The sequence below is a fragment of the Coenobita brevimanus genome, chromosome 55 (assembly GCF_032717465.1).
Source record: "Coenobita brevimanus isolate Jiangsu-jjx chromosome 55, ASM3271746v2, whole genome shotgun sequence".
NCBI lineage: Eukaryota > Metazoa > Arthropoda > Malacostraca > Decapoda > Coenobitidae > Coenobita > Coenobita brevimanus.
Genome location: NC_137008.1, coordinates 18,193,825 through 18,338,003, shown reverse-complemented (window position 1 = coordinate 18,338,003; position 144,179 = coordinate 18,193,825).

Genomic DNA, 144,179 nt, shown 5'->3' with positions numbered 1-144,179 from the left:
TTATAGAGACAGAAGCGTCTCAGCAGCGGCCCTGCCCATTTATAGCTGACGATTATTGGATGACAGATGTTGCACCAACGTTGATTTCAGAGACGAGTGAATAACCCCACATCAGACCACACCCCACACCGCACCACATCGCAGTAAAGAATATCAGCCTCCCATAACAAAGCACAGCTCAGGAATTTACAACACATAAACTAAGGCTCCTATAACACAGCACAACACAGGAAGTATCACCACACAGACTCAGCCTCCCATACCACTACACACCAATGGCATTAACCGAGGGGCCCTGTAACTCCCGCATCCAATATTTTTGTGCTTGTATGTTTCGTTCCGGCCGTCTCCAGATTACACTATTCTTTTTCGGACAGATTTTTGAAACTGAATACATTCATTATAGTCTTTACCTCTTCACTGACAGAGGATTCATCAAAGCTTAGCAACATCGCCATGATGTTTTTCGAGGATTTCGTTCAGATGAGAGACGTCGTAAAAGTGAACTATTATTAAATATTTCCGTTAACTCCTTCTCTAATAACGATACAATTAAATTTCTTTTTTGCAGTCTACTGTTGACGATTTGGTGCCACTGTGAGGAACTTATCAGTCAATGAGTTATTAATCATTTTGTTTCCTTACTTCCCCTTCTCCCCATAGAGACAAAGATACGAGCAGTGTGTGTGTGTGTGTGTGTGTGTGTGTGTGTGTGTGTATGAGTATTTTGGTGAGTGTGTCGTCCTGTCTTGGCCAACCCCCGTTAGATGTGAAGCACCCTAGCTAAACAGATAGATAGACCTCTGTTTATATCAGCAATATGGGGAAAGCTGTGTACATCTTTTACCTCAGTTGTTTATATCCATCCCAACACTGCCACTACGTGCATCCTCTCCCACGGTTAGAGGGTGTGTGACGTGATTCGTAGTTGCACTGAGGTTCATTTATTGCCGGAGTGAGAGAATGACCTGAGAGGCCACGTGCTAAGCAATGTTTGTCTATGTTTTATTATATTTTCACTATAATGAAACCTCACCTTATCTTCTTAAGTATGATGGCCTCCTTTTATGCTATTCTTCCTACCCTCATGTAATTCTGTTTACCCGAGGAAAGACTTACTGACCTTGAAAATATTGTTGTGGCTGTACTGATTAAACTTCCCAGCTGAATACTTCGTCTTGAAGAAGTAAGAATATGTCAAGGAAATAAGGCATGTAACTCAAGGGACTGAAAGGAAAAATCTTGGAATAATGTTATAATTATCGTATCCCATTAGGTCTGCTGGTCACACATCAAAGCTTCCACTACGATTACGTCATATTTGTAGTAATCCTGCCATCAGTGCTGTAGGCCCTGGAAAAAGAAAAGGAAAATACAGTTATTGTTCATCAGACACTGTATTAAATCTTTATTTTCCTTGTTTTATACTCACAGACTTACCACACCCTTTGAGAGCAGCTGCATAACATTGGCCAACCGGTCCATTATGATGATGATGATCATGTTGATGATACCATCGTAAAACTGGTATGTACTTCATTCCTTAGAATCGTCCCACAAACACTTGTACTGTATTCCATATTTTATTTCATTCCATAGTTTATTTTATTGCTATCATATGGTTAAGGAAGAAGATAGAGAGAAAAGACTAAGTAAAAGAGGCGAAAAAGAAAGAAATGTGACCAAATGATGTGCAGAACGATAGGACAAATTAGAAGAAAAATGACAAAAAGAAAAGGGAGGGGCGAAAGAAAAATACAGGCCAGCTGAGACAGATAAAAAAGAAAAAGCAAGATGAAGAATGAAAAAAACTTCATATATAGGAAGGAAGAGAGAAAGGTAAAATAAATTAAAGAAAATTAAGTGTGATTTAAATAGTACAATTGAAAAAAAAAATTAATCAAGTAAATGCCGAAGAATGGGCGATAGAAAGCTGAAATAAAAAAAAAGGAAAATGGGGTAAAAGGAATATAAAGTGGAGAAAGGAATAAAGAGTTGAAAGCAGAAAGAAAGAGGAGAAAGGAGAGAACAAAAGAAAGGAAGAAAAGAGTATAGAGTATAATAAGAAAAATGTAGGAAGGTAAATGAAAAATAAATAAATATATATATAAAGGAACCGTACTAGTAAGTAGGGTCGAACTCGGGACACCCTTATCCGAGTCCCAGGCCGTTCCACCTTACATCACCTCGGCTCCTATGTCTACTGCTCTTGTATGGCGGTTATAATAATGAGGATACGAAGTAGAGAAAGACAAGGAGGATAAAGAGAGTGGAGAAAATTAGGCACTAAAGAAGGAAAGAATGGAAGGAAACTGGAAGGAGGAAAAGGAACTAAAATGACAAATGAAAAAAGAATAGGGAAAAAGAAAATGGGAAAATGTAGAAAGAGGGAAGAAAAGGAGGAAGAAAAAAAAAAAAACGTGAATCAAAGGAGAATGGAATGACGAGGGGAAGAGAGAAATAAATAAGGTATTAATGGTAAAGGTGTTAAATCGGTACACCTGTAGTAAAGTCCCAGGCCGTTATACTTTATACCGCCTGCTACCTCTCTTGTACTTTGTGATCCTGTAATAGAGAGATGATTTTGATACAATATAGTTGACTTTGGTGATGGTAATGATGATGATGATGATGATTACGGTGTTGATGGTGGTGTTAGTATATGTGAAGGTAATATAGCTGAGTTCTGATGATGGTAGTGATAGCTGTATGAATTATAATGATGGTCACGATGATGATCATGTTGTTTATAATGGTGGAAAAGGGATCTGTGTTGTTGTAGGTGGTGGTGATTGTGGTGGTGGTCGTAATGATAATGATGATATACAGTAAGTCATAACTGACGGTAATAACGTTACTTCATCTCACTTCCTGCATTGTTTGTAGTTTCTGATGTATTATTATGGAGAAATGAAGTAGGAAGGAAAGGGAAGAAACAAACAAACAAACAAAAATTAGAAACAGCGAAATAACAGAAAAGGAAACTTATACAGTTTATCTATCTATTGCCAGAAGCCTCAATCCCGTTTGGGGTGGCCACAAACAAATAGCCTCCAAGTCGCCCTGTCCCCCGCCATTTCACTGCCCTGCTCCCAGCTCACACACCCCTCTTTCATACACCTCTCCACCCCATCCCTCCATCTCATCTTCGACATCCCCCTCCCTCTTCCCCCCTCCACCTCACTCACATACACTCTCTTCGTCAGTCTTTCACCCTCCATCCTCTCCACATGGCCAAACCACCTCAGTGTGTTCCTCATAACGCTTCCTATCACATCCACATCCACACCACAACGCTCCTTTATATCCTCATTCGTCAGCCTGTCTCTCCATGTGACTCCACAGGATCCTCTTAAATAACTCATTTCCACTGCTCTCACTCTTGTGTCCTTCCACAACGTCCAAGCTTCATTTCCATACGTTAGAGTTCGTATCACAATACTGTCATGTAGTAACTTTTTCACATCCATGCTCACTTCCCTGTTTGTTATCACTGCTTTCAAAGAACCAGCAACCTTTCTTTCCTGCTGTACCTTTTCAAGCACTTCACCCTCCAAACCTCCATCCTTACTCATCACACTACCCAAATACTTAAACGTAATCACATTTACCAATTCCTCACCATCCAAACTCGCTGTACATTTACTGACTTCACTTCTCTCAAAGACCATCACTTTACTCTTCCCTACATTCACCTTTAGATTCCGTTTCTTACACACTCTCCCAAACTCATCCACCAAGACTTGCACCTCCCCTTCTTCTTCACTCGACAACAAAGTATCATATGCAAACAACAGTACAGGGAGTTTCCAAACACTATCCTCTCTCACCAGGGCCACTCCAACATCCACTACCCTACCTTGCACCTTTTTAATAACCCCATCCATGTACAGATTGAACAACCATGGAAACATGACACATCCCTGTTTCAACCCAACCTCCAAAGAGAAAAATTCACTTAGTTCACCATCCACACGCACTGTAGCCTTAGCACCATCATACATACTCTTCACAGCATTCAACAACTTCCCATCTACTCCATACATTCTTAATACTTTCCACAATTCTTGTCTATCCACCCTGTCATACGCTTTCTCCAAATCCATGAAAGCCGCATACAACTTCTTTCCCTTCTCTAGAAACTTTTCCACTAAAGATCTAATTATGAATAACTGATCTACACAACTCTTCCCTTCCTAAAGCCTCCCTGTTCTTCTCCAACTAATTCCTCTGTTCTTTCTCTAACTCTGTCTATAAGTATCCTACAATACACTTTTCCTATTATACTAAGAAGACAAATGCCTCTATGATTACCACACACTTCTTTTTCCCCTTTTTCTTTGTACAATGGAATAATAATATCTGACTTCCAATCATCCGGGACTCTACCTTCCTCCCAGGCCAATCTGCACATCTTCCACATCCATTCTACTACTATCTCTCCCCCATACTTCACCATTTCACCACACACTCCATCAATTCCTGGGGGCTTTCCCCAATTTAACTTTCTTCATTGCTTCCACAACTTCTATCCTACTGATTTCTTCCTGTCTTCTCACCTCCCTCCTTCTCCCAGCCATTCCCCAGCCACTTATACTCACATTACTAGTGTTGGACATTGGCAGTACTGATAGATGATACAAGCCACCACTTGAGAGCCCGGAATAATTCAAAATAACACAGAATCACAAAAGTGACGCCCCGCAGTATGATCCATTGTGGCCGAGCATCACAAAAGTGACGCCCCGCGGTTAAGGGGTTAAGGGCCAGCCTCGTCCTTACTGATTTTGCCATCCACTCCCACATAGCACAATACTGGGGACCTAGGGAGCCAAGCGGGGAGGGAGCATATGGTAGAATCCTCATAGATGGGCTAGACGTACCCCTCCTCCCCCTTGACGATCAGCACAGGTCGTATCTCCTCACCCTGGTCGGCAACCCCGAGCAGATCGTAGAGGGTGGAATAGGTTGTTGCTCCGAGCTGGTACGACTGGGTGTGGGCGCTAATGGCTAGGAGGTGTCTGTAAGAGGCTACGTCTAGCTGATCCTTAAGGTTGACGATGGGAGGGCGAGATGGGGTGCCTCCCTCTGCCGGAGGAGGGGAGGACCCACGCTTCCCTTTATTTCATCCTCCTTTTCTTCCTTCTTTCTACATTTTCCATTTTCTTTCTCCATCTTCCTTTTTGTCATTTCAGGTCCTTTTCCTTCTTCCAATTTCTTTTCTATTAATTTCTGCATTTTTGCTTTATTACTTTCCCCTTTTCCCCTTTATTCCCCTTGAGTTTCTCCCTCTGCTTCCTTTCTTCCATATATTACCGCGATTCAACAACAAGAGACGTAGGAGCCGAGGTGATGTAAGGTGGAGCACTCTTGGACTATGATAAAGGTGTCCGGAGGTCGATCCTTTCCTCAACGGTTCCAATATTTATATCTTTTTTATTTCCCTTCCCACATTTTTCTCAGTATGCTCTATAATTCTGTTTTCTTTTCTTTTCTTCTCTCCTTTCTCCTCTTTCTGCTTTCAACTCTTTATTCCTTTCTTCTCTTTATATTCCCTTCTTCCCCTACTCCTTTTTGCTTTATGTTTTCTGCCATCCATTCTTTGTCATTAACTTTATTAATTCTCATTTCTGTCAGTTTAACTATTTAAAACGCGATTTATTTTATTTTATCTTTTTCTTCTCCGTCTTTATTTGAAGTTTTGTTTCATTCTTCTTTTTCCTCTCTGTCTCTCTGTCTCAGCCGGCCTCTTTTTTACTTTAGTTTCCTTCCTTTTCTTTTTGTCATTTCTGTTCTGTATTCTTCAGTCGTTCTTCACAATATTTTTGTCACATTTCTTTCTCTTTTGCCTCGTTTTTGTTTCTCTCCATCAGTCTTAACCATATGATAATAAAATAAACTATGGAATAATATAAAATATGGAATGCAGTTTGTGTGACGATTTTAACCCGCGCCGTCCCGAGGACGTACTTCCACGTCCTCACGTTTTGTCACAGCTAATCCCAAGGACGTACTTCAACGTCCTGCAATTGCAAGGTTCATAATTTCCACAATTTTCAATTTTCGCGAGTCATTTTTGGTACGTATACACGGGACACCTTCCTCAACAAGATGCCAGGCAGAGACAATGCCTTACCCAGCATGTCCTCCTCCCCCCCCCTGCATGCCCTTTTCTCAGCAATTCACCTGTTATCAGTGACCTGGCCAGTATAGCCATGTCATGCCACGGTACGAAATTCAGGGCCAGAGTGATTCCCCAATCAATGACAATGTGGAGGACAAACTTTACATAGCATTAGAGGAAGAAACAGCTAGAAATGATGATCAGGTAATGTGGCAAAAAAAGGTCAGGTATTAGTGAGTGAAACAATGCTTATAATGCCTATATTACTGCTTGAAAACCAATATACTCTTGTACTACATATAAATTCGTAACAGTAAATAAATAAATACCGTTTATGAGTGGTGTGAAATAGTTATCCTCCCATAGAACTCGTTTTCTTTGGTGCCAGCCTGATAGAAAACCCAGTAAGGTAAGGAGGCTCTCCTACCTGTAATGAGTATTTTAAACCTCAGGTGAGCGATTTCTCTATGAATTTTCGATGTTTCTCACCAAAAGCGAAAGTTTTAGCAAAAAAAATAAGGGTCGAAAAATGGTCGGGATTGGGGGGTACCAGTGGTCAAAAAGTGGTCGGGACGGGGCGGGTTAAGGAATGAAGTACATACCAATTTTACGATGGTATCATCATCATCATCATAATCATCATCATCATAATGGACCGGTTGGCCAATGTTAGGCAGCTACTGTCAAAGGGTGTGGTAAGTCTGTGAGTATAAAACAAGGAAAATAAAGAATTAATCTAATGTCTGATGAACCATAGCCGCATTTCTTTCTTTTTTCCAGGGTCTACAGCACTGATGGCAGGATTACTACAAATATGACGTAATCGTAGTGGAGGCTTTGATGTGTGACCAGCAGACCTAAAGGGATACGATAATTATAACATTATTCAAAGATATTTCCTTTCACTCCCTTGAGTTACATGACTTATTTCCTTGACATACTCTTACTCCTGCAAGACGATTGTATTATGGTGGGAAAGACATTTTTTTTTTTTTTAGTAAGGGCGTAAATGAATGCCAGAACAATATTTTCAATGTCAGTAAGTCTTCGTAGGCTAAATAAAATCACGTGAGATACTTTTTTTTTGTGGGGGGGCTTAACCCCTACACCGCGGGCTTGTTTACCAATGTTTTGCGTGTCCCCTGGGGTTATTTGGGCTCCGACAGACTCTCGAAAAATATTTGCCAAAAATCAGTTATTAGTCCTAGAATAATAAAATTACATATGCTTATGGCACATACCTTCAGCTTTCTCCTGGAATGTTTGTTGGGCCTTCGTCTGTTACCGTAGGCCTTGTGGAGACCTCTGAAGTAGGGTAACGAAGTCTCCACTTTACACTTCCCGACAACCTGTAATATGATTATCACAGCCAGATACAAACACTATAAACACTATTCTATAATTTTCAAGTAGTTTGGGATCCATACTCCAAAAAAAAAACACTGTGAAAGCAATGGAAATTACGAGCGCATCTGATCGTCACACTTGCGCTAGTTTGCTCTAGGTACTCTGTCATTTATTATCCATAAAACCCCTCACACTTTATATTTCTATTACTATATCACACTTATATATATATGGAGTCTTTCTCCATAAGTTTCCTTCAGTCGTATTAGTTTATTGTCACTGAAGTCATTCAATTTTTCATTCAGTAAAATACGTAGAGAGCCACGGATTCACTTTCACTGTTATAAATTAGTTGTACTCATATTCATATATTACTAATTACTTACATTGCTATTTACATTTTCTATTCTATTTTCAATATTTACCCTTCTATTTTACTTACACTATGTTATTCACTGTCACTTTCAGTAAGATAAAACTATAATACACTGTTCAATCAAATGAACTGAACATCCATTGCTTTCACCTGCTATTTACACATTATTTACACATTATTTCCAAATCATTCTGCTTCCACACTTGCACTGTTAGAACTGCTTCTGGCTGTGGTAATCGAAGAAGCAGGTAACTCAGAGGGGAACCTGGCACTCAGCGCACTGCCAAGAGGTGCGTTTATGCTCAGGTGTGCGGTGGGTGGTATGCGCACATACCTGACACCTGCGAATCGCAGCCTTCCTTTTCCCTGTGGCAGGCATAAGCTCAAGTCTGTGCCGATCCATATACTCCCTCTGCTCAAGTCGGTCGGGAAGTGTTACTGGATGGCGCCTTGGAGTTGCTGCTGTCACCCTACCATATCTTTCCAGCAGCTGCTGGACACAAGTCCTGGCGAACAACCTCAGGGAGAAGGACTTGGGTGGCTTGACCTTCATCTTGTACAGGATGAAGGCATTCAGCATCGTCATATCTATCAGATGCAGAAAAACTTTCCTGTACCACCTAGTATTCTTCCTGAGGCAGTCGATCTCACCAATCATCATGTCGGACTTGTCCACCAGCCGCATGTTGATATTATAGTCCAACACAGCATCAGGTTTCATCACAGGTTCGCCTGTCCTACGGTCGACCTTCCCACTGTCTCTCATCTCCCCCTTATGTACGGTGGTGAGCATGTGCACGACCCTCTTGTCATGCCACCATATTGCCAGCATCTTCTCACACTTGCGTAGGTGCACGTCTCCTCGCTGCGAGGTTCCCGCCTCTGGGAATTTTGGGAAGTGGGCACGATTACTTTTCACAGTGCCGCAGGAGCCAATGCCGTGCTCAGAAAGGTATTTGGCAAGTTTTGGTGCTGTATAGTAGTTGTCTGTATACAGCACATGATTCCCACCAAAATACTTTTCTAGGAGCACTTTCACTACACAGCCTGAGAAGCCAAGGGGGTGTGTTTTATCCAGATCGACAGTGCTGGCTGAGTATATGACGAAGTCAAGGATGTACCCCGTCTTACAGTCGCACAGTACAAAGAACTTAATTCCAAAGCGATGGCGTTTGCTTGGAATGTACTGAACAAACCGAAGACGTCCTCTGAACAAAACCAAGGATTCGTCAATGACAACCTTCTGAAAGGGGTGGAAGAATGACATAAACTTATCCTTCATTCTGCTCAGAATCTCCCGGATCTTCCAGAGTGGGTCGGTTCGGGAAGGTACATCGTTGTCGGCAAAGTGCAGGTTTCCCATGATGTTCCGGAAGCGATTTCTGGCCATGTACTTATTGAAGATGGGTGAGGGTAGTAAGGGGTCCATGGACCAGTATTCTTCCAACTCATGCTTCTTGGAGTGTGCCATGAGAAGCATGAGGGCAAAGAACACATACAGCTCCTGCACTCCCAGCATGGACCACTGTTGCATCTTGGCTGCACCTGTACCACTTGCAGCACGTTGTGATTCATACCTGTTGGTCTCATCACATATGTGCTGCATGACTTCGTCATCTAGGATGGCCAAAGGTAGTCGACACACTCAGCATTTTCGTCCATAGTGAAGGCAGGCTGAACTCCTGAGGAGCTCTCACCAAAAACTAGATTTTCTGGCACAAAATTTGACCCTTCCATCCACACGAAGGCGTCCAGGATTCCCTGTCGTGGCGGTGTAGGGCGGGTGGTGGTGGTGGTGGTGGAGGTTGGCTGTGAGGGAGGTTTATCTCGGTCAAGGTCACTCGCACTGACCCTAGGTTGCTGTACAGCACTAGCAGCCCTTACCCTACTAGCTACACTACTTTTCACTCTCTTTGATTTACCTCTACCTCTACGGCCTGCCTTCACTGTTGATGCTGGTGGTGACTCTGACGATGAAGACTCCGGAGATAACTCAGCCGACGATGATGAATAAATGAGTGAAGTGGGGCTTGGGGAACGGGGAGGTGAATGCACTCGTGACTCATGGTGGGCTGGGTCACGTGGGGGCATTGTTCTGGGGCTAACACGCCGCCTTTTCACTCCCTTCCCAAATTCCTGTCCTTGCTGCACTAAAGGCTCCTTTCCCTTGGAGCTAGACACTGATTCACACACTGTAGCACTCGTTGTTGCTGTTTCTGGCACGATAACCTCACCCGGCTCATCACAAGATTCACCCGAATCGTCATAGTCACTGTCCATCATAATCATGGACAATTCTGCCAGTTCACATGCCACTGCAGAGTCACTAAGGCCTTTCTTGCTTGCCTCACTACTTTTCTTAGGAGTAGAGGTCATGGGGCCCTTTGCAATGGGCGCAGAAGCAGCAGGAATGGCGGGGCACGAGTGCGACATCGTTTCTCTACAGCGGAGGAAAAGGAACTAAATGCTGCGGCTTAGCTGAGAAGGGAAGGGTTGACAATGACACTTTAGGCTGACTGCTGCTAACTTACAGGCTAATTTTTTATAGGTAGAAAATCTCGGCAATACATAAAGAAATAGGTAGTTCCAGGTGAATGTAAATGTCAATTAGGATTCTCCCTTCCTTTCTGATATATATTTTTATTACAGACATCGATTACAAGGCATAAATCAAAGGGGAAATTACCGTGGTAATGTAGTGAATGAATGCACGTGAGGTTTTGTCAGGTGATAATTAGCCAATTTCTGGTGTATAACACTATCACTTACCTGTTTTTTTTTTTGGTATATATTATTTTGTATAAGTATAGGGCATAGGGCTTACTTCAATGGATGAAATCTGTGGAAAAATCCGGGGGAAATTTGCTTAGCACAGCACGGCGTGGGAGGTGAGAGGACAGGGTAATGGAGGGCAGGTAGGGAGGGGAGTCATGAAGGGGGTATAATCGCTAAATTGTCAAGAATGGATGGGAGTACAGATGAGATTTGGAGTGCTGACTAGTGTTGGACATTGACAGTACTGATAGATGATACAAGCCACCACTTGAGAGCCCGGGATAATTCAAAATAACACAGAATCACAAAAGTGACGCCTCGCAGTATGATCCATTGTGGCCGAGCGTCACGAAAGTGACGCCCCGCGGTTAAGGGGTTAAGGGCCAGCTTCGTCCTTACTGATTTTGCCATCCACTTTCGCATCGCACAATACTGGCGATCTAGGGGGCCAAGCGGGGAGGGAGCATATGGTAGAATGCTCATAGATGGGCTAGAAGTACCCCTCCTCCCCCTTGATGATAAGCACAGGTCGTATCTCCTCACCCTGGTCGGCAGCCCTGAGCAGATCGTAGAGGGTGGAATAGGTTGTTGCTTCGAGCTGGTACGACCGGGTGTGGGCGCTAATGGCCAGGAGGTGTCTGTAAGAGGCTACGTCTAGCTGATCCTTAAGGTCGACGATGGGAGGGCGAGATGGGGTGCCTCCCTCTGCCGGAGGAGGGGAGGACCCAGCGACCTCCTCCTTGGCCGAGGAGCCGGTCGACGCATCCTCGGCCATGGAGGCGGTGTCTGAGGAGTCCTCCACCTCCTCAGGAGAGGCGTATCCAGGATTTTTGTCGGGGGGGGGGGAGGCAAACACTTGGAATATTTTCCCAAAATATCTGTCACCACACTGGCGTGAGTGTCCCGAACACACACACACTTTCCCAAATTCGTGACACTATCGCTTTTTTGTATTTTCCTCAGCGTTTTTTTTTTTTTCTCTCTCTCTCTCTCTCTCTCTCTCTCTCTCTCTCTCTCTCTCTCCACGTAACACACATGTGTAAATTAAATTTCTCTGCCGCACCCGCCCCCAGCCTGGTATTCTGTTTTGTACTACTGCTGTGGTGGTAGCCAATAGAAATTATTTTCCACTACTTACTCTTTTAGTTTGATTCTCATTGGCTCAAGCATTAGGGGTGGTGCATACGTCAAGACTGACCTAAGTAAATACACCTGGTTGGAATTACCTCTCTTCATCCTTGACTCAGGTGACCACTCGACCTGCCCCACTCAGCAGGGGATGATTTTCATATCACCTGAACTGTACTGTACTGTACAGAAAGGATTTTTCCATTAAAGAGAAAAAAAAAGAAAAATGGCGTAAAGCAATTCCTCCTGAAAATTTTCATCTAGAAAAGTGGGAGGAACAATAAATACTTTGTCCCTTAGGCTCCAAAAAGTGGGGAGGACACGTCCCACTGACCCCCACCCAAACGAGGCCCTTGGCACACATATTTATATCTGCTTCTAAAATGTAGTCTGAGGTGATCAAAATGGCTTTGTGCAGTCTTCAAAAATTCTGCTTGTTTCAGTTGTTTGTAACAATAACTGTGCAGTGTTTGTCTGCAACTGGCTACAGGGTGAGAGAATATGGCTGCAGGGTGAGAGGATGTAGCTGAGGGGACAGGAAGGCCATTTTTACACCTCCTCAGGATTCAAATGCAAAACATCATTAGAGCTCTAATATTAACCACATAATCTAAGCCTAAGGTGATAGGGGAAATTGTTGAGTTAAAACTGGTCATTTTTTCTCATGGGTTTTATAATATTCGGTCTAGCTTTCAATTTCAAAGGAAATCATTGCTCTCAAATAAATATTTTTGGAAACAGATAATATTGTTTAACACACAAGCAGTAAAATTAGGAAAACTGTATTGTCATACAAGACCTATGCCAAAAATCCCTTTTAGCATTTCCCCCAAATTTTCCCAGGAGGGGCAAAATGCTCCCTCTACACCCCCAGTGGCTCCTCAGTCATCGATGGCGGATGGTGAACATCTGGCTTGGTCTGGTCCATGGTCTTTTCCGGACCAGGGTTGGTAATCGAAGCAGCAATCCTTCTTTTGAGGGGGACCTCCAGCCTGAGCTGCTTCCTAGGTGTCGTGCGAGGGGCAGCAGGTTGTGGCTGCCAGGCCTGTCGCTTCCGCTGGCAAGGAACCGAGTGTACATCACGGGAAAACACTCAGGGATGATAAGGCGAGGCAGCCCGTTCTCCTCGAAGATATTAGGGAGGAGAACGCGCAAAGCCCCCTTATCACCCCCACAAAAAGCCTTCGCCGTCACGATACACTTCTCCACGACTGTGTTTAGCTGTCCACGACTCACAGGACCCCTGGCCTGATGTCCCCGGGCCGCGAGAGTATGATCACAACCTTGCATGGCCAGACCTCCTGGCCCGGCAACATCCCGGGCCTTAGGACCCTTAGGGGTCCCAAACAGGCTAAACTCGCCTGCTCTCCATCACCAAGGGAGCGTTGTAGGTGCCGTGAGTTTGGCTTAACGATCGCCTGGCGGTGCACAAAAACATCAACGCCAGTGTCCTGGCGTTTGATGTATCCGTACACCGCCATAACATTAAACCAAGCCACGGTCCCCAGAATCTTCTGGGCTGCTGGAGACTATGGCTGGCTGGTTGCCCCCCCTCAACGGGTCGTAGGCAGTGGCAGCAGCAGGTTAGCCTTCCATGGCTGTCGGTCATTCTCTCTACTTTGACCCTCTCCTCTCTCACGTGAGAGTAACAAGAATAATATAAAAGGCCATCGTACTCAAGAAGTTAAGGTGAGGTTTAAATGAATGGGGAATGTAAAAAGAAAAACAAATATTATTTGGTACGTGCCTTCCGGGTCATTCTCTCGCTCGGGCAGTAAATGAACCCCAGAGGAGCTCCGAATCACCTTTATGTCAGTCAACCTTTAACCGTGAGAAAGGGTGCACGCAGCGGCAGTGTCCTGATGGCTATAAACAACTTAGGTAAATGACATACACAGCTTCCCTCATCTTGCTGATATAAACAGAGGTTAAGAAGCCAGAATGTTTGCTGATTCATTTCCTGGAATGATTTCTTCCAGCTGAGCCAAATCGTCAGCAGTAGCATGGATATATATATATATATATATATATATATATATATATATATATATATATATATATATATATATATATATATATATATATATATATATATCAGAGACTGAGTTAACGGAAATGTTTTATAATTGTTGGCATTTACGGGTTCTCTCATCTGAACGAAATCGTCATCTTTTATTCTGAATAAAATGCTACTTCCTGGCGATGTTACTAAGTTTCAGGGAATCCTCTTCCAATGAAGGGGTAAATAAAGGTGATAACTAGAATGGCACTCAGTAGTGGGCATACCTCCGCCAACACCCTATCTCGCAATGTTAAAGAAAGTGAAAAAAAAAATAATCCTGGATACGCACCTTTATCCTGATCTGCACCAATACTTAATGGAGTGTATTCTGGGCCAAGGCCCATTCTTCTACCAAGTTTCGTGGAAATCAGTTCAGTAGTTTTTGTGTACTCTTGCTCACAATCTAACCAACCAACAAACAAACAAACGGACAGGGGTAAAAACATAACCTCCTTGGCGGAGGTAATGAACTTATCCTGTTTGAAATATCTCATCAAAACTAAATAAAACAATCAGGAGACAGCAAGAACGAAATAAGCGAACACAAAAATGCTTGATGCCGGAGTTACAGGGCCCCTCGGTTAGTGCCCTTGGTGTGTAGTGGTGTGGGAGGCTGGGTTTGTGTGTTCATAATTCCTATGCTGTGCTGTGTTATGGGTGCCTGAATTTGTGTGCTGATAATTCCTGTGCTGTGCTGTGTTATGTGAGGCTGATATTGTTTAATGTGATATGTTGCTTTGTGGTGTGGTGTGGCGTGGCGGTGTGGTGTGGTCTGATGCAGTGCGGTGTGTCAGTGTGATGTGACGTGTGGTGTGGTGGTGTAGCGTGCTGTGTGGTGCGGTGGTGTGGCGTGCTGTGAGGTGCGATGTGGTGTGGTGTGGTGTGCTGTGGTGTGGCGGTTTGGTGTGATGTAGTGTGGTGTGTTCTGGTGTTTTTTCGCTAGTCTCTCGGAGTTAAGGGAGAACAGCATCTGACATCCAAAAATCGTCAGCTACAAATGCAAGAGCCGCTGCTAGAGATGCTTCAGGCTCTATAAACATGTCATAATCGTGAAGGGGTCTAACCAAGGCCGTATCCAGGATTAATGCTCGTGTGTGTGTGTGTGTGTGTGTGTGTGTGTGTGTGTGTGTGTGTGTGTGTGTGTGTGTGTGTGTTTCTTGTTCTCATTTTTTCGTTCATTCTCCTCTATTTTTTTTTCTCATTTGTTATATTCCTTTCCTTTTTATGTGATTTTCAATCTCTATCCCCATTTTGCTTTCTCCTTACTGTCTGATTTTCTGGCACTTGCACTATTCATTATCTCATTTTTCTGTCGCCTTGTATATCTCTCCCAATTGATATATTTCTCATTATTCCCGTTTTCATTCCTTCATTATATTACAGGAGCACAAGCTTTAGTGGCAGGAGGTGAAATGAAGTAATTTTACTGTCATGGACACTGACCTACATCATCATCGTCATCATCACGACCATCATCCTCTGCATCGCGAATATCGTCACTTTTGACAAACTTCATCATCATTTTCCATCTCTATCATTTATACCTCATTTTCTTTATTTCATCCATTCTTTAGTTCCTTCTGTATTTCACCTTTGTTTCAGTCTTGTCTTGTCTTCTTGTTCATCTTTGTTTAAAATGTTCGATCTTTCTTTTCCTTTCTTATTTTTTGCCCTCTCATTTCTTTTTTCAACCTTTCTTACCCTATTTCGTTCCGTCCGTCCTTTTCTTGTTTCGTTATTCCCTCTTCTTTTCCTATTCCTTTCCACTCCTTTTTCTTGACTATAATACATTAATAAAAGTCAAGTAGGAGCCGGGGTGAAGTGAGGTGGAGCGGCTTTGGACTCCAATTAAGGTGTCTGGAGTTCGACTCACTGCTGAGCAATGGTTCCTTTTTTGTTCTTTCTTGTGGATAGTTTTTTTTTTTTTTTTTTTTTTCAATATTTCACCTAAGAATAGTAAAAATAAAACAACAGATTTTGACTGTAATCAATCAAATCCCATTTTTTTTTTTATGTTGGCCCCCCTGGGGGTAGGGGGGGTTTCAAGAATACTCCCCCAGTATCCCTGCTTGTCGTATGAGGCGATTAAAAGGGTTGGTGGTGGTTTAGTGCCCAACCCCGTACAAAGAATTAACTAAACTAGCGAATAAAGCGCCTCAGACCAGGACGGGCCATACGTTGACGACTAAGGAACGGGCAAAGGCCATTCTAAGGGTGGGGACATGGAATGTGAGAGGGGTGAATGATGAAGTGATTGAGAGAGAGATTGTTCAGGTGCTTGAGGGTGCAAGAGTGGATGTATGTGGATTGACTGAAACTAAATGGCAAGGTGAAAGGGTGAGAGAGTGGGAATACGGTTCAGGAATATATTCTGGAGTTAATGAGAATGAGAGGGAAAGAATGGAGTATGTCTGATGATAAGCAAGAAGTGGAAAAAGAATATAAAAGAGTCTGGAACAGTGGGTGCAAGGACTGAATGGGTGAGGATGAAAGCAGGTATACAAGCGTGGGCAATTGTATGTGCGTATGTGCCGACAGAGGACCGTGTGGCAAGAGTGAAAGATAAGTTTTGGGCAAGTGTAGAAGTATGAATGGACAAGTTTGAGAGGAGTGAGAGAGTGTTTTTGATTGGAGACAAGAAAGGCAAAGAGAGGAATGTACAAGTGGATGGAGTGGTTGGTCAGTGGGGTGTGTCAGCTGAAGTAGATGGGAATGGTAGTGCTTTGGTGGACATCTATGCTGGTAAGGGGTTGGCAATAGCCAACACCTTCTTTTGGCACAAAATGATCCACAAGTATAATTGGAGAGTCATGGGAAACCAATCACTCACAGTATTTCCCACTCTTACACACACTTAACTATTTACATAAAAACTTTTCACCCCTTTTAGCAACCCACCATCAAGTCCATACAATCTTAAAACAGTCCACAATGACTTCCTATCAATTCTATCATTCGCTTTCTTTAAATCCATGAATGCCCAAAACACATCCTTGCCTTTCGCTAAATACTTTTCACATACATGAGATTGAAAGACATGAGTGAATGAATACAAGGAAGAGAAAAATGTTTGCAAAAAAGAGGAACCATAGGAGATGGAAAAGAGAAATTATAAGAAACTGGGACGTAGAGAAGATAATAAAGGCGATAGGATTAAGAAAAAAGAAAGGGAAAAATAAGAAACAAGGAAGAAGGAAGAACAGAAAAAGGATGAAGAAGAAAATAAAGAAAGTAATGAAAAGAGGAAATGAAAAAAATAAGAAAACAAAAAGAAACCTTGGGTGAGAGGGCGGGTATAACTGGAGGAACCTTTGTTAGAATCTAATGCCGCTCCACCTTGGCTCCTACTTGTCCTCTTACTTTGTTGCTGTCATATAGTGGAGAGAGAGAGAGAGAGAGAGAGAGAGAGAGAGAGAGAGAGAGAGAGAGAGAGAGGGGAGTGTAAAAACGAAGACTGAAAGGAATGACAAAAATAAGGAACATTAAAAACGGAAAGGAGAGAAAAAGGACAGGACGGAGAGAAAAGGAATTAAGCGTAAAATCGAAACTGAGGACATGACTAAACCAAAGTAAATTAAAGGGGAAGGAGATAAAGAAGATAAAGAAGGAGCCTAAAGACTAAAGGGTCAAGGTGTTAAGTGGGTACAGGTGTAGTAGAGTGGCAGGCCGCTCCACCTTGCTACATCACGCCTCCTACTCTTTATGGTGATGCTGAGTATGATGGTACTGATGAGGGTGATGCAGGTCAGTTCTGATGATAACCCAACTTCATTACGCCTCCTACATCTTTTATAGCTTGTGAGACAATACAGGAGTACGTAGCAGCACACAGCAAGTACAGATAACAGGAGACCTATTGGCCCATAACGAGGTTATCTGTTAGGGAAGCAACTGATTCTAAAGATATAACCAACGACTATTAAGTATGGACAGATGAGACGAAGGCTCTCCTTCCCCCCCTCCTCCCCCTCCGGATAACTGTAGGAAAAAGACAAAAATAACGATATGTATGTTGGTGAGAACACTCATAAACTTTTCAGAGATCCAATAAAATAACATGAAATTTTATTGTGTCTGCAATCTCTGATCCATATTTCTGAAAACAACAACCTATAAAATCGCAGAATTTTATCATATACAGTATAAGTACAGCAAAGTTTTGTTTCGGTATTAATGTTAATGTGATTGAAGACTTTAAGAAAAATAGTCGGAGATAGTTTGACAACGTGGAAAGGATGGAGAATGAAAAATTGACTAGAAGAGTGTATATGACTGAGGTGGAAGGGGAGACTGGCAGGGGAAAACCAAGGACAAGATGAAATGATAGAGTAGAAGAATGTATAAGAGAAGGTGATGTGAGTTGGAGAAAGGGTCGCCAAATGGTAGGGGACAAGACGACATGGAGGAGGAAGCCTACAAAAGGTACTGGCGCCAAGCCATCCCTGAATCTTGTCTCTTTCATGCTTCTGTACGGAATCATGTCAAGTCTGTTCTTCGCTATAATAAGAATAATTTCATTCGCACTAAATGCTCTGAATTCTCTTGACCCAGATTCTGCTTGCTCCTTTTGACGCCTTCACAAAGATCTTTCTAACAATTTTGCTTCAAAATCCTTCCTTTCCGCAAACTATTTTTCCAGTCATTGGTAATAATAACTATTAGATGTATTCGTTTTTTATGTCCATTACCGGGATGTGAAAAAATGGATTAACACAAAAAAGAAATAAAAGAACAGAAAAACTGCAGTTAATATGGAAACACTTGAAAGGAGTATGAGGAAAAAATATAGCAAACAAATGGGTAAGGAAAGAAGAGAGAGCAGGATGACCAGAACAAAAGAAAGAAAAGACGAGACGAAAAAGTAAGCCATAAAAAAAATCGAAAGATAGAAGGAAAATGGAAAACGAACAAGAAAGAGACAGAAAAATATGGGAAAATACGAAATGTAAAGAAAAAAAAATAAGGAAAAGAAACATACAGGAAAATAGAGTACAATAAAATGGGAAAACTATAAGATGTGAACTCAATACACCCGTAGTGGAGAGACAGCTGGGTTAGGCTTACTTCTCGCGTCCTACCTCTCTTGTAGCTTGTGATGTAATATTACACTGAATTTCGGTCATACTTATAAAGGATTCTAACTCTCTTGCAGCTTCTGATGTAATATAATTGTGGCTAATAGTCGTACTCATAGGGAATCCTAACTCTCTTGCAGATTCTGATGTTATGTAGTAGAGAAGAACGAAAAATGACAAAATGAATGATAGAATATGAAACTTAAGGAACTTCATTGGAAAAGGAAAGAAAACTTGGAAAAAAAGAGAAAAAAATATATAAATAAAAAGGAACCGCCATGATTACCGGTCACAAAAAAAAAAAAAAAAAAAAAAAAAAAAAAAAAAGGATTCTCTGGCCGCACCACCTTACTTCACCTTGACTCCTACTTCTCCTATTGCCTTATTATGTTACATAGGTAAGTAAGAGGAAGTAAGTATAATAGGAGTGGGTAAAACAGAGAACGTAAGGAAAGAATGATACCTGAGGCAGAAAAAGACAATATAAGAACTGAAAAAGGACTGAGAAAGGAGACACAGATATGTGAAAACAAAAGTGGAAGAAAGAAAATGATAACCAACGAGAAAATAAAAAAGAAATCGACAACGAAAAAGAAGATGGGAATAAAGAAAAGGAGGTTCGATGTCGGGGTGAAGGTTTGAACCCGATTAAGACGTAGTCGAGTCTCAGGCCGCTCCACCTTACTTCACCTCGCCTCCTACGTCTCTTGTAGCTTGTGATGATGCAGTATAATGCCCAGATCTAAGAAGTTGATGATGGTCTTGATGATGGTGATAATGATGATGATAATGGTTAAACTGATTTAGATGAAGGTTGGTGAGATGTTAATTGTACGGATATTGATGATTATGATGATAATAGTGAAATGGTGGTGATGCAGTGGTGGTGACAGTGGTGGTGGTGGTGGTGGTGATAATCAACAGCTTAGTACTGATGATGATAACCTTACTTCATCTCCTATCTTACCTGACTGTTAGCTTGTGATGCTGTAATATAGTGGACAATGAAGGAAGGACGAAAGAAATTAACGTAGTAAAGATGAAAGGAAATGATAAAGAAAGGAACAGTACGAATAAGACGGATATTAAAGAAAAAGGAAAGTCAAAGTTAATAAGGAAAATATCAACGAAAGGGAGATACAAAGGAGAAAGTAAAACAAAACAAGCAGTGAGAGAAGAAATAGAAAAAGGAATAGAGAAAAAATACTTGATGTGTGATTATGAAAACATTTTATTCTGTTTTGTCTGTTCTTTGTTGCAACAACGAGAGGATGGGATAAAGTGTGTAACGAGTGTAGGCGAAAAAGGAATGACTAAGAAAAAACCTATAAACAAAAGGAACAAAAATGGAACCATCACTCTTTCCTGAGTCGAACTCCAGACTCCTTCGTTTGAGTCCCAGGCCGCTAGACCTTACTTCACCTTGGCTCCTACTTCCCTTGTTGCTTTTTTGCTGTAATATAGTGAAGAAAACGGAAAGGAAAGGAACAGGGAAGAAGACAGGGAGCAGGGAAAATAGAAAATTACAGAAGGAATGAAATGGGGAAAGGTGAAAAGAGAGAAGAATGAGCATAAAGGTAAGAAAGGTGCAATGAGATGAATAATCTGATATAAAGAATAGGAAAACACGAATGAAACACACGTGAAATACAAAAATAATTAAAGAATGCTGGAAAGAAGGAAAATGAGGTAATAAATGGTAAAGGTGGATAATGATGATGATGATGGTGATGACGTGAGATGATGTGTAGGTCAGTGTTCATGAGAGTAACCTTACTTCATTTCACCTCCTACCTCTTATAGCCTGTGCTCCTTTAATGTAACTGAGAAAGAAAGGAGGAAGGAAGAAAAAGAAAATGGGAATAATGAAAAAAAAAAAATTAATATGGCGAGCAATCAAAAGAAATAATTAATAAATCAGTGAAGCAAATGCCACAGAATCGGAGATAATAAGGGCAATGCAAAAAGGACAAGGGAATGAAAACAACATAGACGAAAGGATTAAAAACAAAGAAGAAAGGAGAAAAGAGGTGAAGAACGACAAAAATGATAAAAGGAAAATCACACGCACATATACACTCTAGGACACAGACAACACTAAAAATATTATACCCACTTTCCCAAAACTAGTGTTTGTAGAGAGATAGTTATATAGGTCGATAGACAGATGGATAGATAGATAAGTAATGGGAGAAAAGAAGCGAGTTCTAGGAGACAAAGCTGGAACGTAGTTGAGTGTCACACCGCTTCAGCTTACTTCATCTCGCCTCCTACCTCTCTTGTAGCTTGTGATGCTGTAGCTAATGATGGTGGTGCTGAAGGACAGGTGACGTTGATGATGATGATAATGATAATGATTATTATGATGATGATGACTGCAACTGTGATGTTTAAGGATAAATTTGATAACTTTTATAATGGTAAAAATGATGGTGATGATATTGATGATAATGAGAACTGACATGAAGATATGATGATGACTGAGTATAATGGTGATAATAAAGGTAATTTTGGCTAGTTCTAATAATATCCCAGTTTCATCCTACCTCTTTTGTAGCTTATGATGATGTACACAGGAGTAGATAGGAAATGTACACACAAAGTACAGATACAGGAGGCCTTCCTTCCGTACAGGTTTCTCTCTTCATTCTGACATGCCATAAGTGCTTCGGATAAATTAAAAGCATCCACTTGCTCGAGTGACACGGGTTATCTCATCCTCTTCAGGCCCAAAGTGAGGGCTGAAGGACATTGGTTACACGATTGTGACAATACGAGGTAACTCTTATCTGGTCGCGGTATAGTGGTTTGCTGCCTGGCTTTCACCTGAGAGTTCCAGGTTCGATTCCCGGCATATTGGCAATATATTGGATTGTTTTTCTTGCGTAAAGTACAGGCTTCTCTCTTCATACAGGCCTATTGGGCCATAACCAGTGTTGTACGTACTACTGGCTCAAAGTAATGGCACTATCGCTACCTCTACTTGCATCATAATGTACTGTCACTTCCACTACAGCTACCTTTTTACAAAACTAGTCCACTAGCGCTACTCTAGTGGCTGGCACTACCTTAAATACAAATAGATTTATTCAGATAATATTTGTGCAATAATTGTATAGCGGTACTTGGTACTGATGCTTATATCAGAAAGCACATCCCTGATGCAACTTAGGGCTTTCATTTACTCAAACTTAATTAACACATTTATTGTATATTAACAGCATTCACAAAAAATACACGCACATTAAAAAATTAATAACCCTCGTGATAATAAGAAATTAGATTCTTCATGAGCAAATCTAAATTGACCGAGTTAAATAGGCAACATATCAGGGATATATGTAGCATCCGCAACAGTATCTGCATCCGTAGAGCATCCGGTTTAAAATAGAAATCCGCATCCGCTTCTACGTTTTGACTAAACTCAACATCCTTGTCTGCATCCGCATCTGTACCTGCTGAAAGAGGATGTTGCCCATGTTTACAACTGTGTTAATACTTAGATTTCTCTCTCTCTCTCTCTCTCTCTCTCTCTCTCTCTCTCTCTAAAGTAAAAAAAAAATGAAATCATTAGAAATTATTCTTTTTGTTATATATGCAATTTTGTAAAGTAAGAGAGAAATAAAAAAAAACAAGAAAGAAGTACCGAAATAAAAGCTAGGAAGAAAAGCATTAAAAAACAAAAAACAAAGGTAAGATAATTATAGAAAGGACAAATTTGGGACAAAGTAGAACGAACAGGAAGTATAAGCAAAGAAAACAAAAAGGCAGCGACAGAAATGGGGAGAAGGAAAAAAATTGAACAAGAAATAAACTGAAAGAGGAAGCGTTAAAAGAAAAAAAAAATCAAAGGAAAAGGAGGGCTACCAGCAAAGGTGTGAACTCGGTACACCTGTAGTAGAGTCCCAGGCCGCTCCACCTTACTTCATCTTGCCTCCTACCTTTCCTCTGGCTTGTGATGCTAATGTAGCTAATGATGCTGGTGTTAACTGTGGTGGTGATAATGATGATGGTGATGTTAGTAGAGGTGAAAGTGATGGTGATTTCGATATAGGTTAATGCTGATCATGATGGTGGTGGTGGTGATGGTACTGATGATGATGGTGATGTATAGGAGAATAGTAGTGATGATAATAACCTTATTTCATCTAACCTCCTGCTTCTCTTGTAGTTAATTATGGAATGTGGAAGGAAAGCAGTCAGAAAGACAAGAGCATAACAGGAAGAAGAAAGTCACTGAAGAAGAAATAACCTTGAAAAAAGGAAATTGCTAAGAATTAGAGAAAAAAAAGAAGCGACAAACAGTCATAGATGCATACAAGAAAGTAAAAAGCAAATAGGATCAAAGGGAGAAAGAATTGAGAAAGGGATAGAAATTAAGCAAAGCGATTGAAATTAGGAAATTTAGGGCGAAAACTTAAAAAGAGATAAAAACAAACATAGGTATTATACCCGGAAAAAGGGGGGGGAAAGGGGAGAGCGAGAGAGAGAGAGAGAGAGAGAGAACTGCCCATAAAACCTGGGTTGAACTCGAGACACCTTTGTTTGAATCTCAGCCGCTTCATCTTGCTTCACCGTGTCTCCTATTTCTCTGTTTACCTTATTGCTAGCATATGGTCAAGAAAGGAGATATAAAAGTAAAGATGAAACATAGAGAAAGTAAGTGACAAAAAGGAAGAGCAGAACGAGAAAAAAAAAAAAAAACAGAACCGAAAGGAGAAACACAAATAAAAAGGACGACAGTAAAGAAAAAGCTCAGCTGAGAAACAGAGACAAAAAATGAAAAATAATGAAACATAAAATGCAAAAATAAATGAAAAAGCAAAGAGGGATAAAATAATAATTAAGCACCATATAAACAGCAAAGTGTTATCACCCTCATCTCGCCTCCTACCTCTCTTGTAGATTGTGATGCCGTAATAAAATGGGGAAGGAAAAGATGAAAGGCTTGGAGAGAAAGTATGCAGTAAGGTCAAATATAAGATGGGAAAGTGAGAGAATTAATTAAATAGATGCCAAAGAATGGGCAAAAGAAATTAGGAAGTATAAAGGAAAAGGGGATGAAAAGCATATAGAAAGGAGAAATGAATAAAGAAGAAAGGATAAAGAAAGAGAAAAGGAAAGAGAGCAAGAAAAAGGAAAACAAGGAAAGGACAATAAAAACACAAATGTAGAAAGGAAAACAAAAGAAGAATGACAGAAACGAGCATACCGGAAAACTGGGGACACTTTATCATAGTCCCAGGCCGGTCCATCTTACTTCACCTTGGCTCCTACATCTCTTGTTCTTGTATCGCTGTAATATAGTGAAGACACTTCATCATAGTCCCAGGCCGGTCCACCTAACTTCACCTTGGCTCCTACGTCTCTTGTTGTTGTATCACTGTAATATAGTGAAGAAAGGAAGGTGAAAGAAAGACAAGGAGAATAAAAGAGAAGAAGAAGGAAGTAGAAAAAGGCAGAAGGAAAGAAAGGGAGATGGGAAGAAGAAAAGGGAAACGAAACGACAAATGAAAAAGGAAGAGGAAGAGAAAGAAAATGAGAAATGTAAAAAGAAGGAAGAAAAGGAGGGCGAAATGAAAGGAAGCCTAGAACATGGAGAAAATTAAAGGATGAAAGGGAGAGAGAACATAATAAGGTATAAATGGTAAATGTGTTAAATCAGTCGACCTGTAGTAAAGTCCCAGGCCGTTCCACTTTACTTGATCTCGCCTCCTACCAATCTTGTAGCTTGGGATGCCGTAATACAGGGATGATTTTGATCTGAAGTAGTTCACTTTGGTGGTGGTAATGATGATGATGATGATGATGGCGGTGGTGTTGATGGTGTTAGTATTGCTGAAAATGATTGAGGTGAATTTTGATGATGGGAATGATAACTGTATAAATTGATGATGATGATGATGATGATGTTTATAGTGGTGGAAAAGGAAGCTGTGTTGTTGTTGTTGGTGGTGGCGATGGTGGTGGAGATGGTGAAGATAATAATGATATACGGTAAGTCATAACTGATGGTAATAACGTTATTTAATCTCTCCTCATGGATTTCTTGTATCTGCTGATGTAGTATGATTGAGAAAGATAATAGGAAGGAAAAGGAAGAAATTAAATAATAAGATAGGACTGAGAAACCGCAAAATAACAGAAAAAGAAAATACAGACAGAAGGCAAACAAAAATATGATATAATTGAAAGAATAAAAAAAAAAATAGAAAGGTGAAATGAAGAAAAATATGAAAGACATAGGTAAGAAAAAGAGAAAGAAAAGGAGATCAACGAAGGAAATGAAAACAAGAGACAAAGGAGACTAAACGGAAAAAGTAAGGACAAAATAATGAAAAATAAAAGATTTGAAGATGATAAGTAAAAAGAAACCCTGACTGAGCTGAGGTTCTGACTCCTGACACCTTTATTAGAAGCCCAGGAATTTCCCCCTGGAAATAAAGTAATACTTGAAATAAAGGAGAGGGGAAAGAAAGAAAGATAGGGGGAAAAAGAAAATGAATCATAAATGGTAAGGGGTTAAGTCGGTTACCTGTACTCGAGTCCCAGACGCCTCCACCTTACTTCATCTTGCCTCCTACATCCACTGTAGGTTATGATACGGTAATGGAGAAAAGGGAAAGAAAATTAGTAAAGGTAACCTAAAATGAGAACACAGGAAAAGTAATGAAAAAAAATGACAAATGTATAGGAAAAAGTAGAGAAAGAAATACGAAAGGCAGGAAAGAAAGAAAACGAGCACTGTAATGATAGAACACGAATGAGAGAAATGAGACAAGAAAGGCAGTGAGTTTGAGAAAAAATATTAGCTGAATACAGAGAAGAAGAAAATGTGGGTAAGGAAGAAAATAGATAATGGGGGATTAAAAAGAGAAATTATGAGAAACTGGGATGAAGAGAAGAAAAAGACGGAAAGATTGAGAAATTAGGATGGGGACAGAGAGAAAGGAAAGAGAGAACGAAAGAACAGAAAAAACGAGAAAAGAAAGAAAATTTGAGGAAAAAAAAAGTGGATGGATAAAAAATAAAAATATAAAGATGCTTTCCTGTCAGCGTGGATCGAACTGGAGAAACTTTTGTTAGAATCTCAGGCCGGTCCACCTTACTTCACCTTGGCTCCTACTTGTTGCTTTATTGCTGTAATAGAGTGAAGAAAAGAAGGAGAGAGAGAGAGGGGGGGGTTGGAGAGAGAGAGAGAGAGAGAGAGAGAGAGAGAGAGGAAAAAAGAAAGAAGAGTACAGTTCAAAGAAATTCTGAATACAGGAAGAAAAGGGTGAGAAAGAGAAAGAGAGAGAGAGAAAGAGAGAGAGAGAGGGGGGGGAAGAAAGAAGAGTATATTTCAAAGAAATTTCGAATAAAGATAGACAAGGTTAAGAGAGAGAGAGAGAGAGAGAGAGAGAGAGAGAGAGAGAGAGAGAGAGAGAGAGAGAGAGGGAAAAAAGAAAGAAGAGTATATTTCAAAGAAATTTCGAATAAAGATAGACAAGGCTAAGAGAGAGAGAGAGAGAGAGAGAGAGAATATCGGCTGATGGAATAACTCGGTGCACATGTAATAGAGTCCCAGGCCGCTACATTATGCTTCATGTCGCCTCCTACCTCTCCTGTAGCTTGTGATGCTGGAAAATAATGCAGAGGAACTGGAAGAAGCTGAAAGAATGAACCAGGAAAAGTAAGAAAATGAATGAAAGAAATGGAAAGAGAAAGAAAATGAGGCTGAAAAAAAATGACTGAGTGAATACAAGGAAGAAGAAATGTGAGTAAAGAAGACGATAGATAATATGGTATGGAAAAAAGAAATTGTAGTAAATTCTGTTAAGAGAATATTATAATCAAGGCGAAATGATTAAGAAATGAGAGAGGGGAAAGAGAGAAAAGAAGAAAGAAGAAACAAAAGAACAGAGATGAGAGTAGGGACAGAAAATGGAAAACTAAAAAATGGGGAAATGAAGAAAATAGAAAAAGAAAAAGAAGACAAGAACTCTGGCTGGAGTCGAACTGGAGAAACCTTTGTTAGAATCTCAGGCCCCTCCACCTTACTTCACTTTGGCTCCTACTTGTCCTGTTGCTTTATTGCTGTACTATAATCAGAGAGAGAGAGAGAGAGAGAGAGAAAGAGAGACGAAAAAAGTATAAAACTGAGGGGCAAAAAAAAAAAAAAAAAAAAAAAAAAGGGAAAATGAATAGGAGAAAGTAGAGCAAAGGGAAAGAACTGAGAGAGAACAGCGAGAAACCGAAATCGAGAAGTGAAATATATGACTTGAATTAATGGGGAAAGAGATAACGAACAGCATAAAGATGTTCACTAAAGACTAAAGGGTCAATGTGTTAAGTGGCAGGGCACTCCACCTTGCTACATCACGCCTCCTACTCTTTATGGCGATGCTGAGTATGATGGTACTGATGATCGTGGTGTTAGTATATCTAAGGATGATTTTGTTTCATCTTCATGATGGTAATGATAATCGTGTAAATGATGATGATGATGATGATGATGTTTATAGTGATAGAAAAGGGAGTTGTTGTGTTGATGATGATGTCGTTGTTATTACTGTTTCGTTGGTGGTGATAATGATGATATTCAGTGAGTTAGTATTGATGGTAATAACGTTACTTCATCTCATTTCCAGCATTTCTTGTAGCTTCTGATGTATTATTATGTAGAAAGGAAATAACAAGAAACAGAAAGGAGTGAAGAAAAGATAGAGATGAGAAATCGCTAAATAACAGAAAAAAGAAATTAATATATTCAGAAGGCAAACTTAAAACGATAAGAAAAATGAGAATGAATGAGAGACTTACAGGAGACAGTAAAAGGGGAATGGTTATAAAAAAAATAGAAAGAGGAAAGGAATGAAAAATATGAAAGACATAAGTAAGAAAAAAAGGAAAGAAAACAATATCAATCAATCAATCAATCATTTCCTGTGGCACCCCACGGGATGCATAGGACCTCGATGAACTCTCTCCACCAATATTTGTCTCTTGCCATCTCCTTCAGGTCTCACCAACACTCCTCCCCTGCTTCTTTTTTCATTGGCCTCAATCAGGTTTCCCTCGGCCTACCTCTACCTCTTCTTCCTCTAGCAGTCCACTCTGGCACATCCTGTATTAAACTGCCTTCTTTTCTGTATATGTGCCCCAGCCGTTTCCAGCGAGACAGTCTCACATATTCATTAACTGGTTCCACTCTCGTAATATCCCTTACTCTTTCATTTGTAACTCTGTCTTGCCACTTTACCCCAAGAGTCCTTCTCAGTATTTTATTCTCAAATCCTAATACTTTCTGATCTGTTGCAATTGTACTGTACCATGACTCATGCCCATAAATTAAAATTGGTCTAACCATGGACATGTAAATTTTCATTTTAGTATGTACCGAAAGCATATTATTATTCCAAACAGATTTCAACATTCCAACAGCTCGCCAAGCCTGTCTAATCCTCTCCTCAAATTCATTGTTTAATGATCCATTAGATGATACAATCGTTCCCAGATATTTAAAGTTTTTTACATTCTTCACCACATTATTCCCAGTTACACAATCGATTTGGTTCTCCACGTTCATATTAATAATTTCAGTTTTTCCACAATTTATTACCAATCCCACTTTTTCTCCTTCCTCCACCAGACAATCAAGCACCCTCTGCATCTCGTAAATACTTCCACATATCAGTACAATATCATCAGCATAGTCCAAATCCACCAGCTTCTTATTGTCTTTCCAGTTAATTCCTGCACCTGTTCTCCTTACAACCTTTCTCATAACATAATTCATAACCAAAACAAACAGCAATGGCGAAAGAACTCCTCCTTGAATCACTCCTGACCTAACCTCAAATGGATCACTCAAAGAACTACCCACCATTACCTTACAAAAAGTACTTTCATGCAGGCTTCTAATAATATTTACAAACTTTTCTGGTCTACCATAGAATCTCATAATATTCAACATAACTCCACGTGAAACACTATCAAACGACTTTTCAAAATCCACAAAACACATACTAAGTGGCATTTTCATCTCATTAGCCTGTTGCATTAAATGCCTAACAATAAAAATCTGATCATTACAACGTCGACCCTTTCTAAATCCCGCTTGTTCTCTTAAATTTTTTTCAATTACTGGCCCTATTCTGTTCAACAAGATTTTGGAAAAGTCTTTTGCAAATACAGGTGTCAAAGTTATCCCCCTCCAATTGCCACACACACTTACATCTCCCTTTGTTGGTATTTTTATAATCACTCCATTTTTCCACTCTTCTGGAATTCCACCATTATCCCAAGCCACATTAAAAAGTTTCAAAAGCGCATTCATCAACTCATCATTTTCCACCTTAAGCATTTCAGGAAATATTCGATCCTCTCCTGGGGCCTTAAAATTCTTTAACTCTTTTATAGATTTTGCTACCTCTTCCAAGGTTATATCCCCTGTTTCTATTTGCAAATCTCTCTCGGCTGACAAAATATCCTCCTCAGCTGGGATTGGTGTATTTAGAAGAGATTCAAAATGCTCTTTCCACCTTCCTTTTATATCGAAATCTTTAGTCATCAGATTACCATTTCTATCTCGTACAGGTATTTCCTTCCTTCTCGTTTCAGTCCCAGTTAACTCCTTAATATAAACGAAGGAAACGAAAATATGAGACGAAGGAGACTAAACGGAAAAACTAAAGACAAGAGAGTGAAAAAAAAAAGTGAGGAAGAAGAGTGAAAAGCATCTTTGACTGAGCTGAGGTTATGACTCCACACGCCATTTTTAGAATCCCAGGACGTTCCCCCAACATCACTAGTACTTCACTTGTTGTTTTATTGCTGTAATATAGTGAAGAAAGAAAGCAGAAAAGAATACAACAATGGAATGAGTAAGGAAACCAGAAAAAAGAATGAAAGAAAAGGAACGCGGAGACAATGAATGGAGAAGAAAAAGGAAAGGGGAAAAAACGAAAGGACATGCTAAGAGGAGGAAACTGGAAATATAGAAGTAAACAAAAAACAGGTAAAAATGAACGGGAATGAAGCAACTCTTGAAATAAAGGAAAGGGAAAGACAGAAAGCAAGGAAAACATAAGATAATGAAGCATAAATGTTACAGTGTTAACTCGGTTCACTAGTACTAGAGTCCCAGGCTGCTCCAACTTACTTCATCTCGCCTTCTTCCTCCACTGTAGGTTGTGATACAGTAATAGAGAAAGGTAGAAAGAGGGAAAGAAATTTAGTAAAGGTTACCTAAAAGGTGATGTTAGGAGAGGAAAAAACAAAAGACAAAAATACAGGAAAAAGTAGATAAAGAAATACGAAAGGAAAGATAGAATGAAAACGAGCACTGCAATGATAGAAAGCGAAGGAGAGAAATGAGAGAAGAAAAGAGTGAGATTGAGAAAAATTATTAGATGAATACAGTGAAGAAGAAAAATGTGAGTAAACAAGAGAATAGATAATAGGAGATGGAGAAGATAAAATAAAAGAAACTGGGATGAAGAGAAGATAATAAAGGCGAAAGGATTAAGAAATTAGGATGGGACAGAGAGAAAGCGAAGAATGAACGAAAGAAGAGATACTGGGACAAACGAAGGAAGTTACAAGGTAAAGAAAAGAGTGGATAAATAAAAGATAAAAATAAAAAGAAGCCGGTGTCTACGGGTGGGTCGAACTTGAGAAACCTTTGTTAGAATCTCAGGCCGCTCCACCTTACTTCACCTTGGCTCCTACTTGTCTTGTTGCTTTATTGCTGTAATACAGTGAAGTAAGGAAGGACACACACACACACACACACACACACACACACACACACACACACACACACACAGAAATGAGAAAAAGAATGAAAGAAAACTTGAAATAAAGGAGAGAAAGAATACGTAAAATAAAATTAAGAAACTTATGTGCGATTATAAAGTAAAATAAAGAAAAAGAGAGAATTAATTAACTGCCAAGAATGGGCGATAGAAAGAAGAAAGACATGAGAAAAGGGGGATGAAAAGAATACAAAGAGGAGAAAGGCATAAAGAGGAAAGGAGAGAACAAAAGAAAGGGAAGCGAGATAATGGAGCATAAAAATAAAAATGTAGAAAGGGATAGAAAAAACATTATAAATAAAGGAACCATGCTAGTTGACAGCGTCGAACTCAGGACACCTTTATCAGAGTCCCAGGTCGCTCCACCATACTTCACCTTGGCTCTCTTGTTGTTGAATCGCGGTAATGTAGTGAAGATAGGAAGCAGAAAGAGAAAGACAAGAGGAATAAAGAAGCAACGAGAAAGTAATAAATCAAAAAAGCAGGAAAGAATGGAATGGAAATTGGAAGTAGGAACAGGAACTGAAACGACAAATGAAAAAGAATGAAAGAGAAAGAATATAGGAAATGTAGAAAGAAGGAAGAAAAGGAGGATGGAATGACGGGAAGAGTGAAAAAAATGGAAAAGGAAAGGACGAAATGGAGGGAGTAAAAAATACGGTATAAATAGTAAAGCAAGTAAATCAGTAAATATGTAGTAGAGTCCCAGGCCGCTACACCTTATCTTGCATCCTACCTCTCTTATGTACCTTGTAATGCTGTAATATAGTTATGATTTTGATGCAATATAGTTGATTTTGGTGATGGTAATGATGATAACGAGTACGGTGGTGTGGTGGCATTACTATTTGTGAAAATTATTTAGGTAAATTTTCATGATGGTATTGATAATTGTATAAATGATGATGATGATGATGATGATGATCTTTATAGTGGTGGAAAAAGGAGTTGTGTTGTTGTTGGCGGATTTGGTGGTGATGATTATGATGATATACAGTAAGTCATAACTGACGGTAATAACATTACTTCATCTCACTTCCTGCATTTTTTGTTGCTTCTGATGTATTACTATGGAGAAAGGATGTAGGATGGAAAAAAAAGAAGTGGAAAGGGATAGAAATGAGGAACCTCGAAATAACAGAAAAAGAAATTAGTAGATTCAGAAAGCAAATTTGAACAATTAATATAAATGAAAAAGACTGGGAGACATACAGCAGACAGTAATAAGGAATGATTATATAAAACAGAAAGGTGCAAGGAATAAAAATATGAAAGACAAGAGTAAAATGAAAAAGAAAGAAAGGGAGATCGACGAAGAGAATTAAAACAAGAGACGAAAGAAACTAAATGGAAAAACTAAGGACAAGAGAATGAAAAATAAAGGAATTGAGGAAGAAGAGCAAAAAGGAACCCTGACTGAGCTGAGGTTCTGACTCCCGACGCCTTTATTAGAATCCCAGAACGTTCTCCCTATATCACTTCTACTCCTTCTGTTGCTTTATTGCTGTAATACAGTGAAGAAGGACGGTAGAAATAATAAAACAATGGAGTGAGTTAGAAAACCAGATAAAGGAATGAAAGAAATAAGAGACAGTGGATGTAAATAGTAAAGGAAAGGAGAAAAAAATTAAAGGACATGACAGGAGGAAGCAAAGAGAAACAGAAGTAAACTGAGGAAACTGGAAGAAAAAAAAAGACAGAAATAAAGCAACACTTGATATAAAGGAGAGGGAAAAAAAGAAAAGTAAGGGAAAAAAAAACGAAAATGAATCACAAGTGGTTAGGTGTTAACTCGGTTCACCTGTAATAGAGTCCTAGGTCGCTCCACCTTACTTCATTTAGCCTCCTACATCCACTGTAGGTAATGGAGAACGATAGAAAGAGGTAAAATATTAGTAAAGGTATTCAAAAAAGAGGAGACAGAATGAAAAAAGAAAAAAAGAAAATTCAAATGTTCAGGAAAAGTGGATGATGAAATAAGAAAGGCAGGAAATAAAGAACATGAGCACAGCAATGACAGAAAGCAAATGAGAGATTATGAGAGAAGAAAGAAAGTGAGATTCAGAAAAATAATTAGATGATAAAAGGAATAAGAAAAATGTGAATAAAGAAGAGAATATATAACATAAGATGGAGAAGAGAAATTATAAGAAACTGGGATGAAGAGAAGATAAAGGCGAAAGGATTAAGAAATTAGGACGGGGACACAGAGAAAAGAAAGAATGAACGAATGAAAAGAAAAAGCGAGAAAAGTAAGAAAATTTAAAGTAAATAGAAAAAGAGTGGGTGGATAAGAAACAAAATTAAAAGAAATGTTCATATCAACATGGGTCGAGCTGGAGAAACCTTTGTTAGAATCTCAGGCCGTTCCACCTTACTTCACCTTGGCTCCTGTTGGTCTGGTTGCTTTATTGCTGTAATATAGTGGAGAGAGAGAGAGAGGGAGAGAGAGAGAGAGAGAGTCTCAGCTGGCGCCATGAACTCGGTACACCTGTAGTAGAGTTCCAGGCCGCTTCATCATGCTTCATCTCGCCTCATACCTCTCCTGTAGCTTGTGATGCTGAAAGATGATAGTCATGTACAGGAAAGAATGAAGAAGGAAAAGAAAGAAAATGAATGACAGGAATGAGAAAAGACAGAAAATGACATTGAAAGAAATGACTGAATAGAAAGAAGAAAAATGTGAGCAAAGAAGATGATAGACCATAGGAGATGGAAAAGAGAAATTATAAGAAACCGGGATGTAGAGAAGATAATGAAGGCGAAAGGATTTAGAAATAAGAGAGGGGAAAAACAAGAAAGAAGAAAAAAAGAACAGAAAAAGCGTAAAGAAGAAAAATTAAAAAGAAATGAAAAGGCGAAATGAAAAAAAATAATAAAACTAAAAAGAAGCCTATCATTGGAGTACGGGTCGAACTGGAGAAACCATTGTTGAAATCTCAGGCCGCTCCACCTTACTTCACCTTGGCTCCTACTGGTCTTGTTGTTTTATTGCTGTTATGTAGAGAAGAAAGGAAGAGAGAGAGAGAGAGAGAGAGAGAAAGAGAGGCGAAAATAAAGAATAAAAATTGAAAGGAATAATAAAAGTAAAGACATGAAAAACAGAAAGGAGAGAAAAGGATATTTGAGAGTAAATGAAGAAAGCGAAAAACCGAAACTGACAGAGAAGGACATGATCAAACCAAAGTTAACTACAGAGGAAGGAGATAAAGAACAGGATAAAGAACCTGAAAACTACAGGGTCCAAATGTTAAGTGGGTACAGGTATAGTAGAGTAGCAGGCCGCTCCACCTTGCTACATCACGCCTCCTACTCTTTATGGTGATGCTGAGTATGATGGTACTGGTGAGGGTGATGCAGGTCAGTTCTGATGATAACCCAACTTCATCACGCCTCCTACATCTTTTATAGCTTGTGAGACAATACAGGAGTACGTAGCAGCACACAGCAAGTACAGGTAACAGGAGGCTTATTGACCCATTACGAATTATATGTTAAGGAAGCAACTGATTCTAAAGACATGACCAACTGGTATGAAAGAAGGAGAGAAGAGACGAAGGCTCTCCGGTCACCCCACACCCTCCGGATAGTGGCAGAAAAACAGACAAAAATAACGATATGACTCTTGGTGAGAACACCCAAATATTTTTCATAGATCCAATAAAATACCGGGAAATTTTATTGTGTCTACAATCTCTGATCTATATTTCTGAAAACAACAACCTATAAAATAGCAAAATTTTCTCATATATAAGTGCAGCAAAGTTTTGTATTGGTATTAATGTTAATGTGATTGAAGACTTTAAGAAAAATAGTTGGAGATAGTTTAACAACGTGGAAATGACGGAGATTGAAAAACTGACTAGAAGAGTGTATGTGACTGAGGTGGAAGGGGAGACTGGCAGGGGAAACTAAGAATAAGATGAAAGGACAGAGAGTAGAAGAATGTACAAGAGAAGGTGAAGTGAGTTGGAGAAAGGGCAGCCAAACGGTAGGGCGACATGGAGGAGGAAGCCTACAAAAGGTGCTGGCGCCAACCCACCCCATTATCTCGTCTTTTTTTATGCTTCTGTACGGAATCATGGCAAGTCTGTTCTCCGCTATACTAAGAATAATTTCATTCGTACCAAATGTTCTAACTTTCTTGGCCCAAATTCTTCCTGTTCCTTCTGACCTCTTCACAAAAATCTTTCTAACAGTTTTGCTTCAACATCCTCCGTCCTGCAGACTATTTTTCAAGTCGTTGATAATATTAACTCTTAGATCTATTCGTCCTTTACGTCTGTTAGCGGTATGTGAAAAATGGTCTATCACAAAAAAGAAATTTAAAAAAAGTAAAACTAAAGTAGATATGGAAATACGGGAGAGGTTTAAGAGGTAAAAAAAAAATAACAAACAAATGGGTAAGGAAAGAAGAGAGTACAGAAAGACCAGAAGAAAGAAAGAAAAAGCGAGAGGAAAAGGTGACAAAGAAAGGAGGAAGGTAAACCATAAAAAAATACGAAAGAAAAGAACCAAATATTAAAAACAAACAAGAAAGAAAAAACGTGAAAAAATTTGGGAAAATACAAAATGTAAAGTAAAAAATAGAAAAAAAAGAAAGAAAAAGAAACATATAGGAGAATGGAGTAAAAGTAAAGTAGGAGGAAAATGGAAGTTGTGAACTCAATACATCTGTCTTGGAGTGACAGCTGTGTTGGTCTTCCTTCTTCTCGCATCCTACAGTCGTAGCCATAAATAATCACCTGTCCTCCTGTACCTCCTGCATCAGGCTGGCTCCCTTACGCGCGGCAAGTCACACTGGAGTAAGAGGGGCTGAGGGGGAGGGGCTAGAGAGAGAAAGGATGGTGGGTGGGGGGACGAGCGATGGTGCTTATGTGAAGTGAGGGAGGGGAGGGAGAATGAAATATTAAGTTGTGGCCGCATAATGTGTCTATTTTCTTTCATTCAGGGCATCATACAAAGGAGTTACTATTCCGTAGATAAAGTTGCATTACACTTTGCATTGCGGTTTCAGAAAACAAACTTTAGATAGGTGGCGATATCAAGGACTGGCTCGTGAGAGAAAAATACTGATGTGACAGATCAATATTAGTGCAGAGACATCCAGATTGTGTGGGCCCAGATTGTCATCGCGTGGATAAGGCGACCGGAGTCCCGCCTTTAGGCTGGACAGTTCCGCTTTTTTTTTTTTTTTTCATGTGTCCCACTTTATCAATTGTGACTAATAGGTCCTGCTTTTTGTGCAAATTATCCATATTGTCCCGCTTTTATATTACATCAGATATAATTTGACGTTTTGTAAAGTTATGATGAAATAGTGAAATTATGCATAATCCAAACCAAATGAAATACCAATTTGTTATTATCAAATTTGTTATACTAACTGGTAACTTTGGCCGGCCCATTCACAGTACCATACTGTATATTGGTCACTGAATTTCGTTTGAGACGTTAATGTTTGATTAGCAGCTTCAGGATGAGGTGTTGCTTAGCAGCTGTCGCTGTCACTCGCATGTCTCTCTCTCTCTCTCTCTCTCGCTCTCTCTCTCTCTCTCTATATACACACACATACATTCACACACACTCACGTGACAATGTCCCGCTTTTAGCTCCAATAAATCTGGTCACCTTACACGTGGAAGCCAGAGAACGAGAAGACACGGGCCCTCCTCCTCAAGCACACCAAAGACGAGAGGGAGCTGTTCAAACGAAACCAGCAAACCATCAACAACATTGTTTCTCCGGTGCCACGACGCCTGCATGAGTTTTTTTTTTTTTTTTTTAGGCATTAGGCCACTGGACTTTACTAAGGCGTTCCTGGTTGCTTTGGCTTGACCAGTGTCGTTATCACTGACACAGATGTATTTTGGGAGTTTGGGTAGGATTTTGTTTCATTTTCCCTCTAACAGATTATGAGAGATACCGCTATCATATCCACCCATATGCACAAATATTTTAAATAGCTTTTTCATATAAAGATGCTATTAAATAATTATTGAACTGACATGATTGTGACTGTACAGAGGGAGTGTATACTGCGAGGGTCATCGTATTTACTGTGGACACAGTCATGTCAAAGGTTGCATATAATATTTACTTCCAAAAATTAATTACATATAAGGGTAGAGGACGTTTCTTACACAAACATTACGGAAGTCAAAGCCATTCAGATTCCATTCTACGTCTGAAGTCAAACTTCACGGATATCTGGCTCCGCAAAAATGTTTGATTTGTCACGTAGGTATGTTTCTCTCACGAGCCAGTCCTTGATATCACCACCTATCTAAAGCTTGTTATCTGACGCCACTATACAAGGTGTAATGCAGCATTATCTACCAAAGAGTAACTCTTTTATATAATGCCCTGAATGAAAGAAAATAGACAAATTATGTGGCCACAACTTCTCATTTCATTCTCCCTCCCCTCCCTCCCTTCCCTCACTCCACCCCAAAACCACCGCTCGTCCCCCCACCCACCTTCCCTTCTCTCGCTGGCCTCTCCCTCTCAGCCGTTCTTACTCCAGTGTGACTGCCGCGCATAAAGGAGCCAGTCTGAGGCACGGGGTACAGGATGATAGGTGATTATTTATGTCCACGACTGTATCTCTCTTGCAGCTTGTGACGTAATACAATAGTGACTGGGTCGTACTTATAAAGGATCCTAACTCTCTTGAAGCTTGTGATGAAATGTAATAGTGGCTTTCGGTCGTACTCATAAAGGATCCTAACTCTCTTCAGCCTGTGATGTTGTAATATAGTAGAGAAGAAAGTAAAGGCGAAAGGAAATGAAACACTGAATAGGAAACAAAGGGAACCTCAGTGGAAAAAGGAAAGAAAAAGAGACGAAAAATGAAAAGAAAAAGGAACCGTCCAGATTACAGGTCGAACGCAAGACACATTTGTTGGATTCTCAAGCCGCTCAACCCTACATTTCCTTGACTCCTACTTCTCCAGTTGCCTTATTGCTGTTAAATAGCCAAAAAGGGGGAAGAAAGTGTAATAGGAGTGAGTAAAACAGAGAAGGTAAGAAAAGAATGAAAAATGAAACAGAGGAAAATATAATTACTGAAAAAAGATTGAGAAAGGAGAGACAGATATGTAAATAACAAGAGACATGTGAAGAAAAAGGTAACCAAGGAAAGTAGAAAAGGAGAACGAAGGAAAAGGGGAAAATAAAGAAAAGGAGGTTCAATGTTGGGGTGAAGCTTTGAACCAGATTCAGGTGTAATCGATTCTCAGGCCGCTCCACCTTCACCTCGCCTCCTACATCTCTTGTAGCTTGTGATGATGCAATATAGTGCCCAAATCTAAGAAATTGATGCTGGTAAGGAAGGTGACAGTGATGATGATGGTGGTGATGATGAAGATGATAATGTGTTGGTGGCTATCATAGTGAAACTGATATAGATTAGCTTTGGTAAGATATTAAATTTGTGGATATTAGTGTTGATGGTGATGATGTTCATAGTGATGCTGGTGGTGGTAAATGTGGTGATGTACAATGGCTTAGTACTGGTGATGATAATCTTACTTCATCCCGTCCCTTACCTGTCTGGTATCTTGTGATGCTGTAATAGAGTGCACAACGACGGAAAGAAGAAAGAGAGAAAGTAACGCAGTAAAGACGAAAGGAAATGAGAGAAAATACGAGAAATATCACGATTGATATGGAAATAGAAGAAAAAAAGGAAGTCTGAGTTAATAAAGAAAATATTAACGACAGATTCAAGGAACAAAGTAAAACAAAACAAGCACTGAAAGAGAAATTGTAAAAGCAATAGAAAAACAGAGAAAAGTATTTGCCTGATAATAAAAATAAAAACCTTTCATAATTTTATTTTATCTACCTCTTTCCTCTTCGTAAAACGATGGAACGGAATAAAAATAATATATATGGAGTACTGAGGAAAGAAGATAGATGAAAAAGAGTATAAAAAAGAAATGAAAAAAAGAGACAAGGCTCTGATGTGGGTCGAACTCTTAGACATCTTTATTAGAGTCCCAGGCCGCTCCACCTTACTTGACCTTGGCTCCTACTTCCCTTGTTGCTTTGTAGCTGTAGAATAGTGAAGATAAAGGAGAGGGAAACAATTTAAAATAAAGTGAAGGAGCAATGAAAAAAGAAAGGAACAGGAGGTATGACAAGGAGAAAAAAACATGAGAAATGAAAGGAAAGGGTAATATATTAGGAAAGGAAAAAAGATGAAAAATTTGAAATAAAGAACAGGAAGACAAGAAAGAAACAAAAGAGAAGTATAGAAGGAACGAAAGAATGGGGGAAAGAAAGAATGAGGCCTAAATAATTGCGGAGGAAAATGGTAATGATGATGATTAAAGTGGGATGATTCTCGTGATGCTGAGGATGATGATAGTGATGATGGTGATGATAATGATATAGGTCAGTGTTCATGACAGTGATCTTACTTCATTTCACCTCCTACCTCTTTGCTATAGCTTCTTTGCCTGTAATATATTGAAGGAAGAGAGAAGCAAGAACGAGAAAGAAAAACGGGAAAATTGAGAAATCTATCAGTACAGAAATAAAGAAATACGAGACAAAGGAAAAATTAGTTCGTTCATAAAGAAAATGCGAGAGAATCTTAGTGAGAAGAAAGCAAAAAATAAAAGGGATTTAAAATAAAAATAAAAATAAAGGCATATCAAAGAAAGGAGAAAGAAAGAAGAAAAGAGGAGAAAGTATGAAAAAAATCAGCAAAAGAATAAATTCTCTCGCTCTCGAACATTAATCCTGGATACGGCCTTGCTTAGACCCTTCACTCCATGACGTATTTACAGAACCTAAAGCATCTCTGGCAGCGGTTCTGTCAGTCTGTAGGTGACGATTTTGGTATGCCAGATGTTGCACTAACGTAGGCGTGAGAGTCGAGTGAAAAAGACCACACCACACCACACTACACCACATCGCACTACACCACACCTTACCACACCACACCAAAAACAGTACACATTATGAGCCTCCCAAAACAGTTCAGCATAGGAATTATCACTACACACACTCAGCCTCCCACACCACTAAACAGGGGCCCTGTAACTCCGGCATCTAGTATTTTTGTGCTTGTATATTTCGTTCATGTTGTCTCCTGATTATTTGATTCAGTTTTGGAGAGATGTAAACTGGATAGGTTTATTATAACCTTTATTTACCCCTTTAGCGGGAGAGGACTCTCCAAAGCTTAGTAACATCACCAGGAGGTAGCAGCACTTTATTCAAGCAAAAACACGACGATTGTGTTCAGATGAGAGACGGCGTAAAAACAAACAACTATGAAACATTTCTCTTATAACTATATAATTAGCTTTTTTTTTTCTTTTTTAGTCTACTGCTAACGATTTGGTTCCACTGAGAAAAACATGTTAATCAAAGAGTCAGCAGACATTTTGCCTCCTTACCTCTATTTATATCAACAAGATGGGGGAAGCTGTGTACAGTCAGGGAAGGTTCCGCATTACCCACCTCTCGAAGCACTGGTGTGAGACGGATGAATGTGAAGCGGCAGCCAGACATCATGTGTCTGGTAATTGTGAGTGTGAACGATAGGGAAGCGGGGGTTTGGGCTCAGAGGAGGTTTAGGTGATAGGTTGGGAATCACGTGTAAGTTTGCAACGTATGACTTAGTCGGCGTGTTTGAGTTAATTTAGTAAGGATAGATGACAATATGATGCTAACATATTATTTAAAAATTACGTGGATGTCTGTAGAGTTGGTGTTGTCAGGAAAGTCATGGAAGTTTGCTGGGTTCGGACAGAGGTTTGAATGCTTTCACTCCATCTCGACTTTAACATGAGAAATTACCCCAGGAGATATTCGTAACGATAATAACATATACAGCATTTATATTTTGTGTTGATTCAAAGTAAAAGCCCCTCTATATATATATATATATATATATATATATATATATATATATATATATATATATATATATATATATATATATATATATATATGTATGTGTGTGTGTGTATGTGTGTGTGTGTGTGTGTGTGTGTGTGTGTGTGTGTGTGTGTGTGTGTGTAAATTTCTATAAATCTGTTTACTTATTTATCCCCTGTCATCCCACTATAAACGTCAGCCTGCAAACATTTCCAGCGTTATGTAATTATTCATCTCGAACTAGAGTCTAGTGTAGTGTGTGATGATAATAATTAAAAAAATAATCTATATCAGCTATTAACTAGGTTTTCGTTTTCTTTTAGACAGTATGATATGGGAAGCCCTAATGATAAGATCAGTCCCTGTAACTACCACTCCTATCAAACCTTACAAAACTAAGGCAAATCAGCATACCTTTGAGAGTAGGCATGTATTACATATGCAGTAATGTAGACAGACTCAGAGAACAGTGTGACATCAAACAAACAGCATACCGCTTTATCACTCTGAGAATACGTCGGACGCATTATCACTGGTTATTGATACAGTGACGTGAGCAATTCTCCAAATCCTCCAACCCGCGGCCACCCTCCCTCCCACTCACAGTTACCAGACATATGGAATATGGCTGCTGCTTCGTGACTGTTCGTCGTCCACCATTACGCCGAACAGTGGGTAATGCGGAACTTTCCCTGACTGTACCTTTTTTTTTTTTTTTTTTTTTTTTTTTGACCATTGGGGCCAGAGCCCCTGGTCATTTAGGCAAAAATATATACATGTATATACATTGACATTTATACATACCTGATATATATATTTTATTTTTATTTTTTATATTTTTTTTTTATATTTTTAACCTTATATTACTTTTAAACAAAAATACCTAATCTAAAGACCCTAAAACTAATCACTTAACAGACAAATCGCTAACCTATACTAAATCCTAAGTGACGACTAACTAGACCTACACTAATGGTAAAAATGCCTCGACCAAGAGAACACCATCGACTGCAGATATGTAATGCCTCTCTACATTACACACCTGCACTCATCACTTGGTGACTATCAGTCGAGGCACAACCTAATGTAAGGGACATCAATATATGAAAGAGAACCAAACAAGTCAGGATCATTTCCATATACGTCAGCTGTCGGCCCGAATTAGTAACTTCAGGAACATGGTATTACTAATTAGGGCCGACAGCTGACTGTATATCATTTACCTCAGTTGTTTACATCCATCAGAACACTGTAGTTGTGTGCATCCTCTCTCACGGTTAGAGGGTGACTGACGTGATTCGAAACTCCAGTTATTTCACTAAGATTCATTTACTGCTGGGGCGAGAAAATGACCCAGTAACCCATATGCTAAATAATGTTTGTCTGTTTTTATATTATGGTTTCCCTATATTCAAACTTCACCTTAACTTCTTCAGTACGAGGGACTCCTTTTTATATTATTCTTGCTACAATTACGTGATCTTATTTAGCTTAGGAAAGACTTATTGTCCTTGAAAATATTGTTGCTGCTTTCATTTATTCCTGTACTAAAAAATAAAACAGAGTGTCTTTCCCAGCTGAATACAATCTTCTTGCAGGAGTAAGAATATGTCAAGGAAATAACTCACGTAACTCAAGGGACTGAAAGGAAATATCTTTGAATAATGTTATAATTATCGTTTCCCTTTAGGTCTGCTGGTCACTCATCAAAGCCTCCACTACGATTACGTCATATTTGTAGTAATCCTGCCATCAGTGCTGTAGGCCCTGGAAAAAGAAAGAAAATGTGTCCATGGTTCATCAGACATTGGATTAATCTTTTTTTTTTCCATATTTTATACTCACAGACTTACCACACCCTCTGACAGTAGCTGCCTAACATTGGCCAACCGGTCCATTACGATGATGATGATTATGATCATGTTGATGATACCATCGTAAAATTGGTAAGTACTTCATTCCTTAAAATCGTCAAACAAACACTTGTACTCTATTAAATATTTTATTATATTCCATAGTTTATTTTATTGCCGTCATGTGGTTAAGAAAGAAGAGAAAAGAAAAAGAGGCGAAAAAGAAAAAAAAATGTGAAAAAAATGATGTGCAAAACGACAGGAGTAATTAGAACAGAAATGGCTGAAAGAAAAAGGAAGGGACGAATGTAAAAATGAGGCCAGCTGAGACAGGGAGAGAGAAGACAAGAAAAACAAGAATACAACAAAACTTCAAATAAAGGAAGTAGGAAAGATAAAATAAAATATAGAAATATACTGCAATTTAGACGGAAGAAACGAAAAAAAAAAAGAGAGAATTAATAAACTAAATGCCAAAGAATGGACGACAGATAACAAAAAGCAAAATGGAAAAGGGGATGAAAGGAATATAAAGAGGAGAAAGGAATAAAGAGTTGAAAGCAGAAAGAAAGAATGAGGAGAAAGGATAGAACAAAACAAAGGAAAACGAGATAGCAGAGCATAAAAAAAAATGTAGAAACTAAAATAAAAAAGGATATAAATAAAGGAACAGTCGGCGCCAGGGTGGAACTCGGGACACGTTTATCAGAGTCCCAGGCCGCTCCACGTTACTTCACCTCGGCTCCTATGTCTCTTGTTGTTGTGTCACGGTAATATACTGAAGATAGGAAGTAGAGAGAGAAAGAAAGGAATAAAGAGGGGGAGAAAGTAATAAAGCAATAAAGGAGGAAAGAATGAAAAGGAAGTTGGAAGGAGGAAAAGGAACTGAAACGACAAATGAAAAAGGAAGAAGGAGAAAGAGAATGAAAAATGTACAAAGAAGGAAGAATAGGAGGAAGAAATATGAGGAATCGTGAAACAAAGGAGACTGGAACGACGAAAGGAAGAGAAAAATAGATAAGGTATAAATGATAAATGTGTTAAATCGGTACATCTGTAGTAAAGTCCCAGGCCGTTATACTTTACTTTATCTCGCCTTCTACCTCTCTTGTACTCTGTGATACTGTAATATAGTGATTATTTTGATGTAATATAGTTGATTTTGGTGGTGGTAATAATGATGGTGGTGATGATGATTACGGTGATGATGGTGGTGTTAGTACTGGTGAAGATAACTGAGATGAATTTTGATGATGGTAATGATAACTGTATACTGTAAATGATGATGATGATGATGATGTTTATAATGGTGGAAAAGGGAGTTTTGTTGATGTTGTTGGTGGTGATGGTGATGGTGGTGGTGGTGGTGGTGATATACAGTAAGTCAGCTGATGGTAATAACGTTACTTTATCTCACATCCTGCATTTCTTGCAGCTTCTGATGTATTATAATGGAAAAGGGAATAGGAAGTAAAAGTAAGAAATGAAAACAGAAATAAACGTGAAACCGGGAAATTACAGAAAAATAAATCTATACAGTGAGATGGCAATTAAGAAAAATATATGAATATCAGAAAGAATGGGAGATATACAGGAGACATTAAATAGGAAATGATTATAAAAAAAAAATAGAAATGGGAAAGGAAGAAGAAAATGAAAGACATGAGTACGCGAAAAATGAAAGAAGAGGATTCTGAAAAGGGGAATGAAAAAGAGAGACGAGGGAGACTAAACGGGAAAACTAAGGAGAAGACAATGTAAAATGAAGATATTGAAGAAAAGTGAAAATGAACACTGACTGAGCCTAGGTTCTGACTCCCGAGACATTTATTAAAACCCTAGGGCGTTCCCCCTACGTCACTCCTACTTCTCTTGTTGTTTTATTTATGTAATATAGTGAAGAAAGACAGCAGAAAGAAATGAAGATATGGAGTGAGTAAAAAAAAAAACAGGAAAAAAGAACGGGAGAAGACAGTGAATGGAAATGAAAAAAGAGAAAGGGAAAAAAAAGGACATGACAGGAGGAAGAAAGGGGAAACATAGAAATGAAATGAGAAAACTGGAAGAAAGAAGAACGGAAATGAAGTAACACGTGAAATAAAGGAGAGGGAAAGAAAGAACAGTGAGGAAACAAATGAAAAGGAATCATAAAAGGTGAGATGGTAACTCGTTTCACCTGCACTAGAGTCCCAGGCCGCTCCACCTTACATCATCTTGCCTCCTCCACTGTAGGTAATGACAAGGTAACGGAGAAAGAAAGAGGGAAAGAAAACGAGTAAAGGTAACCTGAAAGGAGAAGACAGGAAAAACATGAAAACTATCTATCTATCTATCTATCTATATACCTAGGCTGCTTCCCCCAAGGAAAGGGAGGTAGCCGAGACAGGACGACTCACTCTCCATTTACTCATCCATTCAAACACATTCATTCGCATCTTAGCCCCAAAGGGGAGAACGGACAGATCCTCACCGCATCACACCGCACAAGGGTCAACTGCGCAATGCAAGCAGTGACATCCACAGCAGGGCCCGACAGCAGAACTGGTTTACCCCTGCCACATCATAACAGACCCATCCCCTTACCCGCACCTGACCTGACTAGCTGATCACACCAAATGCGGGAGAATATCCCCTCAGGGCTGCGTCATCACTTATTCATTCACAATTTCTCTCCATTTATTTCTGTCACGCACAGCCACTCTTCCTTGCTCAACAGACATCCCTCTCGCATCCAGCGCTCTCTTCACACTGTCCATCCATCCTATTCGTGGTCTTCCTCTCAGTCTTACACCTCTCACATCAGATCTAGTTATCTTTTTCACCAGTCGCTCATTATCCATTCTCTCCATATGCCCAAACCATTGCAACACCCTCTGCTCAACTCTACCAGCCATCTCCCGAACAACTCCAGTTCTCCTTCGCACTTCATAATTTCGCACTCGATCCATACGCGTCACTCCACACATACTCCTCAGACATCTCATCTCCATTACATTCAAACTTTTCCTCTCTGCTACACCCATATTCCATGTTTCAGCCCCATATAACGCAGTCGGTACCACAACACCCTCATACAGCCTTCTCTTTACATCCATTCTAAGCGAACGACATTTAAACACTTTTTTCATTCCTCCCAGCACCTTTCCTACTTCATTTATTCTAAACTTCACTTCTGCATCTATTCTTCCATCCACAGCAACATGTGACCCTAGATATTTAAAACAATCTACCTCCTCAAGCAACTCACCATTCAAAACTATATTCATCCCCCTACCATCTATCAACCTCGTACACTTCATCACTTTACTCTTATTCTCATTTACTTTCAATTTCCTCCTTTCACACACCCTTCCAAACTCCTCTACCAACTGTCTCAATCTCTCCTCTGAATCAGTCACCAGTGCAGTATCATCTGCAAACAGCAGCTGCTTCAGATTCCACTCTCCTCCATCAACATTTACCAGACTCAGACCACCTAAAACTCTTGCATTCACCTCCCTTACAACACCATCCATGTAAATATTAAACAACCAAGGCGACATCACACATCCCTGTCGCAGCCCCACTCTCACGGGAAACCAATCACTCACAGCATTTCCCACTCTTACACACGCTCTACTACTTACATAAAAACTTTTCACCCCTTTTAGTAACCTACCATCAAGTCCATACAATCTTAAAACAGTCCACAAAGCCTCCCTATCAATTCTATCATACGCTTTCTCTAAATCCATAAATGCCCAAAACACATCCTTGCCTTTCGCTAAATACTTTTCACACACTTGTCTCACAGCAAACACCTGATCAACGCATCCCCTCCCTCTCCTAAAGCCACACTGCTCATCACTAATCACTCCCTCTGTACCCTCTCTAACTCTCATAATTAACACTCTACCATACACTTTACCTACAACACTCAACAGACTTATACCCCTAAAGCTAGTACATTCATACTTATCACCCTTGCCTTTATACAACGGGACCACACAAGCACTTGCCCAGTCAATTGGCACCATACCTTTCTCAAAGCACACATTCAATAATCTTACTAACCAGTCAACAATAGTCACTCCACCACCCTTCAGGCATTCCACAGCACACCCATCCATACCTGCAGCTTTCCCTGTTTTCATCTCCTTTACTGCCTTCTCCACTTCCTCCTTCGTGATCAAAGAATCATTCAACTCTCCCAACACATTTATTCCTTGCACCCTTCTATCTGCCACAATCTCAGCCACCCTTTCCTCCTCTACATTTAACAATCTTTCAAAATACTCTGCCCATCTCTTCCTTACTGCATCCATCTCAATTAACATCCTTCCATCCTCTGCTTTTACTCGTTCTTCCTTCCCAGACTCTCCCTTTCGCACCCTTTTCACCTCCTTCCAAAACATTTTCTTATTCTGTTGAAAATTCTCTGTCAGCCGCCTACCCCACCTCTCATCTGCTGCCACTTTAGCATCACGCACAGCCCTTCTCGCTCTATTCCTCTTTTCCTTATACCTTTCATATGACATCTCATCCTTCCTCTGCAGCCACACTTCATATGCACGTCTCTTCTCAGCCACAGCCATACTTACTTCCTCGCATCACCATTCACTTCCTTTTCTTACACCACCACCCACACGTCTCACACTACACACCTCTTCTGCATGCCCCACCACAGCACCCTTAAACAACTGCCATTCCTCCTCCACACTGCCATTTTCCCGATCTTTCACTGCGTTCCACTCATCTTTCAATTTCTCCTGATACTCTATCTTTTTCTCTCTTTTATCCAACTCACTCACTTTCAAAACCTCCCTGCCACACCTAACCCTCCTAGCTCTCACCCATCTCTTACCTACTCTTAACTTTCCCTCCACCAGGTAGTGGTCAGACATACCTCCACCCTCCCCTCTCAGAACTCTCACATCCAACAATCTTCCTATTACATTCCTAGACACAACCACATAGTCCATCAAGGCTCTATCAACAACCCTTCCACCCTCCTGTCTCACCCATGTATACTTATAAATATCTTTCTTCTCAAACAGCGTATTCCCAATCACCATCTCTCGCTCAACACACATCGCTATCATTCGTTCCCCATTTTCATTTCTTCCAGGCACACCATGCATACCAACTACGCCTTCAACTGCTACATTTCCCACTCTAGGATTCAGATCTCCCATCATTACCACATTCACATTCGCTCCAAAACTCTGCAGACACTCATCAACATCATTCCAGAAAGACTCCCTCTCTCGTTCATCCCTTTCACTACCAGGCCCATATGCACTCACAAACACCCACAACTCACGTTCAAATTTCACTTTCACCCACATCAGTCTCGATGACACCTCCTTCCATTCAATCACACACTGCTGTACTTCCGGACTCACTAACAAGGCCACACCTTCTCTTGCCCTTCCTCTATCAACACCTGACAATCTTCCATTCACACTTCCAAACATAGATTCCCCCTTCCCTTTCATCTTCGTTTCACTCAAAGCTAACACATCCAACTTTCTTCTCACAAACATTCTCCCAATCTCCTCCCTTTTAGCCTCAATTGTACTACATCCACGCACATTCATAGACCCAATCTTCTGGGTACGGGGATAACTCCATCCCCCGTCCCTTCCTCTGGCCTGTCTCTTTTTAGGAACTAAAAACAGAGGAGGGGGTCCCTAGTCCCCTCACCCCGCCCCTTTTAGTCGCCTTTTACGACACGCAGGGAATACGGTGGCAGTATTCTTCCTAACACAACCCGGCCGCAGAGTAGTAGCACCACCCCATAGTGCGGCCAGGTTGTGTCCCCCCCGCCACATGAAAACAGAAAAGACAAATATAGAGGAAAAAGTAAGTAAAGGACTACGAGAGGCAGTAAAGAAAGAAAATGAGCATTGTAATGACAGTAAGTGAATGAGAGAAATGAGAGAAGAATGAAAGTGAGATTGAGAAACATAATTAGATGAATAGAGTGAAGATGAAAACTTTAAGTAAAGAAGAGAATAGATGTTAGGAGATGGAAAACATAAAGTATAAGAAACTGGGATGAAGAGAAGATAATAAAAGCGAAAGGATTAAGAAATTACGATGGGAAGAGAGAGAAGGAAATTATTAACAAAAGAACAGAAAACAGGAAAAAAAAAAGAGGAAAATTAGAAGTTTTAAAAAACATGGATGGATAAAAAATAAAAATAAAAAGAAGCCCTCGACTGATTGTGGGTCGAACTGAAGAAACCTTTGTTAGAATCTCAGGGCGCTCCACCTTACTTCACCGTGGCTCCTACTTGTCTTGTTGCTTTATTGCTGTAATATGGTGAAGAAAGGAAGGAGAGAGAGAGAGAGAGAGAGAAGATTACAGTTCAAAGAAATTTTCAGTTCAGGAAGAAAAAGGCTGTGTGTGTGTGTGTGTGTGTGTGTGTGTGTGTGTGTGTGTGTGTGTGTGTGTGTGTGTGTGTGTGTGTGTGTGTGTGTGTGTGTGTGTGTGTGTGTGTGTGTGTGTGTGTGTGTGTGTGTGTGTGTGAGAGAGAGAGAGAGAGAGAGAGAGAATCTCAGCTGATGGCATGAACTCGGTACACCTATAGTAGAGTTCCAGGCCGCTCCATCATGCTTCATCTCGCCTCCTACCTCTCCTGTAGCTTGTGATGCTGGAAGATGATAGTCATGTACAGGAAAGAATGAAGAAGGAAAAGAAAGAAAATGAATGACAGGAATGAGAAAAGAAAGAAAATGAGATTAAAAGAAATGAGTGAAGAGAAAGAAGAAAAATGTGAGCAAAGAAGATGATAGACCATAGGAGATGGAAAAGAGAAATTATAAGAACCGGGATGTAGAGAAGATAATGAAGGCGAAAGGATTTAGAAATAAGAGAGGAGAAAAACAAGAAAGAAGAAAAAAAGAACAGACAAAGCGTAAAGAAGAAAAATTAAAAAGAAATGAAAAGGCGAAATGAAAAAATTAATAAAAATCAAAAGAAGCCTATCAGAGGAGTGCGGGTCGAACTGGAGAAACCTTTGTTGGAATCTCAGGCCGCTCCACCTTACTTCACCTTGGCTCCTACTTGTCTTGTTGCTTTATTGCTGTTATGTAGGGAAGAAAGGAAGAGAGAGAGAGAGAGAGAGAGAGAGAGAGAGAGAGAGAGAGAGAGGAAGGCGAAAGTAAAGAATAAAAATTGAAAGGAATAATAAAAGTAAAGATATGAAAAACAGAAAGGAGAGAAAAGGAAAAATAAGAGTAAAGGAAGAAGGCGAAAAACCGAAACTGACAGAGAAGGACATGACCAAACCAAAGTTAACTACAGAGGAAGGAGATAAAGAACAGGATAAAGAACCTGAAAACTACAGGGTACAAATGTTAAGTGGGTACAGGTATAGTAGAGTAGCAGGCCGCTCCACCTTGCTACATCACGCCTCCTACTCTTTATGGTGATGCGGAGTATTATGGTACTGGTGAGGGTGATGCAGGTCAGTTCTGATGATAACCCAACTTCATCACGCCTCCTACATCTTTTATAGCTTGTGAGACAATACAGGAGTACGTAGCAGCACACAGCAAGTACAGGTAACAGGAGGCTTATTGACCCATTACGAATTATATGTTAAGGAAGCAACTGATTCTAAAGACATAACCAACTGGTACGAAAGAAGGAGAGAAGAGACGAAGGCTCTCCGGTCACCCCACACCCTCCGGATAGTGGCAGAAAACAGACAAAAATAACGATATGACTGTTGGTGAGAACACCCATATATTTTTCATAGATCCAATAAAATACCGGGAAATTTTATTGTGTCTACAATCTCTGATCTATATTTCTGAAAACAACAACCAATAAAATAGCAGAATTTTCTCATACATAAGTGCAGCAAAGTTTTGTATTGGTATTAATGTACATGTGATTGAAGACTTTAAGAAAAATAGTCGGAGATAGTTTAACAACGTGGAAAGGACGGAGATTGAAAAAACTGACTAGAAGAGTGTATGTGACTGAGGTGGAAGGGGAGACTGGCAGGGGAAACTAAGAATAAGATGAAAGGACAAAGAGTGGAAGAATGTACGAGAGAAGGTGAAGTGAGTTGGAGAAAGGGCAGCCAAACGGTAGGGCGACATGGAGGAGGAAGCCTACAAAAGGTACTGGCGCCAACCCACCCCATTATCTCGTCTCTTTTTATGCTTCTATACGGAATCATGCCAAGTCTGTTCTCAGCTATACTAAGAATAATTTCATTCGTACCAAATGGTCTAACTTTCTTGGCCCAAATTCTTCCTGTTCCTTCTGACGTCTTCACAAAAATCTTTCTAACAGTTTTGCTTCAACATCCTTTCTTCCTGCAGACTATTTTTCATGTCGTTGATAATATTAACTCTTAGATCTATTAGTCCTTTACGTCTGTTAGCGGTATGTGAAAAATGGTATATCACAAAAAAGAAATTTAAAAAAAGTAAAACTAAAGTAGATATGGAAGTACGGGAGAGGTTTAAGAGGTAAAAAAAAAATAACAAACAAATGGGTAAGGAAAGAAGAGAGTACAGAAAGACCAGAAGAAAGAAAAAGCGAGAGGAAAAGGTGACAAAGAAAGGAGGAAGGTAAACCATAAAAAAGTACGAAAGAAAGAACCAAATATTAAAAACAAACAAGAAAGAAAAAACGTGAAAAATTTTTGGAAAATACGAAATGTAAAGTAAAAAATAGAAAAAAAGAAAGAAAAAGAAACATATAAGAGAATGGAGTAAAAATAAAGTAGGAGGAAAAATGAAAGTTGTGAACTCAATACATCTGTTGTGGAGTGACGGCTGGGTTGGTCTTCCTTCTTCTCGCATCCTACAGCCGTGGCCATAAATAATCACCTATCCTCCTGTACCCCGTGCGTCAGGCTGGCTCCCTTACGCGCGGCAAGTCACACTGGAGTAAGAGGGGCTGAGGGGGAGGGGCTAGAGAGAGAAAGGATGATGGGTGGGGGGACGAGCGATGGTGCTTATGTGAAGTGAGGGAGGGGAGGGAGAATGAAATGCTAAGTTGTGGCCGCATAATTTGTCTATTTTCTTTCATTCAGGGCATCATACAAAGGAGTTACTATCCCGTAGATAAAGTTGCATTACACTTTGCATTGCGGTTTCAGAAAACAAACTTTAGATAGGTGGTGATATCAAGGACTGGCTCGTGAGAGAAAAATACTGATGTGACAGATCAATATTAGTGCAGAGACATCCAGATTGTGTGGGCCCAGATTGTCATCGCGTGGATAAGGCGACCGGAGTCCCGCCTTTAGGCTGGACAGTTCCGCTTTTTTTTTTTTTTTTTTTTTCATGTGTCCCACTTTATCAATTGTGACTAAAATGTCCTGCTTTTTGTGCAAATTATCTATATTGTCCCGCTTTTATATTACATCAGATATAATATGACCTTTTGTAAAATTATGATGAATTAGTGAAATAATGCATAATCCAAACCAAATGAAATACCAAATTGTTATTATCAAATTTGTTATACTAACTGGTAACTTTGGCCGGCCCATTCACAGTACCATACTGTATATTGGTCACTGAATTTCGTTTGAGACGTTAATGTTTGATTAGCAGCTTCAGGATGAGGTGTTGCTTAGCAGCCGTCGCTGTCTCTCTCTCTCTCTCTCTCTCTCTCTCCACACACACATACATTCACACACACACACACGTGACAATGTCCCGCTTTTAGCTCCAATAAATCTGGTCACGTTACACGTGGAAGCCAGAGAACGAGATGACACGAGCCCTCCTCCTCAAGCACACCAAAGACGAGAGGGAGCTGTTCAAACGAAACCAGCAAACCATCAACAACATTGTTTCCCCGGTGCCGCGACGCCTGCATGAGTTTTTTTTTTTTTTTTTTTTTTTTTTTAAGGCATGAGGCCACTGGACTACTTACTAAGGCGTTCCTGGTTGCTTTGGCTTGACCAGTGTCGTTATCATTGACACAGATATATTTTGGGAGTTTGGGTAGGATTTTGTTTCATTTTCCCTCTAACAGATTATGAGAGATACCGCTATCATATCCACCCATATGCACAAATATTTTAAATAGCTTTTTCATATAGAGATGCCATTAAATAATTATTGAATTGACATGATTGTGACTGTACAGAGGGAGTGTATACTGCGAGGGTCATCGTATTTACTGTGGACACAGTCATGTCAAAGGTTGCATATAATATTTACTTCCAAAAATTAAATACATGTAAGGGTAGAGGACGTTTCTTACACAAACATTATGGAAGTCAAAGCCATTCAGATTCCATTCTGCGTCTGAAGTCAAACTTCACGGATATCTGGCTCCGCAAAAATGTTTGATTTGTCACGTAGGTATGTTTCTCTCACGAGCCAGTCCTTGATATCACCACCTATCTAAAGCTTGTTATCTGACGCCGCTATACCAGGTGTAATGCAGCATTATCTACCGAAGAGTAACTCTATTATATCATGCCCTGAATGAAAGAAAATAGACAAATTATGTGGCCACAACTTCGCATTCCATTCTCCCTCCCCTACCTACCCTCCCTCCCCTCCCTCACTCCACCCCAAAACCACCGCTAGTCCCCCCACCCACCTTCCCTTCTCTCGCTGGCCCCACCCTCTCAGCCGTTCTTACTCCAGTGTGACTGCTGGGCATAAAGGAGCCAGTCTGAGGCACGGGGTACAGGATGATAGGTGATTATTTATGTCCAAGAGAGGTACCTCTCTTGCAGCTTGTGACGTAATACAATTGTGACTGGGTCGTATTTATAAAGGATCCTAATTCTCTTGAAGCTTGTGATGAAATGTAATTGTGGCTTTCGGTCGTACTCATAAAGGATCCTAACTCTCTTCAGCCTGTGATGTTGTAATATAGTAGAGAAGAAAGTAAAGGCGAAAGGAAATGAAAGAGAGAATAGGAAACAAAGGGAACCTCAGTGGAAAAAGGAAAGAAAAAGAGACGATCAATGAAAAGAAAAAGGAACCGTCAAGATTACAGGTCGAACGCAAGACACATTTGTTGGATTCTCAAGCCGCTCAACCCTACATTTCCTTGACTCCTACTTCTCCAGTTCCCTTATTGCTGTTAAATAACCAAAAAGGGGGAAGAAAGTGTAATAGAAGTGAATAAAACAGAGAAGGTAAGAAAAGAATGAAAAATGAAACAGAGGAAAATATAATTCCTGAAAAAAGATTGAGAAAGGAGAGACAGATATGTAAATAACAAGAGACATGTGAAGAAAAAGTTAACCAAGGAAAGTAGAAAAGGAGAACGAAGGAAAAGGGGAAAATAAAGAAAAGGAGGTTTAATGCTGGGGTGAAGCTTTGAACCAGATTCAGGTGTAATCGATTCTCAGGCCGCTCCACCTTCACCTCGCCTCCTACATCTCTTGTAGCTTGTGATGATGCAATATAGTGCCCAAATCTAAGAAACTGATGCTGGTAAGGAAGGTGACAGTGATGATGATGGTGGTGATGATGAAGATGATAATGTGTAGGTGGCTATGATAGTGAAACTGATATAGATTAGCTTTGGTAAGATATTAAATTTGTGGATATTAGTGTTGATGTTGATGATGTTGATAGTGATGCTGGTGGTGGTAAATGTGGTGATATACAGTAGCTTAGTACTGGTGATGATAATCTTACTTCATCCCGTCCCTTACCTGTCTGGTATCTTGTGATGCTGTAATAGAGTGCACAACGACGGAAAGAAGAAAGAGAGAAAGTAACGCAGTAAAGACGAAAGGAAGTGAGAGAAAATACGAGAAATATCACGATTGAGATGGAAATAGAAGAGAAAAAGGAAGTCTGAGTTAATAAAGAAAATATTAACGAAAGATTCAAGGAACAAAGTAAAATAAAACAAGCACTGAAAGGGAAATTTTAAAAATAATAGAAAAACAGAGAAAAGTACTTGCCTGATAATAAAAATAAAAACCTTTCATATTTTTATTTTATCTACCTCTTTCCTCTTCGTAAAACGATGGAATAGAATAAAAATAATATACATATAGTACTGAGGAAAGAAGATAAATGAAGAGTATAAAAAAAAAAAAAAAAAAAAAAAAAAAAAGAGAATGCTCTGATGTAGGTCGAACTATTAGACACCTTCAGTAGAGTCCCAGGCCGCTCCACCTTACTTGACCTTGGCTCCTACTTCCCTTGTTGCTTTGTAGCTGTAGAATAGTGAAGATAAAGGAGAGGGAAACAATTTAAAATAAAGTGAAGGAGCAATGAAAAAAGAAAAGAACAGGAGGAATGACAAGGAGAAAAAACATGAGAAATGAAATGAAAGGGTAATATATTGGTAAAGGAAAAGAGATGAAAAATTTGAAATAAAGAACAGGAAGACAAGAAAGAAACAAAAGAGAAGTATAGAAGGAACGAAAGAATGGGGGAAAGAAAGAATGAGGCCTAAATAATTGCGGAGGAAAATGGTAATGATGATGATTAAAGTGGGATGATTCTCGTGATGCTGAGGATGATGATGGTGATGATGGTGATGATAATGATATAGGTCAGTGTTCATGACAGTGATCTTACTTTATTTCACCTCCTACTTCTTTCCTATAGCTTCTTTGCCTGTAATATATTAAAGGAAGAAAGAAGCAAGAACGAGAAAGAAAAACGGGAAAATTGAGAAATCTATCAGTACAGAAATAAAGAAATACGAGACAAAGGAAAAATTAGTTCGATAAAGAAAATGCGTGAGAATCTTAGTGAGAAGAAAGGAAAAAATAAAAGGGATTGAAAATAAAAAGAAAAAGAAAGGCATATCAAAGAAAGAGAAAGATAGAAGAAAAGAGGAGAAAGTATGAAAGAAATCAGGAAAAGAAAAAATTCTCTCTCTCTCGAACATTAATCCTGGATACGGCCTTGCTTAGACCATTCACTCCATGACGTATTTTCAGAACCTAAAGCATCTCCGGCAGCGGTTCTGTCTCTCTGTAGGTGACGATTTTTGCATGCAAGATGTTGCACTAACATAGGCCTGAGAGTCGAGTGAAAAACACCACACCACACCACACCACATTACACCACATCGCACTACACCACACCACACCACACCACACCAAACACAGTACACATTATCAGCCTCCCAAAACAGTACAGCATAGGAATTATCACTACACACACTCAGCCTCCCACACCACTACACACCAAGGGAATTAAGCGAGGGGCCCTGTAACTCCGGCATCTAGTATTTTTGTGCTTGTATATTTCGTTCATGTTGTCTCCTGATTATTTGATTCAGTTTTGGAGAGATGTAAACTGGATAGGTTAAATATAACCTTTATTTACACCTTTAGGGGAAGAGGACTCTCCAAAGCTTAGTAACATCACCAGGAGGTAGCAGCACTTTATTCAAGCAAAAACACGACGATTGTGTTCAGATGAGAGACGGCGTAAAAACGAACAACTATGAAACATTTCTCTTTTAACTATACAATTAGCTTTTTTTTTCTTTTTTCAGTCTACTGCTAACGATTTGGTTCCACTAAGAAAAACATGTCAATCAACGAGTCAGCAGACATTTTGCCTCCTTACCTCTATTTATATCAACAAGATGGGGAAAGCTGTGTACAGTCAGGGAAGGTTCCGCATTACCCACCTCTCGAAGCACTGGTGTGAGACGGATGAATGTGAAGCGGCAGCCAGACCTCATGTGTCTGGTAAATGTGAGTGTGAACGATAGGGAAGCGGGGGTTTGGGGTCAGAGGAGGTTTAGGTGATAGGTTGGGAATCACGTGTAAGTTTGCAACGTATGACTTAGACGGCGTGTTTGAGTTAATTTAGTAAGGATAGATGACAATATGATGCTAACATATTATTTAAAAATTACGTGGATGTCTGTAGAGTTGGTGTTGTCAGGAAAGTCATGGAAATTTGCTGGGTTCGGAAAGAGGTTTGAATGCTTTCACTCCATCTCGACTTTAACATGAGAAATTACCCCAGGAGATATTCGTAACGATAATAACATATACGGCATTCATATTTTGTGTTGATTCGAAGTAAAAGCCTCTCTCTCTCTCTCTCTCTCTCTCTCTCTCTCTCTCTCTCTCTATATATATATATATATATATATATATATATATATATATACATGGAGAGTGATGAGAAGGGTGGGTGGTGAACTGAATGAAAGGAAGGCAATGATTGATTATGTGTGTGTGTGGATGAAAGGATGCGAAGATGTGTAAAGGATGCGAGAGTGTATAGAGGTTGGGGGAGTGGACTTTCTGACCACTACTTGGTGGTGGCCAGAATTAGAATTCAAGTAAGATGGAGGAATAGAAGAAGGGAAAGACGAGAGGAAGGAGTAGTTGCAAGGAGAGTGGAAAGGTTACAAGAGGATGAAAAAAAGGCAGAGTATAAGAGAGAAGTGGAGGAACGATTGGGCAAATATGAATTGGAGCAGATGGGAGACGTGGAAGGTGTGTGTAAGATATTTACAGAAGAAATATGTGCAGCATGTGATGTGGTGTGTGGAAGGAAGAGAGCGGAGGGGGGTGCAAGGAACAGCGTGGTGGACTGAAGAGGTGAAGCAGGCTGTGGCACAAAAGAAGAAAGCGTACAATGAATGGATGAGAAATAGAGGCGTGGAAGAAGTTGAGAGGCGGAAGAGAGAGTTATATGTGGAAAGAAAGAGAGAGGTGAAAAGATTAGTAAGAGAGAGTAAGAAGAGAGTGGATGAGGAATTTGGAAGGAATAATGAGTGTAAACTGGAGGGACTGTAAGAAAATATTCTGGAGAGAAGTGAAAAGAGTAAGACAGGGTGGAAGTGAAGTTAGCAGGGGAGTGAAAGATAAAAATGGTAGATTACTAGTGGAGAAGGGAGAAAAAGTGAGCAGATGGAGAGAACACTTTAAGGAATTGTTGAACGTAGAGGATGGAAGTAATGCGAGTGTAAGTGGCTGGGGAATGGCTGGGAGAAGGAGGGAGGTGAGAAGACAGGAAGAAATCAGTAGGATAGAAGTTGTGGAAGCAATGAAGAAAGTTAAATTGGGGAAAGCCCCAGGAATTGATGGAGTGTGTGGTGAAATGCTGAAGCATGGGGGAGAAATAGTAGTAGAATGGATGTGGAAGATGTGCAGATTGGCCTGGGAGGAAGGTAGAGTCCCGGAGGATTGGAAGTCAGGTATAATTATTCCCTTGTACAAAAGAAAAGGGGAAAAAGAAGTGTGTGGCAATCATAGGGGCATTTGTCTTCTTAGTATAATAGGAAAAGTGTATGGTAGGATACTTATAGACAGAGTTAGAGAAAGAACAGAGAAATTAGTTGGAGAAGAACAGGGAGGCTTTAGGAAGGGAAGAGGTTGTGTAGATCAGATATTCATTCTTAGATCTTTAGTGGAAAAGTTTCTAGAGAAGGGAAAGAAGTTATATGCGGCTTTCATGGATTTGGAGAAAGCATATGACAGGGTGGATAGACAAGGATTGTGGAAAGTGTTAAGAAAATATGGAGTAGATGGGAAGTTGTTGAATGCTGTGAAGAGTATGTACGATGGTGCGAAGGCTGCAGTGCGTGTGGATGGTGAACTAAGAGAGTTTTTCTCTTTGAAAGTTGGTTTGAAACAGGGATGTGTCATGTCTCCATGGTTGTTCAATCTGTACATGGATGGGGTAATAAAAGAGGTACAAGGTAGGGTAGTGGATGTTGGAGTGGCCCTGGTGAGAGAGGATAGTGTTTGGAAACTCCCTGTACTGTTGTTTGCAGATGATACTGTGTTGTTGAGTGAAGACGAAGGGGAGCTGCAAGGCTTGGTGGATGTTGAGAGAGTGTGTAAGAAACGGAATCTAAAGGTGAATGTAGGGAAGAGTAAAGTGATGGTCTTTGAGAGAGGTGAAGTTAGTGAATGTACAGTCAGGTTGGATGGTGAGGAATTGGAAAATGTGAGTACTTTTAAGTACTTGGGTAGTGTGATGAGTAAGGATGGAGGTTTGGAGGGTGAAGTGCTTGAAAGGGTACAGCAGGGAAGAAAGGTTGCTGGTTTTTTGAAAGCAGTGATAAGAAACAGGGAAGTGAGCATGGAAGTGAAAAAGTTACTACATGACAGTATTGTGATACCAACTCTAACGTACGGAAGTGAAGCTTGGACATTGTTGGAAGGACACAAGTCAAGAGTGAGAGCAGTGGAAATGAGTTATTTAAGAGGAGCCTGTGGAGTCACGTGGAGAGACAGGCTGACGAATGAGGATATAAAGGAGCGTTGTGGTGTTGATGTGGATGTGATAGGAAGCGTTATGAGGAACACACTGAGGTGGTTTGGCCATGTGGAGAGGATGGAGGGTGAAAGACTGACGAAGAGAGTGTATGTGAGTGAAGTGGATGGGGGATGAGGGAGGGGGAGGCGGAGGTTGAGATGGCGGGCTGGGGTGGAGAGGTATATGAGAGAGGGGTGTGTGAGTTGGGAGCAGGGCAGTGAAATGGCAGGGGACAGGGCGACTTGGAGGCGATTTGTTTGTGGCCACCCCAAACGGGATTGAGGCGTCTGGTAATATATATATATATATATATATATATATATATATATATATATATATATATATATATATATATATAGATAGATAGATAGATAGATATAGATAGATATAGATATAGATATAGATATAGATATATATATATATATAGATAGAGAGATAGATATATATATATATATATATATATATATGTGTGTGTGTGTGTGTCTGTGTGTGTAAATTCCTATAAATCTGTTTACTTATTTATCCCCTGTCATCTCACTATAAACGTCAGCCTGCAAACATTTCCAGCGTTATGTAATTATTCATCTCGAACCAGAGTCTAGTGTAGTGTGTGATAATAATAATTTAAAAAATAATCTATATCAGCGATTAACTAGGTTTTCGATTTCTTTTAGACAGTATGACATTGGAAGCCCTAATGATAAGATCAGTCTCTCTAACTACCACTCCTATCAAACCTTACAAAACTAAGGCAAATCAGCATACCTTTGAGAGTAAGCATGTATTACATATGCAGTAATGTAGACAGACTCAGATAACAGTGTGACATCAAACAAACAGCATACCGCTTTATCACTCTGAGAATACGTCTGACGCATTATCACTGGCTATTGATACAGTGACATGAGCAATTCTCCAAATCCTCCAACCCGCGGCCACCCTCCCTCCCACTCACAGTTACCAGACATATGGAATATGGCTGCTGCTTCGTGACTGTTCGTCGTCCACCATTACGCCGAACAGTGGGTAATGCGGAAGTTTCCCTGACTGTACTTTTTTTTTTTTTTTTTGCCTATTGACCATTGAGGCCGGAGCCCCTGGTCATTAAGGCAAAAATATATACATGTATATACATTGTCATATATACATACCCGGTATATATACGAACATATATATATATATACATACATACACACATCCACGCATATGAACATATACCCTCATGCACACGTGTATATATATATATATATATATATATATATAATTTTTATTTTATTTTTTTATTTTTATTTTTATTATTTTTTATATTTTTTATTTTATTTTTAACCTTATATTACTTTTAAACAAAAACACCTAATCTAAAGACCCTAAAACTAATCACCTAACAGACAAATCGTTAACCTATACTAAATCCTAAGAGACAAATAACTAGACCTACACTAATGGTAAAAATGCCTCGACCAAGAGAACACCATCGACTGGAGATATGTAATGCCTTTCTACATTACACACCTGCACTCATCACCTGGTGACTGTCAGTCGAGGCACAACTTAATGTAGGGGACATCAATATATGAAAGAGAACCAAACAAGTCAGGATCATTTCCATATTCGTCAGATGTCGGCCCTAATCAGTAACTTCAGGAACATGGTATTACTAATTAGGGCCGACAGCTGACTGTACATCATTTACCTCAGTTGTTTATATCCATCAGAACACTGTAGTTGTGTGCATCCTCTCTCACGGTTAGAGGGTGACTGACGTGATTCGAAACTCCAGTTATTTCACTAAGATTCATTTACTGCTGGGGCGAAAAAATGACCCAGTAACCCATATGCTAAATAATGTTTGTCTGTTTTTATATTATGGTTTCCCTATATTCAAACCTCACCTTAACTTCTTCAGTACGACGGACTCCTTTTTATATTATTCTTGCTACAATTACGTGATTTTATTTAGCTTAGGAAAGACTTACTGTCCTTGAAAATATTGTTGCGGCTTTCATTTATTCCTGTACTAAAAAATAAAACAGAGTGTCTTTCCCAGCTGAATACAATCTTCTTGCAGGAGTAAGAATATGTCAAGGAAATAACTCACGTAACTCAAGGGACTGAAAGAAAATATCTTTGAATAATGTTATAATTATCGTATCCCTTTAGGTCTGCTGGTCACTATCAAAGCCTCCACTACGATTACGTCATATTTGTAGTAATCCTGCCATCAGTGCTGTAAGCCCTGGAAAAAGAAAGAAAATGCGTCCATGGTTCATCAGACTTTGGATTAATTCTTTATTTTCCATGTTTTATACTCACAGACTTACCACACCCTTTGACAGTAGCTGCCTAACATTGGCCAACCGGTCCATTATGATGATGATGATTATGATCATGTTGATGATACCATCGTAAAATTGGTATGTACTTCATTCCTTAAAATCGTCAAACAAACGCTTGTACTGTATTCCATATTTTATTATATTCCATAGTTTATTTTCTTGCTGTCATGTGGATAAGAAAGAAGAGAAAAGAAAAAGAGGCGAAAAAGAAAGAAAATATGACAAAAATGATATGCAGAACGACAGGAGTAATTAGAACAGAAATGGCTGAAAGAAAAAGGAAGGGACGAATGTAAAAATGAGGCCAGCTGAGACAGGGAGAGAAGACAAGAAAAACAAGAATAAAACAAAACTTCAAATACAGGAAGTAGGAAAGATAAAATAAAATATAGAAATTTACTGCAATTTAGACGGAAGAAATGACAAAAAAAAAGAGAGAATTAATAAAGTAAATGCAAAAGAATGGACGACAGATGACAGAAAGCAAAATGGAAAAGGGGATGAAAGGAATATAAAGAGGAGAAAGGAATAAAGAGTTGGAAGCAGAAAGAAAGAATGAGGAGAAAGGAGAGAACAAAACAAAGGAAAACGAGAGAGCAGAGCATAAAAAGAAAAAAAGATAGAAACTAAAATAAAAAAGGATATAAATAAAGGAACACTCGACATCAGGGTGGAACTCGGACACATTTATCAGAGTCCCAGGCCGCTCCACCTTACTTCACCTCGGCTCCTACGTCTCTTGTTGTTGTGTCACGGTAATATAGTGAAGATAGGAAGTAGAGAGAAAAAGAAAAGAATAAAGAGGGGGAGAAAGTAATAAAGCAATAAAAGAGGAAAGAATGAAAAGGAAGTTGGAAGGAGGAAAAGGAACTGAAACGACAAATGAAAAAGGAGGAAGGAGAAAGAGAATGAAAAATGTACAAAGAAGGAAGAATAGGAGGAAGAAATATGAGGAATCGTGAAACAAAGGAGACTGGAACGACGAAAGGAAGAGAAAAATAGATAAGGTATAAATGATAAATGTGTTAAATCGGTACATCTGTTAAACTTTACTTTATCTCGCCTTCTGCCTCTTGTACTCTGTGTTACTGTAATATAGTGATTATTTTGATGTAATATAGTTGATTTTGGTGGTGATAATAATGATGGTGGTGATGATGATTACGGTGATGATGGTGGTGTTAGTACTGATGAAGATAACTGAGATGAATTTTGATGATGGTAATGATAACTGTATACTGTAAATGATGATGATGATGATGATGATGTTTATAATGTTGGAAAAGGGAGTTGTGTTGTTGTTGGTGGTGGTGATGGTGATGGTGGTGGTGGTGGTGATATACAGTAAGTCAGCTGATGGTAATAACGTTACTTTATCTCACATCCTGCATTTCTTGCAGCTTCTGATGTATTATAATGGAAAAGGGAATAGGAAGTAAAATTAAGAAATGAAAACAGAAACAAACGTGAAACCGGGAAATTACAGAAAAATAAATCTATACAGTGAGATGGCAATTAAAAATAATATATGAATATCAGAAAGAATGGGAGATATACAGGAGACAGTAAAAAGGGATTGATTATAAAAAAAAATAGAAATGGGAAAGGAAGAAGAAAATGAAAGACATGAATACGCGAAAAATGAAAGAAGAGGATTTTGAAAAGGGGAATGAAAAAGAGAGACGAGGGAGACTAAACGGGAAAACTAAGGATAAGACAATGTAAAATGAAGTTATTGAAGAAAAGTGAAAATGAACACTGACTGAGCTTAGGTTCTGACTCCCGAGACATTTACTAGAACCCTAGGGCGTTCCCCCTACATCACTCCTATTTCTCTTGTTGTTTTATTACTGTAATATAGTGAAGAAAGACAGCAGAAAGAAATGAAGAAATGGAGTGAATAAAAAAAAAATAAACAGGAAAAAAGAACAGAAGACAGTGAATAGAAATAAAAAAAGAGAAAGGGAAAAGAAAAGGACATGACAGGAGGAAGAAAGGGGAAACATAGAAATGAAATGAGAAAACTGGAAGAAAGAAGAACGGGAATGAAGTAACACGTGAAATAAAGGAGAGGGAAAGAAAGAACAGTGAGGAAACAAATGAAAAGGAATCATAAAAGGTGAGATGGTAACTCGTTTCACCTGCACTAGAGTCCCAGGCCGCTCCAAATTACATCATCTTGCCTCCTCCACTGTAGGTAATGACAAGGTAACGGAGAAAGAAAGAGGGAAAGAAAACGAGTAAAGGTAACCTGAAAGGAGAAGACATGAAAAACATGAAAACAGAAAAGACAAATATACAGGAAAAAGTAGGTAAAGGACTACGAGAGGCAGTAAATAAAGAAAATGATCATTGTAATGACAGTAACTGAATAAGAGAAATGAGAGAAGAATGAAAGTGAGATTGAGAAACATAATTAGATGAATACAGTGAAGAAAAAAACTTGAAGTAAAGAAGAGAATAGATGTTAGGAGATGGAAAACATAAAGTATAAGAAACTGGGATGAAGAGAAGATAATAAAAGCGAAAGGATTAAGAAATTACGATGGGAAGAGAGAAGGATATTATTAACGAAAGAACAGAGAAAAGGAAAAAAAAAAAGGAAAATTAGAAGTTTTAAAAAACATGGATGGATAAAAAATAAAAATAAAAAGAAGCCCTCGAGTGACTGTGGGTCGAACTGAAGAAACCTTTGTTAGAAACTCAGGCCGCTCCACCTTACTTCACCTTGGCTCCTACTTGTTGCTTTATTGCTGTAATATAGTGAAGAAAGGAAGGAGAGAGAGAGAGAGAGAGAGAGAGAGAGAGAGAGAGAGAGAGAGAGAGAGAAAAGAGTACAGTTCAAAGAAATTTTCAGTTCATGAAGAAAAAGGCTGTGTGTGTGTGTGTGTGTGTGTGAGAGAGAGAGAGAGAGAGAGAGAGAGAGAATCTCAGCTGATGGCATGAACTCGGTACACCTGTAGTAGAGTTCCAGGCCGCTTCATCATGCTTCATCTCGCTTCCTGCCTCTCCTGTAGCTTGTGATGCTGGAAGATGATAGTCATGTACAGGAAAGAATGAAGAAGGAAAAGAAAGAAAATGAATGACAGGAATGAGAACAGAAAGAAAATGAGATTAAAAGAAATGACTGAATAGAAAGAAGAAAAATGTGAGCAAAGAAGATGATAGACCATAGGAGATGGAAAAGAGAAATTATAGGAAACCGGGATGTAGAGAAGATAATGAAGGCGAAAGGATTTAGAAATAAGAGAGGGGAAAAACAAGAAAGAAGAAAAAAAGAACAGACAAAGCGTAAAGAAGAAAAATTAAAAAGAAATGAAAAGGCGAAATGAAAAAATTAATAAAAATCAAAAGAAGCCTATCAGAGGAGTGCGGGTCGAACTGGAGAAACCTTTGTTGGAATCTCAGGCCGCTCCACCTTACTTCACCTTGGCTCCTACTTGTCCTGTTGTTTTATTGCTGTTATGTAGGGAAGAAAGGAAGAGAGAGAGAGAGAGAGAGAGAGAGAGAGAGAGAGAGAGAGAGAGAGAGAGAGAGGGTTGAAAGTAAAGAGAAAAAAAACTGAAACAATAAAAGTAAAGAACATGATAAACAGAAAGGAGAAAAAGAAAAGGATTGAGAGAAAAGGAAGTAAGCGAAAAACCGAAAATGAGAGAGAAGGTCTTGACTAAACCAAAGTTAACTACAGAGCAACGAGATAAAGAACAAGGTAAAGAAGGAGCCTAAAGACTAAAGGGTAAAGGTGTTAAGTGGGTACAGGTGTGGTAGAGTGGCAGGCCGCTCCACCTTGCTACATCACCCCTCCTACTCTTTATGGTGATGCTGAGTATGATGGTACTGATGAGGGTGATGCAGGTCAGTTCTGATGATAACCCAACTTCATCACGCCTCCTACATCTTTTATAGCTTGTGAGACAATACAGGAGTACGTAGCAGCACACAGCAAGTACAGATAACAGGAGGCCTATTGGCCCATTACGAATTATCTGTTAAGGAAGCAACTGATTCTAAGGATATAACCAACTTCTATGAAAAAGAAGAGACGAAGGCTCTTCTCGCACCCTACACCCTCCGGATAACGGGAGGAAAAAGACAGAAATAATGATATGACTGTTGGTGAGAGGAATCATATATTTTTCATATACAAATAAATAACAGCTACTTCTATTGTGTCTACAATCTCTGATCTACAATTCTGAAATTAGAACCCTAGAAAATCGCAGAGTATTCTCATATATAAGTACAACAAAGTTTTGTATTGGTATTAATTTTAATGTGATTGAAAACATCAAGAAAAATTGCCGGAGATAGTTTGACCACGTGGAGAGGATGGAGAATGAAAGGCTGACTAGAAGTGTGTATGTGACTGAGGTGGAAGGGGAGACTGGCAGTGGAGGATTAAGGATAAGATGAAAGGATGGAGTAGAGGAATGTATGAGAGAAGGTGATGTGAGCTGGAGAAAGGGCCACCAATAGGTAGGGGACAGGGCGACATGGAGGAGGAGGCCTACAAAAGGTACTGGCGCCAACCCACCCCTGAATCTCGTCTCTTTTATGCTTCTGTACGGAATCATGTCAAGTGTGTTCTTCGCTATAATAAGAATTATTTCATTCGTACTTAATGTTCTGAACTCTCTTGAATGAAATTCTTCCTACCCCTTTTGACGCCTTCACAAAAATATTTCTAATAATTTTGCATCAACATCTTTCCTTCCTGCAGACTATTTTTCAAGTCGTTGTTAATAATAACTTTTACATATATTCGTTTTTTACGTCTGTTTGGGGGATGTGAATAAAATGGGATATAATAAAAACGAAATAAAAGAAGAGAAAAACTGAAGTAAATATATAAAGACTTGACAGGAGTAAGAGGTAAAAAAAAAAAAAGGTGAAGAAATGAGTAAGGAAAGAAGAATGAGCAGAATGACTAGACGAAAGAAGGTAAAAGAGAGAGGAAAAGATGACAAAAAAAGGGGTAAGGTAAGCCATAAAAAAGTGCGAAAGAAAGAAAAAATGAGAAACGAACAAGAAAGGAAATTCGAGAAACACTATGCGAATATCCGATTTATAAGGTAAAAAAGAAAAACAGGAAAAAGAGACATACAGGAAAATAGATTAAAAAGAAATAAGTGGGAGGAAAAATGGAAGGTGTGAACTCAATACAATTGTTGTGGAGTGACAGCTGGGTTGGGCTTCCTTTTTCTCGCATCCTACGTCTCTTGCAACTTGTGACGTAATGTAATAGTTACTGGGTCGTACTTATAAAGGATCCTAACTCTCTTGATGCTTGTGATGAAATATAATAGTGGTTTTCGGTCGTACTTATAAAAGATCCTAACTCACTTGCAGTTTCTAATGTTGTTATGTAGTAAAGAAGAACAAAAAATGACAAAATGAAAAATTGAATAGGAAACTAAAGGAACGTTAGTGGAAAAAGGAAGAAAAAGTAGGAAAGAAAAGCGAAACAAGAAATATATATATATATATATATATATATATATATATACATATATATATATATATATATATATATATATATATATATATATATATATATATATATATATATATATATATATATATATAAAATGAACCACCAAGATTACAGGTAGAGCAGAAAACACGTTTGTTGGATTCTCAGGCCGCTCCACCTTACTTCTTCTTGACTCCTACTTTTCCTGTTGCCTTATTGCTGTTAAATAGCCAAGAATGGGGAAGTATGTACGACAGGAGTGAGTAAAACAGAGTAAGAAAACAATGAACTTTGAAAGAACAGGAAAATGTAAGAACTTAAAAAATTATTAAGAAAGGAAAGACAGATACTTAAATGATCAATGTGGAATAAAGAAAAAGACAGGCTGTGAGAAAGGAATAATGAAACAGAACGAAACAAAAATACGGAAGTAAAGAAAAGGAGGTTCAATGTCGGGGTGAAGGTTTGAAAATGATTCAGGTTTAGTCGAGTCCCAGGCCGCTCCACCTCACCTCTCCTTCTACCTCTCTTGTAACTTGTGATGATGCAGTGTCACACCCGGATCTAAGAAGCTGATGAGGATAATGGAGGTGATGGTGATAATGATGATGGTGATGATGATGATGATGATGATAATGATGATGATTGTTTTGGTGGTGATAATTGTTAAACTGATATGGATTAGGTTTGGTGAGATGTTAACTGTATGGATATGGATGATTATGATGATGTTGATAATGATAATGATGTTGTGGTCGTGCAGTGGTGGTGGTGTAGTGGTGGTGATGTGGTGGTGGTGATGTGGTGGTGGTGTGGTGGCGGTGATGTGGTGGTGGCGATGGTGGTGGTGGCGATGATGGTGGTGGCAATTGCGATGATGTAGAATAGCTTTGTACTAACGATGATAACCTCACTTTATCTCGTCTCTTACCTGTCTGTTAGCTTGTGATGTTGTAATATAGTGGACAATGAAGGAAGGACGAGAAACTAACTCAGTAAAGATGAAAGGAAATGATAAAGAAAGGAGCAATACGAATAAGACGGAAATGAAAGGAAAAGGAAGGTAAGAGTTAATAAGGAAAATGTCAACGAAAAGTAGATAGAAAGGAGATAGTAAAGCAAAAAAGCAGTGAGGAAAAAAAAAAAATAGAGAGAAAAGGAGTGAAAAAGTACTAGCTGCATTATTATGAAAACATTTTATTTTTATTTTCTGTCACTCTCATCTTAAATATCAGGACCAAATTGCCTAGTCCCAGGCTTCTGCGCTTCTCATGGGGCAACGTAGAATTGGATGATGGATGGATGGATGGATGTGTCTTCTTTCTTACTACAACGAGAGGATGCGATAAAATATCTAAGGAGTATAGGCGAAAAAGGAGAGAACATGAAAGAGCCTATAAACAAGAAAGAACAAAAAAGGAACCGCCGCTCTTACCTGGGTCGAACTCCAGACACCTTTATTTGAGTCCCAGGCCGCTCGACCTTACTTCATCTTGGCTCCTACTTCCCTTGTTGCGTTTTTGCTATAATATAGCGAAGAGAAACGAAAGGAAAGGAACAGGAAAGAAGAGAGGGAACAATGAAAGTAGAAAAGTACTGAAGGAATGAAATGGGGAAAGAGAGATGAAAAGAGAGAAGAATGGGCATAAAAGTAAGAAAGGTACAATGGGATGGATAATTTGATAGAAAGAATAAGAACAGAAGAATGAAACAAAGGTAAAATACAGAAGCAATTAAAGAATGGGGGAAAGAAAATGAGGTATAAATGGTAGAGGTGGATAATGATGATGATGATGATGATGATGAAGTGAGATGATATTCGTGATGGTGAGGATGATGGTGCTGATGATTATGTAGGTCAGTGTTCATGACAGTAACCTTACTTCATTTCTTTTCCTACCTCTTATAGCCTGTGCTCCTGTTATATAATATAGGAAGAAAGGAGGAAGAAAGAGAAAGAAAAGTGTGAACAAATACAAATATATTAATATCCAAAGAAAGCAAAAGGGAAATGAGTTAATGAATGAAGCAAATGCCAGAGAATCGGAGATAATAACGATGAGGCAAAAAGGACAAAGGAATGAAAACGACATAGATGAAAGGGTTAAAAGCAAAGAAACAAAGAGAAAAGAGGAGAAAGAACGAAAAATAACACACACACACACACACACACACACACATCATACTTTTCTATACATTATCTTATTATGGTTCATATACTTTTCATCATACTCACTCTTTCCTGTACATTCCCTTATGATACTGTACTGAATTTATTATATTCATTTTATATTCTTTATCATACTATTTGCAATATACCTATTTCTATCATACTCACTGTTATACTATGGAATACTTGCATCACACTTTCCCCTTACTGTATTTCAGTCTCTTTGTTATATTCACTTTCACTTTCTTCACAGATCTAGTATCCTGTTCCAGCTGCCGCCAAACGATTGTGTTCAGTTCAGAGTGAGTCATGGCAGCCTGAGAATCAACGTACATTTTGCTGAGCTGGCTTGGAGAACATACTAATGACACGAATATGAGAGAGAGAGAGAGAGAGAGAGAGAGAGAGAGAGAGAGAGAGAGAGAGAGAGAGGTGGGGGTGGGGGGATGAATCTCAGCTGATGGCATGAACTCTGTACACCTGTAGTAGAGTCCCAGGCCGCACCATCATGCATTATCTCACCTCCCACCTCTCGTGTCGGTTATGATGCTGGACGATAATGGACAAATGCAGGACAGAATGAAGCAGGAAAACAACGAAAGTGAATGTGAGGATTGAGAAAAGAAAGAAAATGAGACTGAAAGAAATGAGTGAATGAATACAAGGAAGAAATATGTGAGCAAAGAAGATAGACTATGGGAGATGGAAAAGTTAAATTATAAGAAACTGGGATGTGGGGAAGTTAATAAAGGCGAAGGGATTTAGAAATAAGAAAGGGATTAACAAGAGAGAAGAAAGAAAGAAGAACAGGAAAAGGGTAAAGGAAAAAAAAAAGAAAGTAATGAAAAAGGAAAGTGAAAAAAAATAAAAATAACAAACGAAACCAGGGGGTGAGAGCGCTGGTCGAGCAAGAGAAACCTTTGTTAGAGTCTCAGGCCGCTCCACCTTGCTTCACCTTGGCTCCTACTTGTCCCGTTACTATATTGCCGTTATATAGTGAAGATAGGAAGAGAGAGAGAGAGAGAGAGAGAGAGAGAGAGAGAGAGAGAGAGAGAGAGAGAGAGAGAGAGAGAGAGAGAGAGAGAGAGGTGAACGAATAAATATTGAAAGTAATAACAAAAGTAAACAACATGAAAAACAGAAAGGAGAGGAAAAGGAAAGGATTGAGAGAAAAGGAAGAAAGTGAAAAACCGAAATTGAGAGAGAAGGAAATGACTAAACCAAAGTTAATTAAAGGCGAAGGAGATAAAGAACAGGATAAACGAGGAGCATAAAGACGAAAGGGTCAAAGTGTTAAGTGGGTATAGGTGTAGTAGAGTGGCAGGCCGCTCCACCTTGCTACATCACGCCTCCTACTCTTTATGGTGATGCTGAGTATGATGGTACTGATGAGGGTGATGCAGGTCAGTTCTGATGATAACCCAACTTCATCACGCCTTCTACATCTTTTATAGCTTGTGAGACAATACAGGAGTACGTAGCAGCACACAGCAAGTACAGATAACAGGAGGCCGATTGGCCAATAACGAGGTTATCTGTTAGGGATGCAACTGATTTTAAAGTTAAAACCAACTTGTACGAAAAAATGAGAGGATAGACGAAGGCTCTCCTCACCCCGCACACACTCCGGATAACGGCAAGGAAAAGACAAAAATAATGATATGATTGTTGGTGAAAACAACCACGTATTATTCATTAATAAAAAAAAAGAGATAAATGAAAATTTTACCATGTCTACAATTTCTGATCTATAATTCTGAAAATTGGAACCTATAAAATCGCAGAATTTTGTCATATATAAGTTCAGCAAAGTTTTGTGTTGGTGTTAATGTTAATGTGATTGAAAACGTTCAGAGAAATAGTTGGACATAGTCTGACCACGTGGAGAGGATGGAGAATGAAAAACTGACTAGAAGAGTGTATGTGACTGAGGTGGAAAAGGAGACTGTCAGGGAACGACTAAGGATAAGATGAAAGGACGGAGTAGAAGAATGTATGAGGGAAGGGGATGTGAGTTGGAGAAAGGGCAGCCAAACAGTAGGGGACAGGGCGACATGGAGGAGGAGGAGGCCTACAAAAGGTGCTGGCGCCAACCCACCCCTGAATCTCGTCTCTTTTATGCTTCTGTTCGGAATCATGTCAAGTGTGTCCTTCGCTATACTAAGGATAATTTCATTCGCACTAAATACAATGAACTCATTTGACCCAAATTCTTCGTGCTCCCTCTAACGTCTTCACAATAATCTTTCTAATAAGTTTACTTCACTATCTTTCCTTCCTGAAGACTATTTTTCAAGTCGTTCGTAATATTTACTATTAGATCTATTCGTCCTTTACCTCCGTTAGTGGGATATGAAAAAATAGGATTAAAGAAAAAGAAATAAAAAAAGAGAAATAGTGAAGTAAATATAGAAAGTTGAAAGACGGGAATGGAGGAAGAGAGGAAAAAAAAAAAAAAGCCACCAAATGGAAACAGAAAGAAGAGAGAGCAGAATGACTAGGAGAAAGAAAGAAAAGGAGAGAGGAAAAGAAAAAGACTAGAGGAAGGTAAGCCATAAAAAGAAGGAATAAAAGGAAAGAAAAAAATGGAAATTAATATGAATGAAAAGGCGAGAAAAAAATGGGAATAAAAAAAAGGCAAATTAAAAAATGAAAGGAGAATGAATATATACAAGAAATATTTATAAAATAAATAGTAGAAGGCAAAATCAATGGTGTGAACTCAATTCACCTGTACTAGAGTGACAGGTGGGTTGGGAGTCCTTCATGTCACCTTGTACCTCTGTTGAAGTTTGTGATGTAATATTATAGTGGCTTTCGGTCGTACTTATAAAGAGTCCTGTCTCACTCGCAGCTTGTGATGCTGTTATGTAGGAGAGAAGAACGAAAAGTGACAGAATGGACCATAGAATAGGAAACAATAGGAACGTCAGTAGAAAATGGAAAGAAAAAAAAATCCACAAGAAAGAACAAAAAAGGAACAATTTCTCAGTCTTGGGTCGAACTCCAGACACCTAAATTGGAGTCCGGGGCCGCTCCACCTTACTTCACCTTGTCTCCTACTTGACTTTTATTGATGTAATATAATAAAGAAAAAGGAGTGGAAGGGAATAGGAAAAAAAGAAGGAATAATGAATCGAAAAAAGGACGGACGGAACGAAATGGGGTAAGAAAGGTGGAAAAATAAAATGGGAGAGCGAAAAAAATATGAAAGGAAAAGAAAGATAGAAAAATTTAAAGAAAGAAGAACAGGAAAACACGACTGAAACAAAGATGAAACACAGAAGGAACTAAAGATTGGAGGAAAGAAAGAAAATAAGGTATGAATGGCAGAAAAGGATAATAATAATGATGATGTTGGTCAAGGAAGTGAGATGATAATTATGATGCAGAGGATGATGGTGGTGGTGATGATAATGATGTAGGTCAGTGTTCATAACAGTTACCTTACTTTATTTCTTCTCCTGCCACTTACAGCTTGTGCTCCTGTAATATAATGAGGGAAGAAAGGAGAAAGAAAGAGAAAGAAAAATGGGAATAATGAGAAATGTGTCAATAGGGAAAGAGAGATATACACAGCGAAAGAAAATTGAGTTAATAATGCAAATGCCAGAGAATGGGAGATACTAAGGAGAAAAAATGGAAAAAGGATGAAAATAAAAAGAAAGGAACATAAGAAATGAGAATGAAAAAGGACTAGAGGAGAATGAACGAAAATTTGAGTACGAAACAGAAAAAAATAGAGAAACACACACACACACACACACACACACACACACACACACACACACACACACACACACACACACACACACACACACACACACACACACACACACACACACACACACACACACACACACACACACACACACACACACACACACACACACACACACACACACACACACACACACACACACACACACACACACACACACACACACACACACACACACACACACACACACACACACACACACACACACACACACACACACACACACACACACACACACACACACACACACACACACACACACACACACACACACACACACACACACACACACACACACACACACACACACACACACACACACACACACACACACACACACACACACACACACACACACACACACACACACACACACACACACACACACACACACACACACACACACACACACACACACACACACACACACACACACACACACACACACACACACACACACACACACACACACACACACACACACACACACACACACACACACACACACACACACACACACACACACACACACACACACACACACACACACACACACACACACACACACACACACACACACACACACACACACACACACACACACACACACACACACACACACACACACACACACACACACACACACACACACACACACACACACACACACACACACACACACACACACACACACACACACACACACACACACACACACACACACACACACACACACACACACACACACACACACACACACACACACACACACACACACACACACACACACACACACACACACACACACACACACACACACACACACACACACACACACACACACACACACACACACACACACACACACACACACACACACACACACACACACACACACACACACACACACACACACACACACACACACACACACACACACACACACACACACACACACACACACACACACACACACACACACACACACACACACACACACACACACACACACACACACACACACACACACACACACACACACACACACACACACACACACACACACACACACACACACACACACACACACACACACACACACACACACACACACACACACACAAGCATTAATTGGTCTTGTTTAGACCCTTGACTCATATGACATGTTTATAGAGCCTGAAGCATCTCTAGCAGCGGCTCTGATCATCTATAGCTGACTATTTTTCGATGTCCGATGTTGCTGTCCCTTAAATCCGAGAGGCTAGCGAAAAAACACCAAAACATATTACACAACATCACACCAAACCACCACACCACACTACACCACCACACCACATCGCACCACACAGAACACCACACCACATCGCACCACACAGAACACCACACCACACCACACAACACGCCATACCGACACACCGCACTGCATCAAACCACATCACACCTACGCGCCACAACAGACCACTAAGCAACACATCACATTTAAAAAATTAGCCTCCCATAACACAGTACAGCACAGGAATTATCACCACATAATCTCATGCTCCAACAACACAGCAAAACACAGGAATTATCACCTCACATCACCAGCTTCTCATAACACAGCACAACACAAGAGTTATCACGGTACAAACTCACACTCCCATAACAGAACAGCATAGGAACAATCACCACACAAACTCAGCGTCCCGCACCACTACGCACCGATGGCATTAACCGAGCGGCCCTGTAATTCCAGCAAGTAGTATTTTGGTGCTTGTGAATTTCGTTTTTGCTGTCCCCAGATTATTGTAATCAGTTTTGGAGGGATGTTTCAAACTGGATACGTTCATTATAGCTTTTATTTACCCTTTCACTGCGACAGGATTTCCCAAAGCTTAGTAACGTTGTCAGGAGGTAGCATTTTATTCTAGCTAAAACACAACGATTTCCTTCACATACGAGGCGTTTTAAAAGTGAACATTTATAAAACATTTCCGTTAACTACTTCTCTAGTGTGTGTGTGTATATATATATATATATATATATATATATATATATATATATATATATATATATATATATATATATATATATATCAGACTACTGCTGACGACGAATAGGCTCATCTAAGATAAATCATATCCTTCAAAGAGTAAGTATTTTGCCTCCCGAACCGCTGCTTATATCAGCAACATGTGGGATGCTGTGTATGTCATTTACCTCAGATGTTTATATACACCAGAACACTGCCGCTGCGTGCATCCTCCCTCACGGTCAAATGGTCACTGACATGGTTTGGAACTAGTAGCTAGCTAGTCCTCTGGGGTTCGTTTACTGTAGGAGCGAAAGAATGACCCCGGAAGGCACGTACGGTACTAAATAATATTTGTTTATCCTTTTACATTTTGCCTATTTCTAAACCAAATCTTAACTTCTCCAGTATAATGGCTTCCTTGTTATGGTATTCTTGCTACCCTCACGTGATTTTATTGAGCTTAGGAAAAACTTACTAATATTGACACACACATTTACCACACCCTTTGACAGTAGCTGCCTAACATTGGCCAACCGGTCCATTATGATGATGATCATGATCATGATGATCTATCCATCTATCTATATACCTAGGCTGCTTCCCCCAAGGAAAGGGAGGTAGCCGAGACAGGACGACACACTCCCCATTTACTCATCCATTCAAACACATTCATTCGCATCTTAGCCCCAAAGGGGAGAAGGGACAGATTCTCACCGCACCATACAGCACAGGGGTCAACTGCGCAGTGCAATCAGTGACATCCGCAGCAGGGCCCGACAGCAGAGCTGGTTTACCCCTGCCACATCATAATAGACCTATCCCCTTACCCGCACCTGACCTGACTAGCTGATCAGACCAAATGTGGGAGAATATCCCCTCAGGGCTGCGTCATCATTTATTCATTCACAATTTCTCTCCATTTATTTCTGTCACGCACAGCCAATCTTCCTTGCTCAACAGCCATCCCTCTCACATCCAGCGCTCTCTTCACACTGTCCATCCATCCTATTCGTGGTCTCCCTCTCAATCTTACACTTCTCACATCAGATCTAGGTATCTTTTTCACCAATCGCTCATTACCCATTCTCTCCATATCCCCAAACCATCGCAACAACCTCTGCTTAACTCTATCAGCCATCTCCTGAACAACTCCAGTTCTCCTTCACACTTCATCATTTCGCACTCGATCCATACGCATCACTCCACACATACTCCTCAGACACCTCATCTCCATTACATTGAAACTTTTCCTCTCTGCTACACCCATATTCCATGTTTCAGCCCCATATAACGCAGTCGGTACCACAACACCCTCATTCAGCCTTCTCTTGATATCCATTCTAAGCGAACGACATCTAAACACCTTTTTCACTCCTCCCAGCACCTTTCCTACTTCATTCATTCTAAACTTCACTTCTGCATCTATTCTTCCATCCACAGCAACATGTGACCCTAAATATTTAAAACACTCTACCTCCTCAAGCAACTCACCATTCAAAACTATATTCATCCCCCTACCATGTACCAACCTCGTACACTTCATCACTTTACTCTTATTCTCATTTACTTTCAATTTCCTCCTTTCACACACCCTTCCAAACTCTTCTACCAACTGTCTCAATCTCTCCTCTGAATCAGCCACCAGTGCAGTATCATCTGCAAACAGCAGCTGCTTCAGATTCCACTCTCCACCATCAACATTGACCAGACTCAGACCTCCACCAAAAACTCTTGCATTCACCTCCCTTACAACACCGTCCATATAAATATTAAACAACCAAGGCGACATCACACATCCCTGTCGCAGCCCCACTCTCACAGGAAACCAATCACTCACAGCATTTCCCACTCTTACACACGTTCTACTATTTACATAAAAACTCTTCACCCCTTTTAGTAACCTACCATCAAGTCCATACAATTTTAAAACAGTCTACAAAACCTCCCTGCTCATCACCAATAACTCCCTCTGTACCCTCTCGAACTCTCATAATTAACACTCTACCATACACCTTTCCTACAACACTGAAGAGACTTATACCCCTAAAGCTAGTACATTCATACTTATCACCCTTGCCTTTATACAACGGGACCTCACAAGCACTTGCCCAGTCAATTGGCATCATACCTTTCACAAAGCACACATTCAACAGTCTTACTAACCAGTCAACAATAGTCACTCCACCATCCTTCAGGCATTCCACAGCACACCCATCCGTACCTGCAGCTTTCCCTGTTTTCGTCTCCTTTATTGCCTTCTCTACCTCCTCCTTCGTGATCGAAGAATCATTCAACTCTCCCAACACATTTATTCCTTGCATCCTTCCATCCGCCACAATCTCAGCCACCCTTTCCTCCTCTACATTAAAAAATCTTACAAAATACTCTGCCCATCTCTTCCTTACTGCATCCATCTCAGTTAACATCCTTCATGCTTTTACTCGCTCTTCCTTCCCAGGCTCTCCCTTTTGCACCCTTTTCACCTCCTTCCAGAACATTTTCTTATTCTGTTGAAAATTCTCAGTCAGCTGCCTACCCCACCTCTCATCTGCTGCCACTTTAGCATCATGCACAGCCCTTCTCGCCCTATTCCTCTTTTCTTTATACTTCGCATATGACACTTCATCCTTCCTCTGCAGCCACTCTTCATATGCACGTCTCTTCTCAGCCACAGCCATACTTATTTCCTCGCACCACCATTCACTTCCTTTTCTTACACCACCACCCACACGTCTCACACCACACACCTCTTCTGCATGCCCCACCACAACACTCTTAAACAACTGCCATTCCTCATCCACACTGCCATTTTCCTGATCTTTCACTGTGTTCCACTCATCTTTCAATTTCTTCTGATACTCTTTCATTTTCTCTCTTTTATCCAACTCGCTCAATCTCAAAACTTCCATGCTACACCTACCCCTCCTAGTTCTCACCCACCTCTTACCTACTCTTAACTTTCCCTCCACCAAGTAGTGGTCAGACATACCTCCACCCTCCTCTCAGAACTCTCACATCCAACAATCTTCCTATTACATTCCTGGACACAACCACATAGTCCATCAAAGCTCTATCAATAACCTTTCCACCCTCCTGTCTCACCCATGTATACTTATAAATATCTTTCTTCTCAAACAGCTTATTTCCAATCACCATCTCTCACTCAACGCACATCACTATCATTCGTTCCCCACTTTCATTTCTTCCAGGCACACCATGCATACCAACTACTCCTTCAAATGCTACATTTCCCACTCTAGCATTCAGATCTCCCATCATTACCACATTCACATTCGCTCCAAAACTCTGCAGACACTCATCAACATCATTCCAGAAAGACTCCCTCTCTTCCTCATTCCTTTCACTACCAGGCCCATATGCACTCACAAACACCCACAACTCACGTTCAAATTTCGCTTTCACCCACATCAGTCTCGATGACACTTCCTTCCATTCAATCACACACTGCTGTACTTCCGGACTCACTAACAAGGCCACACCTTCTCTTGCACTTCCTCTATCAACACCTGACAATCTTCCATTCACACTTCCAAACATAGACTCGCCCTTCCCTTTCATCTTCCTTTCACTCAAAGCTAACACATCCAACTTTCTTCTCACAAACATTCTCCCAATCTCCTCCCTTTTAGCCTCAATCGTACTACATCCACGCACATTCATAGAATCAATCTTCAGGGTACGGGGATGACTCCATCCCCCATCCCATTCTCTGGCCTGTCTCTTTTTAGGAACTAAAAATCACAGGAGAGGGTCCCTAGGCCCCTCACCCCGCCCCTTTTAGTCTCCTTTTACGACACGCAGGAAATACGGTGGCAGTATTCTTCCTAACACAACCTGGCAGCAGAGTAGTAGTACCACTCCATAGTGTGGCCAGAGTGTGTATCATGATGATACCATCGTAAAACTGGTATGTAATTCATTCCTTAAAATCGTCACACAAACACTTGTACTGAATTCCATATTCTATTTTACTCCATAGTTTATTTTACTGTTATCATAACGTTAAGAAGGAAGGAGAGAAAGGAAGAAGAGGCGGAAAAAAAAAAAAGAAATGTGACAAAAATGAAGTGTAGAGCGATAGAAGAATTTAGAACAAGAATGACAAAAAGAAGAGGGAGGGGAGAAAAGTAAAAAAGAGGCCAGCTGAGATAAAGACAGAAGAAAAAAAAAAAACTTCAAATAAAGGAAGAAGGACAGAGATAAAATAAAATAAAGAAAATTAAGTGCGATTAAAATAGCGAAATTAAAAAAAAAATAATCAAGTAAATGCCAAAAGAATGGGCGACAGAAAGTAGAAAGCAAAATGCAAAAGTGGATCAAAGGAATATAAAGAGGAGAAAGGAATAAAGATCTGAAAGCAGAAAGAAAGAGGAAAAAGGAGAGAACAAAGGATAGAAAAGAGATTATAGAGCATAATAAGAAAAAATTAGGAAGGGAAATTAAAAGGATATAAATAAAGGAACTTTCGGGGACAGGGTCGAACTCGGGACACCTTTATCAGAGTCCTAGGCCGCTCCACCTTACTTCACCTCGGCTCCTACGTCTTTTGTTGTTGTATCGCGGTAATATAGTGCAGAAAGGAAGTTGATAGAAAGACAAGGAGAATAATGGGGAAAGCAGAAAGAAATAAAGAAACACAAGATGGAATGAATGACAGGGAGATGGAAGAAGAAAAAGGAAGGGAAACGACAAATGAAAAAAGGAAGGAGAAAGAAAATGAACAATGTAGAAAGAAGGAAGACAATGGAGGAAGAAATAAAAGAAACCGTGAAATAAAGGAGAATGGAATGACGAAAAGGAGAGAGAAATAAATATGGTATAAATGGCAAAGGTGTTCAATCGGTACACCTGTAGTACAGTCCCAGGCTGTTATACTTTACTTTATCTTGCCTCCCACCTGTCTTGTACCCTGATTCTGTAATACAGTGATAATTCTGATATAATATAGTTGATTTTGATGGTGGTAATGAGGATGACGATGATGATTACTGTGTTCGTGGTGGTATTAGTATTGGTGAAGATAATTTAGGTGAATTTTGATGATGGTAATGATAGTTGTATAAATGATGATGATGATGATTATAATGGTGGAAAAGGGAGTTGTGTTGTTGGTGATGGTAATGGTGGTGGTCGTCGTAATGATAATGATGACATACAGTAAGTTATAATTGATAGTAATAACGTTATTTAGTCTCATTTCCTTCATTGCTCGTAGCTTCTGATGTACTATATTATTATGGAGAAATGAAGTAGCAAGGAAAGGAAAGAAAAAAAAGGCGAAATTAGAAATTATTATATATGATAGAAAAAGAAATCAATACATACAGAAGGCATATAAAGATAAAATAAATACGTGAAAGAATGGGAAACATACAGGAGACGGTAAAAAGAGACAGATTTAAAAAAAAAAATAGAAAGGGTGAAAGGAATACGAAACATGAAAGACAAGATTACGAAGAAAAAGAAGGAAAGAGATATAAACGAAGGAAAAGAAAATATGAGAGGAAGGAGACTAAACAGAAAAAGTAAGAGCAAGGGAATGAAAAATAAAGATATTAGGAAGAAGAGTAAAATGGAACCCTGACTGAGCTTAGGTTCTGACTCCAGACGCCTTTATTAGAATCCCAGGACGTTCTCCGTTCATCACTGCTACTTCCCTTGTTTTATTTCTGTAATACAGTGAAGAAAGACAGCAGCAAGGAATATAACAATGATGGGAGTAAGAAAACAAGAAAAAGTAATAAAAGAAAGAACGCGAAGAGACAGTGAATGGAAATGAAAGCGGAAAAGGGAAAAATGAAAGGACAAGACACGAGGAGGAAAGGGGAAACAGAAGGAACTTGAGAAATCTGGACGAAAGGAGAACGGGAATGAGGCAGCACATGAAATAGAGGGGAGGGAAGGAATGAAAAGTATAAATTAAAAAAAAAAAAAAATGAAGCAGCAGTGGTACTGCAAAGTGTTAACTCGGTTCACTTGTACTAGAGTCCCAGGCCACTCCATCATACTTCATTTCGCATCCTACCTCTCCCGTAGGTTATGACACGGTAATTAAGTTAGACAGGGGGAAAGAATATTAGTAAGAGTAACGTAAAATGAGAAGACAGGAGAAGCAATGAAAAAAAAGAAAAAACAATTATGATATAAGAAACATATACAGGAAAATGTAGGTAAAGAAATACGAGACAAGAAAGAAAGAAAACGAGCACTGCAATGACAGAAAGCGAATGAGAGAAATGAGAGAAGAAAGAAAGAGAGATTTAGAAAAATTATTAAATGAATACAATAAAGATGAAAAATGTGAGTAAAGAAGAGAATCGATAATTTAATACGAAAGGGAAGAGAGAAATTATAAGAACTGGGATCAAGAGAACATAATAAAGGCGAAATGATAAAGAAATTAGGATGGGGACAGAGAGGAAGGAAACGATTAAAGAAAAACCAGAAAAAGGGAGAAAAGAAAGAATATTATTAGTTAAAAAGAAGAGTAGATGGATGAAAAATTAAAATAAAAAGAAGCCTCCATGTAAGAGTGGGTCGAACTGGAGAACGTTAGAATCTCAGGCCGCTCCACCTTCCTTCACCTTGGCTCTTACTTGTCCTATTGCTTCATTACTGTAATATACTGAAGAGAGAGAGAGAGAAAGAGAGAGAGAGAGAGAGAGAGAATCTCAGCTGATGGCATGAACTCGGTACACCTGTAGTAGAGTCCCAGGCCGCTCCATCATGCTTCATCTGGCCTCCTACCTCTCCTGTAGCTTGTGATGCTGGAAAATAATGGACAAATACAGGAAAGAATGAGGCAGGAAAAGTAAGAAAGAAAATGAATGAGAGGAATGAGAAAAGAAAGAAAATGAAACTGAAAGAAATGAGTGAATGAATACCTGTACAAAGAAGAAAAATGTGAGCAAAAAAAAGGATAGACCATAGGAGATGTAAAAGAGAAATTATAACAAACTGGGATGTAGAGAAGATAATAAAGGCGAAAGGATTAAGAAACAAGAAAGGGAAAAACAAGAAAGAAGAAAGAAAGAATGAACTACAGAAAAAAAAAAACATAAACAAGGAAGATCAAAAAGTAATGAAAAGGGAAAATGAAAATAAAATAAAAAGAAAAAGAAACCTGTGGGTGAGAGAACCGGTCGAACTGGAGAAACCTTTGTTAGAATCTCAGGCCGCTCCACCTTACTTCACCTTGGCTCCTACTTGTCCTGTTGCTTTATTGCTGTTATGTATTGAAGAAAGGAAAAGAGGAGAGAGAGAGAGAGAGAGAGAGAGAGAGAGAGAGAAAAGGAAAAAAAAAACTGAAAGGGATAATAAAGATAAAGAACATGAGAAACAGAAGAGAAAAAGGAAAGGGCTGAGAGAATGGGTAGTAAGCGAAACAGAGAAACGGAGAAAAAAGAACTTGACTAAATCAAAGTAAATTAAAGGGGGAGACAAAGAACAAGATAAAGGAGAAGCCTAAAGCCTAGAGGGTCAAGGTGTTCAGTGGGTACAGGTGTAGTAGAGTGGCAGGCCGCTCCACCTTGCTACATCACGCCTCCTACTCTTTATCGTGATGCTGAGTATGATCGCACTGATGAGGGTGATCCAGGTCAGTTCTGATGATAACCCAATTTCATCACGCCTCCTACATCTTTTATAGCTTGTGAGACAATACAGGAGTACGTAGCAGCACACAGCAAGTACAGAAAACACGAGGCCTCTTGGCCCATGACGAGGTTCTCTGTTAGGGAAGCAACTGATTGGAAAGACATAGCCAACGTGTATGAAAAAAAAGGAGAGAAGAGACAAAGGCTGTCCTCCTTCCACCCAAATCCTCCGGATAACAGCAGGAAAAAGACTGCACAACGTGACTGTTGGTGAGAATAACCATGCATATTCCACAGATTAAAAAAATAAAATAAATAAATAAATAAATAAATTTCATCGTGTCTACAATGACTGGTCTATATTACTGATAATAGAAACCTATAAAAGAGTAGACTATTCTCATATATATGTACAATATAGTTTTGTATTGGTATTAATTTTAATGTGATTGAAACCATTAAGAAGAATAGTTGGAGATAATTTGACCACGTGGACAGGATGGAGAATGAAAAACTGACTAGAAGTGTGTATATGACTGAGATGGAAGGGGAGATTAGCAGGGGAAGACTAAGGGTAAGATGAATGGACAGAGTAGAAGACGGTATGAGAGAAGGTGATGTGATTTGGAGAAAGGGATGCCAACGGTAGGGGACAGGGCGAAATGAAGGAGGCCTACAAAATTACCTTCGCCAACCCACCCCTGAATCTCGTCTCTTCTATGCTTCTGTACGGACTCATGGCAAATCTGATCTTCGCTATACTAAGAATAATTTCATTCGTACTAAATGCTCTGAACTCTCTTGACCTAACTTCTTCCTGCTTCTTCTGACGCCTTCACAAAAATGTTTCTAACAATTTAGCTTCAACATCCTTCCTTCCTTCAGACTATTTTTCAGGTCGTTGGCAATATTAACCCTTAGATCCATTCGTTTTTTACGTCCGTTAGCGGGTTGTGAAAAAATGGGATATCAGAAAAAAAATTAATAAAATAATGGAAAAACTGAAGTAAATATGGAAGACTTGAAAAGAGTAAGAGGTAAAAAAAAAATAGTAGCGGGCAAATGGGTAAGGAAGGAAGAGAGATGACCAGAAAAAAGAAAGAAAATGCGAGAGGAAAAGTTGACAAAAAAATGAGGAAGGTAAGCCATAAAAAAGTGAATAAGAAAGAACAAATGGAAAAAACAAGAAAGAAAAAGCAAGAAAATTTTGAGAAAATACGAATGTAAAGTAAAAAAGAAAAAAGGAGGAAAAAAAACATAAAGGAAAATCGAGTAAAAAGAAAGTAAGAGGAAAAATGGAAGTTGTGAACTCAGTACACCTGTAGTGGAGCAACAACTGGGTAGGGCTTCTTTCATCTCGCGTCCTACCTCTCTTGCAGCTTGTGATGTAATATGAAAATGGCTTTGGGTCGTACTTATATAGGATTATAAATCTCTTGCGGTTTTTGATGTAGTAAGATAGTGCTTTTGTGTTATACCTTTCACTTAAGGTCAAAGGTCGTGGTACCAATCAAAAACTCATGTGGGACTTAATATATATTGATAATGGTATATATCTATCTGCAACCAGTTTGAAGTTATAGTTCCCTGAATATCAGTGACCTTGAGTTTGAGTGTTCAAGGTCACTCAATGTCAAAAGTCTTGGGACCAAATGATAGCCCATATGAGAGTTCGTGTTTGTTGATAATAGTAAATATCTCTATCTTTAACCGGTTTCAAGTTATAACCCTCTGAAAAACCGTGACCTTGATTTTGACCTTTCATTGTCATTCGATTAACTCCGAAATTTAATCACTTCCTTTTAGGACCAATGCCCACATATCCTGAAAGTTTCATGTAATTTCATTCAGTAGTTCTTCCGCAATGTTGCTAACAAACAAAGGAACTCAACCTAAAACAATATCTCGCCGAACTCCGTACGCGCGAGGTAACAAAAAGAAGGAAATAAAGAAAAGGAGGTTCACTGTTGGCGTGAAGGCTTGAACCCGATTCAGGTGAAGTCGAGTCCCAGACCGCTTAACCTTTCTTACCTCGCCTCCTACCTCTCTTGTAGCTTGTGATGACGCAATATATTGCCCAAATCTAAGAAGCTGATTATGGAAATGGATGTAATGATGATGATGATAAGGATGATGATGATGATGATGATGATGATGGTTCAACTAATACACATTAACTTTCGTATGATGTTAATCATATGAATATTAATGATGATGATAAGGGTGTAGTGGTGGTGCTGCTGGTAGTGGTGTAGTGATGATTTACAGTTGCTTACTACTGAGAAGTATAACCTTATTTCATCTCGTCTCTTACCTGTCTTGTAGTTTGTGATGCTGTAATAAAGTGGACAATGAAGGAAGGAAGAGAGTAAGTGACGCTGTGAAGATGATAGAAGTGGGAAAGAAAGAAATAATAGGATTAATATGCAAAAAAAAAAAAAAGGGGGGAAAGGTAAGTCAGACTTAATAAGGAAAATATCACCGAATGGGAGATAGAATGCATGAAGTAAAGAAGACCAGGCTGTGAAAGAAAAATAATAAAGATGAGAAAAATTGACAGGAAAATAGGATCTACATGATTAATTATAACTTTTTCTTTACTTTTTCTCTCTCTTCTTTCTTAGTAAAAGAAGAGGGGAGGAAAAATAAATGGAGTATAAGCGAGAAAAGAAAGAATAAGAAAAACAAAAACAAGAAGAACGGGTATAACTTTAGCAGTAACCAACGTTACCAATGTTCATTATATTACGTCCCTGAACTATTCTAACTAAGACTTACCTTTTAAGCCTAGTTTGAGTTAGGGAGCAAATTTTGTAGGGGTAGTCATTATAGTGGCTTAGGTTAGGCTGTAGCTCAGTAACAGATGAATGTCGCGCCATGTTGGCTGGTGCAGGCGTGTGCACTCGGTCTGTCAGGTCCCAGGTTAGGCCTAGGTTAGGTTAGGTTAGTTTGGGTTAGTTTAATGCAAAATAATGTGTTTTTAATTCATTTTGATCTTGATTTTGGGGGATAAACTCACTTTTGGAAATCTTACTCAAAATTCCAAAAAGGGGTTTTACACTCAAAATGAGGGTCAACACTAATTATAGCACAGTATTTTGCATTGGAAACCATAAGAATAATAATATAAGAAAATGTTGGTTACTTCTAAAAAGTAACCCCAAAACGGAATGAAGTGTGAGGAAGGGTAGAACTCCAGACGCCTGCATTAGAGTCCCAGGCCTCTTCACCGTACTTCATCTTGACTCCTACTTCAATTATTGTTTTATTGCTTTAATATAGTGAAGTAAAAGAGAGGGAAGGAATATGAAAAATAAAATAGACTGAACAATGAAAGAAGAAAAAGAGATGGAAAGAAATGGGAAACAGAGGAGAAAAAAGAAATGAAAGGGCAAAGAAGTAAGAAAGGCAAAGAGAGATGGGAAATTTAAGAGAAAGAAGATGAATCGGAAGAAAAGAATGAAAGAAAAATGAAGTATTGAAGGAACGAAAGAATGGCTGAAAGAAAGAAAATGAAGCATACAGTAAATGGTAAAGGTGGATAATGATCATGATGATGATCAAGATCATGATGGAAGTAAGATGACATTCGCGATGATGATGATGATGATGATGATAATGATGATAATGATGATGATGATGATGCACGTCAGTGTTCAGGCCAGTAAACTTACTTCATTTCACCTACCTCTTATAACCTGTGCTCCTGTAATATCACGGAGGAAGAGAGGAAGAAGAAAGACAACGACTAATAGGAAAAATGAGAAATATATCACAATGGAATGAAATTAATAAAAGACACAAGAATAATGAGTTAATCAACAAAGTGCCAGAGAATCGGAAAGAGTAAGGAGATAGCAAAAACGAGAATTGAGAGAACACGAGACAAAAGAAAGGAGAAAGAAGAAAGTGGACACAGCTAAAAAAAAATAAGAACTAGAAACACACACACACACACACACACACACACACACACACACACACACACACACACACACACACACACACACACACACACACACACACACACACACACACACACACACACACACACACACACACACACACACACACACACACACACACACACACACACACACACACACACACACACACACACACACACACACACACACACACACACACACACACACACACACACACACACACACACACACACACACACACACACACACACACACACACACACACACACACACACACACACACACACACACACACACACACACACACACACACACACACACACACACACACACACACACACACACACACACACACACACACACACACACACACACACACACACACACACACACACACACACACACACACACACACACACACACACACACACACACACACACACACACACACACACACACACACACACACACACACACACACACACACACACACACACACACACACACACACACACACACACACACACACACACACACACACACACACACACACACACACACACACACACACACACACACACACACACACACACACACACACACACACACACACACACACACACACACACACACACACACACACACACACACACACACACACACACACACACACACACACACACACACACACACACACACACACACACACACACACACACACACACACACACACACACACACACACACACACACACACACACACACACACACACACACACACACACACACACACACACACACACACACACACACACACACACACACACACACACACACACACACACACACACACACACACACACACACACACACACACACACACACACACACACACACACACACACACACACACACACACACACACACACACACACACACACACACACACACACACACACACACACACACACACACACACACACACACACACACAAACAAACACACATTAATCCTCAATACTGCCTTATATTGACTCTTCGCTCTCATGACGTATTTATAGAGCCAGAAGCATCTCTGCAGCGACTCTGCCCATCTATACGTGACGATTTTTGGATGACAGATGTTGCATTAACGTAGATCTGAGAGATGAGTGAAAAACACCACATCAAACCACGCCCCACACCACACCATATCACAGTACAAAAAATCAACCTCCCATAACAGCACAGGAATTCACAGCACACAAACTAAGTCCATAACACAGCACAACACAGGATTATCACCGTACAAACTCAGGCTTCCACAGCACGGCACAGCAAAAGAATTAAAATCACTTAATATCAGCCTCCTATAACACAGCACAGCAAAGGAAGTATCACCACACAAACTCAGCCTCCCACACCACTACACACCAAGGGCATTAACCGAGGGGCCCTGTAACTCAGGCATCTAGTATTTTTGTGCTTGTGTATTTAGTTCTTGCTGACACAAGATTATTTTTAGTTTTTGAGAGATGCTTCAAACTGTTTACGTTCATTAACGTCTTAATTTACCCTTTACTACGAGAGGATTCCCCAAAGCTTAGTAACATCGCCAGGAGATATTGGCATTTCATTCAAGCTAAAACACGACAATTTCGTTCATAAAGACGTCGTAAAAGAGAACAGTTATGTTCCGCTAATTCCTTCTCTGCTAAAGCTACAATTAGATTTTTTTTTTTTTTTTTTTAAGAAAGTTCTGACGATTTAGCTCAACGGAAAGAAATCATATCAATCAATGAGTTAGTAAACATTTTCTCTTTTTACCTCTGTTTGTATCAGCAAGATGGAAGAAGCAGTGTGTATCATTCACCTCGGTTGATTTTAATCCATCAGAACACTGCCGCTGCGTGCATCTTCTCTTACAGCTAGAGGGAGACTGACGTGATTCGGAGCTTTACTGGAGTTCATTTACTGCCGAAGCGACAGAACGACCCGGGAAGCCACGTACTAAGTAATGTTTGTCCGTTTTTATATATATTTTGACTATATTTAAACCTTACTTTATCTTCTTCAGTACGACGGCCTTTCTTGCTTCTCTTACGAGATTTTATTTAGTTTAGGAAAGACTTACTGGTCTTCGAAATATTGTTGTGGCTTTCATTTACTCCTGCACTAAACAAACTGGGTGTCTTTCCCAGCTGAATAAAATCGTCTTGCAGGAGTAAGAATATGTCAAGGAAATAAGTCATATAACTGAAGGGACTGAAAGGAAATATCTTTGAATAATATTATAATTATCGTATCCCTTTAGGTCCGGTGGTCACTCATCAAAGCCTCCACTACGATTACGTCATATTTGTAGTAATCCTGCCATCAGTGATGTAGGCCCTGGAAAAAGAAAGAAAATGCGGCTATGGTTCATCAGACTTTTGATTAATTGTTTATTTTTGCTTGTTTTATACTCACAGACTTACCACACCCTTTGACAGTAGCTGCCTAACATTGGCCAACCGATCCATTATGATGATGATGATGATGATCATGTTGATGATACCATCATAAAATTGGTATGTACTTGATTCCTTAAAATCGTCTCACAAACACTTGTACTGTAGTCCTTATTTTATTTTATTCAACAATATATATTTTTTGTTATTATGTGGTTTAGAAACGAGAAAGAGAAATGAAAAGGAAAAGGAGGCGAAAAAGACAAAATGGCAAAAATGAAAAGTAGAATGACAAGACAAATTAGAAGTGAAATTGCAAAGAAAAGGGAGGGAACGAAAGTAAAAAAGAGGCCAGCTGAGACACAGGGAGAGAGAAGAAAAGAAGAAGAATGGTGAGACAAAACTTGAAAGAAAGGAGGAAGGAGGAAAAAAAAAATGAATAAAATTTAGTAAGATGTAAATGGTAAAAGTGACAAAAAAAAGATAATTATGTAAATGCCATAGAATGGAGGATAGAAAGCAGGAAGCAAAAAGGAAAAGAGGATGGGGAGAAAGGAATAACGAGGAAAGAAGAAACAAAGAAAGAAAAGCAGACAACAAATGAAAGAAAAACGATAGTGGAACATAAATAATAAAAACGTAGAAAGGAAAATAAAAAGGATATAAATGAACCAACCATCCTGGACGACAAAATAGAAAGCAGGACACTTCGATCAGAGTTCCAGGCCGTTCCACCTTCTTTCACCTCGGCTCCAAAGTTACTTGTCGTATTGCGGAAATGTAATGAAGATAAGTAGTGAGAGAGGGACAAAGAGAATAATGGAGAAAGGAGAAAGTAATTGGATAAAAAAAAAAAAAAAATGGGAAAATGGAAAGGAGATTAGAAGGAGGAAAAGGAACTGAAACGACAAATGGAAAAGGAAGGAGAATGAAAATGGGAATTGTAGGAAGAAGGAAGAAAATGAGGACGAAATGAAAGGAAACGTGAAATAAAGACAAAAGAAAGTGAGGGAGAAAAGAAAATAAAGCATAAAAGGGTGTTAAATCAGCACATCTGTAGTAAAGTCCCAGACCGTTCCATTTTTTTTTTGTTAATCTCTTCTCCTACCTCTCTTGTACAGTACCTTGTGATGTTGTAATATAGTGATGATTTTGATGTGATGCAGTTGACTATGGTGGTGTTAAGAGTGAAAATGATGATGATGATCGTGGTGTTAGAATTTGTAAAGATGCTATTGTTTCATCTTAATGATGGTAATGATAATCGTGTAAATGATGATGGTGTTTATAATGGTGGAAAAGGAAGATGTTGCGTTGATGATAATGTTGTTGTTTTCATTGTTTCGGTGGTGGTGGTGATGATGATATTCAGTGGTGATGATGATATTCAGTGAGTTAATATTGATGATAATAACATTACTTCATCTCACTTGCAGCATTTCTTGTAGCTTCTGATGTATTATAATGTAGGAAGGAATTACCAAGGAACAGAAAGGAATGAAAAAAAAAAAAAAGACAGTAATGAGAAACCGCGAAACAACAGAAAAAGAAATTAATAGTTTCAGAAGGCAAAAAAAAAAAAAATAAAAAAAAAAAATGAGAAAGAATGGGAGACTTACATGAGACAGTAAAAGAGGAATGGTTATAAGAAATGGGAAGGGGAAAGACATAAAAATATGAAAGACAAAAGTAAGACAAAGGGGAAGGAAAGGATATAAACGAAGGAAATGAAAGTATGAGACGAAGGAGACTAAACGGAAAAAACAAAGTCTAGAGAATGAAAAAAAAAGAAAAAAAAAAAAAAAAGGAAGAAGAGTGAAGAAAAACTCTGAGCTGAGGTTTGGACTCCAGACGCCTTTATTGGAATCCCAGGACGTTACCCCTACATCACTCCCACTTCTTTTGTTGTTTTATTGTTGTAATACAGTGAAGAAAGGAAGCAGAAAGGAATTAAACAATGGAATCAGTAAAAAATGAGAAAAAGAATGAAAGAAGGAACGCGAAGAGACAATGAATGGAAAAGAAAAAGGAAAGGGGAAAAAAGAAAGGACATGACATGAGGAAGAAGGGGAAACATACAAGTAAACTTAGAAAACTGGTAAGAAAGAACGGGAATGAAGCCCCATGTGAAATAAAGGAGAGGGAAAGAGAGAAAGGTAGGAAAACTTAAGAAAATGAAGCATAATTGGTAATGTTAACTCGGTTCACTTGTACTAGAGTCCCAGGCCGCACCACCTTACTTCATCTCGCCTCCTACCTCCACTGTAGGTTATGATACGGTAATAGAGAAAGATAGAAAGATGGAAAGAAAGCTAGTAAAGGTGACCTAAAAGATGAAGATAGGAAAGGAAAAAACAAAAGACAGAAATACAGGAAAAGATGGATAAAGAAAAACGAAAGGATGGAACGAATGAAAACGAGCACTGCAATGACAGAAAGCGAATGAGAGAAATGAGAGAAGAAAGAGAGATCGAGGAAAATTAATGGATGAATATAGTGAAGAAAAAAAAATTGAGTAAAGAAGAGAATAGATGCTAGGAGATGGAAAACACAAATTACAAGAAACTGGGATGAAGAGAAGATAATGAAGGCGAAAGGATTAAGAAATTAGGATGGGAAGAGAGGCAAAGAAATAATTATTGAAAGAACAGAAAAAGGGACAAAAGAATGAAAATTAGAGGTTAATAAAATTTTGATGGATAAAAAATAAAAATATAAAGAAACCTTCGCGTGATTTATGGGTCGAACTGGAGAAACCTTTGTTTGAATCTCAGGCCGCTCCACTTACTTCACCTTGGCTCCTACTAGTCTTGTTGCTTTATTGCTGTAATATAGTGAAGAATGGAAGGACACACACACACACACACACACACACACACAAAGAGAGAGAGAGAGAGAGAGAGAGAGAGAGAGAGAGAGAGAGAGAGAGAGAGAGACCTTAAATAGCTAAGAAAAGGAGTCGGTACAGAGGCAGAAAACTTAATCTCTCCTGCCTAATGTCTACCTGTATACAGATATTGATAGAAAAAGAGATAGAGAAGTATATTGATTAATACATAAAGTAATACTCTCTCTGTCTACCCGTAGCCATACGCCATAATCCCGTTAAGGGTGGTCGTTTGTCTTTTAGTTGTTTTACGGGAAGGTGCGCTAACCCTTCGCCAACCCACATATTGACACGTAAGGAACACGTTTCGGTTGGTTATATGGTTACCACCCAGTGTTGTAAATGGCTTCCTGCCTTACAGGTAACTTTCTGGCTTGTCTCTCAGTATAAGCCACCTGCAAAAGTAAAGAACTGAAATAGAAAGCGACAGGAGAGATGGGAGAAATATGAAGAGAGGAGGGCAGACATAGAAACAATGATAAATGTGAAGAATAACGTAGGCTGCACTACATCAAGTGAGTAGATGAAGGTCACCACGACCAACCACAAATATAGAAATAAACTGATATATAACAGGAGGTAGGACAGTGCTCCATTGTTTGAACTACCACCTTCCAACGTCCAGGTGAGAGTCGATCTATCTCGGTCGTCTCCTCCTGCGTACCACTTCTCCACCTCGTCTCTTTTTGTGCTTTTTTTCTTTATCATCCCCCATTTATTATACTTTCTGCGTCATACTCTGCTACAAAATTTCATATTATGGTTCATATTAAACTTTTCATCATACTCACTCTTTCCTATACCTTCCCTTATGATTCTCTATATTCATTTGACATTCTTTATTGTATTAACTCCATTATTTCTTCTCTCTCTCTCTCTCTCTCTCTCTCTCTCTCTCTCTCTCTCTCTCTCTCTCTCTCTCTCTTTCTTACTATATTTCTGTCACTCTATTATATTCTCTTTATTTCACTTTCTTCACAGATCTAGTATCCTGTTCCATCTGCCGCCAAAAGATTGTATTCAGTTCAGAGTGAGTCATGGCAGCCTGAGAATCAACGTACATTTTGGTGAGTTAGCTTGGAGAACATCCTAATGACACGAATATGGGAGAGAGAGACAGAGGGGGGGGGGGATTAATCTCAGCTGATGGCATGAACTCGGTACACCTGTTGTAAAGTCCCAGGCCGCTCCACCATGCTTCATCTCACCTTCTACCCCTTGTAGCTCGTGATGCTGGAAAATAATGGACAAATACAGGAAAGAATGAAGAAGAAAAAGAAAGAATATGAATGAGAGGAATGAGAAAAGAAAGAAAATGAGTGAATGAATACAAGGAAGAAGAAGGGTGTGAGTAAAGAAGAGGATAGACCATAGGAAATGGAAAAGAGAAATTATAAGAAACTGGGATGTAGAGAAGACGAAAGGATTAAAAAATAAGAAAGGGGAAAAATAGAAAGAAAGAATGAAGAACAGAAGAAATGATAAAGAAGGAAAATTAAAAAGTAATGAAAAGGGGAAATGAAAAAATATTTCAAATAAAAAGAAACCTGTGGTGAGAGAACGAGTCAGGCAGCTCCACCTTACTTCACCTTGGCTCCTACTTGTCTTGTTGCTTTCATGTGGCAAAGTATAGAGAAAGAAGGAGGGGGGTGAAAGTAAAGACAAAAATAAAACGAATAATAAAAGTTAAGAACATGAAAAACAGAAACAAGAGAAAGAGGAAATGATTAAGAGAAAAGGAAGTAAGCGAAAAACTGAAACTGAGAGAGAAGGACATGCCTAAGCCAAAGTTAGTTAAAGGAGATAAAGAACAAGATATATAAGGAGCTTAATGACTAAAGGGTCAAGGTGTTAAGTGGGTACAGGTGTAGTAGAGTGGCAGGCCGCTCCACCTTGCTACATCACGCCTCCTACTCTTTATGGTGATGCTGAGTATGATGGTACTGATGAGGGTGATGCAGGTTATTTCTGATGATAACCCAACTTCATCGCGCCTCCTACATCTTTTATAACTTGTGAGACAATACAGGAGTATGTAGCAGCACACAGCAAGTACAGATAACAGGAGGCCTATTGGCCCATTACGAATTATCTGTTGAGGGTGCAACTAATTCTAAGGATATAACCAACTTGTATGTAAAAAGAAGAGACGAAGGCTCTCCTCTCACCCTACACCCTCCGGATAACGGCAGGAAAAAGACAGAAATAATTATATGATTGTTGGTGAGAACAATCATATATTTTTCCTATGCAAATAAATAACAGCAAATTCTATTGTCTACAATCTCTGATCTACAATTCTGAAATTAGAACCCTAGAAAATCGCAAAGTATTCTGATATATATAAGTACAACAAAGTTTTGTATTGGTATTAATTTTAATGTGATTGAAAACATTAAGAAAAATTGCCGGAGATAGTTTGACCACGTGGAGAGGATGGAGAATGAAAAGCTGACTAGAAGTGTGTATGTGACTGAGGTGGAAGGGGAGACTGGCAGGGATAGACTAAGGATAAGATGAAAGGACGGAGGAGAGGAATGTATGAGAAAAGATGATGTGAGTTGGAGAAATGGCCACCAAAAGGTAGGGAACAGGGCGACATGGAGGAGGAGGTACTGGCGCCAACCCATCCCTGAATCTCGTCTCTTTTATGCTTCTGTACGGAATCATGTCAAGTGTGTTCTTCGCTATACTAAGAATAATTTCATTCGTACTGAATACTCTGAACTCTCTTGAACCAAATTTTTCCTGCTCCTTCTGACGCCTTCACAAAAATCTTTCTAATAATTTTGCATCAACATCTTTCCTTCCTGCAGACTGTTTATCAAGTCGTTGTTATTAATAACTCTTAGATCTATTCGTTTTCTGCGTCCGTTTGGGGGATGTGAAAAAATGGGATATAACAAAAACGAAATAAAAGAAGAGAAAACTTAAGTAAATATATAGACTTGACAGGAGTAAGAGGTATGAAGAAATGAGTAAGGAAAGAAGAGTGAGCAGAATGACAAGAAGAAAGAAAGAAAAGGAGAGAGGAAAAGATGACAAAAAAAGGGAAGGTAAGCCATAAAAAAGTGCGATAGAAAGAAAAAATGGGAAACGAACAAGAAAGGAATTTCGACAAACAATACGGAAAATCCGAATTATAAGGTAAAAAAGAGAAACAGAGGAAAAAGAGACACACAGGAAAATACAGTAAAGTAAAAGTATGAGGAAAAATGGAAACTGTGAACTCAACACACCTGTAGTGGAGTGACAGCTGGGTTGGGCTTCCTTTCTCTCGCATCCTACGTCTCTTACAGCTTGTGACGTAATGTAATATTTACTGGGTCGTACTTGTAAAGGATCCTAACTCTCTCGATGCTTGTGATGAAATATAATAGAGGCTTTCGGTCGTACTTATGAAGGATCCTAACTCTTTTGCAGCTTCTGATGTTGTTGTAGTAAAGAAGAACAAAAAATGACAAAATGAAAGATTGTATATACGATAGGAGTGAGTAAAACAGAGAAAGTAAGAAAAGAATGAACACTGAAAGAACAGGAAAATATAAGAACTTAAAAAGTGATTAAGAAAGGAAAGACAGATACGTAAATGATAAATATGGAATAAAGAAAAAGACAGGCTGTGAGAAAGGAATAAAGAAACAGAACGAAACAAAAATACGGAAGTAAAGAAAAGGAGGTTCATTGTCGGGGTGAAGGTTTGAAAATGATTCAGGTTTAGTCGAGTCCCAGGCCGCTCCACCTTACTTCACCTCTCCTTCTATCTCTCTTGTAACTTGTGACGATGCGGTGTCACACCCGGATCTAATATGCTGATAAGGATAATGGAGGTAATGATGATGATGATGATGATGATGGTGATAATTGTTAAACTGATATAGATTAGGTTTGGTGAGATGTTAATTGTATCGATATTGATGATGATGATGATGTTGATAATGATAATGGTGTTGTGGTGGTGCAGTGGTGGTGGTGTAGTGGTGGTGATGTGGTGGTGGTGTGGTGGTGGTGATGTGGTGGTGGCGATGGTGGTGGTGGCGATGGTGGTGGTGGCAATGATGGTGGTGGCAATGGCGGTGATGTACAATAGCTTGGTACTGACGATGATAACCTTACTTTATCTCGTCTCTTACCTGTCTGTTAGCTTGTGATGCTGTAATATAGTGGACAATGAAGGAAGGACGAAAGAGAGAAACTAACTCAGTAAAGATGAAAGGAAATGATAAAGAAAGGAGCTGTGCGAATAAGACGGAAATGAAAGGAAAAGGAAGGTAAGAGTTAATAAGGAAAATGTCAACGAAAGGTAGATAGAAAGGCGAAAGTAAAGCAAAAAAACAATGAGGAAAAAATATAGAAAAAAGAAGAGTGAAAAAGTACTTGAAACATAATTATGAAAACATCTCATTTTTTATTTGTCTCTTCTTTCATACTACAACAAGAGGATGGGATTTAAAAAAAATCTAGGAAGTATAGGCGAAAAGGAAGGAATAAGAAGAATCCTATAAACAGTAAAAAACATAAAAAGGAACCGTAACTCTTTCCCGGGGTCTAACTCCAGACACTTTTATTTGAGTCCCAGGCCGCACGACCTTACTTCACCTTGGCTCCTCCTTCCTTTGTTGCGTTATTGCTGTAATATAGTGAAGAAAAAAGAAAGGAAAGGAACAGGAAAGAAGAGAGGGAACAATGAAAGTAGAAAAATAAAGAAGGAATGAAATGGGGAAAGATGAAAGGAGAGAAGAACGAGCATAAAAGTAAGAAAGGTACAATGGGATGGATAATTTGATAGAAAGAAGAATAGGAAAACAAGAATGAAACAAACGCTAAATGCAGAAGCAATTAAAGAATGCGGGAAAGAAAGAATATGAGTCTTAAATGGTAAAGGTGGACAATGATGATAATGATAATGATGATGATGATGATGATGATGTGAGATGATACTCGTGATGGTGAGAATGATGGCGCTGATTGTGATGATCATGATATAGGTCGGTGTTCATGAGAGTAACCTTAGTTCATTTCACCTTCTACCTCTTATAGCCTGCGCTCCTGTAATATAATGTAGAAAGAAACGAGGAAGGAAGAGAAAGAAAAGTGCGAATAATGAATCAATATATTAATATGGCTGGAAGCTAAAGAAATAATTAAGCACTGATGCAAACGTCAGAGAATCGGAGATAATAAGGACAAGGCAAAAAGGACAAGGGAATGAAAACAACAGACGAAATGATTAAAAACAAAGAAGAAAGAACAAAAGAGGAGAAAGAACGAAAAAAAATGATAAAATCACACACACACACACACACACAGTAAAAACATAATTCTCACACTTTCAACCCTAGCGTTTCCAGAGAGAGAGAGAGAGAGAGAGAGAGAAGAAGCGAGTTCGCGTAGACCAGTTTGGAACTGTGTCCAGCTGTAGAAGAGAGGCAGGCCGCTCCAGCTTACTTCATCTCGCCTCCAACCTCCCTTGTGGCTTGTGATGCTGTTATATAATGATGGCTTAATCTGATGTAGCTAATGGTGATCTAAGTGTGAGTGGTGATGATGATTCTGATGGTGATGAAGATGGTTTACATGATAATGACACTGTTGTGGTTAATATAATGGGAACAATGTTAACTGTATGAATGACAATGATGATGATGATCATGATGATAACAATGATGTTGATGATGATAATGATACACTAATGGTTGGTACTGATGATAATAAACTTACTTCATCTCGCCCGCTATCTTTTTAGTAGCTTGTGATGTTGTAATATAAGGGAGGAATAGAGGGTGAAGAAAATAATACAAAACAAAGAAAAAGAAGACAATGAGAATAAAACAGCAAAAATGTAATAAGATGGACACATTAGAGAATTAATGAAGAAAATGCATAATAATGAGTTACTGAGAGGAAAAACAAAGAATAAAGAATTAAAGGAAAACATTGAATAAAGGATAGAAATATAAGAAAGTACAAAGGGAGAAGAAAGGAGAAAAAAATTACGTAAGAGACTGAAGAGGCAAAATGAGAGAGAGAGAGAGAGAGAGAGAGAGAGAGAGAGAGAGAGAGAGAGAGAGAAGATAATGATAAAGAAAAATGAAAGATGGAGCTCCATGTCACTCAACAGTACTTCACCTCGGCTCTTCCTTCTTTTATAGTTTTAGTAAAGTGAAGGAAAAGAGAAGGCAGTGAATAAAGGAATGAATAAGAAAACAAGAAAGTAAGGGTAGAAAGAAAGAAAAAAAATGGTGAAGAAATGAAAATAAGATAAGAGGGAAAAGAAAAGGAAGAGATTCGGAAGGGAAAACCAATGAAAAGATTGGAGGGCAAAGCAAAGATGAAGAAAAGAAGGACCAATGAAACAAAGAATGAGATAAAGAAAAGGAATGGAAAACCAAAAAGATATTTGAGGTACAAACGATAAAGATTTTAATTAGTTACACGTTTTACCAAGTCTATTTGTCTATCTATTGCCAGACGCCTCAATCCCGTAAGGGGTGGCCACAAACATATCGCTTCCATGTCTCCCTGTCCAATGCCACTTCACTGCTTTGCTCCCAGTTCACACACCCCTCTCTCATATAGCTCTCCTCTTCATCCTTCCATCTCATCCTTGGCTTCCCTCTCCGTCTCCCTCTCCTTCCATCTCACTCGCATACACCCGCCTCGTTAGTCCCTCGTTCTCCATCCTCTTCACATGGCCAAACCACCTCAGTGAACTTCGCCTTACTCTTTCTATCACATCCAGAGTCACACCACAATGCTCCTTCACTTCCTCATTTGTCAGTCTGTCTCTTCATGTAACTCCGGGCTCCTCTTCAATAACTCATTTCCATTGCTCTCACTCTTGACTTGTGTCATTGCAGCAAGGTCCAAGCTAAACTTCCACGTTAGAGTTGGTATCACAAGATTGTCATGCAGCGACGTTTTTGCTTCCATGTCCTCTCCCCTTTATTACTTCTTTCAAAGAAGCAGCAACCTTTCTTCCCTGTTGTACCTTTTCAAGCACTTCACCCTCTAAACTCTCATCATTACTCATCACACTACCCAAGCACTTAAACGCACTCACATTTTCCATTTCCTCCTCATCCAGCCTCACTGTACACTCAGTGACTTCACTTCTCTCAAAGTCCATAACTTTACACTTCCGTACATTCACCTTTAGATTCCGTTTCTTACACACACTCCCAAACACATTCACCAAGCCTTGCAGTTCCCCTTCGTTTTCACTTAACATTACAATAATATCAGCAAACAACATTACAGGGAATTTCCAAACACTGCCGTCTCTCATCAGGGTCGCTCCAACATCCACTGCCCTAACTTGTATCTACACCCTCATACACACTCTTCACGGCATTCAGCAACTTTCCATTTACTCCATATATTCTTAATACCTTCCACATTCTTTGTCTATCCACCCTGTCATATGCTTTCTCCAAATCCATGAAGGCCGCATACAAGTTCTCCCCTTCTTAAAACCTCCCTGTTCTCCTCCAACTAATTCCTCTATTATTTCCCTAACTCGGTCAATAAATATCCTACCATATACTTTTCCTATTACACTGAGAAGACAAATGCCCCTATGATTACCACATGCTTCTTTTGTCCGTTCTCCTTTGTACAGGGGCATACTTATACCCGACTTCTAATCCTTCCGGGACTCTGCCTTCCCCCAAGGCCAATCTGCACATCTTCCACATCCATTCTACTACCATCTCCCCATCATGCTTCAGCTTTTCACCACACACTCCATCAATTCCTGGGACTTTCCCCATTCTGACTTTCTTCATTGCTTCCACTACTTCCATCCTACTGATTCCTTTCTTTCAAGTTACCTCCCTCCTCCTCCCAGCCATTCCCCTGTCACTTATACTTGCATTACTTTTATTCTCCATGTTCAACAGGTCCTTAAAGAATTCTTTCCATCTGCTCACTTTTTCTCCCTTCTCCAGTAGCAATATAACTTATTTATCTTTCATTCCCCGACTTACTTCTTTATTACCCTGTCTAACTCTCTTTACCACTTTCCAGAACATTTTCTTACATTCTCTCCACTTTACACATAAATACCTTCCAGATTCCTCATCCAGTCTCTTCTTACTCTCTCTTACTAATATTTTCACCTCTCTCTTCCTCTCTCCATATAACTGTCTTCCGTCTCACAATTTTCTCCACGCCCCTGTTTCTCATCCACGAAGTATATGCTATTTTTTTTGCGCCACAGCCTGTTAATTAGTTACAGGTGTTAATTAGGTACGTGTGTTAATTAAGTACAGCTGTTAACTAGGTACAGGTATTAAGTACAGGTGTTAATTGCAGGTGTTAAGTGCAGGTGTTAGATAGATACGATGTTAATTAGGTACATGAAAATTAGGTAGAAGATTTGAATAGGTACAGGTGTTTATTAGGTACAGGTGTAGTGTTCCCAGACAGCTACACCTTACCTCATCAAGCCTCCTATCTCTCTTGTAGCTTGTGATGTTAAAAAAGTGTAATGGCTTTGATCTGATGCAGCTAATAGTGTTGGAGGTGATAGTGATATGATGATGGTAATGATGGTAATGATGGATGTGACGATGTTGTGATATAGGTTAGATGTGATGAAAATGTTAGGTGTATGAATGATGGTGATGGTGGTGACGGTGATGATGATACTGGAGGTGCCATTGTTAGTGATGATGATGATGATGATGATGATGATTGCGGTAGTAGTGGTGGTGGTGGCAGTGTTAAAATTATGATATACATTAGGTTAGTACTGATGTTAATGACCTTACTTCATCTCGTGTCCAGTCTATCTTGTAGCCTGTGATAGTGTAATATAATGGAGAAAGAGAGGAAGAAGAAAGGGAAAGAAAGAAACAGAGAAAAATAGATTGAAAGAAGTAATAGGAAAAATATATATAAACGGAGAAAGAAAATGAGAGAACAAATAAAAATAAAGAAAATGACTTAATCATGAAAAGGAGAAAGGAAAAAGAAGAGGGTTAAGAAGAAGATCAAAAAGACAAAGAAATACAAAAATACACAAGAAAAGGGAAACAAAGATAAAAAAGGGAGAAAAAGGGGCAATGAACAAGATATATTGGGAGAGTGAAAGGGAAAGGGGAAAAAAAGAACAAATGAAAAAAAATGGAGCTGAATGTTAGGGTCGAACTCGGGACACATCTGTTAGAATCTCAGGCCGCTGTACCTTACTTCACCTTGGCTCCTGCTTCACTTGTGACTGTATTCCCGTAATACTGTGAAGAAAAAAAACGGAGAAAAGAATGAAGAAAAAGAGAAAAGAAAATCAAGAGGGAAAAAAAAACAGACGTGGAAAGAGAAACCAAGAAAAAACGAAATGGAAGGAATGAAAAAAAAAAAAAAATAAGACGCGAAAACAAGAAATGGATAAAATGAAGGAAGAAAAGGGATTTTGACAGAAGAAAGAAATGAGTAAAAAGTAAAATTTGCAATTCATCACCAGAGACATGAAGAGAGAAAGAAGGAGATGAGGTAAATGGTAAAGGTGTTAACTCGGTACAAAGCGGAAGACGAAGGGGAACAACAAGCCATGATAAATGTGTTTGTGAGAGAATGTACAAAACGGAATATAAAGGTGAATGTAGGGAAGAGCAAAGTTGTGGTCGTCGAGAGAAATTAAGTCGCTGAATGCGCAATGAGGTTGTAGATTATGGTAAATGTGAGTGCATTTAAGCACTTGAGTAATGTGATTAATAAGAATGAAAGTTTAGAGGATGAAGTGATTGAAAAGGTTAAACAGGGAAGAAATTCTGAAATGGAAATGGGGAGAATTAAAGAAATTGGGCACGAAATAAACTGAAAGAGAAAGAGCTAAAAGAAAAAAGGAAGAAAAGGAAGACAAGGTCCTAATCAAGGTGAAGTCGGTACACCTGTAGTAGAGTCCCAGGCCGCTCCACCTTACGTCATCTTGCCTCCTACCTTTCTTGTGGCTTGTGATGCTAATGATGCTGGTGTTAACTGTGGTGGTGGTGATGATTATGGTGATGTTAGCTGTGGTGAAAGTGATGGTGATTGTGATATAGGTTAGTGTTACTGATGATAATGATAATTGTTTTGGAAGCCAGTAGTGCTAATGTTACTGATGATGATGGCGATATACGGTAGGTTAGTAGTGATGATAATAACTTCATTTCATCTAACCTCCTGCTTCTCTAGTAGCTAATTATGTAATGGGCAAAGAAAGGAATGAGAAAGACAAAGACTAAAAGAGGAAAAAGAAAGTCGCTGAAGTAGAAATGATATGGAAAAATACAAGAAATAATAATTTAAAAAAAGAAAGTGACAAGCAATCGTAGATGCAAAGAAGAGGGCAAATAAAAAGAAAAGGGAATAAAAGAAGATAGTAATGAGAAAGGATTAGACATTAAGGAAAGAAAAAGTAAGAAGGAAAGAACGGAAAAAAGGGATAAAAATAAACATGAAATATACCCAGAAAAAGAATGAAAAGGAAAGGAAAAAGAGAGAGAGAGGGTGGGGGGGGGGGAAGGGAGTTCTATACAGCATCTGGGTCGAACTCTAGACACCTTTGTTTGAACCTCAGCCACTTTACCTTACTTCAACTTGGCTCCTATTTGTCTATTATATAGTCAAGAAAAGAGAACAAAAGAGAGAAAAAGCGACGAGAAAAAATGACACAAATGTAGTGTAGAACGACAGTTCTAACACAAAGGACACAAAAAAAAAAAAAAGGAAAGAAAGTGGGCAGCTGAGAGAGACAAGAAATGAAAAAGAATGAACCAAAACATGAAATAAAGGAAGGAGAGAAAGATTAATGAAATGAAAGACAGTTAGGTCCCATATAAATAATAAAAGTGTTATCACTTTCGTCCCGCCTCCTAACTCTCTTTTAGCTTGTGATGCTCTATTATAGTAATGATTTTGATGTGATGTAGTTGACTGTGGTGGTGTTAATAGTGATGATGATGATGATGATGGTGATAGTAAGGTTGTTGATGATTGTACTGCTAAAGATTATGTAGGTTAATTTTGATGATAATGCTGTTAATCGTATAAATGATGATGATGATGATGATGATGATAATGACGATGATGATGATTATAGTGGTAGAGAAGGGAGCTATGTTGTTGTTGTTGTTGTTCGTGGTGGTGGTGGTGGTGGTGGTGGTGGTGGTGGTGGTGATGGCGGTGGTGATATTGAGGATACCGGTATACAGAATGTTAGTATTGATGATAATAACGTTACTTCAATTCACTGCATTTCTTTTAGCTTCTGATGTATTACTTTGGAAAAAGACTATAGCATGGAAAAGACAGATAGGGACAAAGAAAGTGAGAAACTATGAAATACCAGAAAAAGAAAATAATAGTCAGAAAGCAATACCAGAAAATTAATAAAAGTAAGAAAAAAATGGGAGACATTCAGGAGACAATAAATGGGGAATGATTATACAAAAATAGAAAGGTGAAAAGAAAAGAAAAATACGAAAGACGAGAGTACGATAAAAAGGAAAGAAAAGGAGATCGACGAAGGAAATGAAAACAGGAGACGAAAGAGACTAAACAGGAAAACTATGGAGAAGGGAATGAAAAATAGAGTGAGGAAGAAGAGTAAAATGGAACCTTGACTGAGATAAGGTTCCGACTCCAGACGCCTTTTTTAGAATCCCAGGAAGTTCCCCCTACATCACTCCTACTTCTTTTGTTGCTTTATTGCTGTAATATAGCGAAGAAACCCTACAGAAGGAAGTAAAGAAATAGAGTGAGTAAGGAAATGAGAAAAAGAAATGAAAGAACGAACATGAAGAGACAGTCAATGGAAATGAAAAAGAAAAAGAGAAAAAAGAAAGGACATGACAAGAGAAAGAAAGGACATGACAAGAGGAAGAAAGTAGAAACATAGAAGTAAGCTTACAAAACTGGTAAAAAAGAGCGGGAATGAAGCAACATGTGATGTAAAGGAGAAGGAAAGAGAGAAAGATAGGAAAACATAAGTAAATGAAATATAAATGGTAGAGTGTTAACTCGGTTTACTTGTATTAGAGTCCCAGGCCGGTCCACATTGCTTCATCTAGCCTCCAACCTCCACTGTAGGTTATGATACGGTAATAGAGAAAGAAAGAGGGAAAGAAAACTAGTAAGGTAACCTAAAAGGTCAAGATAGGAAAGAAAAAAAGAGAAATTCAGGAAAAAGTAGATAAAGAAATAGGAAAGGAAGGAAAGAATGAAAACGAGCACTGCAATGACAGAAAGCGATTGAGAGAAATGAGAGAAGAAAAAAAGAGACTGAGAAAAATTATTAGATGAATACAATGAAAAAGAAATGAGTAAATAAGAGAATAGATGCTAGGAGATGGAAAACAGAAATTATAAGAAACTGGGATGAAGGGAAGATAAAGGCGAAAGGATGAAGAAATTAGGATGGGGACAGAAAGAATAGAAAGAGTGAACGAAAGAACAGAAAAAGGGAAAAAGGATATTAGTAGTAAAAAAATTTGGGTGGATAAAAAATAAAGATAAAAAGAAGCCTTCCAGGCGGATGTGGGTCGAACTGGAGAAACCTTTGTTAGAATCTCAGGCCGCTCCACCTTACTTCACCTTGGCTCCTACTTGTCTTGTTGCTTTATTGCTGTAATATAGTGAAGAAAGGAGAGAGAGAGAGAGAGAGAGAGAGAGAGAGAGAGAGAGAGAGAGAGAGACCTTAAGTAGGTAAAAAAGGTGTCAGTACTGAGGCTGTAAAGTTAGCCTCTCCTGCGTAATGTCTACCTGTATATAGATATAGGTAGGAAAGGAGATACTCAGGTACACAGATCAATAAACAAATAAATTATCTATCTGTCTAAAGCGATACGCCACTCCCGTAAAGGGATTATTTGTTACTGTGTTGGTTGTTTTACGGGAAGGGAGGCCAACACTCTACCAACCCACTTGTTGACACGTCAGGAAACAGAGTGAGTTGGTTATATGGTTACCATCCAACAATGTAAATAGTTTCCTGACTTAGGGGAAACTATTTGGCTTGTCTCTCAATATCAGCCACCTGAAAAGGAAAGATATGTAATAGAAAGTGACAGGAAGATGGGAGAAATATGAAGAGAGGACGGTAAACATTGAAGAAAATGGTAAATGTGGAGGAAGAAGTGGGCCACACCACATTAAGTGAGTGGATGAAGGTCACCACGACCTACCACATATATAGAAATAAACTGATATACTGTACAATAGGAGGTAGGACAGTGCTCCATTGACTGAACCCCAACCGCCCAACGTCCAGCTGGAGTCAATCTATCTCGGTCTTCACCTCCTGCATACCTCTTCTCATCTTGTCTCTTATTGTTCCTTCTCTTACCACATCTTTATAATCCTTCCTTTATTATACTTTCTGCATCATATTCTGCTATACAATCCATTATTATCTATCTATCTATCTATTGCCAGACGCCTCAATCCCGTTTGGGGTGGCCACAAACAAATCGCCTCCAAGTCGCCCTGTCTCCCGCCATTTCACTCCCCTGCTCCCAACTCACACCCCCCTCTCTCATATACCTCTCCACCCAATCTCTCCATCTCATCCTCGGCCTCCCCCTCCCTCTTTCCCCCTCCACCTCACTCACATACACTCTCTTCGTCAGTCTTTCACCCTCCATCCTCTCCACATGGCCAAACCACCTCAGTGTGTTCCTCATAACACTTCCTATCACATCCACATCAACACCACAACGCTCCTTTATATCCTCATTCGTCAGCCTGTCTCTCCATGTGACTCCACAGGCTCCTCTTAAATAACTCATTTCCACGGCTCTCACTCTTGACTTGTGTCCTTCCAACAACGTCCAAGCTTCACTTCCGTACGTTAGAGTTGGTATCACAATACTGTCATGTAGTAACTTTTTCACATCCATGCTAACTTCCCTGTTTCTTATCACTGCTTTCAAAGAACCAGCAACCTTTCTTCCCTGCTGTACCCTTTCAAGCACTTCACCCTCCAAACCTCCATCCTTACTCATCACACTCCCCAAGTACTTAAACGTATTCACATTTTCCAATTCCTCACCATCCAACCTCGCTGTACATTCACTGACTTCACCTCTCTCAAAGACCATCACTTTACTCTTCCCTACATTCACCTTTAGATTCCGTTTCTTACACGCTCTCTCAAACTCATCCACCAAGCCTTGCAGCTCCCCTTCGTCTTCACTCAACAACACAGTATCATCTGCAAACAACAGTACAGGGAGTTTCCAAACACTATCCTCTCTCACCAGGGCCACTCCAACATCCACTACCCTACCTTGTACCTCTTTTATTACCCCATCCATATACGTTTCCTTATCATCTATCTATCTATCTATAGCCCGATGCCCTAGTCCCGCAAAGGGTGGCCGCGGTTAAAACGACTCCAAGTCGCTCTGTCACCCACCATTTGACTCCCCTCCCCCCAACTCACCCCCCCCTTCCCTCATATACCTCTCAACTCCATCCCTCCACCTCATCCTCGGTCTACCCCTCCCTCTCCCTCCCTCCACCTCACCTACATACACCCTCTTAGTCAGTCTTTCATTCTCCATTCTCTCCACATGTCCAAACCACCTCAGTGTATTTCTCCTACTCTTCTCAACCACATCCACATCCACCCCACAACGTTCCTTCACTTCTTCATTCGTCATATATTCTTTATTATATTTGACATTCATTATCGTCTGCATTATACGTATTTCTATCATACTCTATTATACAGTGTAATGTTTTCATTATACTCTCTCTTAATATATTTCTGTCTCTGTGTTATATTCTTTTTATTTCACTATCTTCACAGATCTAGTATCCTGTTCCAGCTGCCGGCAAACGATTGTATTCAGTTCAGAGTGAGTCATGGCAGCCTGAGAATCAACGTACATTTTGCTGAGTTGGCTTGGAGAACATACTAATGACACGAATATGAGAGAGAGAGAGAGAGAGAGAGAGAGAGAGAGAGAGAGACAGACAGACAGACAGACAGACAGACAGACAGACAGACAGAGAAAGAGAGAGAACAAAATGCAAAGAAATTTCAAATAAAGAAAGGAGAGAGAGAGAGAGAGAGAGAGAGAGAGAGAGAGAGAGAGAGAGAGGAGTAAAATGCAAAGAAATTTCAAATAAGAAAAGAAAAAGCTATGAGAGAGAGAGAGAGAGAGAGAGAGAGTGAGAGAGAGAGAGGATGAAGCTCAACTATTGGCATGAACTCTACACCTGTAGTAGAGTCCCAGGCCGCTCCATCATGCTTCATCTCGCCTCCTACCTCTCCTGTAGCTTGTGATGCTGGAAAATAATGGGCAAATACAGGGACGAATGAAACAGCAAAAGAAAGAAAATGAATGAGAGGAATGAGAAAAGAAAGAAAATGGGACTGAAAGAAATGAGCAAATGAAAACAAGGAAGAAGAAAAATGAGAGCAAAGAAAAGGATAGATCATAGGAGATGGAAAAGAGAATTTATAAGAAACTGGGATACAGAGAAAATAATAAAGACGAAAAGATTTAGAAATAAGAAAGGGTAAAACAAGAAAGAATGAAGAACAGAAAAAGGGTAAAGAATTAAAAGTAAACCAGTAATGAAAGAGGGAAATGAAAAAAATACTAGAAATAAAAAGAATCCTGTGGGGACGGTAAGGGTCGAACTGGAGGAACCTTTGTTAGAATCTCAGGCCGCTCCACCTTACTTCACCTTGGCTCCTGCTTGTCCTGTTGCTTTATTGTGGCAAAGTAGTGGAGAGAGAGAGAGAGAGAGAGAGAGAGACAGAGAGAGAGAAGCAACTGATTCTAAAGATATAACCAACGTATATGAAAAGAGGAGAAGAGACGAAGGCTGTTCTCTCACCCCACACCCTCCGGATAACGGCAGGAAAAATACAAAAATTACCATATGATTGTTGGTGAGAACAATCATATGTTTTTGATATGCAAAAAAAATAACAGCAAATTTTAACGTGTCTACAATCTCTGATCTACAATTCAGAAAATATAAACCTATATAATCACAGAAAATTCTGATATATAAGTACAGGACAGTACTGTATTGGTATTAATGTGATTGAAGACTTTAAGAAAAATAGTTGGAGATAGTCTGACCACGTGGAGAGGATGGAGAATGAAAAGCTAACTAGAAGAGTGTATGTGATTGAGGTGGAAGGGGAGACTGACAGGGGAAGACTAAGGACAAGGTGAAAGGACGGAGTAGAAAAATGTATGACAGAAGGTGATGTCAGTTGGAGAAAGGCCCGCCAAACGGTAGGAGACAGGACGACATGGAGGAGGAGGCCTCCAATAGGTGCTGGCGCCAACCCACCCCTGAATCTCGTCTCTTTTATGCTTCTATACGGAATCATGCCAAGTGTGTTCTTCACTATACTAAGAATAATTTCATTTCTAAAAAATGCTCAGAACTTTTTTGACCCAAATTCTTCCTGCTCCTTCTGACGCCTTCACAAAAATGATTCTCATAATATTGCTTCAACATCCTTCCTTCTTGCAGACTCAAGTCGTTGTTTTTAGTAACACGACTTGAAAGGAGTAAGATTAAAAAAATAAAAAAAAGAAGCGAACAATTGGGTAAGAAATGAAGAGAGAAAAGAAAACGAGAACGAAAGAGGAGAGAAATAAAGAAAAAGAGGATCGATGACGGTGTGAAGGTTTAGAACATAAGAACATAAGAAGAGAGGATAACTGCAGTAGGCCGGTTGGCCCATGCTAGGCAGCTTCTAGAAGAGTAACTGAACTACTAGAATGAGGTAAGGATAGCAAAGAAGAAGGCTCTCCCCCGCCCTCCAAACCCTGCAGCCGAAGCCGGCAGGAAAAAGTCAGAAAGAACACCACGCCGTATAGAAAAACTGGCGTGGACATTTTACAGGAAAGTGTGAAAGGAGAATAGAGACTATCATAGTGTAACCTGAAAAGAAAATTTTTTTGAATTAGTATTGGTTATAAGATTTTCTTTATTCTATAGCCACCCCTTATTTGTCATATACTTATCTAGCCTATGCTTGAAACTCTCAATGGAAGAGGCAGCAACTACTTTACTAGGTAGCTTATTCCATTCGTCTACTACTCTATTACCAAACCAATTTCTACCGATTTCCTTTCTGAAACGGAATTTTTCTAGTTTGAAACCATTATTTCTAGTTCTATCCTGTATGCTCACTTTAAGTACCTTGCTAATATCTCCCTTATTTATACCATTCATCCACTTAAACACCTCAATTAAGTCTCCCCTTACTCTACGCCTCTCTAGCGAATGCAGACTTAGTCTTTTCAGTCTGTCTTCATATGACAGGTTCCGGATGTCATGTATCATTTTAGTCATTCTTCTCTGTACATTTTCTAACGAAGATGTAGTTGATTTTCAGGCCGCTCCACCTTACTTCACCTCGCCTCCTACCTCTCTTGTAGCTTGTGATGATGCAGTGTAATGCCCAGATATAAAAAGCTGATGATGGTAATGGAGGTGAGTGATGATGATGATGATGATGATGATGACGATGATGATGTGTAGGTGGTGATGATGGTGAAACTAATATAGATAAGCTTTGGTAAGATGTTAAATTTTCGGATATTAGTGTTGATGATGATTATGTTGTTGGTCATGGTGATGGTGGTAAATGTGGTGATGTACAGTAGCTTGGTACTGATGATGATAACTTTACTTCATCCCGTCCCTTACCTGTCAGGCAGCTTGTGATGCTGTAATATAGTGGACAATCAAGGAAGGAAGAAAAGGGAAAGTAACGCAGTTAAGATGAAAGGAAATGAAAGAATAAAAGAAATATTATGACAGATGGAAATAAAAGGAAAAAGAATGTCTGAGTCAATCAGCAAAATATCAACGAAAGGACGATAGGACAAAGTAAAACAAAAGAACCATTGAAAAAAAAAAATATGTATAATATAGGAAAAAGAATAATGTATTCGATGAATTATAATTATAATTTTATTTTCTCTCGTCTACTTTCTTCCTCATAAAATGAGAGAATGGGATAAAAAATGTAAGGAGTCGAGGGGAAAGAATAAAGATGAAAAAAAATATATAAAAAATGAAAAAAGAGACAGTCCTCTGATTTGGGTCTAACTCTAGACATCTTTAACAGAGTCTCAAGGCCGCTCCACCTTCACCTTGGCCTGTGCTTCCTTTGTTGCTTTATTGTTGTATAATAGTGAAGATAAAGGACAGGGAAAGAATTAAAAAAAACAAAAAAAAACAGGAGCAATGGAAGAAGAAAGAAACAGAAGGAATGACCAGGAGAAAGGAATATGAAAAATGAAATGGTAATGTATTAGGAAAGAAAAAGACAGATGGAAACTTTGAAAGAAATGAGAATAGACAGACAAGAATGAAACAAAGGTGAAATATAAAAGGAAGGAAAGAATGGGGGAAAGAACGAGAATGAGGTATAAATTATTGCGGTGGATAATGATGACGATGAAAGAATGAGATGATATTCGTGATGCTGAGGATGATGGTGATGATGATGATGTAGGCCAGTGTTTATGACAACAACCTTACATCATTTCACTTCCTACCTCATTATGGCTTTTCCTCCTGTAATAAAACTCGCTCGATGCCAAAAGGCCAGATGTGAATTATAACTCGGGAACTGGTGGCCCGACTGGACTGTGAATTGTTCTCGTCTTCATGATAGAGCATTTTAATTGTCCCTTGCTAAAACGAAAATTGCGCTACATGCAGCGGTTTTCGTTATATTCTGGTAACTTCAATGCCCACAAAGAAAGTGATCCGCCTAATGGCCGCCTCAAAAAAAAAAAAAAAAAAAAAAAAAACGCCAGAAATGAGGCATAACTCCGGAACCGTGGCCCGATTGCACTGGAAATTGTTTTTCCTTCATGTTAGAACTTTTTAGCGGTGCCTTCCTATAACAAAAATTGCGCTGCAATGCGGCGTTTATGCTGTGTTACGGTAACAAACGGAGAAACCAACAAGCATACACACCCCAGACTCCGGATGATTATAACATTGATGATAGAAGAATAAAGCTTGTAGGAGAAAGAAAAATGGGAATACTGAGAAATGTATCGTATAGAAAGATATATACAAGGCAAAGAAAAAATGAGTTAAACCATAAAGTAAACCCCAGAGAATCTGAGATAGCAAGAAGAAAGTAAAAAATAACAGGGGTTGAAAATAACATGGGAAAGAAAACAATATCAAGGAAAGGAGAAAGAAAAAAAGAGGAGAAAGAACGAAAAAAAAAAAAATGAGCATAAAAGAAACACCCCCCTCCTCTCTCTCTCTCTCTCTCTCTCTCTCTCTCTCTCTCTCTCTCTCTCGCGAACATCAGTCCTGGATACAGCCTTGCTTAGACCCTTCACTCCAATGACGTATTTATAGAGCCTGGAGCATCTCTGGCTGCGGCTGTAACATCTACAGCTGACGAGTTTTGGATGCCAGATGTTGCACTACAGTAGACATGAAACACTAGTGATCAAACACCATACCACACCACACCACACCAAAGTACATACTATCAGCCTCACAAAACACAGCAAAGTACAGGAATTATCACCACACAAACTCAGCCTCCCACACCACTACACACCAAGGACATTAACCGAGGGGCACTGTAACTCCGGCATCTAGTATTTTTGTGCTTGTATATTTCGTTCTTGCTGTTTCTTGACTATGCTATTCAGTTTGGGGGGGATGTTTCAAACTGGATACGTTCCTTATAGCCTTTATTTACCCCTTCATTGCGACAGGATTCGCCAAAACTTAGTAACATCGCCAGGAGGTAGCATTATATTTAAGAGAAAACTCGACCTTTTGTTCAGACGAGAGTCGTCGTAAATGCAAACAATTATGAAACATTTCCGTTAACTCTGTCTCTACTAACGAAAGAGATTATTTTTTTCCATACGACCGTTGAAGAGTTAGTTCAACGGAGGGAAATCATACCAGTCACTGTGTTAGCAAACATTTTCTCTCATTACCTCCGTTTATATCAGCAAGATGGAAGAAGCAGTGTGTATCATTCACCTCGGTTGTTTTTAATCCAGCAGAACACTGCCGCTGCGTACATCTTCTCTCACAGTTAGAGGATGACTGACGTGATTCGGAGCTTTGCTGGAGTTCATTTACTGCCGGAGCGAGAGAATGACCCGGGAAGCCACGTGCTAATTAATATTTGTCCAATTTTTATTATATTTTGCCTATATTTAAACCTTATCTTATCTTCTTTAGTACGACGGCCTCCTTTTTATGCTATTCTTGCTTCGCTCACGGGATAGTATTTAGTTTAGGAGAGACTTCCTGACCTTGAAAATATTGTTCTGGCTTTCATTTACTCCTGTACTAAACAAACTGTGTGTCTTTCCAAGCTGAATGCAATCGTCTTTGGAGTAAGAATATGTCAAGGAAGTAACTCATGAAACTCAAGGGACTGAAAGGAAATATCTTTGCATAATGTTATAATTATCGTATCCCTTTAGGTCTGGTGGTCACACATCAAGGCCTCCACTACGATTACGTCATATTTGTAGTAATCCTGCCATCAGTGATGTAGGCCCTGGAAAAAGAAAGAAATGCGGCTGTGGTTCATCAGACTTTAGATTAATTCTTTATTTTCCTTGTTTTATACTGACAGACTTACCACACCCTTTGACAGTAGCTACCTAACAATGGCCAACCGGTCCATTATGATGATTATTATGATCATGTTGATGATACCATCGTAAAATTGGTATGTACTTGATTCCTTAAAATCGTCACACAGTCACCTGTACTGTATTCCATATTATATGTTATTCTACAGTTTATTAAAATCGTCAGACGAACACTTGTACTGTATATATTCCATATTTTATTTTATTCTACAGTTGATTTTACTGTTATTACGTGGTTTAGAAAGGAGGAAGAGAAAAGAAAAGGAAAAAGAGGTGAAAAAAACAAAAGTGGCAAAAATGAAGTGTAGAACGACAAGAGAATTTAGAAGTGAAATTGCAAAGAAATGGGAGGGAACGAAAGTGAAAAAGAGGCCAGCTGAGACAGAGAGAGAGAGAGAGAGAGAGAGAGAGAGAAGAAACGAAGAAGAATAGTGAAACAAAACTTGAAAAAAAGAAGGAAGGAGGAAAAGAAAAAATCAATAAAATTTAGTGCCATGTAAACGATAAAAATGGGGAGAAAGATAATTAATCAAGTAAATGCCAAAGAATGGAGGATAGAAAGCAGAAAGCAATAAGGAAAAGAGGATGAGGAGAAAGGAATAAGGAGGAAAGGAGAAACAAAGAAAGAAAAGGAGAGAACAAATGAAAGAAAAACGAGATAGTGGAGCATAAATAATAAAACGTAGAAAGGAAAATAAAAAGGATATAAATGAACCAACCATCCCAGACAACCAAATCTAATGCAGGACACTTTGTTCAGATTCCCAGGCCGTTCCACCTTACTTCACCTCGGCTCCAACGTTTCTTGTTGTTGTATAGAGGTAATATAATGAAGATAAGTAGAGAGAGAGGGACAAAGAGAATAACGGAGAACCGAGAAAGCAATTAGGGGGAAAAAAAATGAAAAAATGGAAAGGAGTTTAGAAGGAGGAAAAGGAACTGAAATGACAAATGAAAAAGGAGAAAGTGGGAAATGTAGGAAGAAGGAAGAAATGGAGGACGAAATGAAAGGAAGTGTGAAATAAAGACAAAAGAAAGGAAGTCAGGGAGAAAGAAAATAACGCATAAATCAGCACATCTGTAGTAAAGTCCCAGACCGTTCCATTTTTTTTTTTTTATCTCTCCTCCTACCTCTCTTGTACAGTACCTTGTGATGTTGTAATATAGTGATGATTTTGATATGATGCAGTTGACTATGGTGGTGTTAAGAGTGAAAATGATGATGGTCGTGATGTTAGTATTTGTAAAGATGCTTTTGTTTCGTCTTAATGATGGTAATGATAATCGTGTAAATGACGATGATGTTTATAATGGTGGTAAAAGAAGATGTTGCGTTGATGATAATGTTGTTTTTTTCATTGTTTCGTTGTTGGTGATAATGATATCCAGTGAGTTAGTATTGATGGTAATAACGTTACTTCATCTCACTGTTAGCATTTCTTGTAGCTTCTGATGTATTATAATGTAGAAAGGAATTGCCAAGGAACAGAAAGGATTGAAAAAAAAAAATGAGAAACCGCGAAATAACAGAAAACGAAATTAATAGTTTCAGAAGGCAAATTTTAAAAAAACATTAAAAAATGAGAAAGAATGGGAGATTTACATGAAACAGTAAAAGGGGAATGGTTATAAAAAAATGGAAAGGGGAAAGAAATAAAAAATATGAAAGACAAAAGTAAGAAAAAGGGAAAGAAAAGGATATAAACGAAGGAAATGAAAGTATAAGACGAAGGAGACTAAACGGGAAAACTAAGTCTAGAGGATGAAAAAAAAAAAAAAAAAAGACGAAGAAGAGTGAAAAAGGACCCTGACTGAGCTGAGGTATTGACTCCAGACGCCTTTATTAGAACCCCAGGACGTTCCCCCTACATCACTCCCACTTCTTTTGTTGTTTTATTGTTGTAATATAGTGAAGAATGAAAGCAGAAAGGAATAAAACAATGGAATGAGTAAGGAAATGAGAAAAAGATTGAAATAAGGAACGCGAAGAGACAATGAATAAAAAAGAATAAGGATAGGGGAAAACAGAAACTACATGACAGAAGGATGAAAGGAGAAACATAGAAGTAAGCTTAGAAAACTTGTAAAAAGAACGGGAATGAAGCAACACTCGAAATAAAGGAGAGGGAAAGAGAGAAAGATAGGAAAAAAAAATAAGCATAAATGGTACAGTCTTAACTCGGTTCACTTGTACTAGAGTCCCAGGCCGCTCCACATTACTTCATCTCGCCTCCTACCACCACTGTAGGTTATGATACGGTAATAGAGAAAGATGGAAAGAGAGAAAGAAAACTAGTAAAGGTAACCAAAAAGATGATGGTAGGAAAGGAAAAAACTAAGGACAAATATACAGTAAAAAGTAAAGAAATAAGAAAGGAAAGAAAGAATGAAAAAGAGCACTGCAATGATAGAGAGCGAAGGAGAGAAATGAAAGAAAAGAGTGAGATTGAGATAAATTATTAGATGAATACAGTGAAGAAGAAAAATGTGAATAAACAAGAGAATAGATAATAGGAGATGGAGAAGATAAAATAAAAGAAACTGGGATGAAGAGAAGATAATGAAGACGAAAGGATTAAGAAATTAGGATGGGACAGAGAGAAAGCGAAGAATGAACGAAAGAACAGATACAGGGACAAACGAAGGAAGTTACAAGGTAAAGAGTGGATAAATAAATGATAAAAATAAAAAGAAGCCGGTGTCTAAGGGTGGGTCGAACTGGAGAAATCTTTTTTAGGATCTCAGGCCGCTCCACCTAACTTCACCTTGGCTCCTACTTGTCTCGTTGCTTTATTGCTGTAATATAGTGAAGAAAGGAAGTACACACACACACACACACACACACACACACACACACACACAGATGAGAACAAGAATGAAAGAAAACTTGAAAAAAAGGAGAGAGAGAATACATAAAATAAAATTAAGAAACTTATTGGCGATTATAAAGTAAAATAAAGAAAAAGAGAGAATTATTTAATTGCCAAGAATGGGCGATAGAAAAGAAGAGAGATATGAGGAAAGGGGGATGAAAAGAATATAAAGAGAAAAAAATAAAGGGGAGAGAGAGAACAAAAGAATGGAAAACGAGATAACAGAGCATAAAAATAAAAATGTAGAAATGGATATAAAAAAAAAAAAGTGTAAATAAAGGAACCATACTAGTCGTCAGGGTCGAACTCGGGACACCTTTATCAGAGTCCCAGGCCGCTCCACCTTACTTCACCTCGGCTCCTACGTCTCTTGTTGTATCGAGGTAATATAGTGAAGGTAGGATGCAATGAGGGAAAGACAAGGAGAATAAAGAGGAAAAGGGAAAGTAATAAAACAAAAACGCAGGAAAGAATGGAAAGGAAATTGGAAGTAGGAAAAGGAACTGAAACAACATATGAAAATGGAAGAAAGAGAAAGAAAATGGGAAATGTAAAAAGAAGGAAGAAAATAAGGATGGAATGAAAAGAAGAGTAAAAAAAGGAGAAGGAAAGGACGAAAGGGAGGGAATAAAAAATACGATATAAATGGTATAGCAGGTAAATCAGTACAACTGTAGTAGAGTCCCAGGCCGCTACACTTTATCTCGCATCCTACCTCTCTTGTGTAGTTCGTTCGTTCGTTCGAAGATTTCCTGCACATATAGTGTAGGCCGGGCCATACATTAGCCCGGTCAGTGGGGTATGGGCTGATTAAAAAATAGTACGTGGGGAGGACAGGACCTGGGGATTGCCCAGCACACACGTCCTGTCTCCTGACTGTCTTTGTGGTGTGTGTGTGTCTCTTGTGTATTATTATTTTTTTTTCCATTTAATGGCTATCGGCCATAACGTTGGCCATTAAGCCAAAATGTCATACACTGTACACTGTATAAGCCAAAGTGTCATACACTATACAGTTATACATATACACACTTGTACATATATGGAAACAAAATCCAGGCAGTCCACAGAACAGAAGACAACCAGGAGCAGTAGGGCAGGAAGGCATGGGCAGCAAAAGTGACGGCTGGGACTAAACCGTGGAGGCAGCAGAGTCTGAGTCCGAGTCGGAACCTACGGAGAGATGAGACTGCACGGCCCCGAGAGTGTAGGAAAGTATACGACACTCCTTGGGGTCGGTAACAGTCTTGAGGGACCCCCGGCGCAGCTCTGTGAAGGAGAGCAACGCCTGCCGGTAGTCCCCCTTGGAAAACTCTTGCTCGCCAGACTCCACTGGTGCTGTGTCCTCATAGTGGAGCAGCTGGATCTTCAGTATCTCGAGGCCAAGAGGGGGGAGGGAGGAAAAGTCTCCCCAAGAGAGTTGCTGGACCGAACTAGAAGACCTGGCACTCTTCGCTCCCTGGTCCGTTGATGATGGAGGAGGCACAGCATGAGTCATCTCTTCAGATACAGGTGCATCAGAAGGAGCCTCAGGTGGAGATGAGGATTCAGCATCCCCAACCTCCATGGGAACCTCAGGTACGGGCTGAGAGGCAGACTGGCGGGAGACAGCATGCCCCAACAGCTGAATCCTCGTCGGTGGAGTGGAAGGCTGCAGCTGCAGCACCCGCGGTACCAAGGAGGTGGGAGTCGAAGAGGGCTGACGGTGACGACGAAGAGGACGAGGACAAGGAGCTCCCCTCCCAGGCCTCCTCTGTGCCATGGGTGTGGAAGAGAAAGACTCTGGGATGGATATGGCAGGGAGCCCGTTGGCCTAGAAAATGACGGGCAGGCGCCGAGCAAAAACCGCCATATCTCCCCCCGAAAAGGCCTTAGCAACCTCCACACACATGGTGATGATGGTAGAGGCAGAGGAGGCAGGGAAGGAGGCAGGAACATCAAATGGTGGCCGCCGCCGCCGCCGACGACGACGGGGGAGGGCATGGGGCGAGCCCTGAACTGCCTGGCCTGCAGGGCCGGTGACGAAGGCAGCTTTGGGGCCCTTAGCATCCTCCCGTATAACAAATTCTACCTCCTCGCCAGCAGCAACAGACGGCACAGGGTGGGCACGGTTTGGTGCCACGATGGAGGAGCGGTGGAGGAACACATCCCCCCCAGCATCCCGGCGTGTGATGAAGCCGTAGCCCTTCCGGACGTGGAACCACTTGACCTGCCCCACAACCTTGGCCGTCATGGTCCTCCTAGTGGATTCCTCAGCTGCTGGATCCTATCCCCAGTATGTTCAGGCCGAATGCAGGAACCAAACTCTCAGGCTGAGGTTGGAGAGTGAAGTCAGCTTGATGCGGTTGCTGCTGGATGAATCTTCTCAGGTCAGGAGCTGGATAGCGTCATTGTCCCTCATTCTTTCTCGCTGCTATTCTTTTCTTGCACTCGTCTCTTGTGTACCTTGTAATACTGTATTATAGTTATGATACTGATGCAATATAGTTGACTTTGGCGGTGGTAATGAAGATTATGATTACGGTGGTGTGCTGGCGTTACTATTTGTGAAGATTATTTAGGTAAATATTCATGATGGTAATGATAATTGTATAAATGATGATGATGATGATGATGATGATGATCTTTATAGTGGTGGAAAAAGGAGTTTTGTTGATGATGGTCGTGATGGTGATGGTAATGATATACAGTAAGTCATAATTGACAGTAATAACATTACTTCATCTCACTTCCTGCATTACTTGTTGCTTGTGATGTATTGTTATGGAGAAATGAAGTGGGAAGGAAAAGAAAGAAGCGAAAAGGATAGAACTGAGAAACCGCGAAATAACAGAAAAAAAGAAAAAATTCAGATGGCAAATTTGAGCTATTAATAATAAAGAGAAAGAATGGGAGACAACAGGAGACAGTAAAAAGAAAATGATAAAAAAAAAATTAGAAGGGGAAAAGGATGAGAAATATGAAACACATGAGTGCGAAAAAAAGGAAAGAAAATAAATATCGACGAAGGAAATGAAAACAAGAGACGAAAGAGACTAATCGGAAATACTAAGGACATGAGAATGAGAATTATAGGGTCTGTTGTTGTTGTTTAAAGATTTCCTGCACCTATAGTGCAGGCCGGGCCATACATTAGCCCAGTCAGTGCGGTGTAGGCTGACTTAAAAAATAGTAAGGGGGAAGACAGGGCCTGGGGATTGCCCAGCACACACGCCCTGTCTTCTGGCTGGCTTTGTGGTGTGTGTGTATAGGGTCTGAGGAGGACGAATAAAAAGGAACCTTGACTGAGCTGAGGTTCTGACTTCAGACACCTTTATTAGAATCCCAGGACGTTCTCCCTCCATCACTCCTACTTCCCTTGTTGTTTTATTGCTGTAATATAGTGAAGAAAGACAGCGGAAAGGAATAAAGCAATGGTGGAAGTAAGAAAACGAGAAATAGGAATGAAACAAAGAACGCGAAGAGACAGTGAATGGAAATGAAAACGGAAAAGGGAAAAATGAAAGGACAAGACAAGAGGAAGAAAAGGGAAACTGAAGGAAATTGAGAAAACTGGAAGAAAGAAGAACGGGAATGAAGCAACACAAGGAATTGAGAAGAGGGAAAGCATGAAAAGTATAAATAAAAGAAAATGAAGCATGAATGGTAAGGTGTTAACTCGGTTCACCTGTACTAGAGTCCCAGGCCACTCCACCATACTTCATCTCGCATCCTACCTCCACTGTAGGTTATGACACGGTGATGGAAAAAGATAGACAGGGAGAAGGAAAATAAGTAAAGGTAACCTATAATGAGATGACAGGAAGAACAATGAAAAAAGAAAAGAAAAAGCAATGAAAAAAATAAGAGAAATATACAGGAAGAAGTAGGTAAGGAAATAAGAGGGGCACGAAAAAAAGAAAACGAGCACTGCAATGACAGAAAGCGAAGGAGAGAAATGAGAGAAGAACGAAGCGAGACAAAAAAATTATTAGACGAATGCAGTGAAGAAGAAAAATGTAAGTAAGCAAAGAATAGATAATGGGAGAATTAATGAATAAAATATAGGAAACTGGGAGAAAGAGAAGATAATAAAGACTAAAGGATTAAGGAATTAGGATGGGGACACAGAGAAAAGAAAAAGTGAACGAAAGAACAGAAAGAGGAGAAAAGAAAGAAAATTAGAAGTTAAAAAAAGAAGAAGAGGAGTTGATGGATAAAAAGTAATAATAAAAAGAAGCCACTGTGTCAGACTGGGTCGAACTGGAGAAACGTGGGTTAGAATCTCAGGCCGCTGCACCTTATTTTACCTTGGCTCTTACATGTCTTACATACTGTAATATAGTAGAGAGAGAGAGAGAGAGAGAGAGAGAGAGAGAGAGAGAGAGAGAGAGACCTTAAATACATAAAGGAGTCGGTACTGAGGCGGTAAACTTAATGTCTCGTGCCTAATGTGTACCTGTATATAGATATAGGAAGAAAAGGAGATATAGAAGTACACAGATTAATACATAAAGAAATAGTCTATCTATCTATAGCCATACGCCATAAACCCGTAACGGGTGGTCGTTTGTCTCTGAGTTTGTTGTTTTAAGGAAAGTGGCCATAACCCTCCCTCAACCCACTTGTTGGCACGTATGGAACATGTATGGGTTAGTTATATGGTCACCACCCAGCGCTGAAAATTGTTTCCTTGGTTTTTGGAAACTGTTTCGCTTGTCTTTCTGTATGAGCCACATAAGAAGGAAAGAAGAGAAGTAGAAAGTGTTTTGAGGGATGGGAGAAATGAGAAGACAGGAGGTCAGACATAGAAAAAAAAAATGATAACTGTGAAGGAAGACGTTGGCCTCACTACATCAAGTGAGTAGATGAAGGTCGCTACAACCTACCACAAATATAGAAATAAACTGATATTTAATAGGAGGTATGATGCCACTCTGCGTACTGAACAACCCAGCGTCCAGCTGGAAGTCGATCTATCTCAGTCTTCTTCGCTTGCTGCTCACTACTACTCCATCCTGTCTCTTATTATGTCTTCTCTTATCATAATATCTCGTTATTGTCCTCTCTTTAATATCTTTGTTGCATCATATTCTGCTATAAACTTATTCTCATTATGTTTCATATACTTTTCATCATATTAACTATTTCCTGTAATATTCCTTATGACACTATTATATGCATTTCACATTTCTTATAATACAATCGGCATTATACCTATTTCTATCATACTTACTCTGTTATACAATGGAATGGATCATCACATTTTCCCTTACTGTATTTCAATCTCTGTGTTATATTCTCTTTCTTCACAGACCTAGTATCCTGTTCCAGCTGCCGCCAAACGATTGTATTCAGTTCAGAGTGAGTCTTGGCAGCCTGAGAATCAACGTACATTTTGGTGAGTTGGCTTGGAGAACATACTAATGACACTAATATGAGAGAGAGAGAGAGAGAGAGAGAGAGAGAGAGAGAGAGAGAGAGAGAGAGAGAATGAAAAGAATTGTAAAAAAAAGAACGGAGAGAGAGAGAGAGAGAGAGAGAGAGAGAGAGAGAGAGAGAGAGAGAGAAAGGAAACAGAAAAGAAAGTAAGCGAATAATCGAAACTAAGAAAGAAGGACATAACTAAACAGAAGTTAACCAAAGGGTTAACCACACCCTCCAGACAAACGCAGGAAAAAGACAAAAATAACAACATGGTTGAAGGGGAGAAGAAACATGTATATTTGTATAGTTAAACAAAAAATAACAGTGAATACCATCGTGTCTGCAACCACATATCCCTCGAACATATCAAACTGCAAAACGTTCTAAAATATAAGTACAGCAAAATCTTCTTTGTTACTGCTGTGGATATGTTTCAAAGTAACAGTCCGAGATGGTTTCGCCGTATGGGGAGGATGGCGAATGAAAACTTATTAGAATAGTGTACCGGTATGTGCCAGGTGGAGAGGGAAAGTAGGAGGGCATACCTAAATATATGATAAGGGACAAAATAGAATGATGTATGAGAGACGGTACGAGTAGTATGAGTTGGAGAAGGGCAGCCAAACAGTAGGGGACACTTGCGACATGGAGGCGGAGGCCTACAAAAGGCACTGGCGCCAACCCACCCTTGAATCTCGTCTCTTTTATGCTTCTGTACGGAATCATGCCAAGTGTGTTCTTCGCTATACTAAGAATAATTTCATTCGTACGAAATACTCTGAACTCTGTTGACTGAAATTATTTCTGCTCCTTCTGACGCCTTCACAAAAACCTTTCAAACAATATTCATTCATCCTCCTTCCATCCTCTTCTTATTTTTGAAGTCGTTGTTAATAATTACTCTCAGATCTATTCGTCCTATACTTCCATTACCGGAATGTGAAAAAGTAGTATATCACAAAAAAGAAATGAAGAGAAAACTGAAGTAAATAAAGTTGAAAGACGGGAACGGAGGAAGACGAGAGAAAGAGAGAGAGAGAAAAAAAAACAACCACATGGAAACAGAAAGAAGAGAGAGTAGAATGACCAGGAGACAGAAAGAAAAGGTAAGAGGAAAAGAAAACAAAAAGAGGAAGGTAAGCCATAAAATGGGAGGGGGGTATTTAGGAAAAAAAAAAAAAAAGGAAAACGAACAAGAAACAAAAGGCGAGAAAAAATGGGAAAGCAAGAAAAAGTAAAAAAAGGAAGGAACAGAAACATATACAGGAAAAAAAAAAAAGCAGGAGGTAAAATCAAAGATGATACTACACCTGTTGTATAGTGGCAGGTGGGTTGGGCTTACTTCTCGCCTCCTACCTCTCTTGTAGCTTGTGATGTAATATAATAGTGGCTTTGGGTCGTACTTACAAATGATCCTAAATCTCTTGCAGCTTCTGATGTTATATAATACTAGCTTTGGGTCTTACTTATGATGGCTTCAAAATCTTTTGCAGCTTGTGATGCAAAATAGTGGCTTTGGGTGGTACTTATCAAGGATCCTAACTCTCTTGCAGGTTGTGATGTAATATGGCAGAGAAGAAAGAAAAGATGACAATGAAAGAAAGAACAGGAAACAAAATGAACGTCAATGGAAAAAGGAAAGAAAAACGAAACGAAAAACAAAAATAATAACTACCCAGCAAGATTTCAGGTCGAACACAGGAAATTTTTGTTGGATTCTCAGGTCATTCCACCTAACTTCACCTTGACTCCTACTTCTCCTGCTGCGCTATTGCTGTTACTTAGCTAAGAAAGGGAAAGTAGGTACAATAGGAATAAATAAAACAGATAAAGTAAGGGGAGAATGAGAACTAAAGGAGAAGAGGAAAATAGGAACTGAAAAAAGGTTGAGCAAGGAAAGACAGATATGTAAATAACAAGTGTGGAAAAAGAAAAAGATAACGAAGGAGATGAAAAATTAAAACGAGAAAGAGAAAAAGAGGAAAATAAGGAAAAAAGGAGTTTCGAAGAGAGGGTGAAGGTTTGAACCCGATTCAGGTGTAGTCGAGTCTCAGGCCGCTCCACCTTACTTCACCTTGCCTCTTACCTCTCTTGTAGCTTGTGATGATGCAATATAATGCTCAGATCTAAGGAGCTAACGATGGTAATGGAAGTGATAGTGATGATGATGATGGTAATGGTGGTGAAACTAATATAGATTAGCTTTGGTAAGATGTTAAATGTACCCGAATGGATATTAATGATGATGGTGATGATGGCGATGTTGGTGGTGATCGTGGTGGAGGTAATGGCGGTGATGTACTATAGCTTAGTACTGACGATTATAACCTTACTTCATCTCGTCACTTATCTGTCTGGTAGCTTGTGATGCTGTAATGTTGTGGACAATGAAGGAAGGAATAAAGAAATAGAGAAAGTAACGCAGTTAAAATGGAAGAAAATAAGGAAAAAGAAATATTAGATTGAGGTGGAAAAAAAAGTAAAAAAAAAAAAAAAAAGTGAGTAAATAAGGAAATATCAACGAAAACAGAAACGGCAAAGTAATACAGAACAAGCATTGAAACAAAAACGACAAAAAATAGGAAAACAGGGAAAAAAGTATTTGGTTGAAAATAATAATAAAAACTTTTTAATTGTCTACCTCTTTTTTCTTCGCAGGCCTATAATGAGACAATAGGTTAAAAATATATAATGTGAACAAGGGAAAGAAAAATGAAAAATATATATAAGAAAAATAATAAATGAAAAATGAGGCCCCACTCCCAATTGCTTCATACTCTAGACATATTTGAGGCACAGGCCGCTCCACCTTACTTCAACTTGGTCCCTATTTCTCTTATTCTTTTATTGCTGTATAATGGTGAAAAGAAAGGAGAGGGAAAACATTTAAAAATAAAAAGGAGCAATGGATGAAGAAAGAAACAGAAGGAATGACAAGGAGAAAGAAACGTGAACAAAGAAAGATTAATATATTAGGACACGAAGAGAACGATGGAAAATATAAAAGAAAGGAGAATAGGAAGAACAGAATGAAACAAAGGTGAAATATAGAACGAAAGAATGGGGGAAAGAAAGAGAATGAGGTCTAAATAACTGCGGAGGATAATGATAATGATAATGATTGAACTGAGACGAGTTTCATGATGCTGAGGATGATGGTGATGATAATAATATAGGTCAGTGTTCATGACAGCGATCTTTTCACCTCCTACCTCTTACAGCATTTGCTCCTGTAATATACTGAAAGAAGAAAGGCTCAAGGAGAAAGAAAAATGGGAATACTGAATGAGAAAAATATCAATATAGATAGAAAAAAAAATGCAAGGCACAGAAAAAATAAGTTAATACATAAATTAATGAGAGTGAATATGAGGTAGCAAGAAAAAAGCAAACAGTAAGAGATTGAAAATAACATGGAAGAGAAAGGAAAAAAAAAAAAAAAAGAAAGAGGAAAAGAGGAGAAAAAACGAAAAAAATTAGCACAAACTCTCTCTCTCTCTCTCTCTAATCCTGGATACGGCCTTGCCTAGACCCTCCACTTCCATGACGTATTTATAGAGCCTGGAGCATCTCTGGCAGCGGTTATGTCCGTCTGTATCTGACGATTTTGGGATGCCAGATGTTGCACTACCATAGACCTGAGAAACGAGTGAAAAACACCACACCACACCGCACCAAACCACACCAAACCGTGCTACGTCAAACCACACTACATTGCACCACGCCACACTACATTGCACCACACCACACTACGCCACATTACAGTACACGTATCAACTTCCCATAACACAGCACAGTACAGGAATTATAATCACACAAACTCAGCCTCCCACACCATTACACACCAACTGCATTAGCCGAGAGGCTCTGTAACTCTGGCATCTAGTATTATTGTGCTTGTATATTTCAATCGTGCTACCTTCAGATTATTCTACGAAGTTTTGGTGAGAGGTTTGAAACTGTATACGTTCATTATAACCTTTACTTACCTCTTCACTGCGAGAGGATTCCCCAAAGCTTAGTAACATCGCCAGGAGGTAGCATTTTATTCAAGCTAAAACACGAGGATTTCGTTTAGATGAGAGACGTAGTAAAAGCGAACGATTATGAAACATTCCTGTTAACTCCTTCTCTAATAACGACACAATTAGATTTATTTTTGGCAGTCTGCTGTTGACGATTTGGTGCCACTGTGAGAAATAAGTCAGTCAATGAGTAATTAAACATTTTGCCTCCTTACCTCCCTTTCTCACCTTAGAGGCCAAGATACGAGTGAATGTGTGTGTGGATAAGTATACTGGTGCGTTTCCTCCTGTCTTGGCCACCACCATTTAGAAGTGAAACAGCCTAGGTACACAGATCGATAGACCTTTGTTTGTATCAGCAATATGGGGAAAGCTGTGTATGTCTTTTACCTCAGTTGTTTACATCCATCACAACACTGCCGCGGCGTGCATCCTCTCCCACGGTTAGAGGGTGAGTGACGTGATTCGTAGTTTAACTGGAGTTCATTTACTGCCGGAGTGAGAATGACCCGAGAAGCCACGTACTAAGTAATGTTTGTCTGTGTTATATTTTAACTATATTGAAACCTCGCCTTAACTTCTTCAGTACGATGGCCTCCTTTTAAACTATTCTTGCTACCCTCATGTGATTCTGTTTACCTGAGGACAGACTTAGTGACCTTGAAAATATTGTTGTGGCTTTAATTTACTTCTGTAATAATCAAATGGGTACTTTCCAAGCAAAATACAATCGTTTTGCAGGAGTAAGAATATGTCAAGGAAATAAGTCATGCAACTCAAGGGACTGAAACGAAATAGCTTTGAATAATGTTATAATTATCATATCCCTTTAGGTCTGCTGGTCACACATCAAAGCCTCCACTACGATTACGTCATATTTGTAGTAATCCTGCCATCAGTGCTGTAGGCCCTGGAAAAAGAAAGAAATGCGGCTATGGTTCATCAGACTTTAGATTAATTCTTTATTTTCCTTGTTTTATACTCACAGACTTACCACACCCTTTGACAGAAGCTGCCTAACATTGGCCAACCGGTCCATTATGATGATGATGATCATGATCATGATTAAATTGATCATACAATCGTAAAATTAGTATGCACTTCGTTCCTTAAAATCGTCGCACAAACGCACTGAATTCCATATTTTATTTCATTCCATAGTTTATTTCTTTATCATATGGTTATGAAAGGCAAAACAAAGAAAAGATAAAGGAAAAGAGGCTAGAAAGACAGACACAATACAAGGATGATGTGCAAAAAGAACGGAGAATTAGAAATGTCCAAAAAAAAAAAAAAAAAAGGGGGAGGGGACGAAAGAAAGTAAGAGGCCAGCTGTGACAGAGAGAGAAGAAAAGGAGAAAAAGAATGAAACAAAACCTGAAATAAAAGTGGAAGAGAACACATAAAATAAAATAAACTGATGTGCGATGTAAAAAGTAAAAAAAAAAAAAAAGAAAGAGAGCGGGAGAATTAATTAATTGCCAAGAATGGGCGATAGAAAAAGAAAGAAAAGAGGAAAGGGGGATGAAAAGAATACAAAGAGGAGAAAGGAATAAAGAGGAAAGGAGAGAACAAAAGAAAGGAAAACGAGATAAAAGAGCATAAAAATAAAAATGCAGAAAGGGATAGAAAAAAGAATATAAGTAAAGGAACCGTACTAGTCGACAGTGTCGAACTCGGGACACCTTAATCAGAGTCCAAGGCCGCTCCACCTTACTTCACCTCGGCTCCCACGTCCTTTGTTGTATTGCGGTATAATGAAGATAGGAAGCAAAGAGAGAGAAAGACAAGGGGAATAAAGAGGAAAGGAGAAAGTAATAGAGCAAAAAAGCGGGAAAGAATGGAAAGGAAGTAGGAATAGGAACTGAAATGACAGATGAAAAAGGAAGAAAGAGAAAGAAACTGGGAAATGTAGAAAGAAGGAACAAAAGGAGGATGGAATGAAAGGAAGAGTGAAGAAAAGGAGAAAGAAAGGACGAAAGGGAGGGAGTAAAAAACAAGGTATAAATGGTAAAGATGTTAAATCAGTACACATGTAGCGGAGTCCCAGGCCGCTACACTTTATCTCGCATCCTACCTCTCTTGTGTACCTTGTAATGCTGTAATGTAGCTATGATTTTGATGCAATATAGGTGACTTTGGTGGTGGTAATGAAGATGATGATGATTACGGTGGTGTGGTGGTGGTAGTACTAGTGAAGATGATTTAGGTGAATTTTCACGATGCTGATGATAATTGTATAAACGATGATGATGATGATGGCGATGATGTTAATGATGATGATGATATTTATTGTGGTGGCAAAAAGAGTTGTGTTGTTGTTGGCGGATTTGGTGGTGATGATTATGATGATATACAGTGAGTCATAACTGACGGTAATAACATTACTTCATCTCACTTCCTGCATTTTTTGTTGCTTCTGATGTATTATTATGGAGAAAGGATATAGGATGGAAAAGAAAGAAGTGAAAAGGGATAGAAATGAGGAACCTCGAAATAACAGAAAAAGAAAGTAGTAGATTCAGAAAGCAAATTTGAACAATTAATGTAAATGAGAAAGACCTGGAGACATACAGCAGACAGTAATAAAGAATGATTATAAAAAACAGAAAGTAACTTAAATAAAAATATGAAAGGCAAGAGTGAGATGAAAAAGAAAGAAAGGAAGATCGACGAAGAGAATTAAAACAAGAGTCGAAAGAGACTAAACGGAAAAACTAACGGCAAGAGAATGAAAAACAAAGGAACTGAGGAAGAAGAGCAAAAATGACCCCTGACTAAGCTGAGGTTCTGACTCCCGACGTCTTTATTAAAATCCCAGGACGATCTCCCTACATTACTTCTACTCCTCCTGTTGCTTTATTGCTGTAATACAGCGAAGAAGGACGGTAGAAATAAATAAAACAATGGAGTGAGTCAGAAACCCAGAAAAAGGAATGAAAGAAAAAAAGAGACAGTGGATGTAATTAGTAGAGGAAAGGGGAAAAAAACGAAAGGACATGACAGGAGGAAGCAAAGAGAAACATAGAAGTAAGCTGAGGAAACGGAAGATAAAAAGACGGAAATAAAGCAACACTTGATATAAAGGAGAGGGAAAAAAAGAAAAGTAAAGGAAAAAAAGAAAATGAATTAAGATGTTAACTCAGTTCACCTGTACTAGAGTCCCATGCCGCTCCACCTTACTTCATTTAGTCTCCTATCTCCACTGTAAGTAATGACACGGTGATGGAGAACAATAGAAAAAGGTAAAAAATTAGTAAAAGTATTCAAAAAAATAAGACAGAATGAAAAAAGAAAAAAGAGAAAAGAAAATTCAAATATTTAGGAAAAGTGGATGATAAAATACGAAAGGCAGAAAAAAAAGAACATGAGCACAGCAATGACAGTTAGGAAATGAGAGATTATGAGAGAAGAAAGTGAGATTCAGAAAAATTATTAGATGAATACAATAAGAAAAATGTGAATAAAGAAGAGAAAATATAACATGAGATGGAGGTGAGAAATTATAAGACACTAGGATGAAGATAAGATAATAAAGGCGAAAGGTTTAAGAAATTAGGATGGGGACACAGAGAAAAGAAAGAATGAACGAATGAAAAGAAAAAGCGAGAAAAGTAAGAAAAAAAAAAAAGAGTGGGTGGATAAGAAATAAAAATAGAAAGATGTTCATATCTACATGGGTCGAGCTGGAGAAACTTTTGTTAGAATCTCAGGCCGCTCCACCTTACTTCACCTTCGCTCCAATTTGTCTTGTTGCTTTATTGCTGTAATATAGTGGAGAGAGAGAGAGAGAGAGAATCTCAGCTGATGGCATAAACTCGGTACACCTGTAGTAGAGTTCCAGGCCGCTCCATTATACTTCATCTCGCCTCCTACTTCTCCTGTAGCTTGTGATGCTGGAAGGTAATGCGCATGTACAGGAAAGAATGAAGAAGGAAGGGAAAGGAAATGAATGACATGAATGAGAACAGAAAGAAAATGAGACTGAAAGAAAAATGAGTGAATACAAAGAAGAAAAATGTGACCAAAGAACAGGATAGACCATAGGAGATGGAAAAGAGAAATTATAAGAAACCGGGATGTAGAGAAGATTTAGAAATAAGAGAGGAGAAAAACAAGAAAGAAGAAAGAAAGAAGAACAGAAAAAGCGTAAAGAAGGAAAATTAAAAAGTAATCAAAAGGCGAAATGAAAAAAATAATAAAAATAAAAAGAAGCCTGTCAGTGGACTAAGGTTCGAACTTGGAGAAACCTTTGTTGAGATCTCAGGCCGCTCCACCTTACTTCACCTTGGCTCCTACTTGTCCTGTTGTTTTATTGCTCTTATGTAGGGAAGAAAGGAAGAGAGAGAGAGAGAGAGAGAGAGAGAGAGAGAGAGAGAGAGAGACAGAGTGAGAAACAGGTGAAAGTAAAGAGAAAAAAACTGATAGCAATAAAAGTAAAGAACATGAAAAACAGAAAGGAGTAAAAAAGAAAAGGATTGAGAGAAAAGGAAGTAAGCTAAAAACCGAAAATGAGAGAGAAGGACATGACTAAACAAAAGTTAACTACAGAGCAACGAGATAAAGAACAAGATAAAGAAGGAGCCTAAAGACTAAAGGGTAAAGGTGTTAAGTGGGTACAGGTGTAGTAGAGTGGCAGGCCGCTCCACCTTGCTACATCACGCCTCCTACTCTTTATGGTGATGCTGAGTGTGATGGTACTGATAAAGGTGATGCAGGTCAGTTCTGATGATAACCCAACTTCATCACGCCTCCTGCATCTTTTATAGCTTGTGAGACAATACAGGAGTACGTAGCAGCACACAGCAAGTACAGATAACAGGAGGCCTACTGGCCCTTAACGAGGCTATCTGTTGGGGATGCAACTGATTCTTAAGATGTAACCAACTTTTATGAGAAAAGGAGAAGCGACGAAGGCTCTCCTCTCACCCTACATCCTCCGGATAGTGGCAGGAAAATGACAAAAATAACGATATGATTATTGGTGAGAACAACGATATGTTTTTCATATACAAAAAAATACTATCATATTTTATCTTGTCTACAATCTCTGATTTCTAATTTTGAAAATAGGATCCTATGAAATCGCAGAAATTTCTCATATATAAATACATCAAAGTTTTGTGCTGTACTAATGTTAATGTGTTTGGAGACTTTTAGAAAAATAGCCGGAACTAGTTTGACCATGTGGAGAAGATGGAGAATGAAAAGTTGACTAGAAGAGTGTATGTGACTGAAGTGGAAGGGGAGACTGGGAGGGGAAGACTAAGGATACGATGAAAGTATGGAGTAGAAGAATGTATGAGAGAAGGCTATGTGAGTTGGAGAAATGGCAGCCAAACGGTAGGAACAGGGCGAAATGGAAGAGGAGGCCTACAAAAGATACTGGCGCCAACCCACCCCTGAATCACGTCTCTTTTATGCTTTTGAACAGAATCATGCCAAGTCTGTTCTTTGCTATACTAAGAATAATTTCATTCGTACTAAATGCTCTGAGCTCTCTTGACCGAAATTCTTCCTGCACCTTCTGACGCCTTCACAAAATTCTTCCTAACAATTTTGCTTCAACATCCTTCCTTCCTGCAGACTGTTTTTCAAGTCGTTGGTAATATAAACTCTTAGATCTATTCGTTTTTTACGCCCGTTAGTGGGATGTGAAAAAAATGGGATAACACAAAAAAGAAATAAAAGAGGAAAACGGAAGTAAATATGGAAAGACTCGATAGGAGTATGATGTAAAAGAAAAGTTGCGAACAAATGGGTAAGGAAAGAAGAGAAAGCAGAATGACCAGAAGAAAGAAAGAAAAGGCGAGAGGAAAAGGTGACGAAGAAAGGTGGAATGTAAGGCATAAAAATGGGCATAAGAAAGAATAAAAATATGGAAAAGAAACAAGAAAGATAAGAGATAAATAATATAGGAAAATATGAAATGTAAAGAAAAAAAAAGGAGAAAAAAGAAACATACCGGAAACTGAGTTTAAAAAATAGGAGGAAAATTGGAAGGCGTGAACTCAATACACCTGTATAGGAGTGACAGCTGGGTTGGGCTTATCTTCTTCTCGCGTCCTACCGCTCTTGCAACTTGTGATGTACTATGATAGTGGCTTTGGGTTGTACTTATAAAGGATCCTGTCTTGCAGCTTCTGATGTTATTATTAAGTAGAGAAGAACGAAAAGTGGCAAAATGAAAGATAGAATAGGAAACTAATATAATGTTAATGGAAAAAGGAAAGAAAAGCTACGAAGGAAAAACGAGACAAAAGTATATATAAAAAGGAACCTCCATGATTTCAGGTCGAACACAAAACACTTCTGTAGAATTCTCAGGCCAGTCCACCTTACTTCACCTTGACTGCTGCATCTCCTGTTGCCTTATTGCTATTAAAGAGCTAAGAATGGGGAATTAAGTACATTAGGAGTGAGTAATACAGAGAAAGTAAGGAAAGAGTGAAAACTAAAGCAGAATACAAAAATATAATACTCAAGAGAGATAGAGAAAGGAGAGACAGTTATGTAAATAACACGAGCGGAATAAAGAAAAAAATAACCAAGAAGAAAGGAAGAAGGAAAACGAAAACGAAAAAAAAAAGTGGAAATAAAGAAAAGGAGGTTCGATGTCGAGGTGAAGGTTTGAAACCGATTCAGGTGTAGTCTAGTCTCAAGTCGCTCCACCTTACTTCACCTCGCCTCCTACCTCTCTTGTAGCTTGTGATGATGCAATATAATGCCCAGATCTAAGAAGCTGATGAGGATAATGGAGATGATGGCGAAGATGATGATAACAGTGATGATGATGGTGTTGGTGGTGAAGACAGATTAAGTCTGATACGATGTTAATTGTATGGATATTAATGATAATGATAATGATGATGAGGAGAACAATGTTGTGGTGGTTGTGTAGTGGTGGTGGCAGTGGTGATGATGATGTTGGTTGTGTACAACAGCTTAGTAATGATGATGATAACCTTACTTCATCTCCTTTCTTACTAGTGTGTTAGCCTGTGATGCTGTAATATAGTGTACAATGAAGGAAGGACGAAAGAGAGAAAGTAACGCAGTTGAGATGAAAGAAGATGAGAAAGAATAGAGCAGTATGAATAAGACAGAAATGAAAGGAAGAGGAAAGTCAGAGGTAATATGGTAAATATCAACTAAATGTATATAGAAAGGAGAAAATAAAGCAAACAAGAAATGAGAGAAAAAAAAAACAGAGAAAAGAATAGAGAAAAAGTACTTAATGCATTATTACGAAACCATATTATTTTTGTTTTCTGTCTCTTATTGCTATAACGAAAGAAAGGGACAAAAAATACAAGGAGTATAAGCAAAAAACAAAAGAAAAAGGAAAAGCCTATGAACAAGAACACAAAAGGAACCGTCACTCTCATGGGTCGAACTCGAGACACCTATATTTGAGTCTCAGGCCGCTCGACCTTACTTCACCTTGGCTCCTACTTCACTTGTTGCGCTATTGCTGTAATAGAATGAACAAGAAGGTTAAGAAAGTAACAGAAAAGAACAGGAAACAATGAAAGTGGGGAAAAAACACAAGGAATGAAGTGGGCAAGGAAATGGGAAAAAGGAAAAGAAAGAGCATTAAATTAGGAAAGGTATAAAGAGATGGAAAACTTGATAGAAGGAAAAATAGGAAAACAACAGTGAAACAGAGGTGAACTACATAAGTAATTAAAAAAATAAAGGAAAAACAGAAGATTAATAAGATATAAATAGTAAAGGTGGATAAGGATCATGATGATGAGCAGGATTATGAGGAGAAAGTGAGATGATATTCGTCATGGTGAGGATGATGGTGACGTAGGTCAGTGTTTCCTACAGTAACCTTACTTCATTTGATACCCGGCCTCTTATAGCCCGTGCTTCTGTAATATAATGGAGGAAAAAAGAAGGAAGAAAGAGGAAGAGAAATGGAAATAATGAGAAGTATAGTAATATGGCCAGAAAGCAAAAGAAAAAAATAGTTAATCATTGAAGCAATTGCCAGAGAATCGAAGATAATTAGGATGAAGGAAAAAGGACGAGAGAATGAAAACAATACACACACACACACACACACACACACACACCACTAAAAATATTATATTAGCTCTCTCAAAGCTATAATATGTAATGAGACAGTTATATAGACAGATGGAAAGATGGATGGATAGATGGATGAAGAGAGAAAAGAAGTGAGTTCGCGAAGACAAAACTGGAACTCGGTACACCTGTGGTTGAGTCTCAGGCCGCTCCACCTTACTTCTTTTCGCCTCCTACCTTTCTGGTGGCTTCTGCTGCTAATGTAGCTAATGATGCTGGTATTAATTGTGGTGGTGATAATGATGAAGGTGATGTTAGTAGTGGTGAAAGTGATGTTGACTGTGATCTAGGTTACTGTTGATTATTATAATTGTTTTGAATGATGGTGGTTGTTATGGTAATGATGAGGATGGTGGTGTTTATGGGAATGATGATGATGATGATGATGTATAGTAGGTTAGTAGTGTTGATATTAAGCGTATTTCATCTAACCTCATGCTTATCTTGTAGCTAGTTATGTAATGATGAAAGAAAGAATGAGAAACACATAATTAAATATAACAGGAAAAAGAAAATCACTGAAGAAGGAATGATAAGGAATAATGGAAGAAGTAGAATAAAGAAAATAAAGTAACACACAGTCATAGATGCAAAAGAGAAAGTAAAAACGAAATGGCATAGAAAAATAGAAATGAGATAAGAACAGAAATTAAGCAAAGAGAGGGAAAGAATGAAAGAAAAGGAGGGTGCGGAAGAAAGGGATAAAAGCAAAGCCAAGAATTATACCCAGAAAGTAAAAGGCAAGAAAATGAGAGAGAGAGAGAGAGAGAGAGAGAGAGAAGCTGCCTTGAAGGCTGGGTCGTACTTGAGTCACTTTTTTTAAAATCTCAGCCGCTTCACCTTATTTCACCGTGGCTCATGTTTCTCTGTTTACTATATTGCTATCATAATGGTAAAGAAAGAAGAAAGAAAGAAAAGAAAGAAAATGAGATAAGAAAAGAAAGAAGAAAAGAAAGAGAGAGAGATGAGAAAAGAACGAAAAATGACAAAAAAGAAGACTAGAACGGCAGGAGAAAGTACAACAGAGAGAACAAAGAAAAAATTATTGGGCAGGTGAGGATATAGAAGTAGAGAAGAACAAGGATAAAACATCATCATCATCATCATCATCATCATCTGGACCTCCTTTCCCACCCAAGGGCAGGATGAGGAGTAGCAATGTCCAGACAGCCCAAATTTGCCTAATTCAAAGGGCCACGCTTCCATTCACTCATCATTCAAACGCCCGGAATCCTGGCTCTATCGGATACGCCAAAAACATTCACCATGTTCTGTAGCTTAATATAAACGTATCCCATAAAGTCAATCCGAACGCTACCACGTTAAAAAGGGGTGCCAAATCCCTGATCATGCACTTCTCCTCACAACATTCATCCAGCCAGCTTGATCTCCTGTCAGTTCCCTAGCCTCACCGACATCCAAACCTCTCTTCCTCACACACTCATCCACCATATCTCTCCACCTTATGAAATAAATGAAGAAAAAGAGAAAGGTAGATGAAAATAAAGAAAATTAGGCACCATGTAAAAGTGTTATACTCTTCATCTCGCCTCCTACCTCTCTTCTAGACTGTGATGCCGTAATATAAAGGGGAAGGAAAAGAAGAGAGAGAAGAAAGTATGGAAAAAAAAGTAATTAGAAAAAATTTAAGGAGACGGTACGCTCCTCATGGGGCAATGTAGGATTGGATGATGGATGGATGGATGGAAAAATGCGATAGTTAAATCAAGTAAATACCAAAAACTGGGCGACAGAAAGTAGAAGCAAAAAAAAAGGGCGGATGAAAAGAATATATAGAGGAGAAAGGAATAAACAAGAAAGGATTAAGAAAGAGAAAAGGAAAGAGAACAAAACAAGGGAAAACAAGGAATAGGAGCATAGAAATGCAAATGTAGAAGGGAAAACAAAAAGGAACTGAGGAAGAAAGAAAGGAGCATACAGGAAAACAGGGTCGAACTCGGGACACCTTTATCATAGTCCCAGGCCGGTCCATCTTACTTCATCTTGGCTCCTACGTCTCTTGTTGTTATATCGCTATAATATAGTTAAGAAAAGAAGATGATAGAAAGACAATGAGAATAAAGGAAAGACGAAAGAAGTAAACAAAAAGCAGAATGAATGAAAAGGAGATATGAAGAGGGAAAAGGAAGGGAAACGACTAATGGAAAAGGTAGAGGAATGGAAAGAAAATGGGAACTGTAAAAAGAAGGACAAAAAGGAGGACGAAATGAAAGGAAGCGTGAAATAAAGGAGAAGGAAAGGACGAAAGGGAGGGGGTAAAAAATAAGGTATGAATGGTAAAGATAAATTAGTACATCTGTAATATATTCCCAGGCCTTTACACTTACTTTATCTCGCCTCCTACTTCTCTTGTACTGTACCTTATGATGCTGTAATATACTGGTGATTTTGTCGCATTATAATTTACTTTGGTGGTGCTAGTGCTGCTAATGATAATGATTACGGTGATATGGTAGTGTTAGTCTTGGTGAAGATAATTAAGGTGAATTTTGATGATGGTAATGATAATTGTATGATTGATGATGATGATGATGATGATGATGATGATGATGATGTTTATAGTGGTGGAAAAGGAAGTTGTATTGAAGTTGCTGGTGGTGGTGATGGTGGTGGAGATGGTGAAGATAATGGTGATATACAGTATGTAATAATTCATGGAGATAACGTTACTTTATCTCACTTCCACAGTTTCTTGTAGGTGATGTATTATTATTGAGAAAGAAAATGGGAAGGAAAGGGAAGAAATTAAAAAAAAAAATAAAAGATAGGAATGACAAATCGTAAAATAACAGAAAAAAAAAAATACTGTCAGAAAGCAACTATAAAATAACAATAACAATGAAAGAGAAATAAAAAATCGAAAATGTCAAAGGATTAAAATATGAAAGACATGAGTAAGAAAAACATTAAACAAAAGGAGATCTATCTATCTATCTATCTATTGCCAGACGCCTCAATCCCGTTTGGGGTGGCCACAAACAAATCGCCTCCAAGTCGCCCTGTCCCCCGCCATTTCACTGCCCTGCTCCCAACTCACACCCCCCTCTCTCATATACCTCTCCACCCCATCCCTCCATCTCATCCTCGGCCTCCCCCTCCCTCTTCCCCCCTCCACCTCACTCACATACACTCTCTTCGTCAGTCTCTCACCCTCCATCCTCTCCACATGGCCAAACCACCTCAGTGTGTTCCTCATAACGCTTCCTATCACATCCACATCCACACCACAACGCTCCTTTATATCCTCATTCGTCAGCCTGTCTCTCCACGTGACTCCACAGGCTCCTCTTAAATAACTCATTTCCACTGTTCTCACTCTTGACTTGTGTCCTTCCAACAATGTCCAAGCTTCACTTCCGTACGTTAGAGTTGGTATCACAATACTGTCATGTAGTAACTTTTTCACATACATGCTCACTCTCCTGTTTCTTATCACTGCTTTCAAGGAACCAGCAACCTTTCTTCCCTGCTGTACCCTTTCAAGCACTTCACCCTCCAAACCTCCATCCTTACTCATCACACTACCCAAATACTTAAACGTACTCACATTTTCCAATTCCTCACCATCTAACCTCGCTGTACATTCACTAACTTCACCTCTCTCAAAGACCATCACTTTACTCTTCCCTACATTCACCTTTAGGTTCCGTTTCTTACACACTCTCTCAAACTCATCCACCAAGCCTTGCAGCTCCCCTTCGTCTTCACTCAACAACACAGTATCATCTGCAAACAACAGTACAGGGAGTTTCCAAACACTATCCTCTCTCACCAGGGCCACTCCAACATCCACTACCCTACCTTGTACCTCTTTTATTACCCCATCCATGTACAGATTGAACAACCATGGAGACATGACACATCCCTGTTTCAAACCAACTTTCAAAGAGAAAAATTCACTTAGTTCACCATCCACACGCACTGCAGCCTTCGCACCATCGTACATACTCTTCACAGCATTCAACAACTTCCCATCTACTCCATATATTCTTAACACTTTCCACAATCCTTGTCTATCCACCCTGTCATATGCTTTCTCCAAATCCATGAAAGCCGCATACAACTTCTTTCCCTTCTCTAGAAACTTTTCCACTAAAGATCTAAGAATGAATATCTGATCTACACAACCTCTTCCCTTCCTAAAGCCTCCTGTTCTTCTCCAACTAATTTCTCTGTTCTTTCTCTAACTCTGTCTATAAGTATCCTACCATACACTTTTCCTATTATACTAAGAAGACAAATGCCCCTATGATTACCACAAACTTCTTTTTCCCCTTTTCCTTTGTACAAGGGAATAATTATACCTGACTTCCAATCCTCCGGGACTCTACCTTCCTCCCAGGCCAATCTGCACATCTTCCACATCCATTCTACTACTATCTCTCCCCCATGCTTCAGCATTTCACCACACACTCCATCAATTCCTGGGGCTTTCCCTGATTTAACTTTCTTCATTGCTTCCACAACTTCTATCCTACTGATTTCTTCCTGTCTTCTCACCTCCCTCCTTCTCCCAGCCATTCCCCAGCCACTTATACTCGCATTACTTCCATCCTCTACGTTCAACAATTCCTTAAAGTGTTCTCTCCATCTGCTCACTTTTCTCCCTTCTCCACTAGTAATCTACCATTTTTATCTTTCACTCCCCTGCTAACTTCACTTCCACCCTGTCTTACTCTTTTTCACTTCTCTCCAGAACATTTTCTTACAGTCCCTCCACTTTACACTCAAATTCCTTCCAAATTCCTCATCCACTCTCTTCTTACTCTCTCTTACTAATCTTTTCACCTCTCTCTTCCTTTCCACATATAACTCTCTCTTCCGCCTCTCAACTTCTTCCACGCCCCTATTTCTCACCCATTCATTGTATGCTTTCTTCTTTTGTGCCACAGCCTTTTTCACCTCTTCAGTCCACCACGCTGTTCCTTGCACCCCCCCCGCCTTCTCTTCCTTCCACACACCACATCACATGCTGCACATATTTCTTCTGTAAATATCTTACACACACCTTCCACGTCTCCCATCTGCTCCAATACATATTTGCCCAATCGTTCCTCCACTTCTCTTTTATACTCTGCCTTTATCTCATCCTCTTGTAACCTTTCCACTCTCCTTGCAACTACTCCTTCCTCTCGTCTTTCCCTTCTTCTATTCCTCCATCTCACTTGCATCCTAATTCTGGCCACCACTAAGTAGTGGTCAGAAAGTCCACTCCCCCAACCTCTATACACTCTTGCATCCTTTACACATCTTCGCATCCTTTCATCCACACATACATAATCAATCATTGCCTTCCTTTCATTCAGTTCACCACCCACCCTTCTCATCACTCGCCATGTATACCTGTGGATCATTTTATGCCTGAAGAGGGTATTGGCTATCACCAACCCCCTCCCAGCACAAATGTCCACTAACGCACTCCCCTTCTCATCTATCTCGGCAGGCACACCCCACTCACCAACTATTCCATCCACCTTCATATTACCAACTTTACCATTCATATCACCAATCAAAAACACTCTCTCATTCCTTCCAAACTTTTCCATGCACACTTCCACATTTGTCCAGAACTCTTCTCTCACTCTTCTAGCACGATCTTGCGTTGGCGCATACACACACACAATCGCCCACATTTGTATTCCAACTTTCAACTTTACCCACACAATCCTTGACCCAACTGATCCATACTGTCTTATGCTCTTCTTCCATCTTTTACTCACAACTATACACACTCCTTCCTTTGCCCTCTCATTCTCATCTACTCCTGCACATATACCCCATCCATACTCCCATTCTCTCACACTTTCTCCTCTCCATTTTGTTTCAGTTATTCCACATACATCCACTTTCGCACCCTCAAGCACCTGGACAATCTCTCTCTCTTTCACCTCATCATTCGCTCCTCTTACATTCCATGTACTCATTACCAAGTCCTTTGTCCGGTCCTGGGTCATCATCGTTTGGTCAGTCCTTGTCCGTGGCTTCTTGTTTGTTTTTTTAGTTAGTTGTTTTCCGGGGAGGGGCACTAACCCTCTGCCAACCCTTTTAGTCGCCTTTTACGACAAGCAGGGATACTGAGGGAGTATTCTTGAAAACCCCCCTACCCCCAGGGGATCAAGGAAGGAAATGAACATTAGGGACGAAGGAGACAAAACGGAAAAAGTAAAGATAAAAGAATGAAAAAATAAAAGATCTGAGGAAGAGAAGTAAAAAGGAACCTTGACTGAGTTGAGTCTCTGACTCCCGAGGCCTTTATTAGAATCCCAGGAAGATCATCCTGGAAATAAAGAAAGACTTGAAATAAAGGAGAGGGGAAAGAAAGAAAAATATGGGAAAAACAGAAAATGAATCAAAAGTGGTAAGGTGTTAACCCGGTTCACCTGTACTAGAGTCCCAGGCCGCTCCGCCTTACTTCATCTTGCCTCCTGCCTCGACTGTAGCTTATGATACGGTAATGGAGAATGATAGAAAGGGGAAAAGAAAATAAGTAAAGGTAACCTAAAATGAGAAGACAGGAAAAGTAATGAAAAAACAAATGACAAATGTACAGGAAAAAGTAGACAAAGAAATACGAAAGGCAGGAATGAATGTAAATGATCACTGTAATGACATAAAGCGAATGAGGAAAATGAGACAAGAAAGAAAGTGAGATTGAGAAAAAAATATTACATGAATACGGAGAAGAACAAAAATGTGAGTAAAGAAGAAAATAGATAATGGAAGGTTAAAAAGTGAAATTATAAGAAACTGAGATGAAGAGAAGATAATAAAGACGGAAAGGTTGAGAAATTAGGATGGGGACAGAGAGAAAGGAAAGAATGAACGAAAGAACGGTAAAAAGGCCAAAAGAAAGAAAATTATAAATTAAAAAGAGTGGATGGATCAAGAAATGGTAATAGAAAGAAACCTTCATCAAAGCGTGGGTCGAACTGGAGAAACCTTTGTTAGAATCTCAGGCCGCTCCACCTTACTTCACCTTGGCTTCTACTTGTCTTGTTACTTTATTGCTATAATATAGTAAAAGAGAGAGAGAGAGAGAGAGAGAGAGAGAGAGAGAGAGAGAGAGAGAGAGAGAGACTTTAACCTTTTTGCGCCCATTGTCATCGATATGAGACGGAACTGGGCACTTTCAAAATTAATAAAGAAGGGAACCCCGGGGTAGGGACCCATGAGCTTCGCCACTATGAGCCGACCGGCGGAGGTCGGTACGCCTACCACCCGTCCAACAAAACCCCTTGCACAGGAGCTCTGGGAGATAAGGGGTTAAAAAGATAAAAAACGAGTCTTAACTAGGGCGGTAAACTTAACCTCTTGTGCCTAAACTCTATCTGTATATAGATACAGGTAGTAAAAGAGATATAGAAATACACAGATAAATACATGCTGAAATATCTATCTATAGCCATACGCAACAATTCCGTAAAAGGTGGTCGTTTGTCTTTGAGTTAGTTGTTTTACGGGAAGGGGCGCTAACCCTCCGGCAACTTAACTATTGACACGTAAGCAGCACGTATGGGTTGGTTATATAGTTACCACCCAGAGTTGTAAATTGTTTCCTGGCTTCCAGGAAACTATTTGATTTGTTTCTCAATATAAGCCACCAGAAGATGAAAGAAAGTGACAGGAGAGATGGGAGAAATATGAAGAAAGGAGGGCAGACATACAAAAAAAATGATAAAGGTGAAGGAAGAAGTAGGTGGCACTATACCAAGTAAGTGGCTGAAGGTCACCACTACCTACCACAAATATAGAAATAAACTGATATAACATGTAATGGGCGTCCACACTGAAAGTGTGGACTGTGTTCGAGCGGGCGAGCGAGCAAGTCAGGCAGTGATGAATATTGCCTCATGTGGCTCATCATCTTCCTCTGATTTCCAGACCTGAAAATACTAGAAAGATCTTATTAGATTACGCCAAAAATATTCCCTCACACTTCCCAAAACCAATACTCCTCTTGTATTAATTTTAGGTCTAGGGCTTTGTGACCTAGCAGGTTAATAATGACTTGCTTTTTGCCCACTCACAAAATTTACTTTCACCAAATCACTCGGTGCGCTCCGAATCGAATCAGAAACCAGAAATTCAGAGTTTCTTTCGTCGGTCAGGGTATTGTATCAGTCGGACTTGGATTCAGTCAAAAATTCCCCCAAAAAAAACAAACAAAAAACAGTCAAAAATTCCCCCAAAAAACAAACAAACAAAAAACAAACAAACAAACAGAAGGTATTATTTGTTTTGAGAACGCAAAACCTGGTTGCTCTCAGCAATCGTCGGATAATACTGCTTCACGCAACCTTAGACCGTTACTTCTTGCGCAGTCGGCTGTTACTCTAATCTGCCTTGTAAAAAATCGTTTCCTCGATTTACGGAAAAAACTATTGGGAAAAACGGGTTGTCTATGAAATGAAAATATATGAGGATTTTTATGCGATTTCCAAATTAGTGTCTATCTTTCTTGTAACCTCAAAATTGGATAAGATATCCAGAAAAGTTAGCTACTGTACTATAGAGTTTTCCTTCCAACCCTTGCCCCCATTTCTTGCTGATGCGATAAATCTTTCGCTCGGGTACATATGTGGGGGTCCTAATTGTGACTCGCTCGAACAATAGCAGGAGGTAGTTTAGTGCTCCATTGATTGAACCCCGACTGCCCAACGTCCAATTGGGAATCGATCGTTGTCGGTCCTCGCCTCCTGCTTACCATTTCTCTATCTTGCGGCTTATTGTGCCATACCTTATATTCTTCCTTTATTATCCACCCTTTATTATACTTTCTGCATCATACTTTGCTGTTCAATTTCTTATTAAGGTTCCTATTATACTTTTCATCATACTCTTTTCTGTTCTTTAGCTTACGATACTCTCTTAATATTCATTTGACATTCTTTATTGTACTGTCTCAATTATACTCTATTATACTTTATACTCTATTATATTTTATACTATACTTTATTGTACTATCTTACTCTCTTAATATTCATTTGACATTCTTTATTGTACTGTCTCAATTATACTCTATTATACTTTATACTCTATTATATTTTATACTATACTTTATTGTACTATCTCAATTATACTCTATTATACAATGGAATGCTTTCATCGTACTTTCTCTTACTATATTTCTGGCTGTGTGATATATTCTCTTTATTTCACACTCTTCATAGCTCTAGTATCCTGTTCCAGCTGCCGCCAAACGATTGTATTCAGTTCAGAGTGAGTCATGGCAGCCTGAGAATCAACTTACATTTTGCTGAGTTGGCTTAGAGAACATACTAATATGAGAAGAAAAAAATTAAGAGGAACAAGAAAACTGTAAGTAACGATGAGGATAGATAATGGATGGAAACGATAAATTAAAAGAAAATAGGAGAAAGAGAAGATAATAAAGGAAAGCCTTAGAAAGGCAAAACAGGAGGAAAGAAAAGCTGTAAGAAGGAAAGAAAGACCAGAGAAGAGGAAAGAGGAGGCAAATGAAAAATAATAAAAACGGGATATTGAAAAAATAAAATAAAATAAAAAGGTGCCAGTAGGAGGTTTCAGGGTCGAACTGGAGAAACCTTTGTTAGAATCTCAGGCCGCTCCACCTTACTTCACCTTGGCTCCTACTTGTCTTGTTGCTTTATTGTTGTAATATAGTGAAGGAAGGAAGGAAAGAGAGAGAGAGAGAGAGAGAGAGAGAGAGAAATTGGGACTGAAAAAGAGAACAAAAATAAAGAAAATGGAAAGGAGAAAGGAGAGAAAAGGGAATGGACAGAGGAAGAAAAAGAAAAACCGATATCGAGAAATGAAAGATATGACTTAAATTTAATGGGAAAGAGATAAAGAACAAGAAAAAGACGTAAACTAAGACTAAAGGGTCAAGGTGTTAAGTGGGTACAGGTGTAGTAGAGTGGCAGGCCGCTCCACCTTGCAACATCACGCCTCCTAGTCTTTATGGTGATGCTGAGTATGATGGTACTGATGAGGGTGATGCAGGTCAGTTCTGATGATAACAGAAACTTCATCACGCCTGGTCACCATACCCTCCTAATAATGGCAGGGAAATGACAAAATAACATAAATGTTTGGGAGAGCAAACATGAAATTTTGTATAGGTAATAAATATAACAGTAAGTCATGTAGTGTCTGTTATCTCTAATCTAGAAGTCTTAAAATAAAGTCATATAAAATCGCATAGCCTTTTTCATATTTAGGTACAGTAAAGTCTTGTTTTGGTATCGATCTGAATGTATTTGAAAGCGTTAAGAGTAGTAGTCTGAGATGGTCTGACCACATGGAAAGGGTGGAAAATGGAAAACTGACTAGAAGAGTGTATATGACTAGGGTGGAGGGGGGGGGGAGTGGGAGGGGAAGACCGGGAATATGATGAAGGGATGGAAAAGAATGATGTATGAGAGTAGCAAGTGTGGGTTCGAGGTAGGGAAGCCAAATGACTGTGGTTAGGGGTACATGCAGGCGATTTGATTCTGGGCACCTCTTTGCATCCTGCTATAGACACAAATAACAGGTGCTGTCTTTTGTGGTGGTTACGTTACTTGGACACCCACGAGAAACGAATTTCCGCGAAGTAATGAATTCCTTAAAAAAGGGATACCAGAGCCGTAATTTAATTATTTAATAACCTAAAATCCTTTTGTTGTGGCCAAAGCATCTCCAGACATTACCATATACTTGTTTATAGAGTATTTTGAGATTTTTACCAACAGATTTGGCTAAATTATGCCAAAATCTTAACCTAATGAATTTTGTGATGGTTTACTCAGCGAGAGAATAACTCAGATGGTAAAGTGGAGCACGGCGAAAGACAAGAGCTGATTGTACTCGTCTCACTGTCGTCAGGATACACGTCAGGCAGGATTTTAAAACAATTACTTATTGCCTTTAATCCAATTATTATCCAATTATTAATCTAGCCAAGTTTGTAATGTAGCCTATCAATAATTCTTGTGCTAACCACTGTTGCTGGCAGTTTATTCCAGTCCTTGAGTACGCGAATATTGATTTTTTTTTTTTCCCCTATAGTTTCATGCCTCAGTTATAAGACTCATGCCTCTACTTGTAGTCGCAGGAAAGTTCTGTATTAAGAATATATTTTCATAACTGGTGTCAAATTTACTAAGATTATAAGGTACTTGAATCATATTGCCTCTAACTTAACACTTTTTCTAACAAAACATATTAGCCTTTCATTTCTCTCTCTCTCTCTCTCTCTCTCTCTCTCTCTCTCTCTCTGTCTCTCTCTCTCTCTCTCTCTCTCTCTCTCTCTCTCTCTCTATCTATCTATCTATCTATCTATCTATCTGTCTCTTTTCTTAAATCTCCATTTTAGGTGATTTCAATGATCACCACACAGATGACAGTGCTTTACTGGACGATGTTATTCAACCTGTTGTTAATAATAATAATAATAATAATAATAATAATACATATCCCATATCCCTGACCACCTTGGAGTTAGTTCGAACGTAGCTGACTTTTTCCTTACAATTAATTATTCTGTTAACTTCGTCATTTTTTCTCCCCATTCGGCTGATTCGATATCAGTTTTATAACCATAACCTGTCCTATTGCTTCGGGGTGGCCTGTGGACCCTCCCAAGAACCGGCATCTGTGGCACTTTGGACCTACAGACTGGGAGGCCTTCAGGCAATACATGTTTGATTTTCCCGGGATCGGTTATTGGTTCCCTGGCAAGAGCCATTTGAGTGTGTTTCGAATTATAGAGGTTTTTCTCCCGGGCATGGAAGCATACATTCCTTTCTCTTAGCCTTTGACTAATGCATAAAAGCCGTGGTTTAATCAAGCTTGTTCTAATGCTGTCCACAAAAAGGAGGGAGCCTACAAAATGT